The 121,896-nt window shown below is 52.8% G+C and overlaps 19 protein-coding genes across 19 annotated transcripts in view; 12 read left to right on the top strand and 7 right to left on the bottom strand.

Moving 5' to 3' along the window:
- Positions 1–4,021: 4,021 nt before the first annotated feature.
- On the bottom strand, positions 4,022–6,361 carry TGME49_259030 (hypothetical protein; the record flags this gene model as incomplete). Its single annotated transcript, XM_002365076.1, has 3 exons — positions 4,022–4,060; positions 4,589–4,871; positions 6,081–6,361. 3 exons carry the CDS (start codon positions 6,359–6,361, stop codon positions 4,022–4,024), a joined length of 603 nt encoding a protein of 200 aa, XP_002365117.1.
- A 4,753-nt stretch (positions 6,362–11,114) lies between these two features.
- Positions 11,115–14,150, bottom strand: TGME49_259040 (hypothetical protein; the record flags this gene model as incomplete). Its single annotated transcript, XM_002365077.2, has 4 exons — positions 11,115–11,583; positions 12,033–12,477; positions 13,128–13,185; positions 13,959–14,150. 4 exons carry the CDS (start codon positions 14,148–14,150, stop codon positions 11,493–11,495), a joined length of 786 nt encoding a protein of 261 aa, XP_002365118.2. The 3' UTR covers positions 11,115–11,492.
- Positions 14,151–18,564: 4,414 nt separating this feature from the next.
- Positions 18,565–20,433, top strand: TGME49_259050 (hypothetical protein; the record flags this gene model as incomplete). Its single annotated transcript, XM_018781201.1, has 3 exons — positions 18,565–18,679; positions 19,119–19,767; positions 20,337–20,433. 3 exons carry the CDS (start codon positions 18,565–18,567, stop codon positions 20,431–20,433), a joined length of 861 nt encoding a protein of 286 aa, XP_018637036.1.
- A 282-nt stretch (positions 20,434–20,715) lies between these two features.
- TGME49_259060 (hypothetical protein) lies at positions 20,716–21,234 on the bottom strand (the record flags this gene model as incomplete). Its single annotated transcript, XM_002365079.1, has 1 exon — positions 20,716–21,234. The coding sequence occupies one exon, from the start codon at positions 21,232–21,234 to the stop codon at positions 20,716–20,718; it is 519 nt and encodes a 172-aa protein (XP_002365120.1).
- A 1,581-nt stretch (positions 21,235–22,815) lies between these two features.
- On the bottom strand, positions 22,816–24,427 carry TGME49_259070 (acetyltransferase, GNAT family protein; the record flags this gene model as incomplete). The annotated part of the gene is made up of 2 exons (XM_002365080.1): positions 22,816–23,601; positions 23,819–24,427. 2 exons carry the CDS (start codon positions 24,425–24,427, stop codon positions 22,816–22,818), a joined length of 1,395 nt encoding a protein of 464 aa, XP_002365121.1.
- Positions 24,428–25,158: 731 nt separating this feature from the next.
- TGME49_259080 (hypothetical protein) lies at positions 25,159–30,896 on the top strand (the record flags this gene model as incomplete). Its single annotated transcript, XM_018781202.1, has 5 exons — positions 25,159–26,689; positions 27,434–27,964; positions 28,107–28,217; positions 29,191–29,943; positions 30,493–30,896. 5 exons carry the CDS (start codon positions 25,159–25,161, stop codon positions 30,894–30,896), a joined length of 3,330 nt encoding a protein of 1,109 aa, XP_018637037.1.
- Positions 30,897–31,956: 1,060 nt separating this feature from the next.
- TGME49_259090 (ubiquitin-conjugating enzyme subfamily protein) lies at positions 31,957–35,974 on the bottom strand (the record flags this gene model as incomplete). The annotated part of the gene is made up of 3 exons (XM_002365082.2): positions 31,957–32,671; positions 33,730–34,094; positions 35,169–35,974. The coding sequence occupies 3 exons, from the start codon at positions 35,972–35,974 to the stop codon at positions 32,412–32,414; spliced, it is 1,431 nt and encodes a 476-aa protein (XP_002365123.2). The 3' UTR covers positions 31,957–32,411.
- A 266-nt stretch (positions 35,975–36,240) lies between these two features.
- On the top strand, positions 36,241–36,735 carry TGME49_259100 (hypothetical protein; the record flags this gene model as incomplete). The annotated part of the gene is made up of 1 exon (XM_002365083.1): positions 36,241–36,735. One exon carries the CDS (start codon positions 36,241–36,243, stop codon positions 36,733–36,735), a length of 495 nt encoding a protein of 164 aa, XP_002365124.1.
- A 2,244-nt stretch (positions 36,736–38,979) lies between these two features.
- On the top strand, positions 38,980–49,440 carry TGME49_259115 (ABC1 family protein; the record flags this gene model as incomplete). The annotated part of the gene is made up of 11 exons (XM_018781203.1): positions 38,980–39,703; positions 40,078–41,600; positions 42,077–42,132; positions 42,793–42,900; positions 43,424–44,170; positions 44,877–45,627; positions 46,014–46,220; positions 46,531–46,945; positions 47,433–47,533; positions 48,313–48,420; positions 48,913–49,440. 11 exons carry the CDS (start codon positions 38,980–38,982, stop codon positions 49,093–49,095), a joined length of 4,923 nt encoding a protein of 1,640 aa, XP_018637038.1. The 3' UTR covers positions 49,096–49,440.
- A 1,566-nt stretch (positions 49,441–51,006) lies between these two features.
- TGME49_259130 (4-hydroxybenzoate polyprenyl transferase) lies at positions 51,007–53,677 on the bottom strand (the record flags this gene model as incomplete). The annotated part of the gene is made up of 2 exons (XM_002365086.2): positions 51,007–51,884; positions 52,417–53,677. The coding sequence occupies 2 exons, from the start codon at positions 53,675–53,677 to the stop codon at positions 51,007–51,009; spliced, it is 2,139 nt and encodes a 712-aa protein (XP_002365127.2).
- Positions 53,678–54,785: 1,108 nt separating this feature from the next.
- On the top strand, positions 54,786–59,346 carry TGME49_259140 (hypothetical protein; the record flags this gene model as incomplete). Its single annotated transcript, XM_002365087.1, has 5 exons — positions 54,786–56,822; positions 57,243–57,334; positions 57,791–57,835; positions 58,160–58,236; positions 58,781–59,346. 5 exons carry the CDS (start codon positions 54,786–54,788, stop codon positions 59,311–59,313), a joined length of 2,784 nt encoding a protein of 927 aa, XP_002365128.1. The 3' UTR covers positions 59,314–59,346.
- A 5,104-nt stretch (positions 59,347–64,450) lies between these two features.
- TGME49_259150 (hypothetical protein) lies at positions 64,451–69,720 on the top strand (the record flags this gene model as incomplete). The annotated part of the gene is made up of 1 exon (XM_002365088.2): positions 64,451–69,720. Exon 1 carries the CDS (start codon positions 64,738–64,740, stop codon positions 69,718–69,720), a length of 4,983 nt encoding a protein of 1,660 aa, XP_002365129.2. The 5' UTR covers positions 64,451–64,737.
- A 1,905-nt stretch (positions 69,721–71,625) lies between these two features.
- Positions 71,626–75,240, top strand: TGME49_259155 (hypothetical protein; the record flags this gene model as incomplete). The annotated part of the gene is made up of 1 exon (XM_018781204.1): positions 71,626–75,240. The coding sequence occupies one exon, from the start codon at positions 71,626–71,628 to the stop codon at positions 75,238–75,240; it is 3,615 nt and encodes a 1,204-aa protein (XP_018637039.1).
- Positions 75,241–76,564: 1,324 nt separating this feature from the next.
- Positions 76,565–82,750, bottom strand: TGME49_259160 (hypothetical protein; the record flags this gene model as incomplete). The annotated part of the gene is made up of 7 exons (XM_018781205.1): positions 76,565–76,852; positions 77,180–77,237; positions 78,209–78,576; positions 79,073–79,266; positions 79,717–80,005; positions 80,483–80,661; positions 81,358–82,750. 7 exons carry the CDS (start codon positions 82,748–82,750, stop codon positions 76,565–76,567), a joined length of 2,769 nt encoding a protein of 922 aa, XP_018637040.1.
- Positions 82,751–84,021: 1,271 nt separating this feature from the next.
- On the top strand, positions 84,022–87,855 carry TGME49_259168 (hypothetical protein; the record flags this gene model as incomplete). The annotated part of the gene is made up of 1 exon (XM_018781206.1): positions 84,022–87,855. The coding sequence occupies one exon, from the start codon at positions 84,022–84,024 to the stop codon at positions 87,853–87,855; it is 3,834 nt and encodes a 1,277-aa protein (XP_018637041.1).
- A 3,055-nt stretch (positions 87,856–90,910) lies between these two features.
- On the top strand, positions 90,911–97,674 carry TGME49_259172 (hypothetical protein; the record flags this gene model as incomplete). Its single annotated transcript, XM_018781207.1, has 10 exons — positions 90,911–91,916; positions 92,461–92,832; positions 93,128–93,258; positions 94,131–94,232; positions 94,569–94,688; positions 95,221–95,270; positions 95,565–95,661; positions 96,038–96,161; positions 96,961–97,171; positions 97,533–97,674. 10 exons carry the CDS (start codon positions 90,911–90,913, stop codon positions 97,672–97,674), a joined length of 2,355 nt encoding a protein of 784 aa, XP_018637042.1.
- A 2,147-nt stretch (positions 97,675–99,821) lies between these two features.
- On the top strand, positions 99,822–103,109 carry TGME49_259180 (CBS family protein; the record flags this gene model as incomplete). Its single annotated transcript, XM_002365091.1, has 5 exons — positions 99,822–100,548; positions 101,028–101,297; positions 101,790–101,962; positions 102,305–102,451; positions 102,882–103,109. The coding sequence occupies 5 exons, from the start codon at positions 99,822–99,824 to the stop codon at positions 103,107–103,109; spliced, it is 1,545 nt and encodes a 514-aa protein (XP_002365132.1).
- A 2,531-nt stretch (positions 103,110–105,640) lies between these two features.
- TGME49_259190 (hypothetical protein) lies at positions 105,641–111,498 on the top strand (the record flags this gene model as incomplete). Its single annotated transcript, XM_002365092.2, has 6 exons — positions 105,641–107,247; positions 107,761–108,133; positions 108,660–109,034; positions 109,580–109,658; positions 110,143–110,285; positions 110,658–111,498. The coding sequence occupies 6 exons, from the start codon at positions 105,641–105,643 to the stop codon at positions 110,952–110,954; spliced, it is 2,874 nt and encodes a 957-aa protein (XP_002365133.2). The 3' UTR covers positions 110,955–111,498.
- Positions 111,499–114,439: 2,941 nt separating this feature from the next.
- Positions 114,440–121,896, top strand: part of TGME49_259200 (Na+/H+ exchanger NHE1) — a gene marked incomplete at its 5' end in the record, with an annotated part of 12,951 nt that continues 5,494 nt past the window's right edge. Inside the window, 7 exons of the mRNA XM_002365093.2 lie at positions 114,440–115,900; positions 116,408–116,612; positions 117,193–117,558; positions 118,248–118,459; positions 119,184–119,481; positions 120,041–121,017; positions 121,682–121,896. The exon at positions 121,682–121,896 is cut by the window's right edge and continues 865 nt beyond it. Of these exons, the coding sequence (XP_002365134.1) occupies positions 114,440–115,900; positions 116,408–116,612; positions 117,193–117,558; positions 118,248–118,459; positions 119,184–119,481; positions 120,041–121,017; positions 121,682–121,896 (3,734 nt within the window). The remainder of the gene's footprint in view (positions 115,901–116,407; positions 116,613–117,192; positions 117,559–118,247; positions 118,460–119,183; positions 119,482–120,040; positions 121,018–121,681) is intronic.

Genomic DNA, 121,896 nt, shown 5'->3' with positions numbered 1-121,896 from the left:
TACAGAAAGACATGAAGGCCGCAGCAGCCTCAAGCACGGCTGGAGCTTTTTCGCCAGTTCCTTCCACTGTCGGATGTCCGTCGGAAGCGAGAACGCCACTGGAGAGAGTCCGAGTCCAGCGCTTGTGTGTTTCGAGCTTGCGGAAATGCACAAAAGCTGTGGAAACGGTCTTCCTTTCGCTTTGCTCTGAGCGTTCTTTTCCGAGAGCATGCGAAAGAAAAACCGCCACGGAGAAACGATTGCCTTCAGCCTTGAGAACTCATCGTAGTCGCTTGCCTCGTCTTTCGTTCGTCGTTTTCTCTTCTCTTTTTTCCTGCAGTTTTTTTTTCTATATCCCGTTCTATGGAGAGTTTCTGTAACGAGTTGCTCGGCGTGCGTCTGTTTCGAAGCCTCTCGCGGTCTTTGTTGCAGCGCTGCGAGAGAAGCCGGCGCTTTCAGTCTTCCTGACTGAATGTCGGCTTTCTTCGCGCGTTTTCCTCCCAGGCTTCGAGTCACTTCTCCCGGTCTTCCCTCGAGAACCTCTCTCTCCCCTCGCCTCCTTGCTCGCGCTCCCGCCTCTTCGCCCCCTTCGAACGGCACTCTCTTGAGGCCTGTTCCTAATTCTTGTAGCAGCTGTCCCTCGAAACATTCAGAGGAAACCAGCGAGCGACGACGTCGAGGGGTGGGAGCCTCCTGAAAGGCTGCGGCAGGTCGCAAGAGGCGTTCCGTGTTTAAATCGGAAATGCCGAGAACGCCTCAGGCGTTGACCCGGCTTCTTCGGGAACTCACCGTTCTCTGAAAAATGACAGAAGAAAGGCAGGCGAAAAACGGTGGACAGTCGAGACAAGAAGTCGAAGAGGACTCGCGAGAAATTAGGGAGAGAACAGAATGAGGTGAGACGACAAGACGGACTGGGTTGGAGAGAAACAAGAGGGAGACCGGGAACGAAGGAAGGCATGTAGACTTCATTTAACGTTTCATCTCCTGCACTACACAAGGTTAATCAGCGCGACGCTCAGAACCACCCAAGAGGCTGGTCGGGGAAACGTCCCCGAAAAAGAGGAAGACGTAGAAAAAAAGATACATTTCTCACGGGGGCGAAAGAGAGAAAGCGCTGACCGTAGCTGAAGAACGCTTCGCAAAGGGGGAGGACGGACGGAGAACCTCGAGAAACAAAACACAGCTGTCGAACGGAGGAGACCGAACCGGCAAACAGATGGAAAATCGATCAAAAACAACCGTTTCGACAACCGCCACAGCTGAAACTCGCCGCACTAGTGGGAGCGGTAAGAGGCGAGAAGAGAGGAGAAGGGCACACAACGCCGGGGGGAGACGGATTCCTTGTTCGAGGCGCGAGAGCATCACAGTGAAAAATTCGAAGAAAACAGAACGAAAACGGTACGGTGGCATGGTGCTGGGACAGAGCGGAACTCGCTCGAGAACGACGCAAAGAAACATAAAGTGAGAAGTCTGACAAGACCGTTGGAACTCACCAGCTGAACGAGAACGCCGAACAGCAGACGCCCTTCCTTCGCACTCCTCAGTTGAAAGACGAGGCTTTTTTTCTCAAGACTTGTGAACATCTCCACACAAACGTCCACATATATATATATATATATATATGTATATGTAGCAAGTGTACACTTCTACTTTCAGATGTAGACAGGTATGTGGATATAGAGAGACAGAGAGATGTAAATGTCTGCCGGGCTCCACAGGAGTCTAGTTGATTCATCGTGTCTGTTTCTGTGCGTAGATATCGATGCACGGATATCTCCAAAGATAAGGGCATCACATGCTGTCTCCACTTCTTCAGAGATCTGTAGCCTGTCTTGTCAACCCACTGTTACACGTTTTTTCTTCCAGCTCAACGAAGCTGTTTCTGGAACAGCACTGTCTTTTGAAGAACAGCTTCCGCTGTCCACTTTGTTTCTTCGCACTCGCCTACGTTCTGATACCGCGAGAGCGAAGAGAAAGAGAAAACAAATGGAACAAGGTAAGGGACATCTGACAGCAGGGAAAGAGAAAGAAATCCCGCAGCGAAGACACAGAGCGCGGGCGAACATCTTTGTGTCTGTCCCAGAAAGGAAAGGGGAACGCTGAAAACGAAAACGTTTTGAGAGAGCTGAAGCGCACCAAGCGAGAAGCTCACAGCAATGCGAAGGTGGAGGCTTACATGCTGGAAACAAAGACATGAACGAATGAAAAGTCGCTTGTTTTCACTCGCCCTCTCTGTGGCAGCGATGCAGCGCCAGCCGGCGTTTTTCCCTCTTCACACTCGAAACAAAAACGTAGAAGAAAGAAAGGATGCACCTGGAGAACGGTTTCCTGCGCCTTCGCTATTGTAACAGAAGCCGAGAAACTCACGATCGTCTTGGACTGAAGAGGAGAGACAGGAAAGTCGAAGGAGACAAGGCATGAGATACGCGCCGTGACGTGGACGCTCCACAGCTGCCGAAGAAAGAGAAGCAGGTGGGGAGAACAGATGAAGACATGCTCACAGGACTTCGAAAGAGACAGTAGAAGGAGTCCTGCGAAACTCCCCTAGAGTGCCATCTTTAATGTCTTTGGGCTCAGACGTCCCCTGCATCTGAAGGCGACTCTCGCCAGTGTCGGTACACTCTCCAGTTCTTCAGAGATTCTGTTCCTGTCTCCTGTCTCCCGACGCGTTCCTTCAGGTGTGCGTACAACCGCGGGTGCCTCTGTCCCCCCCTCTTGCTGGCTGTGCTACCGGTGCCTCTTGTCTCTCGCTTTTCCAGCAGCATGTCCTCTCGGTCGACGTCTCGAAGACAGCTGCATCTTCCTTCCCCAATCCTCTGTCGCCTCCCCTGCTCTCTCCGACAGCCCCCGCCTTCATCGTTGACACGAACAGCGTCTGCCGTTCTCTTCCTCTCGCGTCACTCTTCTCTCGCCGTCGCGCAACGACGAAGCTACGCCTTGACCTACGACCTGGGAGCCGCGAGAAGAGGCGCTCGCGAAAGAAGGAAACATGGAGCGACAGTCGACGCAGGCGCGCGCAAGTCTTCCGCGTTTCAGAGACTCTTCCTCGCCACTGCAGACGCGCTTCCTCCCTTCCTCTGTTACTTGACTTCTGCCTGTCAACAGAGCCAGGTCGTCACAAGTCAGGTGCTTCCTCTGTCCGTCTGGATCACCTCTCCCTCCTGTCTCTTCTTCTGGATTTTCTCTACTCCACTACCTACTTGCTGCATGCAAAGAAACGAAGATGCACAGGCCGCAGTTGCGCTGAGAGAGCGAGAAGAGTTTTCTCATCGTTGCGCGTCGGGCACCGAAAGCTGAGCAACTGCCCTCGTGTCTGACTTCCAGTCGCTGTGTCTCTTTCTCTGCTTTCCCTTGCCGCTTCTTCTTCTCTTCTCCTTTTCTCCAGGCTGCATCTCCTGCTGTGCTACATCCCCTTCCACGCAAAGACTTAATCTCAAGTCCTCGATTGTCTCATCAGTCCTCTGCCGCCTTCAACGTTCTTAATGAAAATGCAAACGGAAGCCTCAAGGCGACTTGTGCACCTTTGTGTATGCAGCTACAAGAGGTGGTGTTGAGACACAGCAGAAGAACAGCGGCACCGTCACCTCCTAATTATATATATATATATATATATATTTATATATATTTATATATATATATATATATTTATATACATATATATTTATATAAGGAGACAGATATAGTTATAGATATAGATATCTGCCAAGATAGTGTGTAAGGAATATATATATATATATACATATATATGTGTATATATATCTATGTTACGAAATCAATTTGTGTATGCTTCTCTCTGAATCGAGAAGGGGAAGTATTGGGTCTGAGAAGGACATCGGAGAAGAGCACAGACCATCTGTGTGTGCGGCGTTATTTCTCACGTAGACCTGAGGATAAAAGAAAAGAGACAAGAACAGGCACATCGTTCTTGCTGAGAACAGCGTGGGCGTCTCGTCGACGACGCGCTTCTTCAGAGTAATTTTTCTTCTGTCTACCTTGTTCATTCCTTCAGATCGGAAAGGGAGAGAGGACGAAGAAGACGTTCTCACGCGGCCTCCAGGATCTGCCTTTTGCTCTGAACATGCTGATAGCGCAGCGAGGGGGACGACAAAGAGCCAGAGGAAGAAAGAAACAGACGCGCGAAGAAAACGTCGAGGGAGAACGAGACAAAGAAGATATGTAGACGAACAAGCAAGAGACGAATTGGAAGGAAAGGAACTGTTTCTGGATGAAGAAGAGAAAAAACGCCGGGGGGGCAAGGGAAGTGAGGCCGAGTGAAAGACTGAAATCGCGTTTTCTTTGTGAACCAGAACAGGCCGGCACAACTGCTGTTTTACACCTGAATGATCAGTAACTGGTGTTGCATTTTCTCTGCTTTTCCATCTGAGTTTCTGGCATGTTGGGTCTTGGCGTGTGTCTCCCTTGCGGTGTTTTTCACCTTGTGTTTCTCTTTCAGTCTTCCTCCTCCTTTCCTTTCGTTCTTCTCCTTTCTTCTCCGCTCGTTTCTGCTCGTCTTCTTCTCTCGACCGTCGCTGCTCCTTGTGTTTTACTCTTGTTTAATCTCCTCTCCTTCTTAGTCTCCCTCTGCTGCTGAGGACTGGGTCTCGCTTACAGTGTCGTCAACGGTGCGGCGGACATTCAGCGCAGGCTTTTTGACTGTGTCAATGAACGACCGCTCGAAGCTTCGAAAGAGGCCTTTCTGCTCGACTGTCTGCACCTGCTTGTCTTTTTGCTGCGCGCCTTTCCGCCTGGTCTCCGCAGCGGTCTTGCGAACTCTCTGCACCTCCAGCGCTGCCTTCGGCGCCTCGGGCCTCGCAGCGAATCCAGCTGAGGCGGCCAAGGCGAGCACTGCGAGACCCAAGGCGCCCCACTGAAGAACTTGCTTCACTCTCTTGCTGAAGGAGACAACGCAAAAAGTCAATGAATAGTCGTTCCCTGCACGGGAGTGAGTGCGTCGCCTTCTCAGGCCGGAAAGACAAGACAAGAGACAAGACAAGAGACAAGATAAGAGACACGATAAGAGACAAGACAGCGGCCAGAGAGAGAGAAGAGCGGGAGTGCAAGCGGAAGCGCAGCCCTCTGAGAACGTTGGACGGAAGCGAACAACAGCGCCGGAAGAAGGAAGACGCACAGGTCCGTCGACCTGTTGGACATGCGCCAAGGGAAGGCGGAGACAAAGCGAGCGGCGGAACCAGAGGAGACCTGGCGAGAGGAGAGGCGAAGCGAAGAGCTCCAGTTCGCGGACAACGCGAAGAGGCAAGGAAGCAAGAACAGAGAAGAGACGTTGAGCAGGGAGAGAAGGAGAGAAGCAACGATGGGGAAGAGAACGCAGAGAGCACACGAACACACACTATGGACTTCGTTCCCCTGCCTCGTTCGGGGAAAATGAGAAGATGGAGACTTGGAAACGAAAAACCAAGGGCCCTTCGGATTCATCTTTCGCTCCGCCTCTCGAGTTTTCCCCCTCGTTTCTTGTCACCTTTGTTCCGTCCTGTTTCTTTCTGGGCCGCATGGGTCACCGCAGCTTCTTCCGTGGCGGCTCTTCTTTTTTCTCAGCATCTTCTTGATTCCATTCTCGTTTCCTCTCCTTTTTGTTACCTCCCTCGCGCTCCTCCCGGTAGCCGCTTCTCCCTAACTGCTCGAGGAACTTTCTTCCGCTTCTTCGGCCTTCGGCAGCAGAGGCGTTCACGGATAAATCGCGACGTCAGGTTCGAGTCCACGGGCGAGTTTGATTTCCTGCTCGTTCTCCTTGGGGGGAGGCAGACGCGACTGGATTTTCTTTCGAAGTTCTCTCTCTCTGCACTCCTTCACCGATGCTGTGTGTTGAACATTTCGCTCCTTCTCACTGAAGTCTCCTGCTCTGCTGCCGCTGCTCTCCGCGTTCTTTTCTCTCCCTTCTGTCTCTCCACTTTTTGGCTGCGAGGGGAGGATTCGTGCTCCAGTTAAATGCGATGGCGCGATGCATTTTCGTTGCGAGAGCGCAAGATCCAAGGAGTCCTGTTCTCGTCAGACTAGTCTGGTGCAGCCCAGAGCACCGGCTTGTCGCCCCCTCGTCCCTCGCCTTCTTTGGCAGTTTCTCTTTTCTCTCTCTCTTTTTCACTTACTTGCGTCGGTGGTTCGGCAGCGAGAGCGAACGGAACGTTCGCTTCTTCGGTCTTGTGAGAGGTACATCTTCTTCGTCGTTGCCGTCCCTCTCAGGTGTCTGTGCAGCTTGGCTCTTGGTTGGACTGGTCCGGACGAGAGCGGCTGTGGCGTCCGCGAACGAGGGACGCGCGAAAGTCGTTCTTTCTCCGCTGAGGCGAGAATCTGAAGAGAAAGAATTAGGGGAGAAGAGGCAGAGGAGGGCCAGGACGAGTCCTGCCCGCGTCGAGCGAGAGAAATGCATGTTCAGAAGATCCAGAGAAAGACAAGCACAGGCGAAGGCGAAACCAAGAGGGGAAGAGGGGAACGCGAGGACGGAGGACAGAGAGCAAGCATAAACTTTGGAGGCAGCCTGCGGAGAACTGTATCTGCTTTCTCGACACCTTAGAGATCTCGGATTCTTGTTTTCTCCGTCTTTGATTTCGCGTAGGGGATCAAAGGCAAGTTTCAGATTGCACAGAGAAGTCGAGGCCCAAGAGGAAGTGACAAGGAGACCGAGGAGGCGCACAAGGTGGGTGTTTTTCGGGAGTTGGAGGCGCAGGCTGGAAGAGTGAGCTCTGTCTCTTCGTCTTGCTGCTGTTTTTTTGTTTCGTCGTCTGCTCTCAGCAGAGAAGGCGAGGGAGAAGACTGGCGGCTACTCCGCGGCGAGGTAGGAAGACGCATCTCCGTTTTCTTGTTTCGCCCCGGTGGCGATCCGTCGAGAGTTTTCAGAAGAGAAGTCTCCAAAGACTCTCTTGCCGCCGTTTTCTTGTGTGCCTAGAAGAACGGTCGCCACCAGCCGGACACAGAAAACGCAGGGAAGTTCCAGCGCACTGGTGAGTCAAAGAACAGAGTTTTCTCTTATCCTGGACAGACCGTCAGCTTCTTCAGAGTCGCGGGTGCCTGGTGGCTGCTGAAAGCATGCATCAAGATCTCTTTCCCCAGGAGAAGTTTGCTTTTCTGCGCAGTTTAGTCGTTGCAACTTCTCGCCTCAGTCTCTCGCCGTTCTGTTCACCTCTCACCCGTCTCGCCGCTGTGGCGCGCAAGTGAGCAGCCTTGCGGGTCTCGTAGAAAGAGTTGCGCATGTGACTCTCCACAGAGGAGTGACTCGAACGCCGCTTTCCGCGTTCTCTTCTCCAGCAGATCTCTGCCGTAAATCGCAGCCGTCTCTTCTCCACGAGGTCGCGCGGCCCACAAGGTCTTGCCAGGGGATTGCAGAGCCTTGCAAAATGCGTCTCTCCGAGGTCGGCTGCCGAGCGCAAGTCTTGCCCCCGCGCGTTTCATTTGCGGGAGCGCTCGCAGTGGCGGCGGACAACAGCGCGCGTTTCTCGGCGATGGGTGCCTGGAGTTTTCAGAGGACGTTGCCTTTCGGAGAGGCTGATTTACGAGGCGTTTCAGGAAAAAGAGAGAAAGGCTTTGGTGGGGGCGCGGAACATGCGAAACCTTTCTCCAGGCGGCGGCACATTTTTGGGTGAAGGCTCTCGTCGGTCGCGGCGAGAGCAACGGCGTCTGTTCGGGGAGCTCGAGCAGCGGGGAAGAAGGGGAGTGTGTGTGGAGTCACTGTCGAGGAGTTTCATCACTTTGAGTTGATCACTGGTTTTCAGGAAACGGGGAAGAAACAGTCGAGAAGGAAAAGCGATTCCGCGAAGCACCAGACGACCCAGAGGGCGTGTGAGGCGGCGCGGCGTAAACCCATGGCAAATGTTGTACGCCGTCTTCTCGGGGCGCTCTTGAGTCTCTTCTGCGGTGCAGGCTTCACCTGGCTTGACGGGGAAGGTTCTCTTCTGCGACCCCAGACAGCAGGGACTCGGCGGCGCGGGCTCCACCGGACTCTTGCAGCTTCTGAAGGACGAGTTTTTGCGCGTTTTCGGAACTCTCGAGGCCTTCAGGAGACTGATCTCGGCCAAGGATTAACTCTGCACTGCCTGCGCTCGAGGAGCCCCACTGCAACCTGTCGAGGGTGTGATGCGAAAATACGTCTTGATTGTGTCACCGACAAGCCGACGAAGGATGCCGCCGAAGAAACTCGACCCAGATGTTTGTGGCAAAAGGACCAGCAGAGCCTGGCCTTCGAACTCTGGACGAGTGACTCCGATGGTGCCGACTCCTGCAGACCGTGGAAGCGGAGACTCGCGAGAGTAGTGGGGAGTTCCCTGAACGGAAATCCAGGGAACTTCCCTGGCTTGACCTTTTGACGAAATGTGACTCGTTCGTTCCGCCACGAAAAACAGCAAGCGCTCCCAGTACACTCACGCGTTCTCGCGAACAACGAAGCGGCTTGTTCTCGTTTTCCAGCCGAAGCGAGACTTTCTATTGCTCTCGTGTCGACGGAGAATAATCGACTCTTCTGCAGTGTGAACGAAGAATCCGAGCTTCTCGGCGGATGCTTCCCGTCCAACAGGGACGCAGAGTGACGCCGGACGCTTGATGAAGACGACTCCGCTGTTGCGGAGAGTCGCCGCGTACCGGTTGTCAAGTCGCCTGCCCGAACTTTACTTCTTGTCCTATTCTCATTTCTCCTCACAAGTTCCAAGACGCGGAAACAACACACAGCGTGCTTAGGGGGCGGCCGCAGAAAGCGGCTGAGGGAGGCTGTAGTCGCCGAGTCTCTGTTGAGGTACAAGTACACAGCGGCAAGTGAGAGAACAACTCTTTCCTGCTGAGGTTCAAGCCTTTTTTGTTGCTCACCGAAACTGAAAGGTCTTGCGGTGCTCAAGGGGCAGAGCAGATGTCCGCGTTTGTAACAGCGAAGCAGCAGGAAACGTCTCCGCGGACCAGCGAGAAGCACTTGAGAGAGGAGACGACGCAGAGAAAAACGAGAAAAGATATCGGCCAGGTTTCCCGGTTGAGTTCAGAGGAAAACGCAAATTTCTGCAAATGCGCACGGCGCGAGAAACCTGGCGTACTCAAAAAGAGGCTGACAGAGTGGAAAAGGAGTCGGCTTTCTGTGACCTCTGTGCAACCCAACAAGGGGACATCGCATCACGGGAAGACAAAAGGTGGAGAATCGGAGAAACCGTAAAAAGCGAAGGAACCTTCGGAACCGGAAACGTTTTCGATTGAAAACGGCGCAAACCACGCTTCTCTACAAACAAACAACAAAAACGCGAGGAGCAAACACCTGAGAATCCACAAACCTGTGCACACATTTCAATACGTAGAAACAAATACATATGCATATATATATATATATATATATATATACATATGTGCCAATACATATCTATATCTATATATATATGCATGAATATTTATAGATAGATGTATACATGCATGTATATATGTATACATAAATATATATATATATATATATTTACAGATAGATCCGTACATATGCACTCATATATATATATATATATATATATGTTGTGTGTGTAACAAAAGAGAAAGGTGTGCGTGGGCTTTGAAAGTCCCGTATTAAGTGAGATTCTTCTTGGAGCTTCGAGAGTGTCTCGAGATTCATGCCACAAAATTCTGTAACTCTTTCATGGGCATAAACCAAGTGACAGAGTAACAACATTCTGCAGAAAACGCATGCACTACGAAGGAAGCTTTGACAGAGACGCATTGTGTCACACAAGAGGCTGGCAGTATCCTGGAAGCAAAAGGACAGAGAAGCGACCGGGTGCGTTGTGCCTATTGAAAGAATGCTTTTTTACATCCTCTAGAAGCAGAGAGGCGACGAGACTCGCAAGAAAAGCCACTGCTCTGCGCTTATCCGGAGTGCCAGACGCATCTACAAGAAGTGGAAAACGCTCTGGAAGACCTAGAACTAGCTGATTTTCGAGAATGAAGTCTGACAAACTCTGCGTCTCTCATTCTTCAGCGAAGTCTCTACATCTACGCACATCTACAACACACCAGCAGCAATGTGAACAGAAGCATTCACAGGTAACTAAACATTTATATTCATGCATGTGTATATATATTTATATGCATACACAGACGAATAGTGCCCACATAAGCATGCATAGGTAGTCAAACCTGTAGCTCCATAGAGGCGAGTGTGTAGACGTGAGTATCATAAATGTTTCCACAGGTATAAGCGTACGAATGCGTTGCTGGAGCTTTGAAGCTACATCGTGTTGTGAGAGCTTCAAGAGTCGCGCCCGTGGAATTTCGTTCCTTTTCTATTTCTGAGAAGGCATTTTCTGACGGGAAGCGAATGGCGAGAGTGATAGTCCTTAAGAGACCTTGAGAACTACCGTCATCCCTCCCGCGTTCGGGAACGAGCGAGAAACGTTTTTGACAAAGATTCATAAAGAAGACAATTTCTCCCGCAAACAGGCACCCTCCATGCATCAAAGCGACACAAATCTCTTGCTTAAAATCCCTTTCTTTCTCATCTGAAAAGGATGCCCGATTCGCTGTTTCTCTTTCTTCTCTCTCTCCCTCCCAGTCGACGCCTCAGCTGTCTCTGCACAAGCGCGAGAACTTCTCCTGAGGACGCTGTTTACCGTTTAGGAAAATCGAGGCAAATCCTAAACCTTGAATCACCGCTTTTCAAAAAACTCTGCAAAGTCCACATTCGAAAATCCCCAAACCAAAACGCCCTGCAGCATTCCCCTCACAACTGTCGAGACACTTCATATACGTTCGTACAAATGAGACAAGAAATCCTTTTCCATATATATATATATATATATGTTTGTGCATGAATATGCAAAAATGTATATTTTCGCTTGTAAATACAAAGATATGCGCATGTGTACATCTACAGGCATATATCAATATATATATATATATATATACACATACGCATTTATATCAATATATATATATATATATATATATATATATATATAACTGGGTATATTTGGATAATGAATTTTGAGGCACAGAAGAATGGGGGGAGTGAGGCGCGACAGCTGGATTTTCGGGGAGCTCCTGAGCAGCGCGGCTCTCTTTGAGTGCGACATGCAACTGCGCTCGCGAGTCGAGAAGCGTTTCCGACGGTTTTGTGGAGAAAAGAACTCCTCCGGAAACAACGCGAAAGTGGACCTGGAAAAACGTGCCTGGCGACGACGAAGAGACCGCTTTGCCTGTCTCTTCATTTCTCTTTCAGTCCCTGCTTCCGCGTTCTCTCGACAGTTTCCCCCAAAAAACTCGAAACACCCTGTCTCACTCTTCTCTTGCCGGTGTCTCTGCCTCTCTTTCGACGACTGCTTCTCGCGCCCTCGCTGTGTTTTGCTCGCTCTCTTCCACGTTTTCTGTGTGTTTCAGCAAAATCTTTTCCTCTCCGCGCCCCGCAGTCGGCAACGACTCTGGGCGCCAGTCCCCCCCCTACGCAAAGAAAAGGTGAACCGCCGCTTCAACACAGCCGCTCCCGCGGCTGTCGATGGACGCGACTTCGCGAAGTTTCTTCCTCGTGTCTCCTCTTCGGCCATTTCTCGCAACTAGTCTTGCGTCAAGTCGATGACAGGACGGTTGCCGACCCAGGTGATGATTCCAGGGTACAGTGGAGTTCGCTTGCTGACGCGGCCGGATCTGAAAAAAAAATCCAGAGACATTGTGAAAAAGAGAGGCGAACTGAACAGAGAACCACGAAAGAAAACGCCTTCTCGACACAGACGGAACTCAAAGACAAACACAGACACACAAGAACAACGGAAGCACCTGGCAGTCTCCCGTTGAAACTCTTTCCTTCCCTTGTCCTCTCTCCACCGCGCAGATCTCTTTCTCCACGCACCAAATACATACATACATATATATATATATAAATATACATATATATGTACATATATATACATATACATATATATATGTGAATATAAATATGTGTGTATATGTCGATTTCTTGCTCTCCCGTGGTCTGTTGACATCAAATGAACATACGCGTTTGGAAATGTAGGTCTCTTCACCTCTTTCTCTTGACGCACTGATATGAATGCATGTGCGAATCGCTGCATGTCTGTGTTCAGGCTCATGGCACTTACCGGGTGGTGGTGACTTTTTCTTCGAGTTCGCTGTCCGCGGAAGCTCGACGGGATTTCGCGATGCGTGGAGCCTTGCTGTCGCTGCTGCGGACAGCCGTCGCGACCCCCCCCTTCAGGCTTCGCACTCGAGAGGCTTCTCGACCTTTCCCCTTCGCCTCCTTGGCGGTCCTCGACCGCCCTCGAGTTTGTGGCGAGCCGTCTTGCTCCGCGCGACCTCTGCCTCTCTGCTCAGAGACGTCGGCCTGACGCCGATCCGCGAGACGGGGGTGTCGTCCAGTCGTCTCTCGCTCCGCCTCCTTCTTCACGACCACAGGAAACGGCAGACTCCGCGAAGAAGACGCAGAAGCAGGTTTGGAGGCGACAGCGCGTTTTTCGCCGCGAGCGCTATCAGGCTGACTCTTGTTCTGTTTCTCCTTCAAGCTCGCTCCGTGGCGACGAAGAGGAGCTGAGGTACACAGGGCGCAGCGAGAAAAAGCGTCTAGGAAAAGCGGAGAGCCTCGGAATGCCGCCGTCACCGGTGTACACTCTCCAACAAGTTGCAGCTCCCGTGATGTTTCAGTTCTGCGCTGCACACGGCGTGGAGAATCCTCAGGAGCATCTGCGGCGCGCGGATCAACGCCGCCGCAGGGAGTTCTCGTGCGAATCCCCAGGGTCGAGTCTGGTCACCCGTTGTCTCTATTCGTACCCTGTCCAGTGCTTTACGAAAATACCACCCGACTCTCCAGGGCAGACACAAGGAGCAGAGAGAGACACGGTGGCGAGAGAAACAGACAGTGGAAGCATCGGAAGCGCGCTGAGTTCGCATTGAGAAAGAGAAAACAAGTGGAGACAAGGGAAGCGTTTTAGTATCCGGGAGTGGGGGCTCTGTCTCGGCTCCTGCTGATGTGCACAGAGGACTGCAGAGCGAGAGAGAGTCTGCGACGCGGGCGTTGCGAGAAGAGGGGAAGAGACACGCGAAGGCAAGGGGAGAAGCCTGAAGAAAGAGGCGGAGAGATTGAAAAAATGCCTTTTAGTGGCGGTCAAACAACACACGTTCGCGAGTGACGCTGGGGTGTACATACACCTGGAGAGACTGACGGGAGTTTTCCAACGTACCCTTCTCTTCCGTTCGAGAGACGCGAAACCAGACGAGAACGACTTTCGCCAGGACAACCTGCACGAGAAGGCAACAGAAAGAGACGAGAAGAAAGCTAAACAAGGAGACGATCACGTTCAACAGCGACCTGTCAAGACGCGCTCGATTCAGCGAAAAAAGTTGCGGTACTCGCAGGGGAGGACGCATGGCAAAAACCTTCCAGAGGACCGCAAAAAGACACGCATGGAAAAGTCACGGTCGACTCTTCGGGTGCATGCACACCAAAAAACGGAGGCCTCGAGGACGCTGCCAGTGTCGCGTCGAGAAAACATCGAAAATAAATTTGTCGACAGAGCTCCCTTGCACCCCGCACTGAAGAGCGTGCTTTACTCGTCGGCTTGCCTATTTCTATCGCAAGAATATAGCAAATATATATATATATATATTTATATTTATATATTAGTATACATGTCTGATTCACCACATAAACACCTATAAATATATGCATGTATATATGTCTATGTATGTATGTATGTATGTATGTTATGTATGTATGTATGTATGTGGATATGTGGAGAGAGAGGACAGGAGACTGAAGGGATGCACAAGAAGGTGGAAGAAAACAGAAGACGAAGTGGAGAGTGTCTGTCGCTGCGGAGAGGCCAGACGTCACAGATGGACGCTTGGAGGCTTGGTTGTGGAGACGTTCGATTCTTGTTTTGTGTACAGACTCGGATTGAGAAGACGACTCTGTTGAGGATCATGATCGTTTTGCAGCTTGTCGACAGATGACGGTTGGGCAGATCTACGCTGCCCTTGAGGCGTGATACGTCAGGTTTTTCAAAGCGTACCACCATGAAGAGGGATCCCAGGAGAGCAAAGAGAAGGCTTTGTTTCTCTCTCATCTCCTCGGCGAGAGCGAGGATCTGCACTTGGACGCAGTGGTAAACTTCCTGCTGAAGCGCACAGAGACGTCCGCAGACACCGGAGAGAAACTCCCATACCCCACCCTCGGAGGAGGAAGTCGACAGAAAGCTGAGCATCTTGCGAAACTCCAGACAAGAGGCGCGCGAGGAGACAGACGACGGGAGGCCAAGAAGATCCACAGGCGAGAGGCAAAAGGAAGGTCGGCAGTACGCAGGGGGAGGGAGAACTCAGCTCGAACCGGTGGACGACACACCAGAGCGAGAAGAAGCAGAGAAAAGCGACCTTTCACGAGTCACAGCTTCTGGTGAAGATCGATGGCTGGCAAAGAAGGAGAGGTCTTCGTCGAAAGTGGAAGGCAGACACACGCCGTTGGAGAGCTGCGGCAACAAGTGAACAGGAAGACGAGGAAGCATGTAGGTCAGACGGGGATCAAGAAAAAAGAAATGTTGACGCGAGAGACAGGAGAGAGAAGGCGACCTTTCTGGAGCGACAGAGCGTCCAGCGTATCACTAGCTGAATCTCCCCGTTGTCAGCTTCGCTCTCGGTGAGCTGAGACTGGCGACAGAATATGGTTTCCTTTGCTGCACATCACCTGCAGAAATCCCGTCTGAAGAAAGTTCCGAGAAATTCGAAAGGTTCCTCGACTGTTCACCGGAAAACGCCGTGAAAAATCTCAGGTCCCCCCCGTCCTGCCGACCGCAGGGGCATCTCTGCGCCCATCCACACGACACACACAGCGGGAACGAGGCATGCAACGGCGACGGCGAAAAGGTCGAGCGGCGTCGCTGGCGATTCTTGTTTCGAAAGAAAAGCGAATCTCTCAATAAAAAACAAACACAACCGACGAAACACACGAAGCTCTCGCGCGATGCAGCCCCGAAAGGCCGTCTCGGCAGCTCCCCCGGAAGACGGCGGGCAAGGCGGATGCCCAGCGAACGACGGGAAAAAGGAGGCTGAGAGAGGAACGTTGGATTGTCTTTTCGCGTTGCAGCAACATACCAGCTTCTGAGGGCCTTTGCTGTGTGCTGGAAAGACAAGAAAAAAAAGAATCGAACACTCGCTCAACGCAGTTCCCTTCTTCCGCTCGACACAGCTTGAAAAACGACAATCTCGCCTCGGGGTGCGCTCCGTCCAGCTCGCTGCTTTTTGTGCCAGTCTTTCGCGCGCCAGTCGGCTCACGCTTCCCTTCAAGTTCTGTCAAAGCCTTCCTACAAGACTTGTACATTCACAGATATACACTTTGGTCTAACCAGACACAAACAAATGTAACACACATCTGCATGCGAACATTTACATGTACACACATACAGGTACAAAGCATGTTCTGCATAAAAATATACAGATGTGCAGGTGGATGTACATTCACATATTTAGATCTGAGTTCATTTAAATATTTGTTTGACGGGGTGCGCGTTTGTGTCCTGTCGGCCCGAGAAAGGAACGGATAGAAAGAAGGAACCTGTTCTCTGGAGAAAGTGGAGAAGAAGAAGTCGAAAACGCGGTCAGGCAGAGCCTTCTCTCTGTTCCTCGCTGCTGCCAAACAGGCTCCCCCGCGCTTCGCCGTTTGAGAGCTCTGTGACAAAGGCGAAAAGCGCGGCGTCAGGAGACAAGAAGAAGAGTTGACAGAAGTCACGTTGAACCGTCGGAGCGGATCAGAGTGGACTGCATGTTCTTTCCTGGCAAACAAAGCCAAGTTTTCTTTCGGCTACACAGACGACCTGCCGCGAGTCGCTTTGCCGCTGTACGTCTTTCAGTACGCCTTTTTACAGATGCCTAGGGAAAGTCGAACCGCGAGATGCCTCGCTTCGTACTTATCGTGACGACTTTTTGCTTTCTCGTATCGCCATCTCTTTGCTCATGCGCGGCGCTGTGTCGTTTATGTAGCACGGTGTGAGGAGCGGCAGACATATGGAAAAGAGAAGTTGTCTCTGCCTTCCAGATCCGAGAGCAGTCTATTTTCCTTTCTAGGAAATGCTCTGGGATATCTTTTTGTCTACACACACGTCCTCCGCGAGGCAGGATCTGCCTCTGCAGCTCGATATGCGGAACGCCAGTCTCGCCTCACATCTCCCCGCGAGTTGGGGCCTCGGAACAGACATGAACGGAGGGAGAGAGACACAAAACTTGCAAGAACGCGCCGCAGAGCAGAGACCAAGGAAACGCAAAGAAGCGAATCTCGCCAGTGCTTGCTGAGAAAAAAGAAGAGCCTGGCTGGGCTGACGGCTGGCTGCGGGCATGCACTGGAGAAGGCACTCATTGGTGAAAAAGATTTTCCCCGCAGCTTTCTCCCGGCCAGGCTTTTCTGCGAAATCTCTTGTCTTTCGCCTCCACTCACCTTCCTGTCTGGTCAAACGTTCAGGTTTCGTCGCAGTTGACTCGAGTCCTGCGCAGGCAAAAAGGCCTTTTCAGGGGGGTGTGGACCAGCAGGAGTTGAACTCGGCGTCGACTCTCCCCGGATAAACTTTCTCGAAGCCTTTCGCAGTCTCACGTCCACATTGCATCGACTCTCTGTGAACAGAGGTCCACGACCCATTCTTTCTCCACAGTCAAGACTCGTCTCACACACCTGCTCTTGTCAATCTTCTTCAGACTGCCCCAACCTCTTCGTACATTCTTGTGAGTCTCCACTCGCATTTTACCGCCACCCTGCTGCATGACGGACGCACTGCAGCGCATGTAAACACACAAACGTAGACAAAGTCGCACCTCGTCGACAGCCATATACAGATGCACATGCGAATACCTCTCGCATGCATGTCCCTATACTTTTGGGAGATCTGTCACTCCAATGCCTCTCTCTCTTTCTGTATATATATATATATATTTATATATATATATATTTATATATATATATTTATATATGTAAATGAATGGATGTGTCTCTGTCTTGGATTCATGCAGGGATATTGGTTTGCAGATTGAATCAGCGTATATATAAAGGCGTAGATCCGCGTATTTGTTCCACTGCGTATGCTCTTGTCGGTGTATATAGATGGGGGCCGCGCCCCGTTTCATAGAGGACGCAACTCCGTTGAGTTTTTTCTCGGATTCGAAGGAAGCGACCTCGGAAGCAGACTCGGACCTCTACGGGATCCGAAAGAGGAGTGAAAGTCGAAAAGGCAATATTTTTCCGTTCTTCGTTGCGACAGGATCACCGTTCTTCGCGTCATGCCTCCGCGCGTTTGCTACCTCCTGGTTCCGGAAGGCAACAGAGACAAAGGACGCGGCTTTTGCACCGCCTCGCGCTGGTCAACAGAGAGCGCCACAAACGCCTCCTTTTCTTCATTTATATTCGATAGAACTGCGAGAAGCAGCGAGCTTGTTCTCCTCCAGGCGCCGCGACTCGCGAGCTGTACGCACACCCCGCCTCGACTCGCGCTTCGCATCGGACTGTTGAGTGCAGGGAGGCCCAATTCAACGGCTTCTTGTCTTGTTCGCGCCGTTCGAGAGCGGCGCATTCTGCGGCGAGTCTCGGAGAGCAAGAGGCCGTTTGCACCTCTTGAAAAGTATCTGTTTTGTGTCTTCTTGCTGCAAAAAAAACGACTGCTCCTCACCTTCTGGAGTGTATGTACACCCCAGAAATTTCGACAAGACACGCTCGCGAAAAGGGAGCGCCCTTTTGCGCAGAGTGGAGACAGCGAGAGACCTCAAGTGAAGCAGATCCTCTCAATTTTCTTCTCTTGCTCCTTTTTGTGCTGTCTTTTTTTTCTTCTTGAGGTGTAGGTGCGCCTGGCTGGGACCAAACGCCTGCTGGTCAGTTTTCGGAACTCGCTTTCTCTCGTTCATTCCTCGTTTTCTCCACCCGTCTCGCGGATGAGAGCTTTCAGACTCTCAAGACACAGCAGCGGCTCGTTTTCCCTCTCTCTGTGACTTATCTTGCATCCCTTTTTCGATTCTCCTCTTAATCATAAAACATCTTTTTTCTCAGTCGCTACTCGCCGCTTTCTCCACCCACTGACCTCGCCTTCCCTCTCCAAGCTCTCGACTTTACGTTTGCCACAGGCAGGCAGGCACCCCAGAAGAGAACGAAGACGAACAAGACAGAACGAAAAATAGGAAAAGGAGAAGAAGAAGATTGAGAGGCGAAGCAGGAGGAGAATCTCCATGAAAAACTTTTCTTTGCGGCCGTCTTGCGCTTCCCCCTCTTCTTCGAAGAGCCAGTTTCACTGGAGTTCATGACCGTTCGTCTGTTTTCCTCGAGTTTGTCTCTTCTCGTTGCCTCTCGCCTCCTGCTTTTCTCCATCTCTTTCAGCTCGCAGATCATCCTCTTTCGATCTCTGTCTCCTCTATCACATCCGCTAGTGATACTTTCTGTTCCAAGTCTTCTCACAGCGATCTACATCCTTCCTCAGTCCTTCTGCGCGTCGCTTCCCTCTTCTGTTTTTGCTTTTCACTTGCTTCCTTGCCTTGCCCAGTCTCTGCTGTGCCATCCCCGTCTCCTCTCTCTATCTCCTGCTCTTCCAGAGGATTCTCTTGTCGCAGAGTCGCCCTGCGATTCTTTTTTTGTTTTCCTCCCTTTTATCCACCGCAATGCTGCAACTCTACAAGAATCAGGTTGTCACTGCCGTGGCTAAGCGGCAAGTGGAAATCCGGAAGCTGGAACTCGACTGGTATACGAACAACTATTGGACTTTGTCTCAGCAAGGTGCGTCCGCTTTCATTCCTTGCCTCTCTCGTTCGTTCTGCTCTCTACTTTCCTCCTCTACTCCCCCTTCTTTCTCTTCTGCCTCTCCTCTTTTTCCTCTTCTCCTGCTCCTCTTTCTTCTTTCCTGTTTTCGTTCTCTTCTTTCTTTGTTTCACTCGCGTAGGCGCGCCAGGGGTGAAGGAGAGAGGGAAGAAAAAGCGAAGACACAGAGAGGTTGGTGCGTCAAGGGAGAGGCGAGAGAGAAGGAGGAGAAGGACCAGGGAGGGAAGACGGCGGTAGGCCGAGGAAAGCAAAGAAAGAAGGCGGCTGGAAAGGAGGGCAGTCGTGGTAAGAACGAGCTCAAGAGGGAGAGAGTCCTACGCCTCCAGACAGTCCGTTCTAAAACACACACACACACGTCAGATGTTTTCTGTTATGTGTCTCTTTCGTCTCTCTTCAGGCGCACTGTTAGCAGGTTTTTCGTTTTCGTTGATTACAGCGTCTCTGCCGAAAGACGCGTCGTTTTTCCTCGAGTCTCTTTACCTTCTCCTCGCCGCTCTGGCGCTCGGCCTCCAGATGTGCGTCGTCGTCACCACAACGCTCTGCTGCATGTGGGGTCCAGGATTGGCGCTTCGAGGTCCCGACGGGATCCGAAGTGTACATACAGCTGTCGACAGCTTGAAGTCGGAGCATTCGTACGTGTTTGCGTTCTTCTTCCTCGGTCTGCTTTCCTTCTACCTCTCGAACCTCCCACTGGTCTTTCTGCTTTTCGAGGACTGGATCGCCATCTCAGCCTCGGCGCTCCTCGCCCTTTTTCTCTTCCTCATCTTCTACTACACGATCCGTTTGACCTCCCAGCTGCGGGTCTCCGAGGCCGACGCAGTGGAAGGAAAAATCGCCGCGCTCCGCGCCTACGAGGACATCGCCGACCTCGACGAAGCCGTCGCGCCAGGCTTCTGCTCGCCTGCAGAAGGAGACAGCCGGACCGAGGAACTGCTCGGAGTGCGAGACCGCGCACAGTTCTCCCCTCTCGCTCGCGCCCACCTTCCACGCGCCGCGATCCCACCGACCCAGGAGGACTTGGAGAGCGCAGGGGCTGCTTACGGCGTGTAAGCTCAGAACCGCGGAGCGGGCAAGGAAGAAAGAAGCAATCGAAAGGAAGGAGAAAGACACAGAGGAACAGAGAAGAGGAAGAAGGAAAAAGAAGAATGGAGAAAGAGGGAGAGAGCGACACATAGGTGAACAAGGCTGACCTCAGGGGAAAAAGAGCGGAAACAGGGAAGGAAGGAGAAGAAGTAAAAAACGAGAACAGAGGAGGGACTGGGGAGAGAAGAGAGAAGAGAGAACAGAAGAGAATTTGGAGCTGTAGAAGAGAAAGGAAGAAACGAAGACGTACGAGAAGAGACAAGAGAAAAAACGAGAGGAGGCGGGGGAACCACGAAGAAGCACACGAGAAGACAAGAACGAGGGAATGAAGAAGCGAGAACAAAACGAATGAGAAACTGTAGAGACACAAAACAAGAGGATGCAAGGCGAGGGGAAGCGAACATCCGGGTGGAAGGAGATGTAGAGTTTTTCACAAAAGAGGGAAGAAATGAGAGAAAAAGAATCGTCTTTTGTTGTTGGCGAACCGCAAGAAAAAAAATGCATTTCGTCCTCACTTTCCTTTCTGTGACAGACGACAGGCGGCGACGACAGAGATGCGAGCCCCAGAAAGTATGCAAGCGACACCTCAAGGCTTCCTCGCTGCTCTCGACGAGCTCTTCGAGTTCTGAAAAAACGCCGAATTCAAGAAGGATAAATCTCTATATAAATATACAGATATGTGTACGTATTGATATGCGCATGCGTTTAGATTTCCTGGTGTCGATCCATATGTGCAACTTTGTTTCCCTTTATTTGCAGGGGTACGTACAGAGATATCGGCCTGTCTGTAGTTTGTATTCAATACACATACATATATATATACATATAAATAAATATATATATTTATATTTATATATTTATTTCTACATGCAAACGCATGTGCATGTGAAGAATCGATCCTGGGGGTCTCTCTACCACAAAAGTTGGATCTGCTGGACATCCCTTTTTTTCTCGCATGTGCATCTTTGCGTCTGTCGCTCTCTCGGAGGCCTTCCGTCCTCCGCAGAGAGGTCAATACACACGACGCAGCTTGGAAGTGATCCTCCAAGTAGGTCGAGGCGCAGGAAAACATTCATATGCATATAGCATATATATATATATATGTGTATGTATACGGACGTCACTGACTCTGCATGCATATGCATATGTATGTACACATGCGTTGGTGTAAGTGACATATGCAGGTGGCGGGGAGACTGGTTGAGGTCGGGGATCGAATCTGTAGAATGCGATTGAAGCTTTGTGCCTTTGCTTTTTGACGCACTTGAACTCGGGGAGTCTCTCGATTTGTTGCTCTTGAAGCGGAACGACGAAGAACTGGCAAAAGTCGCCGTCTGTGGTCCGCCGCGTTGCCTTCGCATGAGGCGGCAGAAACGAGCCAAAGGGCAGAAACTGCCATTCCAAAAATCCAGAAGCCCATGAGTCCACATGACGATGTCGAACGGAAAAAGAACGCGTTTGTAGCGAGCAAGAGAGCTGCGGCTATACTTGCAGACACACACTCACGCGTGTACAGAAATCCGTATTTATTTATGCATATTTATTACAATATGAATATATATATATATATATATTTGTAGACTGCATAGATTTGCGTGCAAGTCTGTATCCGTTTGTCTTGTTTTCTGTCTCAAAAAGTAGAGAAATGCACACACAGGTGTGAACTCGTGTGTCTGTACCTGCGGCGAGGTGTCGAGACAGCTCGAATCCGAGGCGCGGGAGACGATACTTTTTCGACGTTGCTCCTTCCTCTCGCCACTCACAAGGCCTCCCCTTTTCTCGAGTCTTTCCCCAGCTTCTTTCCTGCCAGTCTTCTCCGCTTCTTCCTCTCTTCCTCGGCGCCACCCTTTTATTAACTCTCTCTTCATACATGTGCATGCATACATATGCGCATATGTACGCATTTATATATATATATATATATATATATATATATACATACGCATACAAATATATATATATATATATATATATATAAATACACACACCTAAAGCCACTCTCTGTACATCTTCCTGCTGAATAGTGCATGATTTTAAGTATATATACGTACATATTTTAGTTTTTAAAATATGTGTTTATGTAACTGGATCACTCCTTCTCTACACCGCTATCTGTATCTCTCCACATATATGGTGGTATTTCAACTTCTAGGATACATATGTCTGTCTACCAGTTCTCTCTAGGTACATCTCGAGATGGACATTCTTTCTACTCTTTCTCATAATCTCGGTTGCTTCTTCCCTGAAAGGCTTTCCGCCTTCCAGGCCGAGACTGGCTTCGCAGCAACGCAGCAAACGCGACGGGTGAAGCTCCTGATATTGTGAAAGGCTCTGGATTCGAGGTCGGCTTTCCAGGAGTGAATCAGATTAAAAGATTCGCGGAGTCCGAAATTCCATTGCACTCTTCACTCTTACTTTATTCAACGCGAATTCACCTCTCTTCTACAGAAAAGACATATGCGGATGCTGTTGCTCTCCTCATCGCCAGCAGAAAACACAGGACACACTGACACACCGTTCTACATATACATGCATAAACACATGCATATATATACACATAAATACACATATATATACACATATATACACATATATACACATAAATACACATATATACACATATATACACATATATACATGTATATACATAAATATACATATATATACACATATATACACATAAATACACATATATACACATATATACATGTATATACATATACGCATACAGAAACAGATAGAACTAATTATATATACGTACGAAGATAAACACTTACGCATCTGCCTATCTACCTATCTATACACATATAGATGCATATATGGTGCACTAGTCTCTCTATATATTCATTGAGACTTATTCGTAGACAGCTATGTCTGTATATACGAATATATAAATATATATATATATATATATTTGAGTGTACAGATACACATAGTTGAGTATATATATATATATGTATATATGCATGCATTTGGAATAGATGCATGTCTTGAGTGACGCCGCTGTTTTACTACCACCAGCAAGTGGATGTGCTGAGAAGCTTTTGGAGTCGATTCTCTCTGGTTGCTTCCTTGTTTGTGCTTGAGCAAGCTTGTTCGTTTTCGAAAGACCTCGAGAGCTTGAAGGCGTCGCTGTCGTTCAAATAGAACCGTTGCATGCGTGCGACTCTAACGAAAGAGAGAGACTCGTACAGCCGCAGCGCGCCTTCGTTTCCAGCTTCAGTTTCGATGCGGCAACTCACCACCTTCCCTGTCGTTTCCTCCTCCGTTTTCTCTTCTTCTTTTTCCTGTCCTCGTTCATGATCCGCATGCTCTGTCGCTTCCTGTCGCAGCATCTGGCTGTCCGTTACCTCCCGAAACGCAGCGGAGGTGAGTAGCTGCAGAGCTTCTATCTTGTCCCCAGACTCCTCTCCAGATGGAATCGTTTCAACTGAGTTTCTTCGCTTCCTGCTTCGCATTACCTCCAGAGCTGTCTGAACGAGATGGGCGGCCAGGCCCCGTCGCCGGTAGTTCGGGTGTACAGACAGCATGGCAATGTACCCTTTCCCCACAGCTGCCTGTCGGCTTCGCGCGGCTTCGCAGCTGACAGCTCCCCGTTGTTCTTGGTCGTCGAGGAACTGCGCTCGTGTCTCTTGCTCGCAAGCAATCTCTGTCGACGAGGAAGTCCTGAGACTCGCGGCTCGGTCGCTTCTCGGACTGGAGAAGGAGAACAGGGGCAAGTCCGCCAGGGACGAACTTCTCGCCTTCTCGTCAACCTTGCAAATGCATGCGCCAGCACAGACGTCGCCGTCGTAGGCCTGAAGAGCGAGAGAGCCATTTACACGGAAGCAGGGAGAGAAGACGGTGAGGTCACGCCGAAGATACGGGAGAAGAGAGCCGAGAGAAAAGGGAGAGCGGCAGCGACAGATAAGAGTCGAAGGAAGAAAACCACAAGACAAGAGACCCAAACATGAGACCGACCAGAACGCGGGCAGTGCAGATACACCTGACGATGGAGCAGAAACCGTTTCTTACGAGGACAGTGAGTTCCGGCCAGCCGTCGAGGAAGTACCGAAGTGTAAAGACGCTGTACGGTTCAGATAGGGTGCTTTTCAACAAGGCTTGTATGTCGGTCTCGCATTTTTCCCTCTCCCTCATCAGGATCTGCTGTCGCTCTTCGAGGTCGCGCAGATCTTCAACGGCCTGCTCATACGCAGCGTCTCTCGCTCTCCACGCCTCTCGAGGAGACACCTGCCAGAGAGAAGAGCAACTCGATGGAAAGCAAGAAGAAACGGACGCAGAAGAGAGAGAAGAGCGAGAACGAACGTGGAAGGAAGACCGAGAAGAAGAAAGGTACCGCAGCCTTTCTGAGACCCGATCGACAACAGACAGTGGAAGGAGACGCGGGAAGCGGCGGAAACGAAGATGAGAAAGGTTACAAGAAGAGAGAAAAGAGGAGGAAGACGAACAAGAGGAAGATGGAGAGGATGAAGACGACGAATGGGAGGAAGAGGCAGACAAAGGAGAAGGGGAAGAAGAGAAAGAGGAGCTACGACAGAGGGTCTCCTCCGCAGGGAGGTGGAGTTTTCGAGCTGGACTTTCCATTGTGTCTGAATGTCCTTCTGCAGTCAACTCTCCCCGCATTCGCAGAGGGCGGCTCTGCCTCTCTTGCTCCGTCTCTTTGTCTTTTTCTTATTCTCTCTCGCCGGTTATTCATCTGGGTCTCTCTCTCTGGTTTTCTCTCCTGTCCTCAGTCGGTTTCTCTCCCTCATGAGGCAGCGTCCTGCCCTGTTTTTTGTGTCCTTCGCCGTCGTCGTCCTTTTACTGTGCCATTCCTTGTCGTTTTGTCTTGCTCTCTTGTTTCCTCTGTTTCTCACTTCTCCCTCTTCGCCTTTTCTCTCCTTCGAAGCACTCACGCCGGCAAGGTCACCTGCCAGCTGGGGAGCCGGGAGCCGCAGAAGAGGAATTGAAAAAGGGCAGAAATGGCGGGAGAAGACGGCCAGGAAGAGAGCTCAGACACACAGGAAAGGAAAGAGATCGAAGAAGATCTGGTCGAGAGGAAAGATGATTTCTTCCTTGAATCCATCGAAAAAAACGCGTGCATGCGGCACGGATGCATGCAGGCATTTCGACTCCAGAAGCAGAGACAGCATCTGGCGTTACCTTCTCGTCTTGGGAGTTTTTCCTTTTCTCCCCCTTTTGGAGACATCCAAGGCACCTCGCGAGCAGCAAGTTTTCCGGAGCTTCTCTGCTTTCGCGCGAAGAAGCTTGAGAAGTCGAAGGAGTTCTGCCTGAGAGCCTCCCCGCCGTTGCATCTGAGGCTCTCGAGAAAAATAGGAGAGACGTCCTCGACATGAGCTTCTCGTCCTTTCCACATGCCCTACATCAGCGTCCTCTCATCAGCTGGACTTCTTCGCGCGCGACCTCCGCGAACCTCAACACCGATGCGAACGACGCGATGCGACGCATCACGAGGACTGAAGCGTGAGTCGCAGCTCGTCTCTGCGCGGCGGGGATTAGAGAGATCCTGCGTCCGGCGCATACTCTTGGGGAACACAACACAGCGCAGCATCAGACGCAGCAGCAGACGCAGCGCCAGACGCGAGAGAGGGTCTCTACGTCGGCCTTCTTCTCGCCGCCAGCGCGACGCGGCCGTCGTTGGGGGACCGAGAGAAGAAAGGAGGATATCGAACTGCGAACAAAGTGCAGGCGTCGAAATGCAGAGGTCGCGACCAAGGAGACCTGACTTTGGCTTCCTCGGCAGACACCGGAGAGGAGCGATGGAGGGAAACAAAGACAGTGTTCCTACGGAAGAAGGAAGAGCATCAGATTCTTCCTCCTCGACCTCGGAGTCCGAGTCGTCTCGTTTCTGTCGATTCACTGCTGAAGAAGCGAAAGAGTTGATTTATCGGCTCTTCATTCCGAATCCCTTCCCTGGTTCGCAAGAATCTTCTAGAGAGAGAGGAAAGACGAAGTCTGGACGTGTGACGGTGACTTCGACCTCGCTCGCAGCAGGAGCGTCTCCATCCTCTCGACCTGCTTCACAGAAGCCGTTATCCAACTTGTCTCAGGCAGATTCATCTGGTGCGTCGTCTCGTCCGTCTTCCGACACTGCATGCGCCTCCGTCTCCTCTGCCCTTTCACCCGTTTTGCCTTCTTCTGCCGTCTCCTTTCGGGCACTCTCGGCGTCTCCGAGAACGCCGCGCTCCTCCAGCGCCGCCAACTCTTGCATGCGCGAACCTGCCGAGTCCGGCGTGGAGTCCGAGCCACAGGGGAGGGCGCAGAATGCCGACAGAGTCTCGCGAAGTGGAGACGGCACTCTGAAGAGGCCGTCGCCGTTCGCTTGCACCTTCGCTTCGCGTCTAGAACGCCGACGCGCGCCTGAGCTGAGGTGTACGAACGCCTCGTCAGGAGGCGCGGGCCGCCACGACGGGAAGGTCCTCCTTCCTTGTGGAGACAGAGGCCTGCGAGACGCCGAACGAGGACGAACGCCGCCGTCTCGTTTGGACCCAGGCGCGCAGATGCCGGAAGCAAGGACCGGGCCGCCGATGCAGGACAACGACGAACGTGAGAGAGAAGAAGCGAGAGAGGAGGATGTGGAAGAAGATCTCGAAGAAGAAGACTCAAGGAGGGAACAAGAAGTTGACGTGAGAGATGAAGAAGACAAGCTGCAAGACGACGACCAAGAACGCGACCAGGTGGAGGAAGAAGAGGACCGTGAAAGAGACCTCGAGATTCTCTTCGTCATTGTCGCGTACAGAGACAGAAGGTCACAGCTGCTTCAGTGGATCCCCTCCATGTCGACGTATCTTCGTTCTGTGATGACGTCTGTCCGACGGCCCAACTACCAGCCCCGTTGTGCCATTGTCATCGCGGAACAGGCGGATGCTCATCCCTTCAACAAAGGTGAGAGGTCACCAGGTTTTCGCCGATGTAGCCATGCATGCAACGATACCAGAAACTCGAAAACAATTCGAACGGCGTTTTGCTGTCTCGACAGCTCGGTGGCCACAGTGGAGGGAGACAGAAGAGCGTCAAATCGTCTCAGAGGGAAATGAGTGGGGAAGAAAAATCGGTTTTGACACCATAGACGCCTCGGTTTATTCCTTCCTTTTGTGTACACTTTTGTACATTCTAGAGGTCCTTTCTTCTATCTGTTGCGTTTTCTCTGACTTTCTTTGTGCGCGATGCGCAGTTTCCTTGTTGGAACATTTCCGATCCACCTTTCTGTCCGTCTATCACTCTCCATCTCGATTTCTATCTTTCGACCTTTCTGTCTGTCTCTCTGTCTACATAGAAGTTTGTCCCTGACAGTCGCGGTTCTTTCGACGTTTCGAGTGGAGAATCACAGTGAGTCTAGTAGGTCTGCAAGCGCCTTCTTTTTTTCAAGATGCGTCAGCGCTGTTTAAAGGACATTCCTTCATCGATTGCTTGTCACTTGGTTTTCCTGTCCTTCCAGAAACAGTTTCTCGAGTTTCTCAAAGCGTCTGGCGCTTGTGCGTTCCGCGTTTCTAGGGAACGCGTTTTCTTCTGTTTGTGCGACTGAGTGCTGTGGCTGCTGGCTGGGAGCAGCCTTGCCTCAGGCACTGCTCCGCAGTTCACGAGTTCCTTGCTTCATCTGTCTTTTTCGAATCTGCCCTTCCTCCACAGGAGCTCTCTTCAATGCAGCAGTTTCGTGGATCCTGGACAACGCGAGTCATCTCCCCGTTTCGCGGTCACGACCTTCTTCTTCTTCCCCTGCTTTCGCTTCCTCTTCTCCTCGCGCGCCTTCTCCTTCCGCTGCTCGGCGCGAAAGAAGAGAGGAGAACACGCCGCGACCAGACTCCAGAAGATCCTTTCCCCGGGAGGATATGGCGAGGCGCCGCTCTTCGCAGAGAGAGACAGAGAAATGCGAAGGTCGAAACGAAGCTGCGGACGCGCGTCCGCCTGGCGAAGCAGTGGCGGAGGAAGAAGACGAACGGGGCACCGACGCACTCCGCAACAGTCGACAGACATTCCAGGAATCCAAGAGAGCAGACCCAGACAAAGAAGAAGGAGGGCAACAACGGGGAAGGGAGGAGACGCAGACCTTTGCCGCGACCGCTCTCAAGAGTGCAAAACAGTTTTTCTTTTGTTTTCATGATGTCGACGTCGTTCCTAGAGGCCGCTACGACGACTTTCTCTACCGCGACAACCGCCCATGTAAGCCTGCGACGGACGGAGAGAGAAAAAGGAGAAACGAAGAAAAAACAAGAGGCAGGGAGAGCTCGGGTATGAGACGAGCGCCTCAAAGTCCGCCACCGGCTGATAAACTCAACATTTGTTCTGGCTTGTCTTCTCGCAGGCGCGTACTTCCCCTCTCCACCGCCGAAATGCGTTCGTCAGCTGTACGGACACCGCTGGTGTCTCGGCGGCGTTGTCGTTCTTCGCTGCATCGACTTCCTTCGCGCTCGGGGTAATCCAACTGGAATCTCTGAAATTGATGTGAACTCATCAATAAATCGTCTTTGCGGACCTCGGTGCCCTGTTCCCCTGCCTACCTATGCATGTCTATCCATGCCTGTGAACATAGGTTTCTTTTTCTGTTTGCCGAGCTACCACTATGGATCTATCCACGTATTTGCGTTTCCCTCGCGGTCGGCCGCTCTGTCGCATTCTCCCTCTATACCGTCAATCATGACGATGCAAATGCTAGCTCTATGCATCCGTCAATGCCTTTTGAGTATCACCCCTCCACTTTCCACCGTAGTCTCACCCATCTCTGGAACGGTGTTTACATCCATATACATGTTTGTGCGCACATACGTATATACCTGTAGAAAGCTATATACGTTGATAGATGGAGAGAGACAGCGAGATGTGGACAGATGTAGATAGATCTAGACAGAGAGACAAACCTAGAAAGACGTAACTAATAAGCGGATAGACAGAAATAGAGAAATAGACAGACAAAGCAAGATCGAGGTACACAGATCAATATAAAAAGATATCTATATCTATCTATCTATATATATATATATATATATATATATATATATATGTGTATACATATTGCATATGTACACAGATATGTAGTGATAGAGAGGTTTTGTGTAGATGCCTGCAACGAGGCAGAAGGAAGGCTTTGAAGTCTGTGTCGCAAAGAGTCGGATGTCTTGCTTAAGGAGGTTGTCCTTCTTCTCTCAACGACAAAAGAGCTGCGTCTGAAAACTAAAACGAGCTGAAATTTAGAACCATAGAGGCCGCCATGTGCGAGTGTGATGGACCCCGAACGCAAGTTTGAAAGCCCATCGGTGCATGCAAAGACCTGCTTTCCATCTGTGAAGCATGCGTCGGATTGTGCTGAAGCCTCTCCGAGAGCTGTGAACAGGAGTGCCGATTTTCGACAAAGATGGACACCGCGCGTTGTTTGCTCCTGCGTCTCTCAGCCTGGTCTGTGCGGTATCCCGGCTGGGGCTTCGAAGACGACGACTTCCTCGCCAGGTGTCTGTACGCCGGCCTCTGGATCGACCAGTCGTCGACGCCGGGTGTACGTCCACCTCGGTTGCCCACGAGGCCTCCCCGCGTTTCACGAGAGAAGGCGCTGCCCTCTGCAGGTGGACATGCCGAAGGAGGAGAGGCGCAGACGCAAGGAGAGATGAACGAGAGAGAGCCGGCGAGGGCATGTTGTGAGGCAGCGTGTGAAGCGAAAGTGGACGGAAGGCGTTGGGGAAGCGCTCCAGGGAGGCGCGAGAAAGAAATGTTCCTCAGAGACTCGGAGACGCGTTCGCCGTCGGCGGACATCCGCAAAGCTCGGAAACGCAGGCGCAGTTCCGAGCTCTGGAGCGGTTGTTTTTCAGAGAGACTCAGTACCTGGGGCGCCTTTCGAGAGTTGGACAGAGAGTCGAAGAAGCAGATGGACGAGGCGCAGAACGCGAAAGCGCGAGACGCGCTGGCGCGAGCGAACAGGCAGTTCTTCTTCCACGCCTGGCGTCTGCTGGAGGAGACAGCGACGGAGGCAGAGAAACTCAAAGATGCAGTCTCGCGGACGGAGGCGCGCGGAGAAGAACGCGCCCTCGAGGCAGAACACAGTGCGAAGCAAGCCGGAAACCGAGAAACAAATGCAGAGACTCCGCGCGCAGAGGAAGCAGGAGAGTGGAGAGACGAAACGGAGAGGAGCGACGAAGTCCGAGTTGAAGATGGTGAGGCAGACGCCAGCAAACAGAGACTCGCCGGCCGTTCGGTGGCTGTTCCGGTGTTTCGAGTTCTGTCGCCCAGGAGCTGGGTGCCATCGCATGACGTCTCCACCTGGTCTCTCTCCGGTGCTCGCGACACCGCAGTTCTCACTCCATTTGTTGCGCAAGAGATTCTGATCTGGAGGCTTCGACAGCGCGGCTGTCTACTCAGCGTCTTCTGTCTCGAACTCGGTTTTTCGCATGCACACTCGGAAGCGCAAGTGGAGTTTCATCGTTTATCGACTTGGTTCGCGCCTCCACGCTCGGCCGGACGGTCGCGCTTCGCCACTCGGTTTTCGAGTCCTGAAGCCTGACCCCCTACTCTCTACAGAATATGCATGCACAGAACAAATCCACATATATATATATATATATATATATACATATATACGTGAAATTCGTATATATATATATATATATATATACGTGAGCGGTCTTTCGGGAAGAGGCAGATGCGTTCGAGGCAAACAAATTGACCATGTGCGTCCTCTCCTCTTCTCCTTTTCTTCGCTGTAGGTTTGCATGCAGTTTGGCGCGCGTGGAGAGAAAAGTCGATAAGCATCGCCAGCCAACCGGAGATGAGCGAAGAACTTCTGGAGGCGATCGAAACGGCAACAGCGACCAGCGCTGCCGGTAGACGCGCGACCGCAGACGCGACTCCCGAAGAATTCGCGTCGACGCAAGGCAGAGCAGAAAGCCAAGAGGAAAGGGAGGAAGAGCGAGACCACGAAGAACCTGCAATCGAACACTCGGATGGACGCAAGACGACACAAACTGGACTGGAAAAGGAATCGAGGAGAAAGAGCGGAGACTGGCATCTCCTCGGAAGTGGACAAGACTGTATCAGCCTCCTTTGGATCCGCGTCAAGCTCAACGACGTCTTCAAGAATCCCTTCGCTGCAAGCGTTTCTTCCTCGTAGCCGTCCGTTCCTCGTTCGTCCTCTCTTGGTCTCCTCTCTCTTCTTCACCTTCGTCCTCTTGGCCAACTTCCTGTTCTCCCCATCTGCCCTCTTCTTGTTTTTCTTCCTGTTCCCCTCCCTCGTCTGCTCGTCTGAGGCTGATTAGACAGCCACAGACGCAATCGGTATATATATCTATATATCTATATATATATATATACACTACATGCCTCTCTACCTGTAACATAACTCTATAATTCATTTACATATATATATATATATATAGATGTACATATAAAAGAGAGACTCCGAGCCACTGTTCTTCTGGCGGCCCCTGGGGCTGTGCCGTTTGATTTTTAGGCGATTTCGTAGTGCGTTTACTCGCGCCTAATCGTTCGGAGTGTTGCGTCGCCGGAGAGGCAAACTTTCTCTCTTCTCCCCGGGAGACTGCATGCAGGCAAGCTCCTCGTCCGCAGCTCTCTGCCGACCACTGGACGGCTTTTCACAAAACCAAGACTCGGGGGCAGAGTGGACGCAGATGACAGAAATGGTACACAGTAAACGGAATCAAAGAGGAAACAATCAGAGCTAAAACGCCTTCAACGGATCCCAGTGACAGAGAGAAGACACGACATACTCAACCCCCTTCAGACAGCAGCAGGTTTCTTCGACTGCGATCCGAGAAAAATAAAAAAGATTTCCTTTTAGCGTTTCGTCTTCCCTCAAGCCCCGCCAGCTGTATCGCTCTCAGTTTCTCTCTAGTTCCACCTTGAACTCTCTCTTTCAGTTTCTCAAGGCATTTCTCTCTCTCTTCACCTCTCTCTCTTTGCGGCCATATGCTCTTGTTGCTGCCGGCATCTCGTTCGTCTCTCCTGTGTGGGCGTTCCTCTCTTTTGCCTGTGGGCTACCTCGCGTTCGCTGTTCGTCTTCACATATCTCTTTGCGACAACCTCTGCTGTCTCTCTCTTTGCGTCGCTCTCCACCGTCGATTCGCGCGCTTTCGAAAAGCAGATCCTACCAGAGTCGCGCAAACGCAGAACCGCCTCGCCCAGACCCCACCGCAGGCAAGCAGGCGGCCGCGCCGCCAGAGCGAGCAAAGCTTCTCTTCGCTGAAGAAGAACTAGTTGCCCTTTCCAACGGCGTCGAGAAACAGACGGCACTGTTCGTCGGCGCATGAGAACAAGAGCGGTTCGAGGCGCGCAGGACGAAGCACACCTGCAAGCGCAGAAATAAGAGCGACATGAGGAACTCCTGCCAGATTACAGGCGCCCTCACAGTCTTTCACCTAAACGCTCCCCTCGGCGTCGCGGGTGTCTCTCCACTCCATCTGCTTCCTGTTCGCGGACCTCTGCACCTGTTTCGACTGCACTGCGCGACGGTCTTGCCTCGGCGCTTGCGCAGCTGCGCTCGCTCCGCGTTTCCTCCACCTCTTGCCTCTCTTTCACCCTGCGGCTCTCGGCCGCATTCTTGCCGGTCTCGCGTCCGCTCCCTCAGCGTTCTCCCCCGCCTCCATCGTTCGGCTCGCTCGCTCGGCCGCTAGATCCGGTCGTCGTGGAATACCCATTTTACGTTTTTCGGACTCTTCGATCCCCAGACTTTGCAGTACGCATCGTCGTCCGCAGGTTTCTGCTTTTGGCGGCAACTCGAGACCATCGAGAGGAGAGACATCCCGCAGCTACTGACGCCGAGCGCCGGCGACCAGGAGTCGTACAAGATCGAGAGGCAAATATGGCCGTTCGAGTAGACGTGAGGATGAACGGGCAGAAACGGAGGCACAAACGTCACTTCGGGGGCCTCTGCAGCACACCACAGTCCACGCCAAACAGACAAACGACAGACAGGACGCATGCAGACATTCTTGGACGGTCCTAGGCAGGCAAGAGACAGGCAGATGCCTCCAAATTCGCGACGAGAGAGGAACTCCCCACGGGAGGAACGCGACACGACGCAGAGCGCAGAGCGCAGAGCACGTAGAGAGAAAGAGAGACGAATCTCTTCTTCGTTTTCCCTTCCCCCTATTTACATCTACATATATATATATATATATATGTAGAGAGAGATATATATATGTATATGTATATATATTTATATATTTATATACGCATATTTATACATTTATTTATATACATGTATATATATATTTAGAGACATATATTTATACACTTATTTATATACATATATTTATATATTTATATACATATATATTCATATATATATATAGATATTTAAACAGATCTATAAAGATATAAATGTGCGTAACACATGCATCTGCGTATATGTGCATAGACGGATTAATCCATGGAGGAGATTCTATGAGAGGCGGCTGTGACGGGCCGCAGAAGAAAAGCGGGAGAGCAAACGGGAGAGAACGAGTGAAAGACAAGTCCTGATGATGGAGATGTCGAAGAAAAGAGAATGGAAGCGAGAGCGACAGGAAGAGTGGAACGAGGAAGGATAGAGAAGAGGCAACGATCGAGACGAAGAGCGGAACAGGAAATGGCGCGAAGTCGGGGCGATCAACAAGGTGAGAACGAGAAGCCAAAACAAAGTGAAGGTAGGAGACAGCGGCTCCCACAGTTTTCGGAGCGTGAGGAAAGTCCGTTCTTTGTTCAGGCGCGGCCAAAGTCCAGGTGAGCAGCAAGCCACAGTTGGCAACGAGGAAACGCAGAATTGCTTTTGGTTCCCAAGAACTTTGCCTCTTTTACCCAAGCCTCGAAGAGGAAACACACACATCCACCCTGCCTCGATGTTGTTCTGCGTCCGCATCCCTTCTCCGGGGACTCGAATCAGGAGAGACGAAGGCCTCTTCTTCTTCTTCCGAGACGGAGGAACTCTGTGCTGTTTTTCAGCGTACCAATGGGGTACTTTGGAGAGAACCGGAAGCGGACAAGAAAAACTTCTTTCTCGTACAAGGTCCCCGCGGCGCCTTCGAGAGCAATGTACCAGACGAAGCCGTCGTGGTCGGTGTCCATCATCGAGTAGTCTGTCAGATGGGGAGGAAGGACGGCGAGCACTCGCTGCCGAGCAGAAGACATACCCTCCGAGGAGGAGAAGGCTGACGCGCAAGAAGACGGTGGAGAAGAGGAAGCAGAAGACGAAGAAGACGTAGGTCGGCTGTCTTCCTCAGAGGAGCACGGGAGCTGTCTGTACTCTTGGGGGGCGAGGAAGATCAGTCCGTCGAAGGCGTCACGAAGAAGCTGGACTCGTTCGCGCTCCAACCTAGGTGACAGTCACAAAAGACAAGCCGGAAAAGGAAATGAGCGCGACCAGACCTCGCGCGCGGAAGATGGCTTCAACGCGGAAAGAGGAGAGAAAAAGATACTTCGGCCAGGGCACAAGCCAGGCTTGCAAAGTCTCCCCCGCGGAGGCCGGTTTTCAACGCACAACTTGCTTGCTCCCATTTGGAGACCGGATCCACATGGCTGTCGGATGGACAGCTGCCTCACATGTAACAGGGCTCAAAGTGTGTGAGTTGCGTCGCGCTGCTGAAGACAGTCCCCGCCATGTCTAGAAAGCGCTGACAGCGGTACTTCTCTCCTACTCAACGGACCGGAACGAAGCAAAAATGCATAAACATACAAATCATTGTGTATCTATAAATATCTATAAATATATATATATATATATATATATATCTTTGATGATGTCTCAGTATGCATACATGTAGACAAATCTATCGTTGTGTGGTGCGTGAGAGTACGGGGTTCTTCCTGCTTTTTGCTGAGTCCTTCACGACACTCTCGGCAGGCAACAGGCGAGCGCCTGTACAAGAGCAGGGCGACATTTTTTCTCGGAATTTCCCTCGCTTTACTGGGGCATCTCATCTCGTAACACCCTGCGAGTACATCAATCTCGAGTAAGTGTGCTTGCAGGTGTGACGCCAATCGCATTTTCCTTCACATCTCAACGTCCTGGCGCCTGCTTCTTTCCAAGTCGTTCAAAACTTCTACAGTCTGGCCTCCACCGGTTGACGCTCGCATGCACCCATTCGTCCATGTGCATGCATTCGCATACAAACGAACGCGTACATACAACCAGACCCATGCAGAGACCTACGCAAGTCGTTTCACCTCATGTCCAGATTTTCCCCCGGACGCTTGGAACCACATGCATGAGTCCGTGTGCTTAAGAACACCTCCAAATACGTACACAGATACCTGCATATATGCATGCATACAGACATGCATTTGTACATATGTATACACAGAGAAATACGTGCAGAAACACTGCTGGATGCATAATCGAGCTCGTGTCTCCGAGAGCTGCTGGCACCCTCAAAAGTTGTTTTTTTACCGTCTGTACATGGTGGACCCTGCATGTTGGGCGGGCGTCCGCTGTCGGTCTGCATGCGTTTCTCTTTGTCGCGGGAAGTTCCCGAACGCGGCGAGTGCAGAAGCGATCACACTCGAGCGCGGCTGGCCTCCTCCTGAAGACTCCGGACCGGCAGCAGGGCGCCTGGCCGCGAGAACAGGCTCTGCATGCACGGCCCGGAGCGTCGGACTGTCGCCGAGGCCCTGTGCGTTTCCCATGCTTCGGGGAAGGCCGAGAAAAGGGGAGATTCGCGCTGAACGCCCGTCCGGAAGAGGTCCCGCGAGCGCGGGAAGGCGACACCCAGAGCCACCACGGCAGGCGGTGGGCGGCGGCGCAGAAGAGCCTGCCGGAATGGATGGGGATTCTGGACTGGTGGAAGTCGCGAGGCGCTCGCGAACGGGAGCGGGCGAGTCGGTCGGAGTCGGGAAGACGCGAAAGGCGTCCAAGTTTCCACGTGCGAGGCCGGCTGGCTTTTTGGGTGGCGGGGCGCGGGAGACGGGAGGGGATGGGCAAGCGGTTCTGCGCGACTCGCCGAGACGAACGAGCCGCGAGAGCGGAGAAACTGTCGCAGATTCGCAGAGAACGCAGCGGCCAAACGCCGGGGCTGACCACGCAGAACTCTCGGGTGTATGTACAGCTGGTGGCGCATCAGATTCGCGTTTTTCTCCGGAATGCGTTCCAAGTAGCTGACGGGCGGAATCGGACGAAAAACGCGGCGGATGTCCGCGGTGAGGACAAGCCTTCGATCCAGCAGACGGAAGCGACTTCCTCGAAGACAACGCACACATCTTCCCGTTTTTTCCACGGGGAAAATGGCCGTTTCCTCGACTCCGACGCGCTGCGCCACGCAGTGCAACACACTCGCGGCACACTGCGAAATCGCTACTCTTCTTCCACGCGCGGTCTCTCACGACCTGTTCAAGGCGCTCGAGGAGTCTGGCCGAAGAAACTCGAGACGAAGGCTTCTTCCTCAGACCGGGTGTTTGCGCACAAAAATAACGGCCCTTTAGTGTCGTGGACGCGCGAAAGAAACCGTGGAAATGCGAAGAAGCTCATGGAAAACTCGTCGGCGCGTCGAGCTCCACGCAGCCTCGCAGACACACGGGAGTGGCGCGGGAGAAAAGCTACAGCGAACCGGGTGAATCTCATCCAGCTCGCGGGAGACGGCAAAGCCATCAACGCGGGGAAAAGGAGTGATGCGGTGGACAAGGAAAAAATGCCATGTGCTTTTCTGGGGCATGCCGCCAGAAAAAAAATGCGAAGAAATGCCGGAACCTCCTCTCTGCGGCGAGCTCTCGCGTCTGGTCTGCCACGGAAACATCCTGAAGAAGCGCGGGACTGCGCCTTTTTCACACCGCCTTTTTCAGACACCCTTGTAAATACCGCGAGTTCCTCTGACTCTCTGTCACATTCAAGAATTCCTCTGCATGCGTCGAACTCGAGTGCCTCACCCTCTCTGCGTATCACGGGGTTGTGTTACTCGAGGGCAACTCTCTCTCTCTCTCTATCCGCGTCACCAATTCGACCTCTTTGCCACAGTGCTCCGTGATCCCTACTTGCCTGTTTTGTTCCTTCATGGTGGACTTCTTTCTCTAGCGTATCGCGCGTTTTACCTCCGTCATCGGCTTGTGCCAACGTCCGGTCTCTCGCAGTGGTCGTTTTCTCTCTTTGTCTCGACCTGCGACCTCTCTGACCGTACCTTTCGCCACCGTCGCTCTCGTCTCGTTTCTCTCGGGTACTTCCACTCCCTCACACTTTCGCTTTCTGCTTCTTCTGATTCTCAAAGTGCCGAGCTTCCCGCCTGCGTTGTCGGACCTGTGTCTCTGCATAAAAAGTTATTAAGTTCCAGGTAGTCCAGGACAGTAGACGCTTCCGGAGGAGAACCGTATTATAATAGATCACAGATCCATCTAACGGACAGCGGAGCGTAGACAACTCCGATGGCTACAGAAGAAAGAGAAGAAGCATGCGCCCCAAGCGAAAACTAGGCTCTTCGATTCTCTACCTCCAACGGCGGTGTCTTTTCTGCGTGTCTGCGTACGGTGAACTTTGGGCGTTCCTGCTTATTGCCGGAAGCCAGACAGGAAAGGCACAGGGGAACGACCTCTAGGACGTTTCTCTCGCTCATTCTCTTCTTGAAGCAAGGTAACTAACGAACGCGATTACCTATTTTCCAGCTCTTTCTTTCTGGGGAGCGTCACGGGTCTGCTCACAGCGCGAGTTGGCGGTTCGAGAGAAACTGGCGACCCAACAAAGTAAAAACACGAGAGATCGTCGAATGAAAAGAAAAGCTCCGAAGTCAGGAGACAAACGGTGAACGAGAGACTGAAGTAAAAAACCACAACCGATCTCTTCTTGTCCAGTGTTCGTCTCGCCGGCGGAGCGATTTTTTCGCTAACTAGAAGCAGCACTGTCAATTAACTCGGCCGAACTCTCCGAGAGACATGAGCTGTACGCATATTCACTGCGTTGAGACGAGAGACAGAGACAGCAGTGCGAAAGTGAGGGAGAGACGCGTGAGCCACAGAGAGAAACAGATGTAGCAGGTTCAAGAGGAGAGAACAGAACGTCTCCTAGAAGAGTCAACATCTCACGTAGAAAACAAGACCAGATTGAAAAAAACATCCCCGTTTGCTCCTCAACCTCCAAAAGGCTGGGTGAGACGCGAGACTCTTTGAATCTTCTTTTGCCACACAACGACGTTAGCTTCAAATCAGTGATATCTTGTTCTATTTCTCGAAAACGACTTCTCAGACAACGCCCGCCATCGAGAATACTCTGAGCGCAGAGACATCTGGAGCACAGGGAAGGAAAACACTAGGCCAATTGACGATTAGGGACGAGATATAGACGGGGTGAAAGGCGACAAAGCAGAATCTGTTGGGAGAAGCAAAGCTGAGATGCAGACAGAAGAGAAGGAGAAATGAGACCGAAAAGAAATGCGAGAAAGGTTACTCATAGACAAGGAAAAAACGGACAGAAACTCGAGAGGCGCGCTGTGCGACACAGCTGTTGCGCAAGTTGTTCAGGTCATGCACGCTGTGTGCTTGTCTTCCGAAGAAGTAAAACAGGGAGAAAAGAAAGACAGAATAACGGCTTTTCTTTCTTTAAATATATCTGAGATTTTTTTCTTCTCCCTCCTAAAGCGTATCCAGAAGTCGTACTTTCTTTTGCCTACACTTGACTCCAATTTTCTTCATCCCTTGTCGCTCAATGCTGCAGCTAGATTTCGCCCGGCAACTCTGTGGTCTCCTCTCTCTTTTCTTTCGTTTCCTCTCTTTTTGTCTTCCTCCTTTTTTTTCTTCTCCTCTTCTTCTCCCCTTCTTCTCCCGTTCTTCCCTCCCCTTCTTCTGCCCTTCTTCTCTGCTTCTCCTTTTCTTCTGCTTCTTCTCGGTCCTCGTCGTCACGCTCACAGCAACTCTGCGAGGCGCGTAGCGTCTGCAGAACTGTCCTTTCTTTGAGGTTGATGCGGACCTAGGCCTTCATCCCTCTGACGGAGACACACCGAGAGGAGACATCCTCAGCAAGCGACATAAGGTCTGCATGCACTCACTGTACACGACCGAGGCGCAGGCAGAAGGGAGAGTCGGGAGAAGGACCAAGTGGGGAGAGAACAAGAAAAGATGCTTATGTCGCAAGAAAAGACAAGCCACTCTCGACCCACAGGAGACCGGACGCGAGACAGTTGAAGAAGAAGGCAAAAGGACGGCCTCTTCGCTTCGTGAGAAAACGTTTCGAGCAACGCACGCTGTTGTCGAGAGTCTCCTCCCCGGTGCCCTCTGAACAGGCCGCTATGCCGGTGCCTCTTGCGCCCCTCACGTTTCGCCTTGCACTGTCGACCTCACCTCGTCCGGCGTCGCCTCACGCGCGTTCTTTTCTTCCTTTTCCATCTCGCGCAAGAAGAAAACAGAGCGCCTTCTCTCCTGTCTTTCTTCACTGTCCGCATTTGCCTTCTGCGTCTGCCTCTGCTGCTCAGCTGTCAGCTCCTCGCGAGTCTCTACGATGCCGCCCTTGGCAACCTCTCTCCGGTTCTTTTCTGTCCTCCTCGTTTTGTCGACCTGACTCTGTTTTCGAGCAGTCACTGTCTGGCTTTTTCTCTCCCCAGGAGTCTCCTTTGTCCTCAGGCGCTTCAGCCTCTCCTGCTGGCACTCACTCGCCGCGACTGGGTCTCTGCCTCACAGGCCTTTCGCGTAACTCTTTCCCGACGCTTTCGCTTTCCATTCTGTCCTCTCCTTCTCTCTCTCGTTCTCTCTCTCTTCCCTCTCCCCTCTCTTCTCTCTCTTCATCGTCTCTCTCTGTTTTTCATTCTCGTTTTACTTCTTTCTCGGCTGCGCCTGTGCATCCTTTGTTTTTCCGATCTGCGGTCCGTTCTCTGCCTTTCTGCTCTCACCTTCGGTCGCTGAATATTCCCCCGAGTCGAGATGGAGGGTGCGGCCGGCTCAGAGGCGAAGGCCAAGAAGGCGACGTCGTTACCGTTTCGCAGTTGCGCCGTAAACAGACCTGCCTGAGACGGGGACGTAAGTGTGAGGAACAACGCGAGTTTTCTGCTCATTTCTCTTCCTCGCATGCGTAGTTTAGTGTATAAAAAAGAGGATTCTTTTTTGAGCCAAGGCGAGGACAACCAGGATGCTTTCAGAAGCGTTCCGCCTCTTGTTCGAGCGATACGGCCGTCGCGAGCCGATATCAGATGAATGGTTCCAGGTCTGTGTCTAACCACATATCATCTTGCTTCTCTCCCGCATGTCTGGCGCTCTCAGTCCGCGCGTATCCACGTTTCCTCTTCTCCTTTTTTTTCTCTTCTGCATGCTTCTTTTTCTCGTCTTCGTTGTGCTTGCTGTTCTGCTCTCACCTGGCGTTTTCCTCTTTCGCTTTTGTGGCTCTCTTTTCGCAGAACGGTCTGCTTCAGCGCCTTCCTGGGTCGCGCCTCGACTCTCTCGTCGGTGTTTGTCTCCTTGGGGAGTCTCAAGCCTGGCGTCGGAGGGAGCGGGCCAGAGCGGCGCTCGCAGAGATCGAGAAGGAGTGAAGTCGCGTCGCAGGCAGCCAGAAGAGAACCGAGAGAGGGAGAAGCGAGGCAAGAAAAAACAAGGAACGGATGCAGTGCGCCTGCCGCCTGGGTCTGCCTCTTCGCAGGCTCGGACTGGGTTCCTCTGTCTGTTGCTCGCTGGAACTCTTGCGGGTGACAGCATCGCGCGCGAAGAGACGAAGGAGGAACGCTCGCTCAGAGGAAAGGCCGCCGCACAGAGACAAAACACTGATGAGTCGACAAGGCAAGAAGTTCGGGCACCCGCAGGCGACAGTCGCGGGAAGCCAAGGAGTCGAGAATCGGGGATAGCGCGAGGTTGCGCGGTAGCTGAGCGACGAGAAAGGCGCGTAGCTCGCATGAAGGAAATGGAAACCACGAGAGAGGAAATCCGCGGCCGGAAGACATGCGGCGCGGAAGGTCAGATGGAGTGTGGAGACAGAGGCAACAGAAGACAAGCATCTGAGGCCGGCAAGGGGGGGTCGCTGGCGTCTACTCGACCGAGAAAATTCCAGTCAAGTAGAGAACCGAGCAGAGAACAGGGCGCGCGTTTCAGCCGCGACCAACGGACGGAGCTTCTTCCAGTTGTGGAAGGAGGAAATGTCACTCCTGACAGCTCTTATGAAGCATCATCCCTCGGTCCCTCTCCTCCAACTTGCTGTTCTCGCATTTCGTTGTATCTCTCTCGGAGTTCATCTTTTTCCTATTCGCCGTCTTCCCATTCTCTTTCTTCTCCCCGTTCTTCGTCTGCCTCTTCATCTGCGTCTTCTCGTTTGTCTCGCGGCTGTCTCTTCCCCCCTCTGTCTTGCGCTGGTGTCCGTCCAGCCGCATGTCGCGCATTCGCAGACACTGCAGAAACGCAGTTTCTTTGCCCTGTTCGGGGAGAGGAGGATTGGCGACTGCATCCCGAGAAAGGCCGCTCGTTCTCGCTTCGTTCGCCGTCTTTCTCCGGCCCCGTTGGTGTTCCCGCTCTCGACGAGGCGGAAGAGGAACTCGCGGCGCTCTGCGTCTCCCGACTGCCGAGCGCGGGGAAGGAGCCCAGCGTGACCGTGACCCCAGAAGCCGAGACCGAAACGGAGGCCTGGGAGGCGGACGCAGGCGAGAATGCCGAAGAGAAGCAGTCGCTTTCTGCGCGCATCAGATGGCAATGCTTGCTGCTGTGGAAAGTCCTGCAACTGATCGCAGTCGCCCTCCCCCTTGCAGTCTGCGCCGGAGCCGCCGTGCTCGCGCTGGCCGGCCTGCGGTACCTGGCCGGTGTACATACACCGGGGGACAGCTCGGAGACGCCTCGCCACACGACGGAGACGCTTCAGGAGGTTCTCGAGCAAGCCTTGTTCCGGATGATTGGCGCAGCTGCGACTGCTGCTGGACCCACCTACGTCAAGTGCCTCCAGGTGCGTCTGAGCGACTGCTTTCTCGAACTCGGAGCCTGTTTGGAACGTTCAACGCGAGACATGGATGGGCGGGGGTTGTCGCGACAAGAAAGGCCGTCTCTGTGTCTGGTCTTTCGGCTGAGAAGCCTCAGTGTGAGACTTGGCTGGAGGGCAGTTTCTTCCTTGTTGACTACCGTTTCCTTCCGTGTCTCTCTCGGCAACTCTCAGAGCCCGTTCGTCTCTCTCTCATTCAGCCTTCAACTCTCTCTTCCTTCCTCTTTCTCATTCTCTTTTTCTCTCTTTTGCATCCCCTCTGCCTCTCTCTGTAGCTGCGTCGGCCAGGGCTGTTCTGCCGCCCTGCGTCTCGTTCTTCTCTTTTTCTTTTTGTCCGCGCATTTTCTCTTTGTGGTTCGCTGTTTGCTTTTCTCCTTCTCCGTTCCGCCTGTCACTTCTTTCCACGGCTGCGCCTTCTTTTCTCTTTTTGCGGTTTCTCGCAGTGGGCGGGGACTCGCCACGACCTTTTTCCCCCGAGCCTTTGCAACTTCTGCGCGACGTAGGCCCCCTGAAAGGAAAACGCGTTCCGGTCGCAGTTCCACTCCGGAGATGTCCTGAGTCCTCCGCTCGGTTTCACTCGATGGTGTTCTGTGTTTCAGGCTTTGCCCGGTCGCACTCGCTGTCGCCTTTCCTTCCGTCTCCACTGTCTATGCTCCTGTCTTGCTTCTTCCGGGGACCTTCCAGCGTTTTGATTCCCCCATAGGCACCTTGCGCATTCGCTGGCGTTTCACCTCTCGTTTCCGAGCTCCAGTGGACTCTACCGCAAAGCCATCTACGCAGATCCAGCCTGTTGTGTTGTGTGCGTCGCGCACTGAGTACCATTGATCTCGGTGGTCTTCCTCCTCGGCCTTGGCATTTTTTCGTCTTCCTTGTAACGCGCTGTTTCGTCTCTGCATGCACAGGAGGGTCTTTTCATTTCATCTGCCTGCCTCCCAGTTCTCACTCGGTCCTTGGAACTGTGCTTCGCTTGTGTCGGTTTCTCCGCTCGCTCCCGCGCAAGTTTCTTCAGCAAGGAAACAGGATACCGGCTAGTGAACGTGCAGGGGCAGAAACTCGTCAAGCAGCCGAGAGAAAGAAGCGGCAGGCAAAAAAAAGAAAAGGCGAACAAACGCAATCCAACGCGATGCGTTGTTTCTGACGGACTGTGTTCTCTGTCCAGATTCCAGAGGCAACCGGCAGGGTCTGCGTTCGCCTATCCACACGTTGCGCTTCTCCTGAGATCACGCTTCGGAGACGACTGGAAAGAGGAACTCATCCTTGATCCGAAGTGAGAGACGCATGCAAGACTTGACGTTTCAGAGGCAGCCGTTACGAGACGTATCGCCGGCTGTACATTTGGTGGTTTTCTTTCAAGGAAACATGGGGACTTTTATCGAGGGTCGACTCTCCGCTCTCCGCGAACAACTGAGCGTATGCGTTGGAGTGCGTCGCTGTCAAGGCACTGAATGAGAAGGTTTGTGGGCTTGTCGCGCTGGGCAAACCTGTTCGTGTCGAGCTCTGCCTGACAGCCGACGAGGAGCGAAACGCATCGTTTTTTCAGTGAATGGACAAACCTCGAAACCGTAGGACTCCATGAAAGGCGAGGCGAAACGCCTTCTCCCATCGTTCTGTCTCCGTGTACCTGCACCTTCCGCGCCTGTAGACGCTCCGGTTTGCTTCTATCCTGTGCGCTTGCAAGATCGCCTCGGTCTGTCTTTTCGCCTCTCCCCTCTCTATGTTGACGGTTCCCGCCTGCTCTCTCCGGATTCCGACTCGGAGACCGAAGTCCTTCTTTTCTCTGTCGTCTCCAGGCCTGTGGGGAGTGGCTGCATCGCCGTCGTTTTTCGAGGCCTCCTCCGTCTCCACGTGAGGCTGGAAGACCCCACACATCGCGACTTTCTCTCCCAGGCCTTTTACGCTTTCGACGCACCGCAGACAGAAGGAGACTCTCCTCGCGAGGCGTCCACGAACTCACAAGCTGCGGGCGCGACTGCGTTGGCTGTCGCAGGAACCTGCGCGGGCCTTGCCGCTGCGTCGGGTCCTGCAGGCGCGTTGGGCTCCAGTGTCTCCTCAGCCGCGGCGCCGGGCCCTGCAGGCGCGTTGGGCTCCAGTGTCTCCTCAGCCGCGGCGCCAGGGGCGGCTGGGGCCCTGGCTGCCGGAGCGGCGGCTCTGGCCGTGGAGGGGGCGAGAGTGGTGGAGACCTCGGTCTCTGCAGAGGCCGAAGAGGACCGAAGAGAGAAGGCGTTTGCCCGTGGAACGCAGTCGGATGACGCTGTGGCGCTCGGACGCCTCTCGCCAGACGTCTGGGAAGCAGACAGATTGGCTCCGCGACAGCAGAGACAGGAAGAAACAGCTGGCGGACGTTGCGAGCGTCCGAGCGGAGAGCGCCATGATTTGCAAGAGCACCCGCGCGAAAAGATCCTGTGGATGTGTGTGGCTCTGAAGGTCGTGAAACCCAACACAAGAGATGCCATGGAGGCAGACCTGGTTATTCTCCAGGCTCTCGCAAAACTCGTTGACAGCCTGCCAGGCATGCAGTGGCTGAATCTCTCCCCAGGGTATAAAGACACATCGCGAGAAGCCGACCCGTTTCCATCTGTTGTACTCGTCACATACATGCATATATATATGTATATTAAATATAGATATAGATATAGATATATACAGATATAGATAGATGTAGATAGATACAGATATAGATAGATACATTTATATGCGTGTACGTATGCATGTGTCTATGCATTACTTGCCGATGCCTGCTGACGTCTGGCGTTGTCTTTTTTTATATCTGCGAACGCGAATCAGGGACCAACTGGAAAACAAGATGAGACACTGGTTACTCTCCTTGTCCGCCCATGCACATGTCTCGCGAAGAATGTACAGGAAGGAGTTCTTCCTTTTCGTCCAGATACAAACGTTTGTGTCTCAGTCTACTCCACTGTTTCACGGTCCTTTTCACCGAGTTGCGACTGCATCACCGTGTCACCTGCGTATTTCTGCGTATTTCGCTTCCACACCCAGCGACCTTTTGGGATGCATGCGTTGTCTCAGCCCCGTAAGACATTTTCGGAGGCGCTCTGAATCTCTTCGCTGTCGATTTACGGTCTCCGTCTTATTTAGGGATTCGGCGTTCCTTATTCTTGGGGGGCATTTCGTTAGGCGTCTCAACCGCGCATGCACTAGGACTTAACCGTTGCTCCAGGTCGTGGTGGTAGCCGCATCAGCGCTGGTTCCCGCGGTGTTTGTTCTCCCGATTTCTGTCAGAGCCAAGGAATTTGCAGAGACGATGCAGAGACAGCTCAACTTGGAAACGGAGGCGTCAAATGTCATGAGGTTTCGCCACGACTTCAACTTACCTTCGCCATCGTTTCCTTCTTCTCTCTCTCCACTCTGCAAACGGAAGAAGAACCGTCATTCTTCGTCCGCTTCTCCATCTTCTTCGTCTCCTTCTGCTGCTTCTTCGTCTCCTTCTTCTCCTTCTCTTTTTTCTCCGTTATTTCCTTGGCTGGCGAGTCTGCTTCCTTCGTTTCGGCTGTCCAATGCGTCGCCGTCTGCTCCTCCGGGAGTGGCGTTTCCTCTGCCGCTGCTGCCTCTGTGCGACGCAGACTTGTTGGTCATGACTCTTGAAGAAGGACTCCCCCTCGACCTGCTGCTTCACTTCTCCAACGAGCGCCGCAGAGCGACGGCGCGAGAAGTGCATGCAGAGACCGGCAGTCGACTGCTCTCTGCAGTGACGCACTTCGCTTCTCGGTCGGACGACCGACAGACGTTCCTCGACGCAGACGCCCGCAAACGAATGAGAGACACAAACAGAGACGTCGAAGCTGGCAGAGGCGTACACGGAGACAGAGAAGGAGGGGAGATCCGTCACCACGCGAGCGAAGAGAGAGGCTCACATCCGAGGGAGGCAGTGAAGAAGAGAGCAAGCGAAGGAGAACTCGAGACAGATGATGGGTCAAGTCTGGAGGCGGAGCTGGTGAGAGCCGCCAAGATCGCTGCGAGGCAGGTAGACGAGGTAAGGCAATGAAAAGGCCGAGAATTGTTTGATAGCCGCAAAAAAAGGCGCCCCAGTGGAGAACTCTCAGGATCGAATCGACACCCACTCCGTTCTCCTCCCTGTTCCACGTCGTCGTTTCTTGTCTCTCTCCTCCTCCCGCCTCTGCGCGGCAGAGCAGAAGCGGGAGACTGTGTCGTCCGAGATTTTTCTGTCTGCGAATCGACAAGAGCTTGCTTCCTGTGGCGAGACACTGCGTACCAACATGACCCCACAGTCTCAGTGTAGACGCGGTGAAAAGCTGTTTTCCTTCAGGCGCCCCCGCGCCCATCGTTCGTCAGCCTTCCCTCGGCCTGCCGAGGACCCGCTGAATGTCCTGTCTTTAGCTGTGCGCTTGTTTGTCTCAGAATCGCGAACGCATCGGCCTCGCTGCTCTGCATGCCTTTCTGCAAATGCTGCTCCTCAACAACTTCCTGCATGCAGATCTCCACCCCGGGAACGTCTTGCTGCGTCGCGCCCGCGTTCTACTTCCGCCCGACGAGTCTACGACGCAGGCGACTGCTGGCGGGCAGGAGGCCGGCGAAGGAGAAACCGAGAGCTTGGAACGCGTTCAGGTGCGTCGGAGACAAGAGGATCCGCTGCATGCGTCTCCTGTGCAAAAACGGCGACAGGAGACTGCTCGCGACCCCGGGATGTCTAGACACTCCAGCTCACCTGGGGGACGTGAGGCTTTTAGATGAGATGTCTCGAGCTAACCTGGCAGAGTTCATGTCTGGTTTGTTGGTGTCCTCACCCGCGTTTGACGCTGCTGCGTTCTTGTTCGACGGTAGCACTCGTTCGGCATCCACGCGCGACTTCCTGCTGCTCTCTTTCGCGTCTCCACAAGTCCTCTTCTCCTTTGAGTGCCCGATCTTGTATCTGCAGTCTGTCGGAGCTCTTTCAAAACATGCGAGCAGTGCCATTCCTGTCATCCCGCTTGCTCGCTTCGGGCCGCGCGACTCCAACGATCGCAGTCACCGTCCGCAAACGCAGTCACTTTCTCCTGCTGCCGCTCCTTCCTCTTCTCCTCCTCTTTCTCCCTCTACTTCATCTTCTCCCTCTAGTTCATCTTCTGCCTCTAGTTCATCTTCTGCCTCTTTCTCTTCCTCGCCTTCATCTCTTTCGAGTGTAGAAGAGGACCACGGGGAGAGCGAAGTGAGGATTCGCGACTCTTGCTTCTCGCCGCAGCTGCAGCTTGTCTTCCTGGACTCGGGATTGGCGGCTTCGCTCGACGGTCCGGACTTTGAAAACTTTCTGCTTCTTCTCAAAGCCGTTGCCCTTGCCCGAGGCGAACAAGCGGGTACGATCGGAGACACAGAAGGGTTTTCTTGCTTCGGCAGCAGCGATTTAATTTGTCTCTCTTTCTGTATGTCTTTATATCTATATATAACTCGGCTATCCCACTATCTCCTCCTCAGTCTCATTCCCTACATATATACATATATATATATATATATATATAATGCATCTCGCTTTGTCTCTTCCGCTCTCCCTCTCTCTCTCTGTATATATATATATGTATATATATATATATATATATATATTTATATATATGTATATATGGTTCTCTCTCCATATACGTTATGTATAGTGGTACGCATATATCTGTATGCGAATGTATATAAAGAACCGTGGGCTTCCCTGGAAAGGTCAATAAACGTTAGTGGGCATCTCAGCTGCAGTCCGACCGCTCTGCTCGGTGGCAGTTTCTCGGTCTCTGTACAGTGTGTTTCTCGCAGGTTTCGCGAATCTGGAAGTCTCGAGAAATTCTTGTTTTTCGTTTTCAGGAAGACTTCTTGTGGAGAGAGCGCGACGGCGACTGGCGGACTCCGACGCCGAGGCCTTCGTCCGAGGGGTGGCTGAGGTAGTCAAGAAATATCACTCCGAAGTGAGAGCGAGATGCTGCATGCGTGATACAAAATGCAGGCGACGCTAACGATATTCAAAACAGACAGGCAAAGCTGGGAGGAAGAGGGCAAAAGGAGAGGAAAAAAAGACAGGTATATATATATATATATACATATATATATGTGCGTGTATCTGTATATATCTGTGTATATATGTATGTCTGTCAATATGCATATATATATGCATATATATATATATATATATATATATCGAGGTGAGTGACAAGCAGATGACGAACAAGCGCCGGGGGAGATGGGACCTGGGAACCTAAGCAGGTGAGGAGGCAGGGAGAGGAGCGGTGACAAGCGAAAAAGAGAAAAAGAAAGTTTTCAGGAAACTAGAGCAGCCCTGGTGTCTCATTCCGGCGTTTGCGGACGTGACGCATGCAGGTGTCTTCCCCGTCGCACACAGCATGCGCCGCCTCTTCCCGCGATTCCGTGGACAGTGAATTTCGACAAAAAGTCTCTTTTTCTCCAATATGTCGGTCGCAGATCAATTCAGCAGATGACGAGAAAATAGGACTGCAGAGCGAATTTCCTTTTTCAATTTGTTGTCGGAAAATAGTCCTCAACAGAGGTTCCGTAGGTCTCGCTCGGGAGCCGCACCGATTTGTGCGTCTTCGCTTCGTCTCGATATCACCGCTTTCTTTTCCCAGCGACGAGCTTCTTCTTTCTTCCACTCGCCTCTGCGGCTCTTAAGAACGGGTATCGCTCTTCCATGCATGCGCGGCTCTGGCTGTCGCCGGTGGTGTGCGTACAGGACGGCGATGGCTTTCGTCTCGCAGCGGTTCAACTCGGAGAAGTCTTCTCCAAAATGTTCGAACTCAGCCGTCAACACCGTGTCGTCCTCGACAGTCAATTTGCAAACGTAAGTATATACATATATATATATATATGGAGATATGAACACAGCATACATTCATATTCGTGCGTCTCTGCTCATATATATATATATATATATATATATATTCTACATGACTGTGAATCGGCAGAAGGCATTCTAAGGATATCATCTTGTCAGAGTTGGAGGAGGCAGGAAGGCGAGAAGAACGACCTGTGATTTCAGGAGTGCCTTTGGTGTTTGCATGCAACTCTCCTTCTTGTGTCGCACTCTCGCCAAAGTAGCGTCGCCTTCTCCTCGCTTCCGTCTCTCGCACCGTGGGGTCTCTGCAAATATGCGATTCGAGCGAGTCCACTACGAAGGTGCCAGCATTTCTCAAGTTGCAAGCGGTCCCCGGACAGTCTCGACTCACCCAACATGTGAAGGACGGAGGCGAATCTGAGCAACATGGAGACGCGCGGAAGAGTACATCCTTCACCGACAGCCTGTATTTCTGTGTATCGGATGCCTGCTGTTTAGGTTTTCTTGGCCATGAGCATTCTGGAGGGTGTAGGCAAGCAGCTCGACCCGCATGTGGACGTCTTGAAGACAGCGCTCCCGTACACCATTCGAGCTGTGAAGAAGCTGTATTTGTCTAGGAAGATCCAGGGCCAGTCGCGCGGAGACGGCAGAGAAGACGCGATTTCTGAACTCGTTTCTTGAACCTGCGTCCTGTTGCCGGATGTGAGGGAGAGCAGAGAGTTGGAAGAAGCATGGAGAGGCGCGCAGGTGCGTTCAAGACTGGAAGCGCTCGTTGGGAGGAAAGGACCAGGCGACGGCAGAGTGACGCGAAGGACGTTTCAGAGAGATTGAAGATGTGTTGAAGGAGAGAGAGAAAGCGTGAGTGAAAATGAGGGAGAAACATTTGGGCTTGGGTGGCCGCGTCGTCGCTCGGGGGAAAGGAGAATCGTTCTGGCTGCGCAGTGCTACTGTGAAGACGACGTATTCTTCGATTTAAACGCAGAAACGTTTTTTGGAACTTTAGATTTTAAGATATTCTCCGAACTTTCAGCAGGCGGTACGCGTCTTGCCACCAGCGTCTTTGCTGCTCGCTTTTTTTCGGCACAGGCGCCGTGTGAGAACCCAGTTCAGGAAACGTTTCGTTCGTTTCAAGTGAGAATGCCTTAGGTTCTCAAGCGTCACAACAGATCGTACGAAAGATGCGAAGGAACTGAGTAGAGAAGCTCGAATTTCAGAAAGACATCGAAATGTAAAAAGGCCGTGATCGCACCACGTTGAGGGCACCCGATTTCCTGAAATCGCTCCAGTCTTAAAACACTATACATTATATCAGGAAAAGGGTCTTTCTGCATACGAAACGACTCCGAGATGGGTCCTGTGAGGGTCCGGACAAACGCGAGACGCATGCTCAATACGCGCTGCGTGCAGCTACTAGAAACTGCGAATGCTTAACTGACTAACCGACACAAACGCGAGGCGAACAGAGAAGCATCGTAGAGATCCGAGAGGACCTCGAGCTCGAGGCGCGTCGCCTGGAGGGAGCAGAGCCAAAGGACGAGACGGCGGTGTCGAGACAGGCGACGGCTCTCTTGCCGCCCTTTCACCCGTCAGGGGCAACAGCCTTGCGGAAGCTGAGAGTCCAAGTTCGAGAAACGCTTCGAAGAGTTTTCACATTCCATTCGAGAGACCAGCGATAGAGTCTGCAGAACCCAGTGTCGATACACCCTCCCAAGCCGAGCGCCAGGAGGAATCACAGTCGCGCAAGCTCGAAGCATGTGATGCGCATGCACAAAAAAAGCACAGGGGGATCTCCTCGGGATGAGAAGAACATGCGTACGGCTGAGGGAACCGGCAACAAGTGGACGGGCGACTTTACGAGATGGCACAAACTTCCCCTGCTGCGCCTGGATCGCTGAGCGTACACGGAAAAAGAAACATGCGACATTCTGGAGTCTCGCGTAAAATGTAGGTCGGTCCGAATGACAAGACGATGTGACAGATCCATTCGAGCCTCCCTATCATAGGCGAACACCGTCGACGGTTGGACTCGATTCAACAGGCGCACACTGCAACACTATACACACAAACGAATCCACCTGTACACACCAATCTACACAAATATATATATATATATATATATATATATATATATATATGTATATATGTATATATGTAGGCTTCAGCCAACTGTAAATGCATGTGCATGCAAGCATACGAACATGTAATGTAGACTCAACTGGTTGTAGGTTCTACCCAGGGGGTCGGTTGTGTGTGGGTCTTCGTACGCGACAGGCGCGGAACCGTCAAATGAAAAAAATCCTCTCTGCGAGTTCCCGTTGGCGCCTTCTTTTCTCAACTGCCAGCCGGCACCTGCCCCCGCTGCGGGTGCTTCCATGCCACTGTGCGCTCTCTAGTTTCTCGTGATTTTTGCGCGTCTTCTTTTTCGCGTTCCCTGCAAACCGCGCCAAGCCCTCCACCTTCTGGCTGGCCGCCTCCAGTCGGCGGCAGCGCACTGTTCGGATCTGTCGCATGCTTGCTTCTGAGGAGCAGGCGGTCCCTGATCTCTCGCTGGTCTTCTCTGCGCCGCCCTGCTTCTTGAAGTCCTGCACTCTCTCACGCTGCACTTGCGCTAGGCGATTCGCTCTTCGGTTCGGTGTCCTTCTTCTCGGAGTTGCGATGTCTGTACACCTCGAGCAGCTTGCTCGCGAGAATCCCCAGAAACAGCGTCGCGCCGACCCACTGGTTGCTCCGGAAGGCGGCGCTGCATGCTTTCGGATCGTCCATGTTTATCCGCGTCTGCGCGAGCAGCTGACCATAGCAAAGTCCGACGCCGAGGTAGTACGGCCACAGACTCTGGGAGCAGAGTCCGACGCCGAGGAGCGCAGCTGCATAGACACTCGAGAAGGCCGCCGTCCAGAGTGGAGTCCGCGTCCCGAACAGGAGCGCCGTCGACTTGATCCCTACTTTTCTGTCGTCGACTTTGTCCTGGTGGGCGTAGATCGTGTCGTAGGTCAGCGTCCAGAAGATCCCCGAAACGTACAACAGGATCGGCGTGAGCTCTAACGAAAACAGAGTGGACGGCAGGCCGAAGACTGTCGAGGGCAGCGCGGCACCGAGCTGTCCAGACACTCCGGCGGCAGAGAGTCCCTCAGAGGCAGACAGCAGGGAGGAGTCCGCGAAAAGCCTCCTTCCGGTCACTGCAGTCCAACCGACAAGCGCCCCCCAGTTGAAAGTCAGTCCCAAAACAAACTGCGGCCAGTACGTGACTCTCTTCATCAGCGGATACACCGCAACCAGACCGACCGACGCGAGCGCCGTTGCCACTGTCGGTGGGTTGAAGAGAAGCAGCAGCGCCAGCGACAGCCCCAGGTGTACAGACAGCGACGCAAGCGCCGCCTGCGGAGACAGCCGGCCGCTGGCCAACGGCCGACTCTGCGTTCGCTCCACCCGAGCATCCAGCTTCCTGTCGAAGAAGTCGTTGATGATGCAGCCTGACGAAAATTGGAACAGACAAGTGCGAAGTGCAGAGACAGAAAAAGTCGTTGGCATTGCGGCACCCCCGAGAAAAGACAACCGGGATCCTTCACTTCTCTCAAAAGAAAATTGCCCTTACCAACAGATTCTCTCTCGTTATGCAATTCTTCACAGTCAACGTGCATCTTTGATAATATATATATATATATATATATATATTAGGCTGGCAGGTACTCGTATACATTTCTGTACACAGCTATGTATATATATATATATATATATGTAGGGTAGACAGCAAGACGGGAGGACCTCTCTCATAAGGTGTTTGTATTGTTCTTCCTCCCTGAAAGGTCTCTAACACCGGTCTCTGTCTGAGGACATTTTAAACGCATCGATGGATACGAAAACTCGCTTTTTTCTCGGCATCTTTGCTCCCTTTAGAACCAGGGCATCGAATCCTTTTCACTTTGTCTCTGCTTTAGAGAGTCTCTTAATTGTTTTCGGTAAACGCGCACTATACGGATTGAATAGAGACGCTTCTTCGCTCACCTGCTGAGCGCATGAGAACGGCGCCGACTCCACAGAGGCCAATCCACTTGGCTGCGTCGCACCAGAGCGCCTCAACGGGGACGAGAGTTGCAATTTGGTTTGCGATTTCTGTGAGGTCTTCGCCTGTTGGGTCAGCATGCAACTCTCCTGGAGTTCCTGCAGTCCCCTCAACAGGCGCCGACAACTCCACATCAACCGCCGCAGCGGCGCCGGCACTCTCGGCTGACTCCGCAGCTGCTGTGACGCCGCGCGCCAAGCTCCCAGTCGTCGAGGCCGCCTGCGAAGGCGCCTCTGTATGCAGCAGCTGCTGGAGCGTCGAGCCGTCCTCGCGTGCCCGAATATAAGCCGAAGCCGCCTGCTCGTACGTCGGAGAGAGCTCGGAGGCAGGGGCAGCGAGTGCGGCGCTGTGCGCACACGGCCAGAAAAGCAGCCAAGACCCAATCGGCGCGTGGAAGCGGGAGAGGTCAAGAAAGGAGGCAATTCGCGGAAGCAGAGACGGCGGAACGACGCGCGCAACCCACGGGTACCGCAGCTCGGGCGCCTCCCCTGGAGTCGAAGAAGGTGGAGAAGCAGAAGAAGGTGGAGAAGCAGAAGAAGGGGGAGAAGAAGAGGGAGGAGGAGAAAAAGAAGGAGAAGGAGACGACGAAGCAGAAGACGAAGAAGGAGACGACGGAGGAGAAGAAGGAGAAGGAGACGACGTAGGAGAAGGAGAAGAAGAAGCAACTGACAAAAGACGAGAAGGGGTGGAGTTGAACGCATGAGAGAGAGGCGAGACGTTCAAAGGCTGTCTAGACACCCTGAGAGAGAGGCGTGTGGCCGGAGACGCATGGACAGCTAGCGGAAGATGCATGCGTCGAACCGCCGCAGACAAGATGGCCTCTTGGTGGGAGGCTGAAGGCTCGAGGCAAGAGGAGACAGGAAGAGACAGAAGGGGCTTGAAAGCTGCTGAAGAAAAACGCAGTCCTTCAGTGTCGCTTGAGGCGCAGGGATTCCTCACAGGAGCAACCTTCTCAGTCCGGAACGAGAAGGAGTACGAATGGGCAAGACCATGGACAGACGCGTTTCCTCGTGTAGATTCATGTCTAGACGCCGAGGCCGAAATGCTCCAGAAAGAGAAGCGTCGCCTGCCTCCCGGAAAAGCGTGTGAAAGCGTCTGTGTTTTTGCAGGTCCAACCGCAGCTCTGAGAAAGAGAGGCGGCTCCGAGAACTCCGCCCTCATGCGAGGAAATGTCAAGACGCTTCCAGAGATTGGTCTCGTCATCGCAGGAGATGAAAGAAGAAAGCGAAAGAAAGGGAGACGACGGCAGGGCCAGGAGACTTGGGAGGACTCCGAAAGGGAGAGAACCTGGGCAGCGTCTTCGATTCTCGATCTCCTCAGTTTCCTCACCTTTCGCTGTTTCTCTTTCTCTCTCTCTCCCAATCACAAGAGCTGCATGCAGAAGAAATAACACAGAGTCGTGGGGAGACAGACAAAAGAGGAAGTCAGTCGTCGGCGGATGTGTACGTTGTAGGCGTGTGTGGCTGCTCGGGTGTACGTACACCTGGGTATCATCTCCTCGGGGGCCAAGCAAGGCACAGAGGGACGGGGAAGGCGAAGGGGGGAAGCATCAGAGAAACCGAGAAAAAGATCATTTCGAATTTGTTTTTTTGCCTGCTACTGTTTCCTCATTTCTCTGAAGAAGCGTGGCTTCGGTTTTCTGCACACGAGCGTGAGAACGCCTGCGCATGCAGTCACAAGTTGGGGGCGCCGGGGAGAAGTAGGAAAATTCAGTGCCAAAGGCCCTGAGAGGAGGAGACAGAAAACGAAATTCGCGAAAAAATCTTGAAAAATTAGAAAGAAAATGTGTGGGAGAAATGGGCACCCGGAGTTTCCTGACTCTGGTGGAGAGAAACAGGTCCCGTGCATGCACATATCTGCATGCAGTGAATGATTTTGGAGAATTCGTCTGGAAATAAACTGCTTCGTTTCTTTTGCAAGTATCCAGACTCCTGCACTAAAACCCATGATTTTCGGTACCTTTTTTCTTTTATTTGTTGCTCCCGCTTCTTCTCGAGTCTCTCCTGAATGTTCACACCAGCGTCGTCTTTTTCGCTGCCGCAGAGTTCGTCGGGGGGGAGGGGGGAGGCTCGCCGTATCAAGGAGTCTCGTGTGTGTTGTGACCGTTCCTTGAGTTTCTCGTTTTCCTCCCAGCAGGTCCGCCGTCTTGTCGCCCGCTCTTCTGGCCAAGACCGAAGAGCGACACAAGGTTTCTCCTGGCTGTTCAGCTCCCTCGACGGAGAACTCGGCTACCGAAGAGAACTGCTGCGCTGGTTCTCCTTCTCGCATGCAGTGGTGAAAGGAAGAACCGACTTCCGCTGGCTCCGTCGTCATGGACAGCGAGCCTGAAGGAGAGGCGCGTACCTCTGTCCCTCCCACTGATTCTTACAAAGAACGAGAGACTCTTCTCCGGTCAGCTACTTGGAGTTCTCTTTTCCTTTCTCAGGTACTGCGATTGACAGCCTTGAGAGAGAAGCAGCGAGCCCAATCCTCCCGCAAGTCTCCAGATGCTCGAGCTGTCGCTGCGCATGCAGCCGCCGAAGGCGTTTTCCTCGCCTGCGGCAGACGACGCTCTTGGGAGGCGACTGGACGCGACAAGGAAGAGGATGCACCTGAAACGCAGAGGTACCCAGGCCGCTCTGAACCGGCAGAGGAACGCGAGACAGAGCCCACATGCTCCGCTCAGGAAAGGCGTCCGCGCGAACGAGAAAGGAAGGAGAAAAACGCGTGTGAAGGTGGCGGGGGAGAGGAAGGCGAGGGCGGAAGCGAGAAAGGTGAATGGGAGCGTTGGTCTGGAGAGTCTGAAAACTCAAGAAAGGCCTCAAAAGAGGCGCTACACGATTTTGAAATCACTGGAGGCGTTCCTCTACTGGAACAAAGCCTCCGGTTCGACTGTGAGGAGCTCTGTCACCTCTTGAATCGAGCGACGTTTTCTCGGTATGAAGACTCTTCCGTCTCGTCACGTCCTTCCTCAACTCCGTGTGTGACTCTCCCGCCGGTGTCTCTACACCCTGTCGAGCAGTCTGCTGCTTTTTCCTTTTCTCCTTGTCGCGTCGCGGGCGACTCTTCGTCTTCGTCCTGTTCGTCGCTTGCGTCGTCTCCTCGCGCGGAGGCTTGGCCTTCTGTTGTCGCTTCATCGCTTTCGCCTTCTCGCCTCTGCGATTGCTCCCCGGCGCAGCGTACCGCGTCCAGAGACAGCTCAGCTGTCCGTCCGTCTTCGCCGTCTTGTTCGTCCTCTCTTTGTTTGCCGCACTCTTCATTCAGTGAGCCAACGGCGGCTGACTGTGAGGATGTCTCGATCTCAATCGCGAGTTCTGCTCCGCCTCTCTCGATCTACGAAGTCTGTGCAGGGGCCTTGTTTCTCCCCTCCTTCCTCTCAGAGTTCGAGCAGCTTCTCCTTGCCCGTGAGTGTCTCTCCGTCTACTCGCGACCGCCACATGTGTGCAATGTCTGCAGTTTGTTTACTGCAAAAGAGGCGAGAAAAGGCGGTGCTTCTGTCCTCGCGTCTGCGATACACGTAGACCAGGAAGCGAAGAAGACAGCATGCCCAGACAGCCGAGGACGAGATGCTCTCTCGGAGGAGAGGCGAAACGCAGACTCTGCGACGAGACCTCCTGTTGAGACGCCTGCATGCAAACACTTTGAGGGAGATCTCTGCAGAGAGACGCCCTCGCTCTTTGTGAAGAAACAGCTTCACTGGGTGACCCTCGGCCGACACTACGACTGGTCTCGCCGGTCGTACGAAGACGCAGAAAGCGCGAAAAGCGCGAAAAGTGGAAATTCTCGACCCCCTTCGTCTTCGGGGTCGCCTCGCTCTTCTTCTTCGCTAGCGTCTGCTCTCAGTGGCAGTGGAGCAGCGCTGAAGGTCTTAACCGGGGAGGAAAACAACGCGCAACGCTCCGAGGAACAGGGCGGCGAGGTCGGTCAAGCCAGAGTCTCGCGTTCTTCTTCTCCCTCGCACACCGCGTCAGTCTTTGCTTCTTGTTCGGCTTCTTCGCTGGAGTTGTGCACCAGCTCTCGTCCGTGCTCTTCGTCGACCTCCGCGTCTTCTGCTCTCAGTGGCGTCTGTCTCAAAGGCGAGAGCGAAAGGAAGACACACCGTGGAAGCATGGAAGCGAGCAGACCAAGTGGGGAGACTTCGAGTGTCAAGACGGCCGAGGCAGGAGAAGCAGAAGAAAAAGGAGAAAACGGACAGAGGCAAACGGACAAGAAGCGTGAGAGTGAAGCTGAAGGCGCCAGGAAGGAGGCAAGAAGAGAGGCCGGTCGAGCCGGACTTCCATTGGCTCTCGAGAAACTGTGCGACGACATTCTCCAGTTCACAGAGCCTTTTCTTCAAGGTCCAAAAGAGGGGAGAAGACCCAGAATGAATGTAGGAAGAGACACCAGCAGCTTCCGGAGCGGACCCACTCGAACGGGGAGACAGGGCGCAGCAGTTTAGCAGTCCGCAGTTGAGAGCCAGGCAATTCTTGTGTCTGAAGAAGTAGGAGAGTGTCATTCCATGTCGAGTTTCAGAGCCCCCCCCCCCCACTGCAAAGAAACAACGGAGTGCGGTGTTGTCTCTTGTACTCTCGAATCTTTGTCTGCCTGCGTCGTGGGTGTACGTTTCCTGTTTCACTTCAGGACAGTCGAGAAGCCTGTCACTTTGTTTATGTCGCATGGAGAGTCATCCTGTTTGTGTGTGTGCGGCACGCGAATTGCTCGAAGCTTGAGGTCGGCTGCTTCGAGACAGCAAATGAGCGACGGCAAGTCACCAACGGTGGCCTCACTCCGCCTCCGTGTGTACATGCAGGCCGCCATCTTGAATGTTTATCGGAAAGGCGACCGCCTGCGAGGTCACAGGGACGACGCTGAGAGAGCTGAAGCGCCTCTTATCTCCATAAGGTGAGACGATCCCGTTTCGGGTGCGTGTCTCCAGGTCCAAATGGGTGCCTAAACTAAACCACGGAAACAGCGAGCTTTCACAGAGTGTATGGACAGTGCTCCAGCTGACAAGCAGAGTCGCCATCGCTTCAGCCGATTGGTGGACGTTTTCTACTGAAGGACAGAGCGAAGTCGAGACTCGAAGCACTGTCCGAAAAGAATAGGTTCGAACCAAGTCCCCAACTCCATCGGCAGACGACGCGAGAGGAAAAGATACAGTTTCTTTCGTTTGCGTTTCTGGCGATAACCAAGGCTGTGTTCGCATATTTCAGAACCTAAGTGTGCGCCAGTGCATACGATGGCCTTTGGTCAAGTCTATTGCAGACTGGACGTGGTGTGCCTGCACGCTCTGTCGTGTCCTGAATTTCATCTTTGTCTCGCAAATGTACAAACGACATGTTCTTCGGGTCTTTGCAGCCTCGGGCAACCGGCAATCTTCCTTCTCGGTGGCGACTCTCGACGGTGAGGTTTCCCTTTGTGTCCGAGGGAGGCGTCTGTACGCTTGACGGTGCAGACCGTACACTCATCTAGAGCAAATCCGACGTGGAACCGGGGATCTCTTCTTCTAGCAGCTGAGGAGTCGTCTTCTCTCGGTTCTGGTTCGAGTGATAGCGCCAGGTCACATGTTTCGTCTCGAACACGACGGATGTGGAGTTTCCCCTTCCGCTTCTTTAGCGGTCGGGTAAATTGTTGTATTTCAGCAGAGGCAGGAGGTGTTTGGCTGGCGCCGCGGACCCTGGTACTCTTTCTTTCCATCCATAAATGGGGTCTCTGATGTCTGCTCAGAGTTGCGCCTAAAGCTCTCGTTCTTCGCTCTGGAGACGTCCTAGTCCTCTCTGGAGCTGCTCGCTGGGCTGTCCATGGTAAGCGCAGATGTCGTTTCTGAGTCGCTGCGTCTGCCGGCCTTCGTCACTCACGTGGAAACTCTTCGAGGGAAGCGGGATGTACTCGCGTTTGTCCATGCACAAAGGCGACACCGAATGTCTAACCCACAGTGGATAAATTCGAGGCGGCCCAGACGCCAGAGAACTCACGCGATAGCGAGGCCACGGGGATAAGCAAGCCGCACACTCGTCTCTGGTGGATCTTTCGATAACCACTAGCGTCGCGGCATCCTTTTGTGGTCGCCAGCTCCTTTTTAGCTGTCGCCTTTACTGACACGAAGGTGCAGAAACACCTGAAGCGCGACCGTGGCGCATTCCAAGTTCTCGGGGTGGCCGCTCGGTTTCTCGACACCGCGGACGCGCTGTTTCTTTTCGTGGAGAGGCGGTTTTTTTTCAGCGCCGTTCAGCCTTTGAGGTACCACACGGTCTGTTGGAACTTCAAGATGCACTTAGATTTAAGCCGCAGCGCTTTGCGTTGCTTGAAATGTGTAGCATCCGATTTTTCTTTGTGATGTCGAACCAGGTGTCCCGAAGCTACTCTACTATACCCCAGTGGTTAGTTCGCCCGCTCCTCGGCGAAAGCGAAAGCCGAGAGGTCCGCCGGCGCCACCTGCCGCCGTGAAATCACACAGCGCAAGGGATCCGACAAACCGTGAAGAATGGCGAAGTCTCCCTGGAAAGAAAACATGGCCGGACGAAAGAAGTGTGGCATCCGCCGTCAGAGATCTGTTGGCAGAAGCCGGGCTGACACAGGTGACGGAGCTGCACGCCGAAGGTAGCCTGAGGCTTCTGAAATCCGAAAATCGTAGAGAGAGGCTGCATGCCTCTGCGACTTCCCACTGGGTGGATTTTCTTGAGTCTTGGCAGCAGCACAGGCATGCAGATTCTCGCGTGTCTGGGAGAGAATTAAGCATGTCTAGAGGAGAATGCGCTTCCAACACAGACCCCAGAGCCGCTACGTTTGAACCGGTGTGGACAAAGTCTGTCGCTGATGTGGACGCGTGGCTCGGAGAGCTGCGTTTGAATCTGAGTTGTCGGTACGATAACAATGCCTAGCAGCACCAAACCTTTCAAGAGTCTGACCGGTTTGCTTTCGGCAATTCCGAAGCTTCTTTTGAGGTCGTAGACACGAGGCGCGGGGCTGTATGCTCTGTGGAGGCGTACGCTCTATGCTCTTCACCGCACCGTGGAAAACACGAATCTGGCGTACCATTGCGTACAGAACTGCTTTAAGACCACATTTCCATGCCACCGGGACAGCCCGAATACTGCCGACGTAGAGTTGGGCTATTGCCGTCTGTATCCGCTGTTTTTCGGAAAGTTCTACACATGGTTTGTTGCTCTCCATGGGCGCAACGCGCGTGAGACAGTCGGCCGCACTTGGTCGGTTGGTACAGTTTGCCCGAACACCGGCTCTCATCATGTTGTAAGGTCTCTACACACTTGCAGACAAGTACAAGAATCCGCACTAAGTTCGTGTTCTTGCCGCGAAACATCCCCTTGCCTCCTGCTTTAGCGGCTCCAGCGCGAATAGACTGCAACACTCCTGTGCCAGTTTTACCACGCGCCTGAAATCACGGTCTCGGTCATCCCTATCGTGCTTCCTGTCAGAAGCGAGTTCCTCGGTCGTACATCCAGTTATGGATCTGTTTGTTGTGACAGCGTGCAAAAAAGAGCACACGTCGTTGGCATAACCTAGCTAACTACGTTGCTCTGGTGGAAAACACGTGGAAGTCGCTCTCAGCTTCCTCAGGCGAAGGGTCCACCATACCACAGATTGTCAGTGTTCATTTCAGGGAACAGCAGTTCTCCGTCGAGTTCTCCTATAGCCTGAACTGCACGGTGGTATGGTTCGGATGTGCAGCGACACATAGGCCCTCTGCCACATGATCTTAGGCCGATTAAGAAGCACAGTTCTGGATCGCTGATCGATTGTACAAAGAAGATTCGATTCTCTGTGACGTGGTGATTATAGAGACCTAAAAAGCATTGCCGTGAAATTTGAGACTCAGCGCAGATGACAGACATTCAGGCCATGGCTACATTACAAAGATCCGAGACGAAGTTTACGTGCTGTTCAAAGTGACATTCTCCTGTACTCACAAGGCATGAGCACACGTTTATGGCATGGACGTTCACAAAATCATTTCTGCAAAGAAATGTGTGACGACGTGATCCTGATACCTGATGCAGCAGTAGCAGCGGTCATAACGCTCGCGAGGCGTCTTTGTCATCATTCCGAGTCGACCCATTCGTCAAAGAGCGTTGCTCCCCTTCCGCCATAAAATTTTACCCTTTCCGTCCGTTTCCACTGGGTGACGGAAGTCAGCCTCCCTATTTTGGTAGACAGTTTAGAGTGTCCCCGTCGGTTCCACTACACTTAGACGCAGAGGATGCATTCCGGCACATTATCCAGACGATAACTCAAACAACTACGGACATTTCTCGTTTTATTTTCCACTTCGAATTGTGACTGTGGCCTGCATGCACGCCGGTATAAAAAACTGGATGTTTAAGGGCAGTGCCAGTCCATCGACAACGCCTTCTCGCAGCAGACCGCTTCTTCTCTGCGGATGTTGTCTTTCAACGCAGTGGCCCAAGTTGAGCTTCCTGTTCTGTTTAGGAAGAGAACGGAATGTGGCAAGGGAATTTACTCTACCTCTGCTTCGAGTATGCCTGATGAAGATAGGGAGAAGTGGCCACGTGCTGGAGTTGTGTCAGTGACGGTGTGGTAAGGTCCGGCAAACTGTCTGCTTGTAGCAGGAATTCATCCTGGGAGACAGAGCACCCTTGCGAGTCCTCTGTAGAATCATCCCTCTGCCCTCTGCCTTATAAGGAAGTCTGCTTTTTCATGGTGGCACGTGGATTGTTCACATGACTTTATCCAAAACATTTTTCCTTTGCTCACACACATTCATCAGCCGTCGACGATAGTTACTTTTTTAAACATCCATATACATGAGTGTGGCAGAAGGTTCGTACTGAGCATTCCACTTTTCAAGGAGACACCCAGTTCGAAGAAGAAGTCGCGCAAGTCGCATAAACCAGCGTACAAATTGCTTCCACGTGAGTGCAAACGTCGAGAAATCAAGAGGACCAGACACGCTGTCAGTCGGGGTGTGGGGGCCCCAAAGAACTTTGTGAAGTGCCTGGGCAAATATCCGCTTTCATTAACGCTTGTGGCCGAAAAAAAGCCTGTCGGTTGCTATCTTTTGCGAGTCTCCATTGCTTGTGGAGTTCGGTGAATCTGTGCAAGAAACGCACGAGGTGACACACTCTCTCTCAAAATAAATCTGGTTGCGCTGTGGTATAGTCTGTTGATGACGATCACCAGACTTCACGAGCTAAGAGCGATCTCAGGCGTGAACGTTGTGTAAACGCTGCCAAGTCTGGACAAGACAAAAGCAAATTTGGCTTTCGAAACGTAATTGTTGCTTCTCTTTCCTCACCCAAGGCAACTCTGTTTTTTCGCCCCGCCAGTTGTGCACTAAAGGGTCTCGAGCATGTGGTGGCACTAAAGAAGTAACTTGTCCGAAGTTTGACAAGACAGCCGCATGTCTCACTCCACTTTGCCCGGATCAGATGATCCATCGTGCAAATGGTGCCTTATTTTCTCAGCTCGTGTCCGCATGGTGACTCGCGCCTGACGACGTCACTGAAAAACTCGTACTCTACTCATATGGATCTGTGTGTCCTTATATACCGGGGTCGCAGCACAGACAGAAATATCCGATAGATTTTTGTCGCACTCAAACAACTGTACGTATTTGGAGCGCATCCAAAACTTTAACTGTTTATGGACGACCGTCGTCAACGCAGGAAATCATTTCTCAACAAAGTGCTGGGATGGAGTGTCAAGCGGCGGGGATCGAGCATCCATTTCCAACAGATTGTGGCTGAAGAAAGCCAACTGTCTCAATAAAATCGAAGCCAACATCCCCTTTGCCTTTTTTTATGGAGCGGTGATGTACACTTCTTGGCGAGTCTCCGGCAGTGCAACATTTGCGCCAGGCAATTCGCTTCCTTCGTCACAAGTACTTCTCGTCAGAAGAGGGCCTCTGCTCCGGCACTCGCCAGAAACTCATGGAATGCAATATCCGAGCGGCAGGCAGTCGAGATCTATCGGTAATGACTGTTATCCTAGGATCCATACAGCATACCTGAGAGCTGTGCAGCAGGTGTAATTCATTCCGCCACCATATCGAACAAACATCCGGGGCATCACCACACCAGTGACGTGCGACGACTCACAACACGGTATCGGAACGTTTTTTGAAGCTCACTTGTATTTTTCAGAAACCTCTCTGAAGTTCGATGACAGCCGACATGCTTTTGCCGTTTGCATGTTTTGCGTGAGTCTTCTTCCTTTCACGCGAAAGCGTCTGGAGTCTCGTACAGTTCTAGCCAGGCACGGGTACGACTAGAGCGATCTGATCCTTGTCGACTGTGCTGTACGTTGACTGCAACTCAAATACTGGTGGAAGAGGCCTCCCAAAGATTTCTATGTTTCACATTCCCGGGCAAGAGTTGCACTGCCAGCCCTAGGTGTTGTGGACGGTTCTCTGTACTTGTTTCTCGCGACAGGGCCTTTCTTGACACCAACGATGTCGGCGCCATGTCCAGTGAACACTGTCAATGCAGCCTGTTTTTCGAACGCCGAGCGTCCGCACCAGCGACGCTCGAGTGAATCCATGCAGGGTAAAGGAAAGTCACGTCACTGTGGACTTTCAATGGAGTTCGGACACCACGTGGAGTTCGCGCACTCTTGAAATGGAACAGAGTTTGACGGGTGTCGTGGGCATCCGTCTGAAAATAATCTTCTGTGGTTCTGGCCTTCCGCATTGCTTCAGGTGAATCAGGCCAAGGTGCCACTCCTTGCAGCCACGACTCCGAGGGACACCGCTGCGGGGGTACCGGCCCTTTTCAGTAAGCCTCCAAATCTATAGGAAATCGCCGTTTCATGCTGAACCAATACCCTCGCGACAACAGTATTCGCCTACTTATCTCGAACCGGAAATCCCCGCAAACCGGAGTTCTTGCATACAACAGTTTCCAGCCGCCTCGACTCCTTGTTCCGTAACTGAAGTGTTTCACGGCGGCCTGCTGTCGTGAAACATCATTTGAGCCTATGCGCTGAGTCTCATGTGCTCGGGATCAGCTAAGCCAACCGTGTCAGATCTCGCTGGTTTCCCCGCTCGAGTCGGGACTGTTCTGAACAAAGACACACACGGAATGCCGCAAACGCTCGCCGGTACCGGCCAGGGAGCCGACTCTCCGGAAGGACAGTTTTCTCCACGTTTGTCGCTGGCCAAAACGTTTTTAGCAACGCCTGCCCCCGTAGAACGTCCTCGCCCCGCATGGCGGGAGGATAATCCTAGAAGCAGCGGCCTCTTTGATCCGCACCTACGGCAGCACGAACTGGTGGGGATAGAACGCAGACGCGCTCGCTTGCAGCGGGAGGAGCATATCTGCAGCTGCCTAAATGCGGAGTGGGAAAGCGTTTGGTGTGGAGGTGCAGCCTTGACGCACAGGGCAAGTGGATCTACAGAGCCTACTCGACAAAGGAAATCTAGAAAACATTTCAGGTAACCTACGATAAACTACATAAATATATATACATATATATTTCTATACATACATATATACATATATATATTTACATATACGTAGGCTCGTGTATGTAGGTCAATGTATAGAGTGGCAGGTTGGCTGTTGCCTCGAGAGAATCGGCGTTGCCCTCATCAACCGGGTCACATCAACTGGTCCTAGAAACCTCTGTCGTTCCTTGTTTGCACAAGAGTTAGTGTCTGAGAAGAACGTCACAGTGTCTCGTTGCGAAACCATTTCGAAGCACTTCACCACATCTGGCAGCAGGACGCTTCCATGGCGATGCGCCGTGAGTTTGTAGCTATCGTAAGAACGCATGCCAGACACGAACACGACCTCTCCCGTATTCATAGATGTCGAAGGAAATGCTCTACTGTCACGGTATTCCAGATGAAAACGGCCTTTAGGCGCGATCCATCGAATACGTCACAAAATGCACTGCGCGGCCTAGAAAGACCGTTTAGCCTTTTCCTCATCCGCTACCATGAACGAGGATACACAACGTTCCCGGCGGTCTTCGTGATCGAACGCGAGTCTCTTCACAGTGACAGCTAGCCACAACGCAGCACCTCTGACGTCGTTCTCGGCTCTCTCTCTGGCTTTCTTTGCCGCGGCGATAAGCTGCCCGCCCCGATGCATAGCTGCAAAAATCGACTTTTTCCGGATCTCAGATAGCCGTCCACCGTTTGCGCCGTCTCTGCCGTGTATGGTTGTGGACACCCCTGCTGTGCCTTCCTAAGGGAATAGAAGAGACAGAAGCTGACTGAAGTGCAGACCTAGAAGATGTTTCACCTCGTTGGAGTCGTTGCTCGGCTGCGTTCTTCGTTCACTGTGTGCGGACCGTGGGAACCTGCCTTTTGGTGACTTCACGTTATGTGCATGCGCTCTAGTGACATCCTGCGCAAGAGGCCTTCCCTAGCCCATGCATGTGTTTCGCTTGTTGTCTTTTCCGCGCGCTTGACGCTCTCCGCCAGCGAGTTGCTGGGCCATCCGTCAGCCGCTTGCCGGAGACAGTTTCCTCTCCTCCCAGGAGCCGCAAAACGCAGCGGCGACCCTCGCAATCTTTCGGCAGCAAATAGTGTCAAGCATCGCTGGGCTGCAGGGGTGTCGAGAAGCCAGCCGCCTGTTCCCGGTTTGAGAGTTCCAACGCCTTCATTTCGGGAGCGTTGCTTCCCAGCAAGGTGCGGGTGTGCAGACTGTCGAACTTTGTTACTGGATGACACGATCTCTCGAAGGTACTGTGGTAAGCGCCGGGCCACTGTTTCTCCCGTTCCGTCTCGTGCCTCTGCTTCGAACTTGAACGTGGAACATGGAGACTTTCTCACACGCTCTACCTCGTATGCGTCTCCGTCTCGAACTCCAGTCCTTTCATATTTATCGCCACTGAAAGCACCTTCTTGTCCAGAGCTTGATCGACACAGTTGCGTGTCTCCGGCTGAAAGGCCGTTCTGTCTCGGGGGCAAGTGCGGCAGTTCTATCGCGCCCCCAGAAGACGCCTGCGCGTCTGCGTCTCGCTCAAGCTCTGCTTCCTCGTCGCCGTTCAAAAGTCGCTTCGCCATCCCGGGAGACTCCGAGTCTGAATCGGAGGTTCCTGCTCTCCCTGAAGAAGTGGAGTCGGTTGACCAGCCTCCTTCGATTGGAGAAACTCTTTTTCGACAAACGCTGCCCCCGCTGCCTCCTTCCTGCAAACAGCCGCCCTCCTCAGCATTCAAGCTCGAAGAAAACATCTGTCCGGTATGTCGCGTCGGCTGTCGAGACACTTACCACGCGTGCTCGGCGAACGGCGCACGGCGCCGGGCCTCCCCGCTGTCAGGTGGTGGATCGACACCCGGACTCCGGCTCTCTCGCAGCTCCTCTCTGCATGCGCTTCTAAGAGAAGAGGCCGACGACGACACCGCTGGGCTGACCCATGGACAGAGAGGGTGTATCTGCGCAGTTCACATCAAAAGTGAATCTGGACAAAGCGTCTGTAGGGGAAGGAACACACGCGGGAGAAGTGCAGCAACTGAAACGTCAGACTCCAGTGGGGACAGTGCAAGCAGTCCTTCCAGCTGTAGCTCATGCGGTTCGGACTCTTCGTCAAACACACATCGCTCTCTGTCGCGTCTCTCTGCTTCTCCCACTCGCCCCGCGAGGAGTCCTTGTGTCCAGACCTCCTTTTCCAAGTGTCGCGACACCGCGAGTCCTTCCCCTCCTCGGAAGGCTTCTGCCTGTGCTTCTCGACTCCCCTGCGGTCTCTCTCCCTGTCGTTGGAGCGCCTCTTGTTTCCCTCCAGAACCTCTGTCCTGCCCAGATGGTTCTTGCCGTCCTGTTGCGTACGCTCGTTCTGAAAGCACTCTCTGCTCTGCGCAAAGACCCTCAGCGCCATCGAGCTCAACCAGCGTCCCCCCACATCGTCCAAAGGCTCTGCGTCCGCGAGGAAAGACGGTCTCTGCCGCGGCGGCGTTCGCGGCCTCCACGAAAGAGAAGAAAACTGGAACGTCGAGTTCCGCGGCAAGAGCTGGAAGTTTCAGAGCCCCCGCGATCCGCAGGAGCCCCGACGCCCTCGCTCGCAGAGCAGCGGCGGCGGAGTTCGCTGCGATTCACAGACGGCAGGCCTCAGTCCGGAGACAGTCTCCGTCGACACGAATTGCGAGCAGGAAGACGAAATCCAAAACCATCCGTTCGTCGCCTACGCACGGATTTTCCGCGCAAGAACAAGTCGAGAAGAGAGCTCGAAACGCGAGAGCAACTCCGAAAAAGAAACACGAAGACCGTGCGTGTACCTCCCCAACAGCTGCAGCTGCCACAGCACTCGCCTGCGCCCTTGCGGCTGCAGAGGCGCCTGTGGAGAGAGCGCTGGCGACGTCGGCTCTGTTTGCGAGTCCCAAGAAAGAGACCTGGAAGGTGGACACACCGTCGCAGGAACCCAATGGCCTTGAGAGAAGACAGCCGAAGCGAGGTGGAAAACCGCAGAGTTCAGCCGCCTTCCAGAGACTCACTCGCGCCTCAGCACCTGATAAGAAAAAACGCACTTTTTCCACTGGCGCCAGTGCGCTCACAGCGACTTGGAGCGTCCGCGGCGCCTGGCACTCGTCGAGTTCCTCGGGGGTCTCTGTCACGACGCCTCTGGGAGAAACAGACAAGGTCTGGGCGCTCGGTGGGACAACTGTGGGCGCCAAGAAAACACTACCGAAGCCTCGAGACGTTCCAGAAAACGCGGCAAAAACTGCAGCTGCGGCTGCGGTTTTGGCAGCAGCCGCAGCGCTCATGGGCAGCTCCACCGGCGCCTCGTGCCAGGCTGTATGTACAGCTGAGAGGCTGGCGGAGGAAGCCCGAGCGTGGGTGGCCTCGTTGGAGGCGACTCCGTTTCCGAGGCTACGCTCAGGAGAGCATACATTCACCGGAAGTTCTCGCGCCCCTTCACTTTCAGAGGCGACCCTCGAAACCGCAAGAGCTGCTGTCAAGAGTGCAGAAGCAGCTCTTCTGCGACTGCAGAAAGACTGTTGCTCTTCTGCGTCGCTGGAGTCCAAGCAGAGCGAAGGCACAGGTGAGAAACCTTTAGGGACTAGGAGCGTTACAAGAGGGACACGAACGGCAGCTGAAAGCCCAGTGTCGAGACAGTTTGGACGGCCACACACATCGAGCGCTGGAGAGCGACAAAGTGCGAAAGAAAGCCGGTGTTGGAACGAGCGGGAACGCGACAAAGTGGAGAGTCTCATAGAGGAACATGCGTCGGAAAAACAAGGCTCCAGCACCGCTGTGTCGTCGGGCAAACACCGGCCGCGAGGGGCAACGGCGGCTGCGCGTGCAGGTCCCCAAGCAGCGATTCCAGCTGTCGAAACTGCGGTGTATGTACAAGCGAAGCGAGGGCGGAAGGCGGACGCGCGCGAGTGTCTGAAAACGCCCGAATCGACATCGGAGGAAAGCGAAGGTGACAGCATCGTCTCTTTGCAGTCTCCGAGCAAGAAAGACGCGAGGGCAAATCGAGAAGCGGCCGAGGGGAAGAGGGCGGAAAGTAAGGAGAAGAGAAGAGAGAAGGAGACAACCAGCTCAAGTTCAACACCCACCAGTGGACAAGGAGCTTCAGAAAGGGACTCCGACGCAGAACGTGGAAGTTCAGTCTGTTCCGCTCATGTCTCTGACACAACAGAAAAACCTATGCCCGAGCACATGGACGAGATGGCTAGCCGCCGTGATGGAGCGGTGCGAACAGGGAAGGCAAAAGGAAAACGCGACAAAGCAACGCACGATGAAAGATGGAGCTCTGATGTCTCTGGGCAGGGTGTCTTCTCTCTCTCAGCCGCTGTCCCTCTGAGTCTACCGCAAGACGAACAGCCGCCGTCTCTTGTTGCCTCGGTGGGGAAGTCCTCGACTCCCCTTTTTCCATTGGCGGCTGCGGCGGCGGGTGCCCATACGTCCCAGGAGGAGGGCGACGGGGATACGGAGAGAGGAGACCACCTGGCGAACGAGACGGGAGATAACGGAGACTACAACACATTAAACGAGAGTCTAGGAGACGAGGCATACGGCACGAACAAGGGGATGAAAGAGAGCACACGGGAGGCGAAGTCGTCGAGGAACACTCAGGTAGAAGAGAGAAAAGACGACTTCAAATGGGAGAAGCCAAATGCAACGCATGCAACAGACGAGACTGGCGAGAGGAAAGCATCATCTGTCTCCTCCACGCCTGCCTGCGGAGACACGATCAAGGACGAGAAGCCAGGGTCCTCTAAACCGAAAAAGAAGAAGAAAAAAGAGAAGCGAGAGGGGAAAGCCCCCAAGACTGAAGACGTGGAGCAAAAGGCAGCGGCGGGGGAGACATCGGTATCCAAATTGCCCGAGAATAATGATGCCGAGCACTGTTTCTCACCTCCCGGTTCTGCGGAGGGAGTACCAGCCAGACTCCAGTCGACTGAAGAACCGAAGGGAGATGACAGAAGCCAGGAGAACGAGAGAAGCACCCTGCCACTCGGAGAGACGCTCGAGGCATCTGGTGCCCCCGATCCAGGTCTGAGGCGCAGCCTTTCGGGTGTACAGACACTGGTCGAGCCGTCAGAGCAAAAGCCGGTGCCCAGGAAGCTCAGCAATGGACCCGCGCGTGCAGCGGCAATGGAGAAAGCCGCCGCCGGTCTTTCGTCAGCAGCAGAAAACATGGCAAAAACGGCAGCACTGTTGAGACAGCACGCCGAAGAAGACGCGGAGGATTTCGCGACAGAGGGAAGGCCGCGAAGAAGAAAGAAGAAGGAGAAGGCGACAAACAGCGAGGGACAGGAAACGGACCGAAGGGGGACGGAGCAGGGAAGGCATGCGATAGGGGAGAGAGAAGCGAAAAAGGGAGAAGGAAAGAGCCGCGAGAAGGAGAATAAGGATTGCTCGAGTGTAGACGAAAACGAAAAGACTGCGGAGGCTTCTCGAGGCTCGCCAGAGGCGGGGCACAAAGCGGCGAAGGGCGAGAGGGAAGAGGGGGAGGAGGCAGAGACGAAGAAGAAACATGGAAAGAAGAAAGAAGGTGAAGAGAAAGAAGCGCTGCATGAAGATGCGAGCGGGATGGGCGCGATGAAAAGCGAACAAGGAAGCAAGCGTAGAAAGGCGAGAGAAGATGCAGAAGCCGCTGCGGCAGCGAAATTCCTGCTGCCTGCCGAAGAGTCGGAAACTCGACAAGCGACCGAGAACAAACAGCAGGCGCAGAGGCCCGACGCAAGCGCGGCGTCTAGGAACGGAGAGGCGGAGGCGAAGGACAAGCGCAAAAAGTCGAAAAAAGAAAAAGATGGAAGAAACGCGAAGCAGGACTCTGAAGCTGAGAACTCGCACGGAGGACGGCGAGAGCGACCGAAGAGCGAGAGAAAGAAAGAAAAAGAAAGAGAGCCTGAATGAACAGGAAAACGCGTTATCGAATCGATCCTGTAAAGCCGTGACTTTCCACGTTGACTTCACAGCATACGCCGAAGACTCGCTCCATCCTTCGTTCTCTCTGTCGGCTCCTCCAACACGGCTCGCCGTTCAACGAGGCTCCTTTCGCTTTGCAAGAGAAAATACCTGTCTTCATTGTTGAGCGATGTGAAATCAATCAAGTCCCTCTCAACTTTCTGTTATGAATAAGCGACATTTGAAGCGGGGTACAAAGAACTCAAAAGTAAAAAATAATCGTCGAAATGACGTCCTCTCCTGCCCTTCCCTTCGGCGTTCGCTTTCCGTTGGTCTGTATCGAAATGCCCTCCATGAGTGTCTCTACGCGCAGCCTCCGTCTCGAGCTTCGCCTTGAAACTGCGGCGGCGTCCTCTGAGCGTCTCTCTGTTGCCGGAGAGTCCCTCATGAGTCTCTCCCTCGCTGCGGTTCTCGCCTCTCAACCTTCGCGTCCTTTCTGTCAGACCGTTGTCGGGTTCTTCCTCTCGGCAGCTCCTGAAAGCGAGAGTTACGCTCCGCGTATCTCCAAACGAGCTTGTTTCTCGTCTTAGAGAATGCGTTTCATGCGCGTGACCGAGCTACCGAAACAGAGGCGTCTTTCGACGAAGCAGACGCGAGGCCTCAACTGCATGCGGGGTATTCCTGACGTTCGGTGTGTGCTTGGGTGACCCGCAGAGGTCTACGCGCTCCACGCTTCACTCGCAGTTTGCTCGTCGCCTTTGGCTTGCTCGTTTTGTACATTCTCTGGCACCTGCGTCTTTGCGTCTCTCCTCGTTCGGCCCCCCAGCCCCCCTTTACCGTGTCCTGCACCACCTGGCCCGTCCCTCGTTTTTCTCTCTTTTTTTCTGATGTGATGCTTGGCCTTTCCATCATGCTGATTCTGCATCGCTGGCATTCCTCATATCGATGCTTTCCGGTCGGTCTCTCGGAATATTCGTCTCCTCTTTCAAGCAACCTCTCCTCGACAGATACTTTGCCTCACACAGGACAGGGATTCACATGCCCATCGCCGCTCGACCAAACGTTCTTGTCTCCTCGTTTTCTCCTAAGGACGCAACACTCTCTGTGTCGAATCTCCTCCTTGTTGCTCTCGGCCTTCATTCCCTGAGGCTCTTTCTATGACTGGCTCTTTCACTGTGTGTCACTCCTTCTGGGTCCATCTGCTTGTACCGCTCTCTTCTTCTCTCTCTCTCGCTTTTTCCGTCACTCCTCTCCCTCCCTAGATCGTCCTCTGTCTACCTCCCCTTCTGTATACCTCGCTGCCCGTCGACCTCTGTTTTTGCCTTTCGCTTTCTCGGTCTGTCTCTGTCCCTCTCTCCACCACTGTTCGCTGTCTTCGCTGTCCCTCTTCTCGTTTTCTCACTCGACCTGCCTGTCACAGTTCTTCTCTCACCCTCTCATTCTCTCTCTTTCTGTCTGTGGCTCCACAACTTGCCCCTCTCTGATACTTCAGCTCCGTCTCCTCCTCTCTTTTTTGGCGGCGTTTGTGGTTTCAGGTGTCTAAACACCTCGACGAATCCGAGCTCCTCATCTGGAGCGAGACAAGCAGTCTCTCAACCGTTAGTCTCTTCTGCATCTGTCGCGCCTCCGACAGTCCCTTCGCCTTCCTCGCGTTCGTCGATATCAGCGAAATGCGGGATTGCAGATCTCGAAAAAGAAAGCGCGAACTGTACATCTGTGAAACGAACTCGCGGTTCTCAGGCGCCAGCAGTACGTGAAGGAAACAGCAGGTTTTTGAGCACGGACAAAAACGAGAAACGAACGGCAGAGGCACCTGAGGAGAACTGGAAGCAGCCTCTTGGTCGGAGAGAAGCAAGACGAGATACGAACAGCAATCTCCTGAACGGCGAGGAGCAAGCAAAAGATAAGACACACATGGAGAAGGACATGCGGCGAACGTATCCATTAGAGACGGTACAGCGGCCTTCAAGCGGACTGGAGCCTTCGTCAGCCTCGCCGCCAGTCGAGGCGAAGCGAGGCCCGTTGTTTCAACAGAGAGAAACAGCCAGAAAAGAAAGGAGAGTGGACGGCAATGGAAAGACCCAACCCTGGAAGCGCATGCAGCAGTGGGAAGAAGAGTGGAAGAGACAAAAAAGCTGGAGAGAAAAGAAGCTCTTGCTCACGGAGAAAAAAGAGAGAAGTGAAGCGGCGAGGCCAGGCGAACGCGCTGAAAGGCTGTGGAGTGCGGCAAGTCTAAAACAAGGAGAAAGAGACAGACAGAGCACACAAAGTGGAGGAGGCGATGCAACGGCTGTCGAGAGCCACACCCGCGCTCCGTGGGGTGTACGTACACCTCGTCCGGGACTCCTGGAGAACGGACCCCGCGAGATCCAGGCGCCAGCGGAAAAGAACGATAAGGACGAAGAACAGACCGACCCGGAAGAAGGGAGAGCTGCGAGGATCGACAGAGGCGAAAGCGAGACGAATACGCGGGCGTTAACAGAAAAGCACAAAGAATCTACGAGAGACGACCGAAAGGAGAGCCAACTTGTGGACGAAGAGCACCAGGTCATAAACGGGGACGCTGGAGATGTCGAGACAGAAGAGGCAGAAGATAAAGAAAACAGTCAGGCATTTCTGAATGGTCGGCGCCGAGGCCAGAACGATACCGAGGACGTGATAACCTTGTCGCTTTCGTCTGCTGGTTTAGTCGAAGACAATTCTCAGAAGAAGGAGGAGAGGTGGACGCATTCGCTGTCGAAGAACACACATGCCAGTGCCTTTTCGTCGAGTTATATTAAGATGGCCCTTGAGTCTGAGTCAGCGGTGCGCCACCCGCCCGCGATCGCGGCTTCTCTCCTTGCTCCTTTTCAGTGGACGGAAGTATTCAGATCTCACTTGAAACGCGAAGATCCGCCACCGGACTCGCCAGATCGACACGGCGAGATGCCCTTGTCCTCGAACAGAGAAGACACAGAGGTGGCTTCTTCTCAGTGCTCTCAAGGCTCTGGAAGAAGCCTCTGGCCTGCTGCCGGGGCCGCGCGCATGCGGCTGCCCTCGCTGGTCTTCTCGGAGGCGGGACCTTCGTGGGGAGTACATACACCGGAGAAGTCGGGCAGGCCGCGGGAGGCGTCACGAACGAGACATGGTTCTGAAATCCTGCGGACGGTGCAGAAGAGAGAGAAGAAGGCTGAAGAAGGCAGGCAGCATTCTTCGCCTTCTAGGAAAGCGAGGCGGGTCAAGAGCAGGGGGAGCAGAGCGCGGAAACGGGAACGACGGTGCTCTGTGTGTTCAACTGGGGTGGCTCGGCAGGACGAAGCCGCCGACCGATTTATAGCAGGCTTCGCGAAGAAAGATTTGAAGAAGGCAGCCGAAAAAGCGCAGCGGCTGGAGCGGCGCCTCGAGGGGCTCCTGCAGTTTGCACAGTGTCTCATAGAGAAGGCTCCTCAGTTTCTCTGGCCTGGCGTCTTCGAGGAAACTCGAATCCTCTCGAATTGCAGCCAGAAGGAAGGGAACCGCGGAGAAGACGCACGCGCAGCAGCTGCTTCTTCTGCTGCTTTTGCGGATTCGCCTGCGGGAGCTCGGCCACTTGCCTCGAGGAGCGCAAGGGAGGAGAGGACGGCGGGTCGAGACGGCGGCGCCTCAGGAGTGGGAAGCAGGGGAGCGACGAACGGGGAAGAAGAGAAAGGAGAAGGTGCTCATGGGGTTGCTGAAGGTGAAGATGACGCCGAAAACAACGGAAGTCTCGAGAGAAAAGGAAAAGACGAAACAAGGCTTCGAAGGAATGGAAGAAACTCCCGAGACACTCGTGCAGGAGGCCGAGACCTCCTGGGTAGCGGGGTGTACGTACACCCGGGTGGGACTGTGGCAGCGGCAGACCGAGACACAGTGTTTGAATCACCTCAACATCGAGCGCTTTCTGCTTCCGCACAGGAGAGGAGAGAGACATCGATGCAACACAAATGCATGTTTGGAGAAAACGAAGAAGTATCTGAACCCCAAGAGATGCCTCAAGGTGTCACACGCCTCACCTGTGGGCTCTCCAGAACCTCAAGGACTCCTCGAATCGAGGGAGACCCAGTGTCCACATCCTTGCGGCCGCAAGCCAAAACTCCACATTCCTCATCTTTGACGTCTTCGCCTTGTTTGCGCATACGTCAAGAGACCGAGGACGCGCCAGCCTCGCTGCATGCGTGGCCAGGTTCCACGCCTGTCCCTCCCATGGCTGAAATGGGACGCAAAAGTCTCTTGGCTTTTCATGGAGATCCGCCTATGAGCAGTGCATGCAGAAACGTCACGGACCAACGGGAAGAGGGGCAAACGGAAACAGAAGCAGACTCGAATTCACCTTCCTCCTTCCTTTCCTCGTCGTCGTCTCTCCTATGGGAGGCTGTCGAGCAATGCGTCGTCTCGCTTGAGGGGAGAGAGCCAGGGCAGTACGAAGGCCTCCTCACAGAGGGGGAGGCATATGTGAGAAAAGCGGCTTTCTCTGGAGACAGAGCAGACCAACTGACCCAGTTGCATGCCTACTCGAGAGGCGAACCACGTGGAGGACAGCCGAGCTACGTCTGTGCAGAAGCAAAAACTTTCTGCGACCGCTCTCCGTCGGGGAGACTGGAGCCCCCACCACTGAGCACATCGTTGTTCGAAGGGAACATCGAAGGTCGGGAAAGCAACAAAGATGCTCGCAGCAGGCCCTGGCGGAGTGATGGAAAGAGTAAAAACGAACGCCCAAACAAAGGAAAGAGAGAAGAGGCGCTGACGTCGACGTCTGGAATTCCCGAAGACACGCCAGCACAAGAAAATCGGAGGAGATGCACGCGGCAGGCGGCGAGCATCTCGGGTGTACGTACACCGGAATTTGGAGGGGCAGATGGAGCAGATGCCGCCGTTGGAAATTCAGGACTTCCCGAGACTCAGCGTCGCGAGAGGTTCGCGGAAAAGGAGTTTGGAAAAGACGAGAAGGCAGGCGCTGCGGAAGCGGGGCAGCCTTCCATCACTACTCCGCGACTTGGATTGCCGGGGACGTCTGCAAACGTCTCCGAGAATAAGACTCAAAGTCGAAGTCTGATACGTCGCGACGTGGTGTCGGCTCTAGAGTGTGAATCCCCGAATTGCATGTTTATCCACGAAGTGCCTGCGACAGAAATCCGAGAGATCTTCGCGTTCCGACAGAAGCTCACAGCGGCGCTGCTGTCTAGGGAACCTCTGCTGAGGAGACAGCTGAGGGCTACGAGGAAGGACCGGGATAAAGCCGAGGAGACAGAGAGACGAGGTCGGGAAACGGCCAGAAAAGGGAGCCATGCCTCTGCGTTTAGCTGCGACAGTCGCGGGGAAGGATACGACGCAAACAGCGATGAGGAATCGAGAGAAAACGATCTTTTCAGAATGCATGGAAGCTGGAGCATCCGCGAGCAACTTGCAGAAGAGTTGCTACAAGAACTTTTAAAGGAAGGAGCAGTAGACGAAATTGATGACCTCGTTTCGCAAATGGTGAAGATTCTCTTGAATGAGGAAGAGAGTCGTGCTCTCGCGCTCCGGTGTTGTTGAGTCAGGAAAAAGAACAGCTGACAACAAGCGAAAAACTGTATAACGCCTTTTCACTGCGTCTGCATCCCCAGGGAAAGATGCGGATATTCTTTTGCCTCAAAGTCGCCGTCGCTTCAGCGCTGACGTTTCTCCAGGAAAATGTGTGACATCTGGGCCTTTGAGTTCCAGGAAACATATGGAGCGAGGCGGTCCTGGTCACAGGACGTAACGTGGACTCTTTCGAGTGTACAGACCTCGCACGACAGCGCCTCTGTGAGAGTCTTCAAATTCACCAAAAATTACATGCATATATATATATATATATATATATATAGATAGATAGATAGATAGATAGATATAGATATCCGCTGACGGACTTTGTTGTTTTGTCTGGCTCTTGCTTCTCGTCGAATGCAGCTGCTTAGCGACCCGCGTAGATGTATCTACAGGTCATTGCATTTACACGCATAAACACAATATATATAAATAGAAAAGTATTTGCACAACGGCACCTATATATATATATATATATATGTATGTATATATATATATATATATATATATATATTTGTAGCTTGCTCTGTGCATCTCCTGTTGTCGTCGGCTCCTCTGATGATGGAAAGAATACCCTTTCCGCTTTTTGACGATTCTCGGAGTTTCCGGGTGTAACTGCATGCGCATGCAGTACACGAGTCTCTTCGGAGCCACGTTGGTTGTTCGGGAGCCCCTAGACGAGCCAAACAATGTTTTTCTTACATGACGCTTTCTTCACAGAAACGGGCCTCGCTAGGGCACTCGACAAGTGAAACAAAGCACTTGCCAGAGCAGTTCAGAAAATGTGATTCATTCCTGCATGCATGCACAGAATTGCGACTGACCACCGGCCTGGAACGGCGCCTTCCCTGAAAGTCCTCTTCAGATCTGATGTGAGATTTGTACAAACACCCCAGAGGTTCTCGTTTTTCTTCGCTTCTCTCGTTTTCTTCTTGTTTTCGTCTCGTTTTGCGTCTCGCTTCCCTTGTTTCCGTTGATGCTTTCTCCCCACTTTACCGTTACTTGATTTACTCCCCCTGTGAGACACGAAGACGCCGAAAGGCGCCGCAACTGGCAACTGGAATCACAGAAAGCTCTGTTCATCTTGAGGCGCGTATCGAGTAAAACCTGAGGCTCGACGTCGCGCGCCCCAGATACGCCGCTGACCCAGCGGACGCATTTCTTCTTTCGGCGGCCGTAGAGGATCACGGCTTAGGGACAGCGCTAACACCCGCAGGTCTAAAGACTCCAGAAGGTGAAGCGAGTGCCTCAACGTCTGGCTGAGCAGGTGGTGTACATTCCTGTCGGCTTCTCAAAGACGCGCGGGCGCTCCGTCGCCTGCTTTGTTTGCGCTGTTTCCTTTGTGCCCTTTTCTGCGGTTTAGTCTGCTCAGCACTGTCTGTACATGCATGTCGTCCTCTGCTTTTCGCCGAAGTTCTCGCTCGCGTTGCTCCTGAGTCTGGCGCATGCGCAGCAGCCTCTCTCTGTCTTCCATGGCCCGCTTCAGCTGCAGGAGGGCGAGACGCAGGTGGCGCTGCACTTGCGCCAACGAGTCGGCAGACTGGTGAGTGGAAAGGAGGAGACACGGCGGGAGCATCGCCTGGAAAAAGCATGCAGAAAACGCAGAAGCTTCCGATCGCTCGCGAAGGCCGAGCGCGAGGTGCAAAAACGTTTCAGCGAAACGTCTGGAGAGACGTGAGAAGCTCGACAGGAAGACGCTCGCCTGCAGCCATCGATCGACCGTCCAGCGGCAGAAAAGGGAACGAGCCTAGTCAAAGGAAACGGAGACGGAGATGGAGACGCGAGGCGGCGAGACCGACGCATGGGCGAGTGCAAATGCGGACGATCAGGTCCATGAAAAACATCGAACGCAACAGCAGCAGAGAAAGGAAATAGGTGGAGAAGCGACTGGCGAAACGTGAGTTACCTTTGCGGATTCCAGCTGGTACAGAGTCAGTTCGTCAGCCTTGGCAATGACGTCGATCCTAAGAAAGACCGTCCACAAGAAACAGATGACCTCGCCTGGGGGCTTTCGGATTGCTCGACGACGACACTCCACCAGCGAAAGCAAGAAATCGCGTTCAACCTCCTTTTCGCCAGACTTTAAACCAGACAGAACATGGAGCACGAGATCAGGGAGGGAACGAAACCTGTTGTTGGCACGCTGTGTTGAGCAGTAAAGCTTTCTTTGTCTGTCTACATGTCCCTCGCCCGTTTCTGTCTCTTTCGATCTCTCGCGCTGTCTCTCTCTGTCTACGTCGCGCCTCTGCACATCGGTCCAGTGTAGAGACACCGCGTCAGCTGAACTGCGTCTTATCCAATTTCGAACGAAACATGTCGAGCGGCACAACCGGAGTCACCCCGATGAAGGCGGGATCTTCAGCTGAAGTCCGCATGCACACTCTGCGTCGGCAAGGCCGCGGAGGCGTTGAAAACGAGAGAAGGAGAAAAAGGGGATCACATGTGAAAAAAAGACAGAGAAAACGCAGAAAAGAGACAGCCGTCACGGAGCAAAAGACAGGCGAAACCACAGGCAATCAAGCAAGAAAGCAGCAGACGGAGAGAGCAAACAAACCAGAACGGAGGAGGAGAGAGGAGGGAAGAGCAAGACAGAAAGGACGCAAAAGGTGAAGAGGGGAAAATGGAAGAGAACAAGAAAGGGAAGACGAAGCAAAGGACTACATGAAAATGCAGCAACCAAGAAAGAGAAGAATGGCGAGAGAACGCGCGAGCAAAGGTGCCGCAGAGACAGCGGAAGAGAGAAACAGGAGAAAGAAAGGAGAGAGAGAAACAGCAAGAGAGAAAGAGGAGCGAGTTGCATATACACCGGCGGCGAGCACAAATCGTCATTCTAAAGGTGTACACTAGAGACCTCAGCAGAAACAGACCTATGCCCATTACATAATATATATAAATATAAATTTATATAGTAGCTACATATTTGTGTATGTCCTACCAAGGCCGTTTTGGAAACCTTTGTCGGAGCATCTGTCGCAACCGAATCTGTTCACTGAGCGTCATTGGGCATTTCGACTTCTCTTCTCTCCCAGTGTTCGCTTTCGCCATCTTCGTCTCTGTCCTCGCCTCCAGTGGTTTTCCCTGTTTCTCCGCATCCGCATCGCGAGTGATCTTGAGAGCGGGAGCAAATGCCTCTCGCGAAGCTGCGCCTTCTTCGCCGAGTGCAGGGGCGCGCGGCAGCGACGAACAGTCAAAGAGAAAGAAGACGGCACAGGGAAGGTGAGAAAGAGTCGTCAGCGTCAGACGCTCGAAGACGTTTCTCTCTGTTTCGCCAGCCGGCAAGAGCAAAGGCGGCCCATCGAGCACCTGCAACAAAAAGGAAACGTAACTCTGACAGTCTGTGTCTTACGACCCGACGGTCGTTCTCAGCAGCCTTCCTCTCCAGTCCTATTTCTGCCTCGTTTGCCCGGCAATCCTCTGCCATCTTCACAGTGTGAGGCAATTGCCTTTCACCGGCCTTCCGTGTCTCGACCCATACACCCTGCGTTTTCGCCGCGCGCCCAAACAAGTGACTCTCGCGCTTCTCTCCGCCTCTCTCTGTCGTCGCAGTTTCCCCTTCCTCTCGTTCTGTCTTCGTTTCTTGGTGCCTCTTCTCTGTGATGTCTTCCTCATCGCAGGCGCCTTCTGCTGGAGTCGGTCCAGTCTCTGGCGCTCCATAGTCCTCGAGCTCGCTTCTGCGTTTCACTGACAGGTTCCCGCCTGTCTTCGTCTCTCTTTGTTTCCATGTTCACCCTCCTTCTCAAAGTCGCCTCTTCCTCGCGACAGAGGTCCGCGCTTCGCCGGTGCCTCCACATGAGCGTACCTGGCCCAAAGCCTTGTAGGTTCCGTTGGCTCTCTCGAAGATCTTTCCGACATGCAGGCCTTGAGTGGAGAAAGCGACGGGACTGACGTCGATCGCTTCCTTTGCATGTACTTTCAAATCCGGAGAAGGGACTTCCTCGGATGCATGCAATGCCAGTGTCCGTCCGACTTCCATCGCCTCTCGCTCGAGCTGAGCTGAAGGCAGAGAGAACCACGGAGGAGACGAAAACGGCCTCGAAGCTTGCTCGCCTTTCTCGCCTGTCGATTCCACGCTCCCTCGCCCTTCACACAGTGTCTCTCCAGCGCTGTCTCCCTCGTTTTCGTCTTCTTCCTCCTCTACCTCTTCCCACTCTCCTTCCTCCGTTACTTCCTCTTCGATCGGGTCTTCTTTCTCGTCGCATTTTCCTTCCTCCGTTTCTTCTTCTTCTCGCATGTCTTCTTCCTCTCCCACTGCTGCGCGTGTGCCGTCGAACAAATCCTCGGGGTCAGGCAACGGTCCGCCTTCCCAGAGGGCCTTTCCTTCCTCTCTGAGTTTCTCGCATTTCTCTCGAACTCTGGTGAGGAGCGCAACCTTGCGTCCACCCTCATCGCCTTCACCCTCTGCTCTTCGCAGCGCCAGGCTCTGCGACTCGGCTGCTTCCTGACCTCGTCCGGGGGCCTGAACGTCGGTCGCTTCCTCGCCAGGCGCACCTGCGGGCGCAGACTCAGCAGTCGAGGAAGAAAGAACACTAGAGGAAGGAGAAGAAGAAGGACAAGAAGGAGAGGAGGAGGAAGAAGGCCGCGGCTTCATGCCAGCAGCGACGGCGGCATTGAATCGCTGTCTTGCCTGTTCATGCGCGTGACTATTTGCGGAAACGAGGGCAAGAAACAGAGAAGTCTTCCCCACGTTGGGCGCCCCCACAATCATCGCCAGAGGCTTCGTCGGAGACAGGCGCTACACAGGAAAAAAAGGCAAGACAGGGCGCGAAAGCAAAGAGGCGAACCTTTGTGGGTCGAAGGAAAAGCTTGAACGCAACCCGAAAGACAAGAAGGAAGGCCGACCGATCCCGCGAGCTCGCGGCAGAGCGCAGGCGAACATCCAAAGCATGACACAACATGAAAAACAAGAGGACCAAAGCAATGCCGGCAGGAACGATGGGATGCCAACCGCATCAAGGAGATCCACGTTGCTGTACGACTGGGCCAAAAAACGGAGAAAGCAAGAACCGAACCACATACACGAACGTAGCCGCATGCAGTATATAAAAATACGAATAAATACGAGAATACATTAAATACATAGATATGCATTATATAGCATATATACATATAACTGTTATGTAGTCCAGGTGAGGAACTCTGAAAGCCAGAAAGATAGTTTGTGCAGAGAGTCAATGAGTGACGTTTTTCCTTCCTCAGCTCCGAGGCTGACCTGGAGAGAGCAGCGTTCCTCAGCATGGCGTTTGAAGAACGAAGAAAGCAGCTGGTAGTCGAGCAAGGCTTCGCGATGCATCACGAGCAGTTCTCGCAAGCTGCGGAGACCGTCCTGGTAGCGTTCGCGAGCCTCGGCGACACTCTGGGAGCTGCTGGCTTGGGCTGCATGCTGCTTGCCTGGGAAGCGGAGATGGAAGAAGGAAAAAACCGGAACGAGGAAGACATGGAGAAGAGGAAGCAAAGCATGTGAAGGACTGGGGCGAGCAATCAATGAAGAGGAGCAAGAGGAGTCAAATGCGCAGCCAAGAGAAAGGCGTAGACGTAGAAAGGGAAGACCTAAAGCGCAAGCCGACGCGTTGGAGCGCGTGGAAGCAAAGCGAGGGAAGGCACTGCTGGAAAATATAAAATGAAAAGACGAGACATCGGACGAGGAGCAACTAGAGACAGGACCCAGTGAAAAGGATAAACGGCAGAGTTGAAGCCACACTCCACGGCACCCAAACGGGAAGCGAAGGACGACAAAGAGGCAAGGAACAAGAAGAACAACGGACGTCAGGAGACACACGGGAAACGAACAAAGGCGAAAACAGAGAGGAGATACCAAGGTGACGCTTTGGGAGGGTGGACGTGGAGATGGCGTGCCAGCGAGAGAAGGCCGCGAACTCGAACGATGTTCCGAAAATCACAAAGGAGAGAAAAAACGAGACAGCGCCACTGGCCCCAGAGAAACGCAGAGCAAGGTTATGAGCAGAAGGACGAAACCAGCCTAAGCAGTGAAAGTGAAAACGTCACCGCTGTCAGATTGTAGTCTGTGAGAGGCATCCACGGTCAATCTCGCGAGACCGCTTTTTTTTACTCTTCGGTGTTTCTCACCTGTCGCCACAAGATCCATATACAGCGCCTTCAGCTGTCGGTATACCCGCGCAACACTGGGGAGGCTCTGCGTCGCATCGACGAGCTTCTTCTCCCTTTCGAGAAGCGCCTGTTGGTCGAGGAAGCGTTCCCTCTCAGCTCGCTCTCGCTTCTGCTCCCCTTCTTCGCCATGCCTTGCCGTTTTTCTTCTGTGGTTCTCCTTCGTCGTTTTCCGTCTCTTCTCTTTCTCCGCTCTTCGCTTCCTCTCCGCCTCCTCCCGCTGCATGCACAGAAGCTGCTCGGCGAGCTTCACTCGCCTGCGCTCTCGCCTCGAGCTGAGCAGCTGCCGCTCCTCGCTCATCACGAGCAGCAGGATTGCCCGAACATAGGCCGCGAGCGAGGGCGGGGCACGGACGGTCTCGGGAAAGCGCTTGAGTGTCTGTACAGCGAGGCGGATTTCCTTCGAGAGCAAGTTCGCGTAGAACTGGATGCCAGCACCTGCGAGGGACGAGATGCGTTTGCGTTTTCCTCCCTCGGAGGATATCGGTGAAGAATTTCCAAAAGGCGAAGCAGCAGATGGAAAGAAAGATGCAGGCAACGCTGGTCCGTTGCGAGCCAGAAGGGAGGAGAGCGGCGGCACCCGAGGAAGCAGAGCGCCGAGCGAGGCGTCGGACGAAGTGGAAGACGGCGAAGAAGACGAAAGAGAAGCCGAGAGCGAAGAAGACGAAGAGACAGAAGAGTAAACGAAGGACGAAGACAGATGAGGCGAAAAAGAAGCAGACAGGAACGAAGAGCCAGGCGAAGAAGAAACGATACAGGAGGAGTAGAAACGAGCAGGCGAGAAGACACAAGGGGAGGCAGAGAGGCCAGCGGACGAGGGCGGCGTAAAGGAAGGAAATGAAGACCCCGAGGGAGCAAAGGGAAAGCAAGAGCGAGCGGCGTTTGACAGAGAAGCAGAAGAAAGAAAGGCCGGAAGAAGACAAGGAAAGAGCCTCGGCCTATCTCGCGACGGCAGACAACAGGGGCGGCAGGGAGAACGAGACGAACGGTGAGGATAGTCGATGCGTGACGAAGCAGACTCCGAAGAGAGAAACGAAGAAGAGACTCGCGGCAGTGCTGACGCATGCGATTGCCAGACGCATGGAGGAGAGTGCGAGAGACAAGGAGGACAGCGAGGGAAAGGAAAAGTGGAAGAATCGAATTCCGACAGATATGCACGGCAAGGCGCAAAGGGGGAGGCAATTGAGGCTTCTGTGAGTTGGAGAAAAACGGCGAAACAAGCAGAAAGAAACGATAGAAAAAACGGAACCGAGTTGGACAAAAACGGAAAGGAGTTGGACAAAAACGGAAGGGAGTCGCCTCGGGTGACCGAGCGAAGGCCACAACGCATTCGCCTTGGTCTTCCGAGTCTCATGGTGGACTACAGCGACATCGAAGTATAGAAACACGAAGAGAAGAGACCGTTGCCTTTGACGCCTGTCTCCTCGTCTTTTCTGATTTCGATTTCGAGTCCATCTTCACATTTCGCGGGGTGGACATTTGAAACAGATTCCCTTTCCGCGAGAAAACGCATGCAACGGTGTGCTTTTGTCTCGTCTGCGTCTCTCTGAACGAGGTCAGGGAGCCGCTCTCGTCCCCCTCTCTCCTTTCACCAAGCCCTTCTCCTTCACATTAGCTCTTTGGAGACTTCCCATCTCGCGCCGGAACGCCCCTCAGGTTTCTCCATTGTCATCTGCGCAGCTGCTCGACGCAGTCAGAGCCTTAATCACCGTCAAGCGTAGACCACTGCACAGACGCGCATGCAGCTCAACACAGACGAAGAGAGGGAGGAGAGACGGAGAGAAACGAAGAGATAGGGAAAGAGAGAGATGGAGAAAAGGGCAGAGCCTGAGCAAGAGACGGATCGAGCAGTGATGTTTAGACAGAAAGGTTGACAGAAGCAGAGAGAGTCGTTGACTGATATCGACGAGTTCGTTTGCTTGCAGAAGATAGCACCTCCACACGCCACTCAACGCCTTCACCAGGTGTACAGACGCACGATAGCCCGGTCTGGTCTTCCCCAGGAGGTTTCTGAGAGTTTCATGGATGGAAAAAAAGAAACATCGAGTATCGTTGTCTCTCCTCTCACTTCCTTTTTCAGCGATGCACGTCTCTTCTTCGCATGGACGGTCGATCCTGCCTCGCAGTGCATGCAGGAGAGACAAACGACCCCAGAATACCACACGGGGAAACAGGAGAACTCGTTCGTAACAAACGAATGCATGACGAAAAAAATCAAAAGAGGAAACGGTGGAGTTCCTACTGGAAAGAAAGAAACGTCTTCCGGACTCCAACGTGACTTTGCCGCCGCGCATGTACGCGCGAATGCACACCGCGTAACGCTCTCCTCAACGAACCGAAACATTCAAAAGCTCTTCAATCGAAAAAGTTTTCCTCGGTAATAAGCAGAAACGTGAGACTCGCCGAAACTCAAAGAAAAAAAGACACTCAAAGAGAGCAAGAGATTCTCTGCAACAAGCAGGCAAGAGTTTTTGCGGTCCGCGAGTTGTGCAAGAGAATACGTGGAGCGCATGCGCGGATATGCATGCAGTTGACTGTATGTACACCCGGGAGTAAGCGATACTACAGGAGAGATTTCTGGGGGTGAAGCAAAGCAGACAAGAGCAGTTTCTCTCTCTTGGGTGTATGCCTGTTTTTCTACAAGTCGGTGAGGAAGAGATTCTCGTTTCCTCTGTTTCTCTTCTCTGGCCTCGCAGGGCGTTGCGGAGACGGCACGGAGCATCGCAGAACTTGAGTTCCTTGCGAGCGATGGATGGCCGCGAGTTGTCCTTCTCTCTCGCCTCTCTCCTTCAAAATGCAGGCGAGTTTCACGAGTTTTCTTCTCCCTTCTTCTTAACTGTTGCTGCTGACGTTGAGCATCCGTGGGCACCACTCTCCCGAGTCAGAAAAGAAGTCCTGAAGATCTCGTCTTCCTCTCCTTCCTCTCCTTCTTCTCCTCCTTCTTCCTCTGTTTCTTCTTCTCCGTTTCCTTCATCTCTCTCTTCTTCTTCTTTTTCAAATTGCGAGCATCAGAGGCCAGCTTCCGCTTCTTTGGATGCGGAGTCCGGCGCATGCTGTGGGCATCGGCGCGAGCAAAGACGACCTGAAGGAGAGGTTGGTCGAGCATCTCTCCCAGGCCGTTGTGGGAGCGCCCTCGCTCGGCCCGAGGTGTACGTACAGGAGGTGTGGAGCAGCGACCTGTGGGATCGAACGGGAGCGGGGCGTTCGTGGACGCTGCTTCTTCGCGAGAGTCTGCTGAAGTTTTTGGCAGCTCCCGCAAAGACCAAAGTGCTACTTCTAGTTCACCCTGATGTCTGGTGTCTGCCCGTCTCTTGGCTGCCTGCTTCGCTTCCGCGCGGCGCTTCTGCAGCAGCGCATGCGTCGCGAGAAAACCGAGGACAAGGCGAAGCCTGCGAAAGTGCAGAGACACCCCCTGGCGCGCGACTCGTGGAGCAGCTGACTGAGGCGCTGAGAGATCAACTGGAGGAGAGCGACGAAGAAGAGCGAGAAGGCGAGGATGGCGAAGAAGACGAAGAAGACGTAAAGAGTCCTGGCGGCGCTTTAGCCAGCAGAAGGCGAGACGGCGCGCGCCGCCGCAGAACAAACCAAAAAGAGAAACAAAAAGAGCTCATCGAGGCAGAACTCGACAACGTCTTTCGTTGGCTCCAAGAGGCTCTGCTGCTTCAACGTCAAGACGAGGAAAGCAAGCACAGGAGACGTGGAGGATCGGACTTGCTTGCGCATGCACTCAACTTTCTTGCCGAGTGCGAAAGGTGCACACGACACTCCAAACCTTCATGGGATCCCAGTCTTCCTTCTTCTTCTTCATCTTCTCCCTGCTCTTCTCTTCTGTCTTCTTCGGCTGATCGCGTTTTCGTTATCGGCGTTCTTCGCATGCCTTTGAGGTCCGGCTCTGTTTTCCAGAGGGCCTTTCCTCTCCACTTTCCCCTCTGGCGAATCTCCCGCGGTTCCGACGAAGGCAGCGGACATCGTCGCTTGGATGCGCGAGGACGCCCTGGCAGGCGACACCGAGACGAAGAACTTGTCGACGGCGGAGTGTCAGCTGAGGCAACGAGAACCGGATTCCCTGACTTCACAGACAAACAGGAGTCCGAGACAGCGCCAGAGCAGAAAGCAGGCCACAAAGACACCGAACGCAGCGCTGAAGGAGACAGAGCAGACGCGAAAGCAGAGGAGAGAGAAGAAGAAGATGATGATGAAGCAGAAGAAGATGAAGGAGAGGAAGCAGACGAAGAAGATGAAGACGAACAGATGGAGAGATATCGCGAGGCAGCTCTCGGTGCCGTAGCCGCTCTTGCGGAGGAACGAATTCTTGAGTGCGAAGAAAATTGGGATGAAGTCTTGCGGTGGATGTTGCAGGGTACCACCACCCCTAGCTCGCTCGCCGCTGATCCTGAAGGCCCAGTGAGAGGGACAAAAGCAGAAGACAGACAAACGAGCGGGGATGGCAGAGGACGAACGGCAGACGAGAAAGTGCGAGGAGAGCGAGGGAGAGGAGAAGAAGAGACAAGGGGAGTAGAAGAGAAAAGGAGAGAAGGAGAGGAAACGAGACAAGAAGAAAATCGGAGACAGAGAAAGCTTATATTGGATCCAGGAGATCAGAGCTGGAGAGACGCGGACGATGAGGCGCAACTTGCGGAGTCCTCGGGAGACAGTGGAGGGTGTCAGGACCTTTATGCTTGGATTCCAGAAGACGAGGAAAACGACATCCTCCTTGACTCCAGAGAAAGACGCATTTTAAATCTCTGGAAACAACAAGCCGGTCTCGGTCCACCGCAGTCGGGGCGGCACAGCTGGAGTTACGCAGAAGAGAGCAAAGAACACCCATCTTCTTCTCTGCCATCTGTTCTTTCTCCCCGTCCTGCCAGTCATTCGGCATCTTCCTCTACGTCTTCTTCTCGCGCATCATCGTCTTCGTCTCCTTCTGACTCTGCTTCTGCGTCCTCCTCTGTGTCTTCTTCTCCACGGTTGTCGTCGAGTGCTTCGTGTACTTCTTCCTTGATTGGTTTATCAGCTTCCTCAAGTTCCAGTTCTGCATTTGTCTGTCCCTCGTCTGCTCACTGTCGTTCGTGTTCCGCGTTCGCGCTTCTCCCACCGCCTCCTTTGTTTGCCTCCTTTCCGGGAAGACCTGTTCGTGCAGGAGCCTCGGCGAGGGCGCAGAGCGCATGCAGAGACGCTGAAAATTGCGAGGACACTGGAGTGGCTGAGGAGTCAAGACCGCGCGTCTCTTCCGTTGGGCTGAACGCCCCTCCATCGTGCCTCGCGACGGCAGCGAAAAGCAGGCGCAGACGCGAAGGACAAGAGACGGGAGTTGAACGCGCGGTCGCAAGAGAGAGCTTCTTGTTTTCAGGCTCCGCCTCGGGGGATTCCACACATCTCACCTTGTTTGAACAGATTCTCAGAAGACGGGGGTTGGCCGCAACGCACTTGCTTCCACCGCACAACGTTCAGATGCTTCTGAGGGTGCCTTTGAATGAGGAGACACCGAGCGCGAGAGGGCGAGACAGCTGTCAGACGCCAGAAGCCGCCGCTCTCTCAGAGCCGCGACCAACAGAGAAAGGCGGCTCGGACAGCGAGATGCACTCTGACGGACGCTTCAGCTCAACGGATCTCGGACTGCCTCCCCGCCTGGCGACGGTCAGAGCGCCTCGAGCTGTGCTTATTTGCGGTCCAGCCGGGAGCGGCAAAACGACGCTGCTGCACGCCTTGGGGCAGCTGTGGGGACAGGGATTCGGTGGGGAGAGAGTAGCCGAGGCCTCCGGCGAACCTGGCGAGAAGAAACCAGGACTCAGACGCAGGAGAGGGGGGGGCGGCGAAAATCGCACAAGCAGCGGCGGAGGGGCGATTCACACACACGTCGGCGACCTGCTGCAGGCCGTCGTTGGCGGATCTCAAAGAGCGTTGCTCAACATCTTCGTCAAAGCAGCAGGAACTAATCCGCATGCAGCGGTCTGCATCGAGGGTCTCGACGCAGCTTTGGGGATTCGAGGGGAACTCTGGCAAGCAGAAGATGAGCCTGGGGAGGAACGTAGGCGAAAAGAGGAAGAGGAGGAAGAAGAAGAGGGTCAGCAAGAGAAGGCGAAAGAGAGGCTGAGAGAGGACAGAACTATGGAAACGGGGAACAGTCAACGAGACAAAAAAGAAGAAAGAGGAGAGGCGGACGAGAAGGAGGAAGAAAGGAGCAGAACTTCGTCCTTTTCTAGCGAGGAGAGCAGTGATGTGAGCAGTTACTTTGAAGAGTCTCCTGATGAAGACTCACCTGCTCAAGAGGTCCAGAGAAGCCTCGCGCAGTTCTTCGTGACACTCGTTGGGGTGTACGTACACCACATTGGTGTCCCGCTCATCTGTACAGTCAGCATACACCCCGAGAGCCTGCCGCCAGAGATTATGCGTTGTTTCCAACAGGTGATTGTTTTGCGGCCGATCCACTTTTGTCTCGCGGACACCCCAAACTGTTAAATGAAGCAGTCGGTTGGGTCTGTCTCTGCAAACAACCGCCTTCGGTTTTTGTCTTCTTTGTTCCTCTTTGTGTCTCCCTGTCATGGGAGTTGCCTCCTTGGTGGCTTTCTCCCGTCCTGCGTTGGTCTGCTTTCTCTTTCGTGTCTGGGTACTCGACTTTGACTGTGACGCTGTGCCCGGAAATCCCGGCAAAGCCCTCAGGTGTACATACACCGCGAAAAGCCGACTCTGCAGAGTGCCGACAGGATGCCGGGAGCCGCAGCTTTCCAAGGATATCTGTTCGACTCTTTCTGTCGCGAAACGTGCAGTCGAAGTCGAGAGAAGCACTGCAGATCCGACAACAGAATTCCCCCGAGTCATCTTTTCTTGTCTGCGGGACGTCCGTTCCCTTCCGTTCCACTTTCGCTTCACGCGTAGCGAAGGCTAGCCTGCCGCAGCCGCCTCTGGGGTGTCTATACACCGGAAGACCCTCTAGTTACTCAGCGTGCAGCTAAAAGTCGTGCGTGACGAAGAGCTAAGAAGCGAGAGCAGGAGAGAAAGGCAGAAGCAAAATTGGAGAGAGACAGGCAGAGTGAATGGGGACAGAGCAGGCGCCGGTGTCCTGAGCGGAGAGCGAAGGGTAGCGAAATCACGAGGTACAGAGAAAACAAGACCGAGAAATTAAGGCTCGGTCATCTCTGTGTAATCGAAGCAGACACAATCGGACACAGCTCAGAGCGCTCTGCAGCCTTACCTGAACACTGCGGCAGACACTGTCACCGCCTACGTGTATTCTGTTGTCTTATAAGCGAAACGCATAGATGAAACTGTGTTTGATCTCGTTACATTGATCGATTGCTCTGTGAGGACATTTTAAAAGCTTCTCTCAAAACAAGAATGGACTCGCGCTGCCTCGTCCAAGCACACCTACCGTCCTTTCCACTCTTCTTCAGTACTCGGTCTACCTCTCTTCCCCTGTCTGTTCCCTGCTATTCTGCGTTTCTCTCTTCGTTCTCTCTTTTTCACGAGGTTTCGCGCTTTTCTCGCACTCTGTCTTGTGTTGTCTCTGTCCCTGGATCTCTCTCTTCCTCCTCCGTTTGTTGCTTTACATGCGCGTTCTGGCGCGTTTCTAGCCTGCTGAGTTCTCTGTTTTCTGCCTCTCTGGCAACTGAGAGACGGGTGCTGTTCCTGAGGTGTCTCGACACCTGACGCGAACAGTTTTCAATGGCGCTGTGGTGCATGCACGGCATTGCGGAATTCCCTCTTGGCGAATGAAAAGGGAAAAGAGAGATTGGTTTGCTTCTCAAATGTAAAACCCCCGCAATCCCTCCGGCAAGCGAAGCCTCGATTCTGCAGGTCGCAGCGCTTTTCTTTCTCTTCTCGTCTCTCCATGATCGGTAGGTTTCAAACTGTTCCCTTCTTCCTGCGAGCTGCGCAAACGCGCGCGCATGTGCGACCTCCGTGTGTATGTACAGCGCGTGTGGAACTACAGCGCATGCGTCAGCGAGAGAGGCTCCGAACGACAGTGTCTGTTTTCTGTTAAGAAAGATGAATCTTGACATATCACAGCCAACTCTTTTTATCGTACCTGAAGGACATTTTCGAACATCTTATGCAGAAGAAGAAGTCAGATAAAAGGTGAAGCATGCGGGTCTCTGCCCTCCAAGAGACAGCGAACAGCTTTGATTTCTCACAGACACTCTCCTGAAAACCAACGACTTCTTCTCTGTTGGCACACCGCGCATTTCGTTCTCTCTCTTCCCTTCTTTTCTGTTCACTCTTCATTCTCTCGTGCGGTCTATTTTCTCGGCAGTACTTCTGTGAAGCCTCGTCCTTCTAGGTCTTCTCTCCACCATGTATTATGTATTAATATACCAAAGATAATCCGCCTACTCTCTCTCTCTGTCTGTTTGTTCTTCTTTCTGTGACCAAACCGTCGTTTCGCGACTTCGCTACGGGGAACCGGACGGCGATTCCTCTCGAGGTAGAGAGAAAATTGTTTCCTCCACTTCGACTTTCGTGCAGGCTCCGGTCTTTCGCGTGATCCCCGTCGAACGCTTCTCCCTTGCCTCTTGAGACTCTCCGGTTCACTCCTCCCTTTTTTCCTGCCCTTGTTTCCTCTCGCTCTCTCGCAACCAGCATGCGCATGTTCAAAGAGAAAAACACGGAGCACAACGAATCTGCAGACATCCGTCCATTCGCGCATCCACGTCCAGCGACATCCATGCTTTTGTAGAAGTGCATGCATGCGCATATGTCTGTGCATATCGCGTAGACTTTAAACGTCGATGTAACTTGATGGTGTACGAAAGAGCACTGGAGATCTATCCGTTTCCGGTCTTTTTCCCGTGGAGTCTGCCCAGGTCGGCGAGTCTCCTGAAGCCTTTTTAGGCCGCCGCCTCCCCGTGGTTTTCCGCATTCTTCGTTGTCCGCGTTCGCACTGTCTCTGACCTCAGTTCAAAGACCAACGAAGGGGGTATACGCGTGTATCAGTTACTTCCTTCTCACCTCGTTTCCTCTCTTTCCCGTCTGTCTTGTCTTCCTCGCCTCCTTTCTCTTGCGTTTCTACATCGTCTTCTTGGTGTCCGTTTCCTGTCATTTCTTTCGCCTCCTCCTGTCCACTTTCGCACGTTCCGCTTCGACGTCGCCTTCCTCCTGCTTTTTCGACTCTGAATTCGCGGCGAAAACGCCTGCAGAACTCGGATGCTTTCTGGTGGTGCCAACTTGCCTCCTCCCCACCTCTCCCTTGTTTGAATTCTCGAGCTTCTTTTTCCGAGTGCGTGCATGCGTTTTTCTTCGCTCTAGGGTGGATCCTGCCTCAGGGCCGCGAGCGACACGAAGCGTCGGAAACAGCCAAGGCGACAACTGTCTGGCCTTTTTCGTTTCAAACGAGTTCTACGGCATGTCCTTCTCCTCTCGTTCAGAGGACTGTCAAGCGTCTCCTCTTTCCACCTTGCATGCAAACGCCTGCTTTCCCTTATTGTTGCCTTCCACGTTCTTCGGCTCAATGCTTTCGTTTCGCTCGTACTTCGTCTTTTTCGTTCTCGTCTAGGAAAAGGCAAATGCGAGAATCAAGATGTACTGGCAACCGTCTCTCTTTGGGGGTTCTGTCGACTTTTGTCGGCTGCCTGCTCTCGACGCCTCTGGAGGAAGGAAGATACGATCGAGGATACACCGGGCAGATTTAACTTCTTCGGACGCTCCTCTCCCATCCAGCGATGTCCGCGTCTCCTCTCTTCGCCATTCGGGACAAGATGGCTCATCGTCTTCCTTCTCTTCCTCTCCCTCGGCTCCGCCCTCTCCGTCTCCTCCGCCTTCTTCATCTTTCTCTGCTCCTGTCTCGTCTCCGTCTGCTTTTTCGTCTTCCTCTCAAAGTGAAATGGTGCCTCCCCAGCTTCGTCGGTTGATTAAGCAGCCGCGTGTGTTCCGCTTCGATCCGGGACTGTACGATCCGCCTCGTCTGGTGCTGGCTTCTCCGTCGACGCGCCGATCCGAGTCTCGCGTTCCTCGCTCTGCGTCTTTCTCCTCCGCGCGGCAGGATCTCCCGACCAGCTCTGCAGATGGCGAAGGAGCCGGAGACGGGAAGCGCGATGGAGAGAGCGACGACAGCGAGACAGCAACGAAATGCTTTTTAGAGCATGCAAAGCGAGAAGCACTGCTGGTTTCGCTGTCTGCGGCAGCTCACGCCTCGCGTCTCTTGTGTACGTACACCCGGGGAGTGTGCGAAAGACCCCAAGCAATCGACGCGGGCGCGCGAGGTGACGATGCAGAGACAGAGGAGAGGCGGTTGACTGGAACAAAAGGAGAAAGGAACGGAGAGAGAGGAACCGATTCCTTTCACCGACAGACTCCAGTGTTGAGTGTGCATGCAAAGGAGACAGGCAAGCAATTGGGGAGAGACCCGAAGAGTTCCAAAACACACAAGAAGGATGGAGGCGAGAAGAAAGGACTGCAGAGACAGGAGGAGTATGCGAGACAACGCAAGGCGCTCGAGACGGCGAGACAGCTTGAAGATGCCGTCTTTGTAGAGCGACTCAAAGCCGAAGAAGAAGAAGAAAGAAAAAAACAAGAAATGGAAAGAGGTGAGAATAGATGTATTTGCCTGCGGATATGAGTGGGGGACAAAGAGATGAAAAACGGAGAAGAAAAATAGTTCCAGCAAGAAAAAACTTCTGAACGGCATGTGTGCTGAGAAGAACAGAAAGAAAGGGAAGGACATGGACGAAACAAACATCAAAGTAGGCTGACCTTCCACCATGTAATATATATATATATATATAATATATACTTATAGAGATAGTGTGTATGTATTGGTAGATAGAGAGATATGTAACATACGTATGTATATTGCAATCGAATATATATACACATACACATCATGCAGAATATATATATATATATACATATCCGTATGTATAATCGATATGTGTATATTGGGTGTATTGTGTAGTATATATGTATGAATATATATATATGTATATGTATATGTATATGTATATGTATATAACGCTGGCGAGCCATGCGTATCTGGTTGATTTCTTCTGAGTGTCCTGTCCCCAGTGAACTTCGACAGTTTCAGGATCTTGGCATTTGTTGTCTCGATGTTTCTTTGTCAATCTTGCAAAGAGCGGAAACGACGAGAAGAAGAAAGGATTCGGCGAGAACAGGCAGCGAAAGCAGAGGCAGAGCGACAGGCACGAGAAGCGGCTGAGAAGGCGAGGAAGGAAGAAGAGGCGAGAAGAAAAGAAGAGCAGAGGAAGAAGGAGGAGGAAGAGAAGAAGAAGAAGGAAGAAGAGAAGAGGAAGAAGGAGGAAGAAGAGAAGAAGAAGCAGGAAGAAGAAGAGCAGAGGAAGAAGCAGGAAGAAGAACGTCAGAGGAAAGAAGAGGAGAAGAAGAAAGAGGAGGCGGCGAGAGTCGCAGCTCTCGAAAAGGAGAAGCAGCAACCGGCTGCAACCGCGTCTTCGCCATCTCCACCCAAGGCTCAGACAGAACAAGAAGGTAACTTTCGTCTTGTCAATCGTTCTTTTTTCACTTCTCTCACCGTCGCCTCTGGCGACTCTTCTCCATGTATGTGGCTTCCCCTCGACTTCCTCTTCTGTTCCTTTCCTCCATCGACGTTTGTTTTTTCGTCCTCCTCCTTGTCCCTCCGTTCGAGTGTCTTCAGTCTCATGCGCTTGCACTCCTGATTTTTTTCTGGACGTTCATCTCCACTTCCCGTTCGGAGTCGTGACCAGGTGTATGGACACCCCGGCTGTCACAGTGTGTTTTGTGTATCTGCATTTGGGTCTACCAGGAACCGACCAGTTCGCGGCTTACCTGCCCAATGCCTCAGACGATTCTGGAAACGGCGCCTACATGAAGGAAGTCGTTGTTCTTCTGCAGGAAGCAGGCAGAACGCGCGAGACATCTCTCACACATCTTCAAGTGCGTCGGAATTTGTGTTCACTCCCGTCTCGTGCGTCTCTCGGGAAAAGACGCAAGGTTCGGTGCCGTTTTATCGCGCATGCTGCGGTGGCTGTATGTTCACACGTCCACGGCTTGATCGCAAGGCGATTTGTGTGTATCTTTCATTTTTGTTGAAGTATCTGCAGTCGGGATAAGCATCTCTCTGTATCTCACATCATCAGAGAGAGGACGAGGATATCTCTTTTGAGCACTTAGATGTGAGTGTGTAGGATTGTCCACTCAGAAGTATGCCGAATTTCACATCTGCACTTGACTTAATGCACACATATGTATATGCATGCATATACATAGATAGATAGATACATAGATAGATAGATACATAGATAGATAGATAGATACATAGATAGATAGATACATAGATAGATAGATACATAGATAGATAGAGAAATGTTTGTGTAAAAGTAAGTGTCGATAGAAATACACGTATAGAGAAGCGAGGGTGCAAAAGAGGTGAGGCAGTGTGCGATTGTATCGTGAGTTCGAATGGCCTTTTTCTCGTTTCGGAAACACTCGCCTGGAAGGTGACAGAATACACGGTTGTCCGAATTCATAGACTCCCTGAATTTTGTTGTTCCGTGTAGATCTGGAAACCGTTTTAATCACAGGTGGGAAAGTAGAAGGCTTCCAACGTACGTCCCCTGCAGATGCTCATCCAACGGTCGGCAACATCGTTGGACAGGAAAAGCATGTTGTCCTACCTCTGTTAAAACGTGAGCATCCGGTGTTGAGCATCTAGACGCTTGGCGTCCGGTCTCTTTCACCGGCGTAGTTTGTCTTCTTCCACCTGGCGAATTCCTTGAAAGCGAGTGTTTTTCCCTTTTCGCATGCAGGGCATGACTGATGCTCAGGTGAAGGCTCTGCGAATTGACATCAAAAAAAAGATCAATACGGCTCTGAATCAATTAGCTAGCACGACGTCGCAAGTGATCAGGGTACGTCTCTACTTCCGGCTCGTAGACATGACGGATGTCGCTTTTTAAACATGCATGCAAGGGCGGAAAACCCAACATTCAGTGTGTCTATTTAAGCAGGTCCTCTGCAAAAATGGACGGTGCTTGCGACCTCGATTTATAAGCTTTCTCGTTCTATGTGTTCGTTTCGACGCTTCAGCTTTCTCTGCATTGGATCTTGGTGTCTTCGTCTCTCTTTTCTGCTGTCATCTTCACTTTTTCCCTTTTTTTCTGCACATTTGGCGGGGGTCGGTGGCTTCGCTGTGTGTGTCGTTCAGTGCGCGTTTTCCTCTTCGTCTGTTTTCTGTTTTGCCTCAGACCTGCGAGACTCTCCGAGAATTTCAGAGACAGCTGAAAGCCGGACAACAAGAAGCTTTGGATTTCTTTCGCTGGCAGCTATGCGATCGACTTCTCCAGCTCACCGAGAAGGGTGGCCAGGTGAGAAGTCGAGAACCTCGGGTCGTCTCCACTGGTGGAAAAAACGAGGCGTTCAAAATGCATGCACGATACGAGCACCCCACACAGATTGAGCATAACAGACGTACAGGGCGGAGCTTGATTTATCTTGGTATATGTGTGTATATATATGCAGTTTCGGGATTGGTGTCTGTCTAGCCTACGGATGTCTGATTGCATTTCTACGTGACTGCATGCGCCAGAGGGGTGTATAGTGAGAGCAGAACTCAGGCGGTGGAGTCGTCTGATCGCACTCAGTCTCTGAATATAGAAATGGGTGGAGTTTTGCGAACCAGCGCATCTTCTGGCGTATCCATCTTTGTATAGAGAGAGTTTGACAGCTACATGGATATGAGGAAGCCTTGCTTCGAAGGATGTGCATTCGTCAAGTTCGGCGTGGACACAGAACGCGAAGTTGGATGTGTTCGTTTCATTTTCGCGAGCTTTTCCGGTGCACCAGCAAGCTGCGAGCGGGAATTTTGTTTTCTGCTTCGTGGTGTCTTTTCGTCTACAGGTTAGCGCGAGACCTAGTTCCGCGTGGGCTTACGCTTTTCTAGTTCGCGGGTACGTTGCCCTCTAACCGGACCAGAAATATTTCCTCGAATATAAGCCCATGCTGGCGGCGACGTATGTATGCAGGGTGTATATACACGCTGCGGAGTGTGTACGAGTGCAGACGCCTGTCTGGTTGATAGCTCTCTGGGACTGTCAGGTTTTGGAGCCTCTAGCATTTCAAAGGGTGTCTAGGGCTCCCTAGAAGGTAGTCGTTGTCGTCTGTCGCTCGTGCTGTCGCTCGTCTCCTTCGTTTTTAGTTTCGTTCTGCATACGCGTGTCTTGGGATTCTCTGTCATTCTTCAGGTTGATTCAAGAAGACCCTCCTCTTGAGCGATGGCTACGAGCCCACGTGTACGCTACCTGCTGCTATGCGGGTGCTTTCTACTACCGAAAGAAACCGGTAAAATTTGCTCTGTCTCCTTCTCTCTGTTACTCCTTTCTGTGTCTCTTCCTCAACGTGAATCACCCTCGTTCCCTCGTTGCATTTTTAAACGCATGCTCATGTCTAGTTTGTCGCTGTGTACACAGTAGACTGTGCTCGCCTCTACCTCCAGATCCTGCTGACTACGTGGTAGCTGAGATCAGATGCGTCGCTTCCACTTTGTTCTCCGGCGCACTGTCGCTTTCTTGCCTCCCTCCGACAAGCGAGCTTCAGAGCTGCGTTCTACTTCGAGTATTTCCTCCGATCATCTGGCCCTTGTCCGGTTTTTCGACTTTCTGGGTTTTTTGCCTCGCGATGCATGCAGTTCTTTCTTCTTTGTCTGTGCTGCTCCCAGGCCATGTCTCTGGAGCAGTTCCGGAGTGCTCGCGGGCAACGAGAAGGCGAAGACGAAGAAGCGTTCTTCTTGCGCATGGCGTCTTGCTTGCGCCTCTGGCTTGCTTTTCTGGTCGCTGCTCACAGTACGTTTTTCCTGATTGATTTCCACTGTCCGGAGTGTCTGGGCAACCTTTCAGCGCTCAACGCATGGAACGTGATGTCTGGCTGGCAATGGCATTATCGTGTCGTCTCTCTCACTTATTCTCATCTTCGGAGAGTGCGTGTGACCTGTCGACTTGAACCGGTATTTTTCGGAAGCCGTACGAAGAGGGAATTGAAACCAGTGCCTGCACAGCGCCGGAAAAGGGGACAGAGTCTGGGGGAACAAGTGCAGTGAATCATTTTGAAAACTCCCTTCATTCAGGTGAATTCTTGAGAGTCAGGTTGCACGATTCTTCAAGTTCTTTTCCTCCTTCAAGAACATCACCAGTCTGCCCCGACAAGAGAATCTCAGTCTGCACCTCGCTTCCACATGCTTGCTGCAAACGCACTCTTTCCATGCAGGCTTCTTTCTCGCGTCGCATGGCAGCCGAAGCAGCCGTCTGTTCCAGTTTATGAACCTGGAATGCAGCGAGGTGATCCGTTGCCTCGAGGCTCTCCTGGGGTGTCATGAAATGCGAGAGCATTCGCGATTCATGTCTGTCAGCTTATGTATTCGAAGGCAGCTACGGCGGCTGCTGTGTTTTGAGAGAACTTTCTCTTCGAGAAGGGTCACAAACGTTCCTTCTCTGCAGTGCAGACGGAGTAGAGCGAAACTGTTTTGGTCTGTTTTATTTTTGTGCGCTCAAGGCACAGAGCCAATCGCGAGCTCGAGCCACAATTAATTTGATGTGAAAATAGAAAGTATCTGGCGAGTTGTTTCTGTGTGTTTCTACAATGCAGAGGAAGACGAAATCTGGTCGTGGTTCGCTCGCTTTGTCAACCTGAATTTAGCAAGTCCGAAAGCTGCTCGCCGGGTCTGTGCATGCGTTCTGGTCGAGGGGCTTAAGGTGGCGGGACCGGCGGCGCTTCAGGCGTACAGACGACAGTTTCAGAAGGTCATCGACGTGATTCAAAATCACCTGAAACCGCTTCTCGTCGCAATGCAGCAAAAGTGCGTGTTTGTGACCAACAAGGGTGTCGCGTTGCAAGATCGCTCGCGGGGTTTCTTTTCTACGATGCATTTTGAATAGGACAAACAATTGTGTTCCCTCTCCGCGTACAGTAGAGAAGAACCGAGTCTAAACCATGCAGGCATCTTCAGGCAAGACGGAACTGGGTATGCCGTCAGAAGAACTCAGCGGGTATTCTATATTCAGGAATAGTTGCGTTTGGAGACTCGTCTATATACGAACACATATATAACAACGCACAATTACATATATATATATATATGTATATACATATATATATATATATATTCATATGTGTATGATTGTTTTGTTTGTGCACGGGTTTGGGTTCGTTTGTTGCAGGAGTGAGGGGACATGTTTGTCGATGTATGTCACTCAACTGGAGACGGTATTGTCGAACTACTACGCGAGCAATTGCACTCTACCGGAGCCTGAAGGTAAAGCCATGAAGATGGAGGCCACGGAAGCAAATCCGGATGTCTAACAAAGCCGTTGCCTCAGGAGCGTTCCAGAAAAAGAGACTTCGTGATGGCTGGCAGCCACCTACTTGCCAGCTTCGTTATTTGTCAATTTCGTGTTTCGGGAAAAGGTGCATTTTCCGAGGCCCGTCCCCGTCGAACCCCCAGCGTACCGGTTCGTCATGCCTCAGGGATATAAGGAGAAACTTCGGATCTCGTTTCCTTCGTTCATTGGGCCTCTTCGCTCCCCCGTTGACCGGTCACCGCGCCGTTTCCTGTTTCGCTGTTTGTCGCTCTCTCTAGGTGTCACTGCTCCCCCTGAGTGTTAATTTCTACTTTGCCGTTTTTCTGGACTTTGTCTGCCGCTGCTTGTTTCTTCCTTGGTATCTCTTTTCTGGCGGCATCCTTTTTTCAGTGACAGAGGAACAGGGAATATAGGATCCTAGATTCTCGCGTGTTTTCGCACGAAGAGATCATCTGCCGGATGCACCTTTCGGGGCATTGAGAGGGGAGGCAAGCGGGTGCGTCTCGTGCCACAAGAACGCCCTTTCTCTCCAGAAACGTAGATTCACATTTGCTCAAAAGGATGTTGATCAGCTTCCGTCAATTCCACTGAGTCTACAGAACCGTCAGGACAATTTATTCTCTACGGTGGTCTCAGTTTGACTAGCAAGTCTTTTTGGCGTAGGCCACTCAAATATCTCTGATTTAGGGATAAAGCCAGCACGGCCGGCAGAGATCCTTGCCACAACTACTTTAGTTCAGTTGAGTCACGCGCATTCGGATTAATACAGAGTGACACATACAAGACTGGACAAGAGAGGTCAACGCGAGTGATTGTCGGAAGCGAGGTCTCAGATAAACGGGATCGTAGGACTGTGTGTCAAGTTGATACTTCCGAGGAAAACTCTTCGTCTCTTCAGAGAAACATTTCATCAATTGTAAAACAGCCACGAGCGATACACAGTCCACTCGAAGATTTTGCTTTTATTGAGAGTTTGCCAAGCAATGGCAATTGTGCTTGGACGGCAACACTAGAACAACATGCGCTGCGGATCGACAGCTTTTGGTCGCTTCCACAAATTCATGAAGCCCAACTAAAGCTACAAATGAGTCCGGTGGACAGAATGACTTGGCAGTGTAGTCCTGATTTCTCACAGGCATGCGTGTCCGCCAAGTTGTCAAATTTGCTGTTGTCAGTTTCCCGTTACCGCAATGCGCAAGACTACCACGAATGCCTCGGTTTACCCGCTCAACGATTCACAGCGCTGCCGACAATTTTTGAATAGATTTCCAGCGAGTTCGGTCCTGCAAGTATGTTTGTTTCTTGGCAATGCCACAACGACGGCGCCTCCCCCTTTACTTATTGCAGGGCATCTGAACAGGTGCAGAGTTTCAATCAGAGAGAGGGGACGGCTGGACTTGGAGTTACCTCTACTGGCAACAAATAGAAATAAATCTCATACAGGACATACCGCAGCCATGTGAGTCATCAAGCCTTGCTAGTCCTTGGTCTGCCGTGAGCTGGTGTCTTTCCAAATAGTGGTACCTCTAAGAACATACGATTATCTGTATCACTACGTCACATTTCCCTCTCTGGGTTCCCGAATCTCTGATTTACAGAACTCTAAAAGCAACAGGGCTTGTTTGACTCATGGACACCGGCTCCATCAAAAACACTCGTAGTCGCTGAGCATGCCGCGTTTTAGTTTTGACCCATCGTGTGGCCTCGAGTGAATTTCGGCGGTTTTGAGCAGCATCGAGCGTTTTTGAGCTCGACCAAAAATCGAAAACGTTTGACTTTTCTTGTGGTTTGGCGTACACGTGACAGCCTGGACACTGAGTGCCAACGCCGCGTATTTTTTGCTGGCCTTTCTTCACGTTTTTGACATTTTTTCTTGACAAGACCAACATGGAATACGAACAAGGGTTGAGCAGCGCGGTAGTCCAGGGACGTCCGTTTCCCTCCTCAGTGCCGGCAACGGGTCCGTCGCCGCCTCCCAAACTGTCGAGAGAGGCGCAACACGCTTGGCAATCCGGACAAGATATTGGGGAAAAAACCTCGCAAGAGATTCGCTACCAGATAGAACGGAATGAATCTGCAGAGTCCCTGTCGGGGGAAGAGGGTTTGAGGGAGAAGGAAACGCGTGAGGCAGCTCGCAGCGTTTTCAAAATGAACGGCAAGTTCGCCGACGGGCCGTATTCGGGCATTCTGGATAGCGTGCTTGATGCTATCGGGAATACACCAATGGTCAGAATGAAGCGCCTCGCAAAAGTGTATGGTCTCGAGTGCGACCTCCTTGCCAAATGTGAGTTTATGAGCGCCGGAGGAAGTGTGAAGGATCGAATTGGAAAGGCCATGGTCGAGAAAGCGGAACGGGAGGGGCGTCTGAAAGCTGGCGACACCCTGATTGAACCCACAAGCGGAAACACGGGAATTGGGTTGGCGCTCGCCGCCGCCGTTCGTGGGTACCGCATGATTGTGACCATGCCTGCGAAAATGTCTGCGGAGAAATCGAATATCATGAAGTGTCTTGGTGCCGAGATCGTTCGCACGCCAACGGAGGCTGCATGGAATGACGAGAACTCTCACATGGGAGTGGCCGCAAAGCTACAGAGAGAGTTGGAGAACGCTCACATTCTAGACCAGTATAACAATACAGCGAACCCGATGGTTCACTACGACGTCACAGCAGAGGAGATAATCACCCAATGTGATGGAGATATTGATATGGTTGTCATCGGCGCGGGCACAGGAGGCACAATCACGGGTATCGGTAGGAAAATCAAAGAGAGATGCCCAAAATGCAAGGTGGTGGGTGTTGATCCGAAAGGATCGATTCTAGCGGTCCCCGACAGTCTCAATGATGAAAAGCGACTTCAGTCGTACGAGGTCGAGGGTAAGGTGCAGGCACATAGCTGAGGTTACCGTGGACAGGTTTCAGTGACCACCGTCACAGGTCATGAATTTTTCCAAATGCATGCAAGCAACCTGTCGTCTTTCCACGCATATGGTATTTGTTGAGAGTGGATAATTTTCGAGGAGAACAGTCTCAAAACATCATTCGCCATGGTACTGAATGCGGTTTGCCGCGATCTGTCGTGCGGCGGTAGTGGTGGACCTCAGTAGAGGAGGTATCAACATAGAAGCGTTAATAGATCTTTGTCTCAACTGCCTATTCAGGTGAAACACCAGGTTTCAATCGGCAAACGAAAACTGCTCCAACACAACGTTTGCTCGTACACACAAAAAAAGAGTTCAGCTCCTACTCTAAATATATACGCTGTGTGTGTGAGTGTTGACCAGGTGTTCATTTCTGGACATACGCATGCTAAGGCGATATCGGCAATGGTCTGTCATGCAGTTTCCTTCTCGCAGGTATAGGTTATGATTTCGTTCCAGGCGTCCTTGACCGGAAAGTTGTTGACGAGTGGGTAAAAGTTGGTGATGCCGAGAGCTTCACAACGGCCCGGGCGATTATCAGGAACGAAGGGTTGTTTGTCGGAGGTTCATCAGGTGCCAATGTTTGGGGAGCCCTGCAGGCCGCGCGGCAGCTAAAAAAGGGCCAAAAGTGTGTTGTTCTCCTCCCCGATTCCAGCAGGAATTACATGTCCAAGTTCATCAGTGACGAATGGATGGCCGAGCACGGTAGGTGTATAGGCTGACCCAGTTGGGGCTACCTTTTGGAGAGCGACTCTTTATGTCTGTTCTCGTCAGAGATATGTGGGTATTCCTCCGCAGAGGGACTCTATGCTACGGAACGCTTCACCCTCACACCGTTTCCGTCTTCTCATCAGGGACCGAAACGACGAAGAACGGATATATGTACCTATATATATATATATAGAGAGAGAGAGAGAGAGAGCGCTGATGTCGGGATCGGTAGCACGTGTATTCACGCATACGGGTAAAGACGGAGACGTTTTAACACCCTTCTGGTGCGTCTTGAAGCAATCAGATCCCCCTCGAATATGTATCTTGTAAAAGACGCTTGGTCCGTAATGGCATTGGATAACCAGATGCCCAAATTGTTCTACTGAAGAAATCCTGGGTGAGGCACCACCCCCCAAGCCATCGACTGAGGGACAAGCTGTCAGAACAGGCGAAAACTGCTCAGAAGGCTCTGTTATTGCCGAACAGGTTTCGCCCCCGAGGATGGCGCTAAAGTGAAGGAGCGAGAAAAGCAGTTCGGAGGAGCCCGAATCCGTGACCTGCTTTCAGAAACGGGAGCGACGAGCGACGTCCCTTTTGTAACTGCAAGACTATCGGTTGAGGATGTGATTAAAATGATGCACGAAACGAAAGTTAAGGAGGTAAGGAAACGGATTCTGACGCCGTTTTAGCCACCAGGTCGATCCTACAAATGAAATACCGAAAGCGTGAAAGAAAACGTGAATGTAAACTGCGCTGTGTTTGGGAAAGGGCTTCCAGTACCACATTGGCAAACTATGAAGACCATCCCGGCAAAGACCACGGGGAACCGTAGCAGGTCTGAAATGGGGAAACACTGTCTATCATCGTCTGATTCCGTGTAGTGTGCACCACGAAAACGTACCCTCGCTATGCTGGTTGTGATCAGGGATTTTGTACCGCCGTGCTATACGTTTAAAACCGCTGTCTACGGTGTGTGCTTCGGTTTGTTCTCGGTGTTTCAGGTGATTGTCACTGAAGACTCTGAAGCAGACGGGAAAACTAAACTTGTAGGGGTACTATCGGAAGATCACATCGCTCACAGTTTGCAAAGCGGCAGATGTGCAATGCAGTCCCCCGTCAAAGACATCGCCTTCAAGAAACTCGCAAAGGTACGACGTTGCGCAGCCGCACATTTGCCACGATACTCCGTGAACTCCTACTAAGTAACGATATGCGGCTCTATCTTAGAAACTCCGTTCTATCTCGGATATACGTAATTACGTAATTACTTGGAGGCGCCTATTGTCCCCAAATAGTTTTTGATCGACATCCGCGCAGTTGCATGTAGATACTCATCTATTGTCAGAAGGCAATCAATGAAAACATCGTACTTGCAGACAGACACGACTGAAGATGTACATGTGAACAATCTATGGTTGTAGGCCTACTGTTTTACTTTGTTTCCACCGTCTTTAGTTGAAAGGGAAAGAACGACCCACAGTGGTATATTGAGCAATCTCTGTTTTAAAAACCTAGAACAGGTTGCTGCTTGGGGCTCCTCCAAATCATTCCTGTTTTATCGACAACTGTTTCTGCCAGGCATTGCCCTCAGCCTATCTCCGCGACGTAGCAAAAGCCCTCGATTTCTCTCCGTACGTTTGTGTGATGGACGAGAAGCCGTCGACAAAGAAGCAGGCTGGCATGGGTGAACACGAAAGAGCCAAGATTAGCTTAAGAAAAGCAGGAAACAGCCGTGAATGCCCACATTTCCTGGGTGTCATCACAAGAATCGACCTTTTACATTGGCTAGCCACGAAACAGAAGTAGTCGGAAGCGATGTGAACTTGTGTGGTTCGATTGATTGACCCTGAAGAAGTGTGGCAACAGCTCAGAGATAAGCTTCCAAACCCCTACGTCCATCCTCCTGCGGTGTACCCCAACTAATCCGACCAGCTACTTCGCAAAAACAAAACGGGAGAAAACAGAGAGAGTTCATGTCTTTGCACTTCGTGACGTCTCCCTAACGGGTGGAAAACGTCCTGTGCTCTTACATTTCCATGGAAACGGTCATGATGCAGGCATAAGCTGAAAGAGCGAAAAAACTGCAGAATACACATTTATATTTGTATTCACCGGCTGGACTCTACAAAATAGGATACAAGCTTTCCAGATTTTCCATCGCGCACCTATTGTTAGTTAGAGCAGCTCGCTTTGTGTCTTTTCTTGACTCATCACCTCAGCCACTTGCGGCGGAAACTTGCTCGATTCGGGAACGAATCGTTCGAGTGGGACAACACTAGCCGTAAATGTCTTCCGAAAGCCATTTCTATACTGTCGGTCTTGCAAAAGCAAGCACAAAGTTCCCCGGTACCTCCTCCTACGTGAAGGCGACAAACAAAGATTCGTCTAAGAACACCGGAAATCCAGTATCGCTGTCTAGAACTGCACAGAATGTGACCCAGTTCGTTGTGATCGGGGAAAAACATGTACATCAGTACAGTCACTGAATGTACTTGGACAGACAAAACAATGTTTCCAGGAGACGGAACACTCTTGAGAGAAAACAAGATTACACCTCTCCTACATATGAGGGCCGGAAAGTATGTATAGCAAACGGCGTTGACTCTAAAACGTAGTACTTGAAGGCCGTGTGGTAGAAACCGAGTGGCCAAACCCCTCAACCTTCAAAGAACTCTGCTCCACTACAGAGCCACCATGTCGAAAGAAGCATTGAGGAATTTGTTTTCTTTCTGCAGGACGGCCGCATGTCCTGGGAGGCTGAGGTGTGCTTGCAGCTTCTAATGTTGTCGCCTACGATACGCGCCTGAGAGGTCAACTGGGGATGCAGTCTGTGCCTTTCTCAATAACAAGCTACAGTGTGTTGAAGGCTTTCTGAGCACTGTCAAAAGTGACTGGCTGTCACCACAGATGAGCACATTGCGTGGTTTGGCGAATTCCGCACACACGTGGCGTCGTTCAGGAGTCTGACAAGGATTAGTGTGATTTCTGAAACCACTTCGAGGCAAACCACAGGTGGGCACACTGCAGAACCGCCCAGGAGGACATGTAGAGCGGAACGAACAGTAAAGGGGACGAACCTGAATATAAAGGATCAGGAAACACTTCCTCGAGTCGACAGAGTCTTACCATACTTCTGTAAACTAGCGGGGCCGCGACTTGTGTACCCTGATCGTTTGTGCGCCGCTGCTCTTCGCATCTGGCACCGTTGTTGGGGAAAAGTCGGCCTGAGAAAAACGCGTCCGTGTCTTTCGCGGCACACGCTGTCAGCAACTCCTCGCAAGACATTTAATTGCTCTTTCAACCGCTGGACTCTCCCTGCTTTTCGAGTATGACTCAGAGAACGAAGCATTCCGGAGATCTGGCCTGACACACAGGCTTTAGATAATCGGGAGTTCCCCCGAGATGTCTTGCGCTTCTTCCCGCCGCGCGTCCTGTCATCGCTTCCCCCAGTGCGTTTGCATGTGGCCATCTGTTTTGAAAAAATGACAGTGAACCGATTAAGGGGACAGACAAAGGCTGTGGCATTCCCCGAAAGTGTCTCACCCGTCTTGCCGCCGTCCGGCGCCTTTGTGTCCCCCGCCTCTTGTCCCTCACTGTCGATGGACGGCTGCTGCCAACGCCGTTGATTTGGAGAAAGTGACGAGCGCGGAGATTTCGTCTTCTTTTCAAAGATTCTCCAGTGGCACACGACTTCACAACTTCTTGTTTTCCACATTCATCCAGAGTTGTGACCCTTTTTTACATGAACTGCCAAGTTCTGTTCCTCGTTTGAAATTCTTGCCGTTCGAGAGCGTTTTAGACAGCAGCAACTCTGGCGAAGTCTCTGTAGAGGCAGAGACCAGCTATAACTCCCCTTTCTCAAGAGTCGCGGGGATATGAGCTTCAGCGGTCACCAAGTTTGTCTTGCATGCCTGACGCTGCTATCCAGTAAAGGTGCGTATTGATGAAGCAGGATTTCTTACCAGCTTGTTCCAGCGAGTGCAGAAGGTGGCAGGATTCCTGATCCTCCTCGTAAAGCTGTGAACACCAGTTGTCTCGGCAGTTCTTTTTTTTTGGACAACACTCCAAAATAGTTCACCACACCGTCCGAAACTCCATGGGCTGAAGTTCTATGGGGTCGAGAGGAGCGACTCCAAGCTGGCCTACGACACACACTTCCTGTCAGAAGTTGTCGGTTGTTTTCTCCGGATCGTACCATTGTTTCTCGTCTACATACATACTCCTACGTCTTAAGGCCACAGCGAAAGCTTCTGTGAAACCACGCGCTTGATTTTTCCGCCACAGAGAGCCGATATGTTTGTTTGCGTCTGTCTTCCCGACCTACACTAGCCTGCCCGATGGATTCCCTTGGTTCGCCTTCGATTTTCCTCTCTCTTCTCCGCCACGCTTGCCATGCATGCACTCGATTGTCGAGACGCAGAATTCATCACACGGGGAACCTTTTTCGACTTGTCTCTCTCGTCTTTGCTCTGAGCATTTGCTGTCCATCTCTCGCATCTGGAAGAAAATGGCTTCCCGGCCCCGTGGGGACTTCCCCTTTCTTGGGTTCTTTCCCCAACCAAAACCGCCTCTGGAACCATGCTCTGCATGCAGAAGGCGGGCAGGCCGAGGCTCTGCTGTGGGCGCACAGTTTGGTCTCACCCAGTGGACGAGGTGAAACTATCTTCTGGCCGCGCGTGCATTGTCTAGACACCAGAGCGGCGGCAGTGGAGCGCCATGGAAGTCTCGGTTCTGTGGAGAAGCCGGGAGAGGCACTTGCACCGCCTGGAGGCGCTCGTGTGTTTTCTTCTGCATGCAAAGAGGAAGGTCATTCGCACAAAGTTCTCAGGGCTCATGCGAACTGCTCAGCGCGGTTCACTTCCTACAGAAAACTGGGCAGAGAACTGCATTCTTCTTTGCGGCCTGGAGGCCCACTGGCGATTGATGCTCACTCTTCTCGTCCTTCTGCGTTTCCTTCTTCATCTTCTTTTGCCTCTCTTGCCTGCACTCTTTCCCTCTCTCGGCCGTTGTGGCCTACCACTTCGACAGCACTTGCATGCAAAGGACCTCTTCTCCGACAGGTCGGTAAATCGGTTCGTTGCTGTGGGTTCCTCTTCTCTGGCGACTGTTCGAGGCCTTCGAGGGTCCTGTCTTTCCTCTCATCTCGCTGGTTCGTCTCTCAGTTCCCTCGGCCGCGCGTCTCTTTCTCGGCTTCCTCGTCGCGGGACTGGTCCGCCTCTCAGGCCTGTGTTCGAGGCTTTGAGTTCAGTCTGACCTGCCCAGGAAAAAGGCCGTACGAGAATGCAGCCTTTCAGACGCAGCTGTGGATGACGAGGAGCCGCAGCAAGCCAAAGTATCGCGCCGCACATCCGGGGCTGAAGCAGATGATTCTCCGCGAGAAATTCTGGACCCGGTTCGACCCAAATCGAAACAAACTTGTGCATACACCCGAGTACCAAGAGTTGCTTGTCTCCGAGCGCCGCCGCGCCCTCCAGAGAGAGGTGGAGGATTTGTCCAGTCGCGGCGAAGGGCAAGAAGATGCGAAAGGCGACGCGGGGGTGAACAGAACCAGCGAACAGGCTTCTCTCATTCGTACCTGCCTGACGGAGCCGGAGGAGGAGAACGTCGAACTCAGCGATGAGCAGAAACGCGAAGTCCACAGACGCGAGGTTCGCTATCTTCAGCAGCAGCCGAAGTTTCGCCAGAAGCAGTGGGGCAGCGGACGCTTCAAGAAGGAGGAGGGATACCTCTTTCGCCTCCTCGAATCGCACAGACAGAAACTGCGAGAGCACGATGTGAAACGGAGACAGAGACAACTCGCAGCCCAACGCCTCGCGGAGCTCTCCCAGGCCCTCGCGGCCGATGAAGACAAGACCACAGGCGGCGATCGAGACACGGACGAGATTCTCGAAGTCGAGGATGAGCGCATCCGCCGGCGAATCAGGGAAGCAAACAAGGAGCTGAGGTACGGTGTGGATGTGAATCAAAGATTATTTGGGCCTCATTTGCGTCAGCGATGGGCTGCGATCGTAGTAATGCTTTCCGGGGATGCCTAGCCGTTGTTTCAGATTCAGACGCCGCATGCGTTTTCTTGACTGGGCAGGGCGCTCGCGTGCGTTCGTTTCCCTCGTGTAGGTGCCTTTCTGGAGCCTTCTTGCCGACCCATCTTCTCCTCAGCTGGATTTGTCACTCCGTGGACTTCTCTCAGTCCGCATGCAGACTGCTCTTTGTCTCTGTATGCACTCTGAGTCTGCGCATTTAGAGCGCCTATGTGACGGCTGCTATAAGGAGTAATCGATCACAAGAAGGCGTCTCTGCAGTTTTCTCGTTTCGTGTGGCAGTCGAACACCGTAGTTGATCCTAAGCGAGGGAGATAAGAGATGAAACATGGCAGACGTGAGATTGCATCCGTTCACAGGTTTCGTACTGCTTTCTGCGGTGCTGTCTGTGTCCTCGCTTTTACCCTCCGGGGTCTCAGCTACTCGTTTGTGATCACGCAAGTTGTGCCCTACTTGGCTCGGCTCGAACAGCAGACGGTGAAGGACTCTGTCGCGGCCTGGCACCAGAGAATGGACAAGTCGCTTTGCCCGGGAGAAGAAGAAGAGACGAACTCATTCGAGGTCGGTCCGGCCTCTCTCTTGCACCAGGTGCAGCGGCTTCACCAAAAAAAGAATCTTCACAAAGGCCCGCAGCAAGTGCTTTCGGTGTATGAACAGCAGCAGATGTTCCTCGGGAACGTCGGCTTCCTCGACCCGGTGGCGGAGAGGAAACGCAGAAGTGGATGCGGCAGAAACCGAGAAGACGAACGATTTCTTGGGCGCCTGAGAATCGCCGCGGCCCGCACACGATCGGTCAGTCTGAGGAACCGCTATTTTTTCGGGGGGGGGGGGGAAAGAGAGTCCTTCCTTTTCCAGTTTTCCGGTGTCGCGCAGGAGTCCTTTGACCTTTCGTCGTGTGAGACAACGAATGGAGATTGAACGCGAGGGCCTCGGAAAGACAGCCTAGCGCGATTCGTGGTCCAGCGCTGCATGCTCCGAGCGGCCGCCTCTACTGCTGGATTCTTTGCTCTTCACGGAGGCGCAGAACACAGTTGTGGGGAGCGAGGGCGCATATATGGTCACTGCCTTCCCGATACTGCAAGACGCGGAGTATGGGTCATGCATGTTCTTCGTTAAAGAGGCCTGCTTTGACAGGGGACTCCGGTCGCAAGTCACACCATTCACCCGTGACCAGGGGAAAGCCTGTAGGCGCTGCACCTGAGTCTTCGATGGTGTTCCCTTTGTCGAAGGCGTCTCCGCCCATGCGTCTGTATAGCGCCAGCGACCCGTTTGTTCAACCCGCCTTTGCCGATCACATTTGGTTGCGATCTCTTTGCAGATCTACCTCCAATTTCTTGTGGATCTCCACTTCATCTTCACCAGCTTCGAAGAATTCCTCACGGACGGTCTCGAGGCGCTTCTGAACGATCCCCGCAGCTCCAAAGAAGACCAGAGAGGTTTCGCAGACGAGGAGACAGGCGTCACAGATGAAAACAAGCGTCCTGGAGAAGTGCAAACGAATTCGAGACAAAGCGAGGAAGAATCTGCGGGAAACATGGAGAGTCGTGGCGCATCTCGCGAAGACACTGGAAATTCACGGAGTCCGGAAAGGTGGCGAACCCGTGAACACCTTGAGGAGTTTGTCAGCACTCTGAGCTTCCAAAAAGGCTTCCGGTCGGCAGACGATGTCTTTTCCATTTGCCATCTCATCAAGGTACGTATCGTTTCTTCTCGGCTTCTCTCATCGGGACAGTTGGTTGGCTCTGGGTCGTCTTTTTTCGCCGTGGCTTAGACTTCTGGGTTGCCAGTAGAACTCCTTGTGCTCTCAGTAGGCACCCGGCATCGGACAAAAACGCGAAGAAGGAAAACGAGGTAGGGTAAATGTATTCAGGGAAGAGTGACGTGACTGGTGGAGACTACGATTAGGTTTTTCTTTTCGAGTTTTCCTGCATCTGAGGGCTCACCTCGTCGCGCTACACGCTTGACCTCACTCTTTTCATTTGGCCTCCCCTCCTTTTCTGGTAACCTGTTTCGTTTTTCATCCTTTGTATCCAGATGCATGTTCGGGGCAGGGCATCGTAGGCGTTGCTTGTTTCTACTCTGAAAGAAGTTCTGAAAAAGCAGTGAGACTCAGAGAGGGCGCGAAATCAAGTGCGGGGACGTTCGGAGTAGGGAAATGTGCACACAGTCACTTGGAGAGGCAGACATGGGAGCTGTGAGAGTTCGACTGTCGCGTGGTCGTGGCCGGTGTATGTACAGCGGAATCCGCCGGCGCCGAGTGCAGAGGCTCAGGTGTTCATCCTGAGGCTCGCTGATCTCATGCACAAGGATTTCATTCGTAAGCGACTCGTGAGAAAGCGATGGAACGTAGTTCTGCATGCTGCAGACAACTCACGCAACGAAGATGAGCAGTCACCAAGGAAAGGGAAAATCAGCAAACATCATTTTGACAACTCACTCCACCGAAGCAGTGCAGGAGTGCAGGAGGGCTGCCTCCCAGGGAGAGCTTCAACGGTGTCCTTGAAAGGTCGTGGGTCGCTCTGTTGCTGAGACTCGGTGAAGACAGCGCAAGTGCGTTTGTGTCTCGTGTGCGTTCGAGATTACTGTAGTCAAATCGATGCACTGGCGGGCATTATGCATCGCAGATCTGAGCTGAAACGACCCCCGGTGACTTTGTGATTCCTCGTTTCTCCTTCCAAAGTTGAGATGATTTCCGTCTCGTCTCCCAGAGCTCAAACGTCCCCGGTGGCGAGTCAGTGACGGTTTCCCACTTGTGTGCGTGTGTTTGTCCCTTCTCTATTGTCTCCTCGTATTCGCACCAGGGGCTCTCGCACGGATTTATCACTTCCATAAGGAGTGGAGTGTGGCAGGGCGGTTCTTTCTGGCTGCCGTCACTACGCGCCAGCAGCTTCTTCCTAAGAAACTGAAACTGACCATGTGGGACGCAGACACAGATTCGCTCGAGGTAAGAAGCGCGGTCGCCTCTCTTTTGTATCGTTGAAAAGGAGGCCGGCGAAGTCTCGATTGAAGAGCTCAAATGGGAGGTCGTACGTCCTTTTCAGTTGCATCTGACGTCGAGCTGAACCGCCGAGGTTCGCCTGCACCCCATGTCCTTTTTTAGCGTGGACCTGCTTCGTTTGTCTGTGTGTCTCGGTCCTGTCTATTCGACTTCGACGAAAGCCGCTGTGCACCTCTGGTGTCTGCGACAGCAGGCTTCAAATTCCGAAGGCTTTTCGACTCGTGTGACATGGGGTTGAAGGGGGAACGAATGGTTTCTGCAGTCAGCTGTGTAAAGGGACATGACGGAAACCTTTTGTTTTCCGTGGCTTGTCTTCAGCTTGCCATCGATGTCGTTTCGCTGTCGTGGACTCCTGCCGAGAAGGAAGCGTTCCTCGAGGAACTTCAGTTCGCCGCGGCCGATGCACAAGCCGCCGTGGCACAACCGCTTTTAGAGGGAATAAAAGCGGGTCTGCATGCGGTAATGCATGACGGCTCGAATGTGAAAAAACGCAGAAAACGTCAACAGGCAGAAGAAGGAGACATAGAGGACATGGCTGAGGGAAACCAGCCAGAACGGGAACCGACAGATCAAATCACACAGGGTGAAAGCGACGGAAGCCCCAATGACACTTAAATCGAGGAAGGAGGAAAGTGGAATGAGGGCAATGGTGGAGCACCCGCAGCGGAAGAAGGTCCTGCAGATTTTGGAAAGTTTCGGATAGACCAGGCGGTAGAGAGCAGCTCTCGTACCGCAGAAACTAAACATCGCCGTCGACAGCATCAGAACGATGCCACAGAAACGGAGAGCTTTCCTCGAGGAAAGAAGGAACAGTTCCGCGCGAGTGAGACAGTGGGAATTGTGGAGGCATGAGCGGCACGAGAGCGCAGAACAGTCTAGAAAGCAGTGCAAACCATGAGCATGAATTGCGACGGTGGGGTATTGGCTATGGAAAGGACGAAGTCTCCTCGATCCTTTTCGCGTCCTGAATACACTGGATATCCGTGTCTTTACCGCTGGATAGAGCCGTGGGGGACTGCCTTCACAGGCAATTTGCTGTAGATGCTTCCATAGTCGTGGACAGACAATTTTGAAAGTGTTTTTCTGGCCTTTTCATCAAATTCGAAACCCGTTTTCCTACCTCCTGTTACACTAAAGTTTCCAGAAAATTGTTACATTCACAGAAACCTTGGAGGCCACAGTGTCGTGCACCTTCCCCGGGGCCAACACGACTGTTTGCTCCAGTTGGATTTTTGTTATGGTGCTCTTTGATCAACAACGGCACTTTGCTGTTGCAGTACGCAGTGCTGTTCGCCGGAGGTGATGCTGGTTTTTACCGTACTTTGTTCCCCTTCATCGTTGTGCCATGAATGGGCGTTATACCCGTACGATTACCACTAGGAGTGACGGCATTGATGCAGTAAGGGAAGTTTTCCAGTACTTTGTTTCCCCTTCAGCAACTGTCGACATGCCATCTTTCGAACTGACTGACTGTAACTCCGGATGTTCCAGGACAGGCAGCAGTCTTCCAGTGGGTCAGTTTCCGAAGTGAAAGCGCGGGAAATCCTCACGCAAGAAGAAATTGCAAAAGTAACCAAAAGAGGTGGCACGTCGCGTGGAAGGGTCGCCACAGTTTAGTGGCTTGTGGAAGCAAACACTGTCGTCGTGTACGCTGATTCCCGTTGTTATACAACTGCATGGTCCGAACGGTTCCACTTCTCCAATCACTGCCATCCTTACTGTGCTCTGCCCTCTCGGCTGCACGATGCGTACGAGGGCGAGATACATTGTTGACATGCAGATCGACGGTGAACAATAATTTGCCGCGCTGAAAAACTGTCAAGCCTGCGACGCTGGGCCTCATGATTTGTTAGAAGCTACCTCGTCAGAATGTCAGAAATTTACACGAGGGAAAACCGGAAGGTTTGTCTATCCGGCTTCGGAAGGACACGGTTTGCTTTTGGAGACAAAACAGTGGTATGTGTCATGGTCATGAATGCCTCGGTTAGATTCGCAGCTATCACGATGCTTCCCCAACCTTTGCAGGCATTTTCGACTGGACCATTTCCCTCTGACAGCTCGAATGAATAGGCGGTTACACAAACATGTGGATCGAGAGATGGTAGTCTACGACAGACACGCACGCTCTTGTCCTCTACTTTTTCAACAGCCCTCCCCTGTAAGCAGAGCCACTCCCAATTGCTCTCGAGCATCTTACTTGAGTGGATTCTGTTTATTTTATTGGAAAACGCTCAGCGAGTAAAACGATATCGAGATTCAACTGGTTTCTATGTCCGGGCGGCCCATCGAGGTAGTTTCGCCAATGGAACAACCGTTCCGATTGTTTAGGAAGAAGAATTAGTCTTTTAAAACAAAAAAAACAGAGCCAGAGACTCGATTTTCATTGCTAAGCTGAATTTTACTAACCAACCTGGTAGGCTTAACACCCCGACAGTCTTGTGCCGTGATACATGATGCAGCCTGGGCTTGGCGATAGTAGCGCAGGCTGTTCCGTATCCATCAGCCATGAGTGCGGATTCTCCGAATCCCCATTACTACGGTACGGCACCATCAGATAAACGTCTCGTACCATATATATTACTTCTGTGATCCCAGACATTTCAATAAGTCAAGAGTTAGCCGGGAAGGTGGCGTCTAACAAATCTAAGCGCGCATCAAAATGGATACACACAGAAGCAACCATGACTATTCGTTGGACACCCGGTAATCAAAGCATTCTACACTACTCCAGAATACAGAAGTTTCTGTAGTTTTTCTAATCGTTTGCTGGCGCTCCTAGATGTGACTACTCTCTCCCACCATTATCTCGACACGAGGCAGATCTCTTCGGGGCACATCGTTTCCGCATCTCTGGAGACAAACCTTGCGGTCTGGTTTCGCCGTCGGTTGAAGGGACCAAAGGCTTCGACTGCAATTCAAGATACAAACAACTGCGACCAAAAGCCCGAGGGTTCGACACATCTTCACAATTGGCTTCCATGAAACAGTCCTTTCTTCGCGATGCCTGCACGATGCCCTTTTATCCGGGCATGCTATGTCACCTGTCAGTCCACCCGGAAGAAGGTTCCCCCGCGGGAGCATGAGTGCGCCAGAGTCACTTCTCCAGCAGAGAAGAACGAGTTGTTCTTCCCCATAACGCGTAACCTCTTGTTATTCCCGGAGGATTTCCAGAGTCAATACTGAAAGAGAAAAACAGGAAGGCCGCTCCCAGTGCAGATAACTGTGGGGTCGATAAGCAGCGACTCTGGTGAATGTGGTGGGAGGGGACGAATTTCGAGGGTGCGGGGCTCAAAGGGGGGAACAACTTCTGCGTTTTCGTTGCATGTTTCCGAAACTCCTTCACGCTTTACGAGCGCTGCACATCTCAGAAATCCTCAGAAAGCCTTCTTTTCGTTTCGCCTGGGCGCCGGGAGACGTCGGCGAGGACTCGCGAGAATCCCGTCGTGCATGTCGCGAGGCGGGGGACAGGACAGCGTGTGTTTTGATCGCATCTGAATGCCGACGCTGTGCTGTCCAACGGATGGGTTTCTTCCGAGAAAAACGCAGCAGTTGACGTCATTTCTTTTCAGCGCGCCTGTATTTGCAGTGGGCCTCTTTCGATATATTCTTTAGTCTGTCAAGAGTCCTCCACAGTCTGCGTTTCCCTGTCTCTTCGCGGGGCTGCGGAGACACTGCGGAGACCCACCTGAGACAAGCCGTCGGTTCTTTGTTTTGTGTGTGATTTTCCTCCAAAACGTGTTGGTAAACGCGCGCAAACGCGCCTCGCCTGCCGCCATGCGCCTGCACGGAGAATCTCGGTGGCGCTCATCCTGGCAGTTGTGGGCGGTCAGGATCTAGAGAAGAAACCGTTCGCAGTCTCACCCTGCTTCTCTTGGCTCACGAAAAAGTTCATCGAGATCCTGGGGCTCGCCTCGACTCCCGGGGCCAGCGAATCGACTGTTCTTTTTGCGGACGCGTTCTTTCTCTTCCCACTTCGCGCGACTCTCTTCGGGTCTGTCCTGTCCTGAAGCAGCCGCAAGCCGAAACTGTTTGTCACTCTTCTTCCTGGACGAGACGACTGTCTTTTTCCTTTGTCACTTGACTGAGCTTTTGAAAACGAGATGGGAACTGAAAAAAGCCGGCGGGAGTCGGCAGACCGGGAAGGCCCGGCTTCTCCTCTGCTGGTGCAATATAAGGAAAACGCGACCTGCTCAGGCAGAAAAGAGGAGACGGAAGCCAAGGAGGAAGAAGCGGAGCTCGGCTGCTGGAGGGTACACGACGGAACTCGCGCTGCGCGGGAGGAGGAAAGCCTGTCCTTCTCTCCCCCGCCCCCATCTGCCTGTGGCACCCATCATTCGGCTCGACTGGACGTCACGAAGGAGACAGGCACAAGTCCCCGTGCTTCTTCGGCCTCTCGGCCTTCTGGAACTCCTGCTGGTTCCGCGTCTTCCGACGACGGAGACACTTCACTTCCGCCTCGGGGCGTGGGCCATGCTGAGCCCCAGGACTTTCCAGGTGTCGCCGCGACCGCGGTCGCGCCTCCTGGCGGTGTCTCCTTTCGGAGGCGACAGCCCTATGGCTCCGAGAAAGGCGAACCGAACAAAAGCGCGAATGGTGCGGACTACGGGAACGAGACAGGAAAGGCAGTGAAGTGGAGGAAAGCGCCAAGGACGTCCAGCCACAAAGGAGAGACGATGAACGCGCTTGCCCTTCTCGGGGCGCCTTCCGCCTCTCGGGACTCTGCGCGTTGGTCCTCCTCGGAGTCGTCGCGAAGCTGGGCCTCTCCGGAGAAGACAGAGTTCTCCGTCACTCGAGCTTGTCTGCCTTTAACTGCGCTGCTCCTTCTCATCTTTTCCTCGCTTCTCTTCAAGGCGCTGCCGAACTATCTCGGGAGGCCTATCGAGCGGTCGCATGCAGGCTTCGGCTCGACTGCACAACAGGTTCTCGCGAACCTCGTTTTCCAGTCTGCTGAACCTTCCGCAGCCTCGGCATTCTCTCCGGAGGACCTGCCCGCATCTTTCGCGGTCCCACACCACTCCGTCGGGCCTCGTCGGCTCGCGGCGGAGACAGGGAAGGAGACAGCTGCGCCGGTGTCTGGCACTGGGAGCGGGGCGGGATCCAGATGCGACGAACCGCCTGAGGAGGAGAACCCAATAGCGTCCACTCTCTCGTTTTTTTGTTTCCTCTTCTTCGCCGCGGTTTTCCTACAGTGGCTGGTGTCGAAGATCCCCTCCTATCCGCCACCCGTCTCCGTTGTCTGGTTTGTTTTCGGCATGGTCGCCTATGGCGTCGCCAGCATCCCCTCGCTTCTCCCGCCTCAGACCCAAGAGAAGGCAAGACTCGAAGCGACGGAAGGGATGGATGGCCATGCAAGAGCCGCTGAAAGCAACACTGGCATTGGCGAGGTTCCTCTTATTGGCCACAACTCGCTGCAAACTGGAATCCTTGAAATGCGCGTGATCGACAGCAACGTCGTCTACTTCGTCCTCGTCCCCATTCTCCTCTACGAAGCTACGCAAAGCATCAACTGGCACAAATTCAAACGCTTTCTTGCCGGCGGCCTTCTCCTAGCTGTCCTGGGGGTAAGAAGTGAAGAAAAAATTCAACCACAACTTGACCGCCGAGAGTGACGATCCGACAAGGACACTGAGACACAGGATGACTTCCTTGTCTACTTGCCGCTCTTCTTCCAGGCTTCTCTACCCCACTCTGACACAAATCACACCTTTTCGCCGAAAAGCAGCAACTGTCACAGCATACATTTATATATTTATATATATGTATAAATGTATGTCTAGCTGTATAAATGAAGGGCGTCTAGAGTATTGATTGGTGGATGCGTGCGTCTTTCGTTTTTTTCGTCTGCTCTGTGTGTTGCTTGTTTCTCGCTCTCCGTGGTGAGGGAGGAGAAGGGCCTTTGATTCTTGGTTGAGCTCACAGGTCAGGTTTCACTTCCTGGCGACGCCGCGTCGCTTCGAACGCAAATCTGAAATTCGCTCAACCGCATGCGTGCAGCTCTGAGCGTTGTCCAACCGGTGCATGCGTGCGCAGTTGGGTTTCCGGTCCTGTCTTGCCGTCCTCGTTCTCAGGTTGCTGTACAAGTTGGAATTCTCGGAGTGATGTTTTACTACACATACATGCAGCAGTATGTGCCGAATACCGCCGACAGCGACCAGAGTCCACTGACCGCTGCGTTTCTGCTTGCCTCGACTCTGTCGTCGACGGATCCGGTCGCGGTCTTGTCTGTTCTGAATGCCGTAAACGCTTCAGACAAACTGTGCACGATGTTCGATGGTAAGCCGCTGTGGCCGCTCTCCGAATCTCGCGGCCGGGAGTCAGACGCCGACTGCAGCTGGGTTTCGGCGCCAGTTTTCCGCATCGGCCACTGACGTTCGGAGACAACAAGCAAGGTGAAGCGCGGTGTCTATGCCTCCGGGGGTGCGTTGACCGTCTAGTGGCAGGAGACGCTATGTGTGAGCCGACGGCCAGGTCCCTCCTCGACCGCGTATTGACGCATTTGCTTGGTTGAGTCGCTCCACGCATGCGCTGGCGCCTCACGCAACCAACAGATTCACAGGGGCATCCCACGGACGAGGATGCAAAGGTGTGTCTGTTGCTCTCTCGGTTTTTGTGGCGTTTCTGAAACATGCGTGCATGCGGACCTACCTAGTACATGGGGAAGTGGATGTCGCGTCGAGCTGTCGGCCAAGTCGACCGACGAGCCGTGTATGCATGTCACTCTCCGGTTCCTGCAGGGTCGATGGTCTGCTGTTACGTGTATGCATGAAGCATGGCTTCTGCTCCACGCTTGGTTTGTTTGCTCTGAGTGCGGCGCTGCGACTTGTTCCTCCGTTTCTGCTGGCTTTTGGTTCAGGCGAGTCGCTTATCAACGACGGCTCCGCCGTCTTGCTCTTTCAGTTCTTCTTCTACCTGCTTCAAGGCTTCTCGGAGACGCCGCTGTCCACGTTCATCATGTTCATGAAGCTGCTGTTTGCCGGCCCGGCGCTCGGCTGTTTTCTTGGATTTCTCGTCTACTTGTGGCTGAACTGTTTCCGGAAATATCCCATGACGCAATGCCTGGCCGTCATCACAGTCTGCTACATCGCCTACTTTGTCGCCGAAGTCGCCTTCAGTCTCTCGGGGCCGCTCACTGCTGTCTGCTACGGTCTCTTCATCAAAAGCTACGGACATATTGCTCTCGACCGGGAAGCTCAGCACAAGCATCACACGCTCGTTGAGGGTGAGCGCATGCAGAAGGGAGGAGTCTTCTCTCCTGATCGAAAACGAGACGGGGCTGCGTCGCGACCTTCTCCAAAAGACGCAGTCAGCCGTTCACCGCCTGCCCTCAAGGCGCACAGATCAGCCGCTGCAGAGAACGAGATATGCATATAAACATATATAAACATATATACATATATATATATATATATATGTATACATAAATACATAAATATATATACATATAAACATATTCACATAAATATATATACATATATATACATATATGCATAAATATATATACATATATATACATATATATATATATATATATGCATGCGTATGATGTAAATACATCTAGCGTTTTATCTGGTTGCAGATCTGTCCGCTTAGCCCTCTCCTTTTAGAGGGTTGTCTCTATGCAAGTGTATTTGAACATGGATATACGAACATGTTGATAAACTTAGCCTCAGTTGGCGAGAGGCTTTCTGCAAGGAGTCTGGATGAATGCGGTGTCGCGACATCCCCTCCCTTGACTAGTGGAATGAAAACGGGAAGATGGTGTTGCTGGTGAAACAAGACCACCAACAAGGAGGTTCTGATAAAGAGAAAACGAGGAGTCGGAAAGCAGGGGGAAGACACCCGAGCCATAGAGAGGGGTCAAAGCTTCAACGTCGGGTGTCTCCGCGACGTTCTCTGATTTTCACGCAGGACTGGGTTTGATGGCGAACTGCGCTATTTTCATCATCAGCGGCATTGTGACTTACGGAATGATGAGCTCAGTCTTCCATCGCAGCGATGGTGGGACATACTGGCTGCATCTTTTCCTCACGTACATTTTCCTGAATGTCGCGCGAATCTTCATGATTGCTCTCTTCTCGCCTTTCCTGCGACGAACGGGATACGGACTCAGCTGGAAAGAGGTATGCAACGGTCTTCGTCTCCATCCACTGATGTGGAAAAACTACAGTGTTGGCTGGCACATGTACGACCCCAAGTTCCCATCGCTCTTTCGCCTGTCGAAAACGAATCGATGGACCTAGAGACTGCGATTCAAAAGCAGCGTTCGACTTTCACCCCCGTAGATCGTCTCTTCGGACTCTTATTCCTTCGGTGGCTGTTTCGGTGTTTGTGGTTCGTCGCCAAGTAGAAACGCTGTTGACATTGATACATGCAAGGCCCTCTATTCGCAGATCGCGATTTCTTTTACGGTCTTCCTAAATTCTTTTCTGTGATAAGGAACATCAGGTGTGCTAAAGACTCACAGCTTAGCTGTGCGTTGTGTTGCCTCTTGGAGTCTTGGGTCTCGGCATGAACTCCACGAGGAAACGCCTTGTTCCCGAGGCCTTTCCTTGCCTGTTAGTCTTGTGTTCTCTTTTTCTCACTCTCCCTGTTTCTCTGTCTGTTTCCCTCGTTCTCGTGCTGCCTGTTTCCTCTCAGTTTCTCGCCTCTGTCTTTAGCGGTCTGGTCAAGTCTGAAATCTGTCTCCTGAATTCCGTCTCTAGAACTTCGTGATTAGCGTTTAATGTCGTTTTTTTTGACTGCTATCGACGAGGCCGTCTCGCGCGTTCATTGCACATCGTCGCTGCTGCTGTCGGGGAGCTCTTGAGATGTGACTGCATGCAAATGCGTTTTTGCGGTCTGCAGGCGATTCTTCTCTTCTGGGGTGGTCTCCGTGGGGGCATTGTGTTGGCGCTTGGCTTGCGAATCGAGCGTGACGGAAATCTCGAAAGCGAGTTGACGAAGGCTCTTTCCTTCTTCATTTCGGGGAGTGTCTTCCTCATTCTCGTCGTCCACGGAATGACTTTCGAGCTCCTCTACCGGTGGCTCAACCCGTATCCACCGAAACCGTTTCGCCGCGTGTATCTTGAAGCTGTCATGAAAATGATCGATTATCAGTACATGGAAGAAAAGCAAGCTCTCAACAATCACTGGCTCTTCAACGGTAAGTTGTCTCCAGTCTCTGTTTTTTTTCGCTTCTTGGCGTCTTATGTCTCTCATTGTGATGTCGTCCCTGTGGCCGCTTCTCTCCTTGTATTTGCCCTGACCTCTTTCCTGGGTTCGCGCCTCAGTTTTGTTTTGTCTCTTAGTCTTTCTTTCTCAGGTCACGCACTCCTGTCCCGTTGCGTCATATCTTACATGCTTCCATTCTTCTTTTTGACCTCATCTACTCTGAGTTCTCTTTCTGTATTCCTCCGTGCACCCTTGCATGGTTAACGTCTTTTTTCGACGTGTGTTCAAGGATGTTACCTGTCACTCAAGTCACGTCTTCGCCCCATTGCTGCGTTTCCACCTTGGCCTCGAACTCACGTCTCTTGCCTTCTTCTGTGATTCCACACGCTCTCTTACGCGTCTTCTCGACCCGCCCTCCCTCCCCCCCCCCTCCCCCCCCCTCCCCCCGTTCCTCTCACCCCCCTTCCCGCTTCAGGTCTCTTTCGCGCTTCGACGACAGACTGCACCTCGTTTTTCGCGCAGGCCTGCTGTCCTCTCTGTTCGGCGTGCAGGGACCGACGTGTTGGTGTACGCAGACAAAGTGGTGCCTGCCTTGGGTTGGCGAAAAGTGGACAGACTGGGGAATCTGAACTTGAAGGCCCCCGACATCAGCGTCGCCCTCAGCTGTCTCCACGAGGCCTCGTTTAATACGTGGGTGGTTCCGACTGCGTACTCGACGGGTCCGGCGATGACCGTCGTGAAGCGCATGGCGACGGCGGCGGTGTTGCCTCCAGAGGCGCGTGCGACCCTCGCCTTGGAGCAGGGAGAAGCGCTGCGAGAAGAGGCGGAGAAACGCGAAGACGAAAAAGAACGGGTCGGTGCTCTGCGTGCAGCCTTTTCGATGGCCCTCGACCAAGTCCGTGATGGCGACAGAGCTGGCGGGCCTGGAGGCCGCGAGCTCCCCGAGACGACCGCCTACGGGAGTTCGAGTGCCGATCCTCGCCTTCTGTCGCCGGCGTCCTCTGGGCTTGGGTTGCCCAGAGACAGCGCTTTCGGTTCTGGTAGTCTGGGGCGAGGCCTGTCGCGGTCGGCGGGAGAGAAGTCGATGTTCTTGGCGCCTCCTGGGTCGAGTGGGAGCATTCTGCTGACCCCTCAGAGTGCCGCGCCTGACGGCACCCATGCCGGAGGTGACAGCGACCGCGAGGTCGACAAGCGTGTCGCGACGAGAGCGGCCGAAGACGACAAGGAGCCCAAGGGGGTCGCTGAAGGTTTGCCGAACACCTTTCTGGGCTCCAGAGAAGTCGAGCGCGGCGCCGAATCTGCACAACTCTCGCCGCGGTACTCCGTGAAAAGCCAAGCGCTTCCTGTCGAGGCAGAGACCAATCAGTCGCCCGTCATCTCACAGGCGCCGTCCGTCGTCTTCCACAGCCAGCCTGTGGGGCACACCGATGGGGGCCTTTCCCATCGCACATCCATGATCGGTCCTCGCCAACGCGAACCCGGCAGAGCGAGCGGCGAAACGGATGCCAGACTCAAAAATTACCACAAGGTGAGAGGAGGTCGAAGAGACTATGCACAAGCCGCCTTGGCTATCTCGGCCGTGCCGACTTTGGTTCGTAGCTGGCTGCGCACAAGGACGACTTGAGCGAAACGAAGATGGCGGTTTATCAACCATGATGGCAAACACCGCTTCGTTGGTAATGCAAAGCTGAAACGAAGAGCACTCTTCAACTTCAGACGAAACCAAGCGCTAAACAGGGTCGCGCTTCGCGCCGAGTCGCGACTGTCCGAGACGTTTGCGTGTTGTTTTTGCGAGACTGTCCTCGAGGGTGTTTTTCTTGTGTCGCGCCGCTCTCACGGCGCTCGTCGTCTTCGCGTTTTTCTCTTGAGGTAGCATGCATCCACTAGAGGTGAGGCCCGGGTGTATCGGCATACTCCCGCTATTGCTTTGCTTCGCATTGATGCCCGACTTCTTCTTCCTCTCGTTTGACAAAGATATCTGACCTGCTTTGCAGACGACGCTATCGGTCCTCGCTTCCTGTTGTTCGTAATTCTCCATGACACATCACCCGCATTCGACTCTGCTACTCCTTTGGGCTCTCTCTATTTCCAATGCGGTAAATGCCTGTGTATCCCGCATAAAAAACGCATGCCTGTCGGGTGTGGCATTTTGTTATGTCGCGGGTTCTCTCTGGCTTCTTGTCCGACTTCAGGAGAAGCAGGCCCACACCCTCGCTGCGTTGTCGCAAGGTTTGAAGCCGGAGCTGGGAGTGGGGATTGGCGTCGGATCAACTTTCGATCCAAAGTTCAACCTTCGTCTCATCGAACACGCAACCACGATGGGGAGGATGGCGGAGAATCTGAGAGAAACTGGGAAGACCGGCGAAGAGGCGGTCGCGGCGGCGTCGAGCTCCAGACGCCGCAAGGC

This window comes from Toxoplasma gondii, chromosome VIIb, assembly GCF_000006565.2.
Source record: "Toxoplasma gondii ME49 chromosome VIIb, whole genome shotgun sequence".
NCBI lineage: Eukaryota > Apicomplexa > Conoidasida > Eucoccidiorida > Sarcocystidae > Toxoplasma > Toxoplasma gondii.
The sequence above is the reverse complement of the archived record's forward strand: the minus strand, read 5'-3'. Positions and strand labels throughout refer to the sequence as shown.